We start from the raw sequence: 144179 nt of genomic DNA, 5'->3' as shown, positions 1-144179 counted from the left end.
CTGAAAGCTGGTTTTGCATCACGGTGACTCATCTTGTAGTGCATTAAATACTGATTCACACAGCATTCCCTACTGGATCCGATCATTGCAATCCACTTCAGATTGTACCATACTGGAATCTGACCATACTGTAAAATCCCTGCATATATATAGCTACATTGGACACAGAAAGCCTGAGTCTAAGCTCGCTTGCACCCGTGAAACATCACTGAAGTCCACTAAGTTACCAGTGTAAACCTGATGTGAGATCAGAATTGCTGTTTGTGTAATATAAGAACATAAATCAAGTGATAGCTTGTAGACTTCATACAAATAAATGGCTGGTAACTCTTCAAAGAGTTCAAAATCCAGCCCCTAAATAGAAATTTAGGGTCCTCCAATCCTTGGATAGAGTATTTTGATAACTGTGACTTTGCTTATCCACTAGTACTACCATATTTCAGCCATAATTTTCAGAAGCACTGCTTCCAGAGGATAAAATTTCCTTAGTGCCTGAAAGGTTGGCATGAATTTTCAGAAGCATCTAGTGATTTTTCAGCTGTTTCAATTTTTGGCTGTCCATCTTGAGCTATCTTAAAGAGGCTTGATTTTCAGATGTGCTGAGCATTCCATGCTCTGAAAATTAGACTCCATTTAATGTGTTTCAAGTTGGGGAGCCAAAAACAGAGGCACTCAAAATCACTAGTTATTTCTGAAAATTTAGACCATTTGCTTCAAGAGTGTGTGTGTGAAATAACATTTCTGAAGTGAAACTACACCCTTAGGAAAAAGTAGTGCTTCCATGCAAATGATTTAAATGCAAGTGGTAATATGCACATAGATATTGACATGGGTAAGTAGAATGAAGGATAAATAAGATTGTCCATATCAAGAACAGGAGTACTTGTGGCACCTTAGAGACTAACAAATTTATTAAAGCATAAGCTTTCGTGGGCTACTGCCCACTTCTTCGGATGCATATAGGATCCATATCTTATTTCTGTAGTATGTTATAATATTTGAGGGTAGTATAGCTATATGGTTTTCATCAAACTATCCAGGAGGCTTGAACATACTTTTCAGTTGGGATTTCATTCTGAGTTTAGAAACACAACCTCATTCTTAATTTTAAATTGACTCCCATCATAACATATTGGTGGTGCGCTGTACTGTGTACTGGCTTCCATCATACTGTATAGTAATAATGTAGTGTATTGACACTAGCAGCATTTAGCCCTACTGATTCCTGAAGCTAGTGGTAGCGTGTTGTGGATACAATGGGAACAGAAAAGTGAGTGATCTGCAAGTAGCCTAAATGTCTTTGAGTTGTAGAAATGACCATCTAGCATACACTTTTGTCATGTATTTTTTGCAACAACAAAAATGAAATAATGGAGTGACTGTATAGATGAAATTACCTCTATATTAAATTACTGTAATTTCTACTGGCATGTGCAAAGATAATCATATTTAACTTCTGCAGTTGTCTAATTTTAATTACCCGTTCCCCTCTATTTAATGCCATAGAAATGACCGATCTCAGGAAAAGGTCTTTTTTTCTTGCCCACAGAACGTGTACCTCATTTAAAGGGTCTGTGGGTGGAAACATGGAAACACTTGTTCGCCCTGGTGCAAATGTTTACTTTATTACTAGATTGTTTTGTGACATCCCTAGTAAGAACGGCGTTAGTCTGGGGCTCGGGCAGTGGGTGGGCACGTAGGTAATGGGCCAGTCCTGCTGTCCTTCCGGGGCAGAGATCCTAGTGACTTTCACTGAACTCCATGGCACTGCTGCTGGAGAGAGGAGGCTAAGGACACTCTGGGCTTTGTAGGACTCTCTAGGTGTAATTCAACCAGTTCCCTCATTCCTAGAAAACTCAAGGAAAAACAGCACCGCGGGGGGTGACCCCCGCCCCCCTTACCTCAGCTACAGACACGGGGTTTAGTGGATCGTCCAGGAGCCTCCTTCCCTGGCTGCTTTGCAGAGCCAAACGGCGCCGCCTGGCGCTCGGCACCAAGAGGAGCGCGTTGGCAGGCAAAGGCGGCGTTAGGCGGCGCGGGGCTGCCCCGGCTCGACGGCTTCCAGCTCCGCGCCGGAACGGCGGGCGGGCAAAGCGCCAGACAGAGCGCGCGGCGCACCGCTCCCGCCGCGGGGCTCGCCTCCCTCCTAGAGCTCGCCGGGGGCGCAGCCCCTCCCTGCGGGCGGGTGGGGCCCCGGCCCAAGGCACCTGGCGGGGCTCGCTCCGGCGCCTCTCATGGGCACCGCGGCTGCGCTCTCGGAGTCCCCTTCGCCGCGCTCTGGGTCCCGCCTGGGGCACCCCCGCAACCGGAGGGACCATCCCCTCTCCCAGGCTGCGCCAGGGGGGAGTTTCCCTGCACTCCCGCCGCAGGGAGCAGCCGAGGCGGCCCCTGGACGGGCAGCGCCTGCACTAGGCGGGAGCCTTCTTAGGTGCCGCTGCTCTCGCAGCAAACGGGCTCCGGGGTGCAGCGGCCTCCTGCTCCCCAGCGGCTCCCTGCCCCGCCGCCGAGGGAGGGCTGCCCAAAGGAGGCGCCTTGCGCCCCTCGCCTGGGGAAAGCGGCCGGGTGACCCCCGCCCGCCTCCCCGCAGCGAACTTGCAGCCCGCTGCCCTGGGCACGGCGCTACTGGCTCCGCGCCCCAGGCCAGCCCGGCGGGGGGCGGACGCGGCCCCTGGCCCTCACACCCCGGCCAGTGCAACCACCCACCGCCACCTGCAGAGGCTGAAGCGAGCTCTCCTTGCCCGCTAGGTCTAGCCCCTGGAACCAGGGCAGCCCTTGCTTCCATGCCGGCTGCCAAGCCCCTTCCCCCGGCCCTCGCCGCCGCGTGAGATCACACCTGAGCCAGCGCCGCACCTGTGCTCTGCGTGTAAACTCCCCCGGATCCCCCTCTGCCTGCCAGGGACAATGCAACGATCTGCCGCAGCGAGGGATCCTGCTCTTTAACCGAAGGAGGCTTCCCAGGGCACACAATGGAAGAAACGCGTGGAACCCCCCCAAACTACAATTGGGGGGGGGGGGAGTAATCCAAAGAAACACCCTCCCTCCCCCGGGTTTAGGGACTGCGAGTGCCATCCAGAAGCGCCTCTCGGTCCCCCAGACCAGGAAACAGCCGATTGTTATTCTCATGCCCCAAAATACACTTTACAAACCCAGCCAGGCAAAGGCAAAGCCCCGGGCGCTTCCCCACGTGCCGAGCCGCTGGGCCGTCCAGGCTCAGCACTGTAGGGCTGGAGAGTACTTACAATTTCACCATCAGTCCCGGGAGCCAGATGGAAATCTTTGCCTTGATCACATCCGTTAGCAGTGGGCTCCTCACCCAGGGACGGCGGCTCGCCAGCCATGCGCATGCGTCCCTAGCTTTTATAGGATGCTTATTTTACTGTATATTCCACTGGCTTAATCTCCCCCACCCCTTCAGCCACCACCAGAATGCCCGGGATATGCGTCCAGCCGGCCTTCCCGTGCTCTTGTTATGGGTGGGGAAGAGCAACAGCCCAGGACAGGAAGGGGGAAGGGACTAGACCGAGGTAAATGAGAAATGAACCGTGAATGCCAGAGGCTGACAGCAGGCGCCTCTGGAAACAGCTTCTCTACCTCGCTCAGTTCCCGCAAAACACCTTGCCTTGGCAGGCGACCTTCCCCTTCCCCTAAACCCAATCAGTTCCCAGATGGTGACACAAACGCGTTTGTGTGAATCTCGGGCAGTCTACATCTGGGGCCACATCTACAACAAACACATTGTGTCAACAGACTGGGAAGGGGAAGGGGGTGGAGAGTTCCATGGATCCAACTTCTGTTCCTCCCCGGGGAGGAGATATTCTGGGATAAACAAGCGGGTGTATTGGGGGCAGGAGGGAGGGGCTGCACAAGGAGGAGAAGGTTGTGTGTTCCATATTTGGGTTTCATTTTAATAGGCTCCCTTAAATCTGGATCGTCTTTATACGGATAGGGATTGGCGCTTTTAGGTAATTGCAGGGACGTGTTTCCCCCTTATCTGGTTTCCTTGTTTTGTTGTATGTCAAAACGCCTCTACTCGAATAAATTACGGCGTAGCAGGAAGCTTGAAATAAATCGGATCTAAAGGAAGGTTTATGCCTGAATGTGCAAAAGTGTTGTGCATAAATGGCAACCGGTAAACCATGCACCAATGTGGAGATCAATGGATCTTTCCTGCTCTATACTGTATTTATCTCAGGGAAACACAGGTACGTACACATTGCATTCAGACACCGTTCCGAAGGAAACCACACTCCCGTCAACAGGACACAGATTTAAAGGCACTCAGTGGAGCGCCTTCTGCAACGGGCTGCTCAGGACTTGCAAATTTGTTGCTACTTTGTGACCACTCTGTCGGGGCAGGAGTTAGGAGGACGACGCAACATTTCCCTGGAACTGAAATTGATCTGATACATAAATAACATTCACGTCACTTCCTCCGACTTCTCAGGAGCTAGAATCAGAGCTCCCTGGTTACAGAGAGAGAAAGAGAGAGATCACAAACAGCCCTGCTAATTATGACAGCTCTCTTTCCGTTTTCATTGGCACAGGAAGCAAGATACTGTCAGGAAAGCACCATCGTAAACAGCTTCATGTCTGTACTCACCAACACAGACCTATGGGGAACGCTGCCTACGCCAGCCCCATAGATCAGAACAGCCCTGCTTCTGCCATTCGCCAGCAAGGGGCGTTGAAGGATTTAAGCTGTCATCGCGTTTATCCTTGAATATTTATGCCATTCCCTCTCCCCACACCCCCACACCTCAATCTACCAATTACAGCCAGGAGCGTGGTGTTAAATCTCGTTAAAATTAGCTGCCAGCCAGGGGTTTCTCTAGATGTAGACAAAGGTCTCCCTATTCAATAAGGCATCCCGAGGAGGAGGAGGAGGAGGAAGAGAGGGACGGGAGCCTGTCTGAGGAAGTGGTACTCACAGCACTGAACGGATTTGGGAAAGTTCCGTGTTTCCTGAACGCGGCTTCTTTGCATTTTTGGCACCTCAGGTGTTCCCAGAAGACGCAGCTGTGTAACGCGGGCCCGGACAAGCGGCCTTCTAGTAACGCACACAGCTGGCCGGGGGCTGCGGCCTGCCCCCAGGAGACCAGAGTCCCTATTGGGCAGGGGCTGATGTTTGACAGAGGGGCAGCTGGCAGAGCTGGAAGAAGGGTATTAGCAAAGTTACGGCAGAGCCTGGGAGCTGAAAGCCAAGGGCGAAAGAAGGAGTTAGGGAAGAGAGAAAAGCCTGGAAGCAGAGAGAGGGGCCTGGAAGCCTTTGCAGGCTAGAGCAGGGTGGGAGGGGGGAGAGAGAGAGAAACAAAACAAACATTACTAACGGGGTCAACCAGCCGCATCCGAACAGACAAGCTCCAAGTCAGACGATTTCGGTTTAATTCTGCCCCCACCCCCAAGACAGTTTACTTATTTGAAGGGGCAAACACCCCGCTTCTCCACTTTGTTACTCATTGCAACCTCACATCTCCAACGCTGAGACACTGGAGGGCGCCGGATCGTTGGTATCTTAACTCCCACTCTTGTAGAATTTCAGGCGGCTCAGTCCTCAGCCGCCGCTGCCTTTTCCCCGACTCCAAGTGTCCGGCTTTTGGGGGAGAATTCTAGGTGAGATAGGACACACCATCCCAAGCCGTGCTTCGGATGGTGCAACAAGCTGCTACAACCCTCCAGGAACAGTCCGAGGAATTGCAAGCAGAGGAGGTTTCCTTCCTTTGGTTTTCATTGTATTTACGGCTAAATGAAGGATTTTCATGTCCTTTACATGTCTGGCACTTTGAAATATGGCCTCGCCTTTTTCTTAAGTTTGATTCTAGTTATTAATTACCATTGTTTTCTTTGCGCTACAGGCCCCCTTCAGCATCCGTCCCCTGTGCGAGGCACTGGACAAACACACAGGAGCAGACATAGAGCTTACAATATAATTAATGCTGCATATTCCTGACTGAAGTTTTGTAAGATACCTCCCCCCCCGATAGTTAAAGATATCAAGAAATGATAAACTTTGCACAATAATAAACTTTGCAAAACCATCCGAAGAAGTCAGCCTCATTCTTGTTCTAGAATTGAGTGTACTAAGACACCCACACTTATACCTCATGGGCGGCCAACACTGGTACAATGATAAGGAAAGAGAAATGGGGAATAATGCAACGAAAAGGAAACAAGTGAAAGGCGAATACAAAGGCCGGGGGGGGGGGGGAGCAACCAGAGTAAAGGAATCTAGGCAGCTCGGAATGGTGCTAGCAATAGCAGAGCTGCTATCCAGGGTCCTGAAGCTTACGCGTGGCCAATTGTGTTCGCTCTTTGCTGAAAACTGCTACCTATGCTATTGCTTCAGGGTTAAAACTTTAACAAACACACATTAGTTATATCCTGCTGTTGGGAGCCTTGACATGGCACTGGGCCATCAATCTAAATGAGCTCCATGCTGTAGGGCAGAGGATGGGGCTTTTCTATAACGACTTATTTTTGTGCAGCTCAATCGCCAGGTGACATCAGAGCTTCTCCGCTTTTCCTAACAGAGAGTTCTTGTATTTCCCCAGTCCAAGCTCCAAGTTTGTTCAGCGTCCAGGAAACCCCCCCATCAATCCCGATCCCCATTTTCCCGCATTCTGCTGGAGACGGAGAAACTTGCTTCGCTAGGGTGTGAAGTCAGCACTTTAAGCTCCCCGCAAACCCCGCTATGTTCTGAGGGTGACACTCTTTCAGAACTCGGGCAACATCGAAAGCCTCGCCATTCATTAATGAGGTAGGAGAACACGGCTACGGCGTTGTTATTACAAGGTTAAGCTGCTTGTCAGATTTGAGAACTGTAGGGAAAGCTGCTATTCCTTACACTCACAGGAACCCTGTGGTTGCTTAGCAGCAAAGCTTTTCTTCTAGGTATGATCAATGGGAAAGGCTAAGATTGGGAAAAAAATAAAAAACACCACCACACATACTGGTGAATCAGCCATAATCAGCCCCGTCTCGAGGAGCCCAGAGGAGGCCGAAAACTAATTAGCCTCATGTGGAAGAACTCCAAATGGGCAAGATAAGTGGCCCACGCACTGTCCGCGAACAGGAAGCAGCCTGCAGAAGCTGCAGCAGGTTAAGCCATTGATTTCTACCCAGCCCCGCCAATCTGTTAGCAAAGGAGAGGAACTCTCCGTAGGGACTCCTGCGCTGGTGAAAGGCAGAGACCTTCTAATATTCCTAAATCTGCAAACTCCTGTTGATTATTGTAGTGAATCTCTTTTTGGTGGGCTGGAGTAGTTAGGAAAAGGCAGGAACAGAAGAGGGTTAGTTGGTGAACTCATCTGTGTCAAGACCCAAAATGCTGTTTCATCTGCTAGGACTTCTCCAGAGGTGCTGCCCTGCATTCTTGTAAAGAAACTAAAGGAGCTCTGAGTTCTCTCTGTGTGAGAGAATGGTGGTAGGGTTGCATCACTGTATTGGCCATACCTTTCTGGTTGGGCGTTACAGTGAACAATCCCAAACATATTTTATCAAAGGGTGTGAGAGAATGGGCTGGACTATATTCCCAGGAGAAAATAATATAGCTTGGTTATTTCTCCTTCATGAACCCAAAGAAACACTGCTATCTATGAAGCTCCCCTGTAAAACCCTTCCAGAGTGTCCATTTCATATGGACCACAGCTCACCATTGTGATTTTAATTAATCCACTCTGCATAGTTATTAAATCCTACTTGCCACCTAGGTGATCCTACGCGCAGAGTTTTCAGTGGTACTGAGGTTTGCTTGACAACAATGATAATAGAACTTGATAGGTTTATGGTGGCTATAGTATGATAAGCTTGCTTACAGTGGCATGTGGCCCATCTGTGACTGCTAGTAGCAAATATCCCCAACAGTTGGAGAGGGATGCTAGATGGGGAGGCCTCTGTTACTATAGTGAATTCTTTCCCAGGTGTCTAGCCGATGGATCTCACTAACATGCTCAGGGTCTAACTGATCACTATATTTGGGCTGGGGAAGGAATTTTCCCCCAGGTCAGATTGTCAGGGACCTGTTTTCTTGGTTTGGTTTTGTTTTTTTGCATTCCTTTGCAGCATGGGGGCACAGATCATGTGCTAGTTTGAACTAGAGTAAATGGCAGAGTCTCTGTACTTTTAAGTCTCTAAATCGTGATTTAAGGTCTTCAGTAAGCCATCCAGAGGTTATGGGTCTATTACAGGTGTGGGTGGGTGAGTATCTGTGGCCTGCGATATGCAGGAAGTCAGACTAGAATAATCACAATAGTCCCTTCTGGCCTTAAAGTCTATGATTAAATGACACTGTCTCTATGATGAGAGGGTGGGAAAAAATAGGGAAAGGTTTAGCAATTATGCCCTAGAGATTATTCTGTGGTGAATCTTCAAGTCAATGGAAAGACTCCCACTGATATCATCACTGGGCTCTGAATCAGAGCCGATACAGCCTATGGGGACCATTCATGGACAGTGGCATTTAGGACTTAGCTGAAGTGTTTCACTTAAAGCCTATCCAGACTAAGAAACGAGGTTATGTTTTTAAATGTTAGCTAACCTGCCTTTACTTATACCTGTAGAGAGAGTTTAACTCCTTTTAAATGTGTTTGCTGGTCACACTTCATACTAGGCTTCCCCCAAGGGTGGACCATCACCAGCTAACACATTTTGAAACAGGACTATATTTATCAATATTATATCTACTACATAAAAATATGTTAGTTAATATGTCCTGAAAGGCTACCCATTCTCCTATTGCAGACAGACCCTTACTGTCTTCAGGTTTGAGCTGTTCAGTGAAGCAATGGTGGGTCTTTGGTGGCACTCTACATGTACTGCAATATCTAGTAACCCACTGCAAACATTTGCATTATTAGATTGTTAAGATTTAGGAATGGAGTCATCACACATGGATTGTATTTTGAATGAAACATCATCAAAATCCAATATTGACAGTTCCCTGCGCACCATTCAAGGTAAATATTAGATCAGGACTCAATTTCAACATGAGTATTAATGAATAATAAAGAACAGCTCTATTAGAGTATTAGAAAATCTCTCTGTAAAACGTTGCTGAACATTAGCAACTAAATCCATACAAAGCTAGTGACAACACACTTAGAAAATAACTTGGAATTTCATTTCATTTTAGGATACAGCCGTTTTCTTCCATTCTGGAATAGGTAGGAATGGACATTACTGACAGCCACACCAGTATATAATATTGTCATTTTATGTTTTCCTTATACTCGTCTAGCTGGCTTAGTCTCCAAAGGGTGGAACTGTCAATATATTTTCATCATTAGGTCCTCCTGGGTTTGAAAATTCCAGTAATTGTTATTATTCCAAGGAATAAATGCAATCCCTTGGATGTTTCTATCTGAAAATCTTAAGATCAAGAGGATCATAAATAGGGTAATATAGAAGTTGAATCTATAATTCTAATTACTATGTTACTTTCTGAAGTATTTTAATGTTCAGTCTATCACACTTCAAGACACATTTTTAATAGTGTTAGTATAGCTAGGTGGGGTTCATACAGTACCTGACTTCTCCCTTGCATAAACACATTCCTATTAGCCTGTGCCTGAGTGAAGAGTGCAAGACTGGGTCTTTGCAGGAACTAGCCAGTGCTCAATATTTCTTATTTGGTTAGATTAGTTAATTTAAGATGATTCATAGTGAATGTATGTAACTATTTTAACATAAACTAAGGAAGCCATTATTTTGTCCATTTATGTAGACATTAAAGTGCCCTTAATACAAATCACTGTAACAATTGACATGAGCTTTCAAATGGGAAATGAAAGCTTTCAGAATTAAAATCTATTTCAAAGGTATTTTAATGGCTAAGTGCCAGCAATTCTTTCTTATATGTGTTACTTCATTCATGAGTGAAATCATAAATACATAAAATGTGTACATTTTAAAGAGTGTATTTTAAGTTACCATAATTGCATGAGATATTACAAGAAACACTTTGAGCACATTTAACATTTGTATTACATCAAAGCTAGTAACATTCAGAGTGTCCAGTCTTTCCTTAATGAACCTATTGCTAACTGATTTTACATGGAAGGCACTTGGATACAATACTGATGAGTGGCAGCACAAAACCACGAATCAGGGATCTGTATTGTATTAGAGTGGAACACCAAAGTTCCCATGAAAATCAACAGGAATCTTGTAAATGGGCTGAATGATCCAGACTATACAGTCTAACAGCAGAGCTATGTGAGGTCGCCTGCACGTCAAGGGATTGCATTGCACTATGTCTGAGGACTGCCTGTTGGTACTTTATTTTCATAAAAAGAACAAGGAGACTGGTGGCACGTTAAAGACTAGCAGATTTATTTGGGCATAAGCTTTCGTGGGTAAAAAATCTCACTTCTTTAGATGCAACTAATATGTTGCATCTGAAGAAGTGAGGTTTTTTACCCACGAAAGCTTATGCTCCCAATACTTCTGTTAGTCTTTAAGGTGCCACTGGACTCCTTGTTGTTTTTGTGGATACAGACTAACACGGCTACTCCCTGATACTTTATTTTCATAAGCATTGTAATGACATAGAAAAAGAACCAGAACCAATGCCTTACTTCTGGAATAAGGACTTATTTCGAACAAAGTCCTTTTGTTTTCAAAGGGTGAAATTCACCCTTGTGCCGAAGTCCAGTGCAAGGCCAACTGGTTGCCAAAACAAGGCTTAAATGGGACTAATGTGATGCATTGTCCTTGTGTTAGGCCTTTGCCAGGATAAATTTCACCCTAAGGGCTTGTCTGCACTGGGAAATTACATTGTGTTAGCACTTGAGCAGTCATGGTAATAATATGGTGTTAAACATGATTTAGCATTCAATGTAGACAGGGGCTTTCTGTCATTAGCTTCGATGGGGCCAAGATTTAACCTGAGTGTTTAACACTGGATTAGTTGTCATGACTTCTCCAGGTTGTGTTCTAGCATGAGGTAGTTTTCAAGTATAGACAATCACCAAATGAACATCCTGCCAAAGTTAATGATCTCTGTTATGCTTACCAGATGTCTTTTTACATAGTATTTTGCCTTTGCTGAAATTGAGAAATCAGTATGGGAAGATGCAACTCTGGACACATCATACATTCTACACAGTAATTATAATAGTGCATCTTCAATCATCTTTAACTGTCACCTGTAAAACAAATTTCTTAAGATACATCAAAAACACGAGCCCTCACTAAATACTAAATGCGGATCCAGAGCTGGTGTAAAATCTCAATGGATCTCTGACAATTTACATCAACTGGGGACCTGGCCCAGAGTCTATGGCAAGTGCGAAGTTTGACAAGTAACCTCTTCAGTCACAAAACAGTGTTTTTGCCACTTCTGCGTAATACAAATGGATTACAAAACTTACAGAACAAAACTTTGAGCAACAACTAACTTTAGAAATATCACCTCAAAAGACAAATGTTTCAGAATGTTATGGGTAGTGAATGTTGGGTTTTAGAATGGAAGAGTGAATTCGATTTATGATGATGATTGTTGTGCTACTTATTCTGGCCTCAGTCCAGAGCAATTAAGCATGCAGATAACTTTAAGCCTGTGAATAGTCCTACTCAGGTCAATGGGACTGCTCATGTGCTTAATACATTGTTAAATCCAGGCATCTGGCAGACTGACAGAAGAATCCTGAAGTCTGCAGCTTAGATTATGCAGGAGACAATTGTCTACTGAGAAATTGCACCCAGAGACTTTTTAAAAAATTGAATCTTTGACTAGGTACAATGGCATAAAAATTACTTATTCCTTTCACTGCATTTCCTATATTTGTAAAATAAAAGCCCTGATAGATTTAGTAGGAGTCTATATGACATTCTTTTCATATTCATTTCAATAAATACATATTTTAAAAATATGTAATGAAGTTACATTTAAAAAAAGCATTATATTCATGTGTGGCCCCAATCTTTTTTATTTTCCTTTTTGGATTTTTTGGGGGGACCATTTAAAAAACCTTGTAGATTAAGTCAAGATTCTTTAAAACACATTCTCCTATCATTGCAAAGTTTTGTTAGCATGCTTATATGGCTTCAAATATTATAGTAAAGACTTGACAAAAATTGTCAGAAAATGCCTATTTTACTTTAAACCCCCACAATTAACTGTTAGAAGACTGTTAGAGAATGGATTGTGGAATATTATGCTATTAATTTAAATAACCCTTATTACAAGCTTCCAGCAGGTGTCACTATTGGTCTACAATTTAAATCCTAAAGAAAAATCAGTTGAGGATTAATAACATTACACACCATGGAACTATTCCTCCTTGTGCTGCTAGGGGGCCTCTTTTCCTCTGCATACCATGGGTGTTATATAAGTGAGGGGAGAACAGAGCACTCTCTGTTTTCATCAGCTAATGGGAAAAAAATTAAAATATATTCATATAGTCAAATCTGAACAAGTAGACACATAGGATATATCCTATCGTGTTCTACTGGGCTTACCTTCAATGATTAGTCTCAACCAAACATCAATTTGTATGGGTATAATCTGCATAGGTGAGAGAGTAGAGGCCGAAACATTTCAAAACTATTTATAGTGACAATGGGAACAAAGAGCATGGTGGTGAAATTCATTGGTAGAGCATACAAAGAATGAGAAACAAAAAAATAATAATAGGTATCTGCTTAAGATCACCAAGAGAGGAGGAGGAGGAGAAATTTTCTAGACCAATTCTCTGGGCTCTCTAGGCCATAATAAACTACTTTAACTACACAGAGAGCTGGTAAGTAATAAATACAGCCAAGCATGTTATTAAATAAGGTTCCTAAATGATAAAGAGCAGCTAAATACTACTGGTAAAGTGAGCATTGCAGATAAGTCTCCTGGGGTAGAAAGAGTAGGACTGTACCTAACAACACCAAGGATTATGGGCCAAGTTCTCCCCTTTGTGGGTTACTCCTACCTAGGAGAGGGGAAGCTCCTTGAGTTTCTGTTAGCAGGATTTCCTGATATTTTTTCTGCTAAAGATAGGTTGGCAGTGCATGTGTCCCCCACCCCTCCCTATGCACACTCAGAGAAGCTGGAAGTTCATTGCATTTAAACCATGTTTGCATTATGCAGAAGCAGAGAAGAGGCAGCACAGATTAGTTTTGTACTCGTCATTGACTTTGGGGAAGATCCTCAGATGTTATAAATAGCCAGGGCTCCACTGATGTCAACAGAGCTATGACAAGTTTCGCCAGCTGAGGAACTTCTCTTAGTTTTCAATGAGGGGCTGTGTGTTTGATATCTATGTCTCCATGTGTATTTTAAGGAATCCTTTGGATTCAAGAGGTCACCTTGCTTCCCTATGGCTGCTCAGACACACACATATTTGAACAGGCTAGAACATGCTGCTGTCTCCGTGGCTGCCACTGGACTACTCTTGAATATTTCCCTAACCACGAAGGAACAAACAACGTACATCACTACATGTTCTAGGCCAAACTCTGGGTGGCTCTTGAAAGATGCAGGACAGAAGCGCTGATGGTCGGGAAGTGGGAGCAAAGGTAGCTTTACTTCACTTGGGTTCTGGGCTGCGTTAGGAGCTGAAATATGTCCAACGTGAGCTAACTTTTGGTCTCCTTTCCTGAGCTGCACTGGAGCCCCAAATCTCCATAACACTGGGCACTAAGTATGGTTACTGTCTCACCTGTACCAGGGCTTGTGTGTGTGCATGTGTCTGTGTGGGGATGGGATGGGGAGGGTCACTTACATTAGCCCTATGCTTTCCTGAACTAGGGGAATTCTCCCCTTGTGGTTCATTTTAGCCCCAATATTCTGTCAGAATAGTGTAAAGGAGCCAGGTTGAGTCTAGAATCAACCCATTTGCAGTAGCTTATACTTACTTCCCCCAAGGGGCTGGAGAGGATGGGGAGAACCCAGTAGAGTTTGGCTTTTGTTTAAATGTAGCTGTTTACAACCAAGTATTGTATTTAAACCAGGCATTGAGAGACCCTAGACATTGAGCAAATGTGATGAGTTGACGGTTTGTGGTTGTAAGATTTTGATGGCTCAGTGTACTACATAAGCACTCTGGTGCTGATCAGGTGAAGCACTGAAGCATGTGCTACTCATGGACTTAATATTAAGCACATGCTCATGTGATTTATTTAATCAGGACCTCTGGGAAGGGTAGTCAGTTATAGCAGCTGACAAACAATTTGCAGAATCAAATATTCCAACTAACAGGTGGAAACTTCAGTTTGAAGAAACGTCCTTGGCATTCAGGGCCATGAGTCACATATTGATTTTTCAACTGGAGAATGAGCCAGCCTAATCCATGCTCAGAGATTCTGGATATAAACTGCGATACACTTTTTGCCCTCTTGTTTAGGGCCCAAGTCACATGCTACAGAAACCCCATTTATTGAGTTGAGAGCTTTTAAGCAATTAGTTTTAACTGTTTAACACAACAGGAGTTGGTGGGTAGAAAAAAGAAAGAGGAGCATGACAGAGTCATCTACATTGACCTTTTCCCTGGCTTATACCACTGATATCATTGGAACTAAAAATCTGCCAGGATTGGGGGCGAGTCTGTGATGGGATGTACAAACCTCACAGTGGAGAACAAGGGGTTAAGGAGCAGCTCTGGGCCCAGGCAACCCTGCCTAGCCACACCTGCAGAGCTTGCGCAAGCTGGAGGTAGAGCTTAAAACAGGGAGCAGAGCAGGTCAGAAGGGAAGCAGTAGAATGGAACAGAAACTGGTCTGAGGAAATCATCGCTCCAGTGCTCCTGTTGCTTGAGACCTGACCAAGCTTGCAAAGGAGAGACTGGTGACTGTTAGGGAAGGTTGGAAACTTTATTTTTAATTCAGTTCTTTAATTTACTCTATGGGTTGAAAAAAGGACTCAGCTAGGGAGTGATCCAGGGAGGCAGCTATTTAGCACCCAAAGGTGCAGAACTTGGCTCTCCATCATTGGGCCCTAGATTGGAGCTGGTGTAGAGTGTGGGCCTGGGCTCCCCTATCCACCTCTAGAGGTGGGGCAACAGTAGAAGTCTACCCCTCAGCGGGGAATCCAGATGGGGAAGGCCCTGTGCCTGAAGCTAAGGAGAAAGCCTGGAAGCCCTTGTCGGCACCAAAAAACTTTTCTATTATTGGACTTTCTTTGGTATACCCTAAAATGAGTGGATTGGAATGTGGAACCCAGCCAGAGGGCTGAGCTGCAAAAGAAGGGACAGAGTTGTAGCAGAAAGGGTAGATATCAGGGAGGGGGATCACTTGACACTAACGGTGAGGATCACTCTTCACAGAGGCCCACAGCCTATTCCTTGGGAGGTCTGAAAGGTATAAAAGCCATCCTCTCCTCTGTACCCTTATGGAGGAAATCCATAAGAGAATCCACAGAGATTCCCTCTCCCAGAGGTCCCTCCCGTGGGTTCTTCCATAGCAAAAATATGATCTGGGCTCTTGTTTAAAAAAATCAGTTAAGGTTAATAAGAGACAAGAACCTATCACGTCATGTACAAAAACCAAGCACTGAAACAAGTAAATGAATAGTTAAGGATATTATAAACGTGACACTGATCACAGTAAATGTCTACATGTTATTCACATATAAGAAAAGTTATTTTTCCTCACAACAACCTAACTCAACCAAAAACAAAGATTTTTGTTCTTGATTTTGATATCTAAATATTTTTTCTTTAAAGAATACAATTAGGTAGAATAGATCACTGTGTGAGCAAGTGACTTCCCCATCTTGCTCCAAAACACAATGCACGCAGGTTATAGCAGGCCAAAACTTGGGGATTTGTTTTATTTACAGAAGGAATTGAAAAGTAAATGAGACAAAATCCAACCCAACCCTTCCCCTTAAATTTGGTTGGACCTAACATTCCTTCATGTGAACTAGTCAGCTTACACCCTAGATTTTCAGACTCTGGAGAGGCACTCGCACCCCTAAGATGTAGATGGGATAATGAACCACTTACATTTGTTTTGCTCACTCACTGTTGCAACATTTTCCAGCCAGATCATCACCTGTTAACTGGGTAGAGTTGTTAGGCAAGCATTGCCTGTCTGTTGCAGTCAGTTAATATATTTCTCAATTGACAGTGGAAATGTTGTACTGTACTTATAATGGTTCTTTCTGTAGGATAATATTTTATATGTATAATATTAGTGAAATTTGATAGGTATCTATACTTGCAGCTGAGGCTGATCATTGTGAAAATTGTCATATTTCTTTAATAGTTTTTCTTTGTTTAGAAATGTTCCATGCTGTATTTGTTTTTTGTGGTTATTGATGAAAGTATAGTATTCAGTTTGATTCAGGAGTTAAGGTTCTTCAATTGTGAAAACATATGCATTTCCATATACTTGATCTAAATAATGTGTTTTCACTTAGTGTGGGATTTATGATGGCCGTAACTTTTTTATGTCCTGACTTTCTAGGGCTCTGACCTTGTACATGATGTGATAGGTACATATGTAGCTGTCCCTAAGTGTAACGGGGCAGGACTCACTACCTCGGGCACCTCCTGCTGGCAGTGCTGGGAATTAGCTCTTGGTTGTCAGTGCACCTTCCACTAGTGGTGTCTCACTGCCATCACTTCTGCTCCACCTCTAAGACCTGTGTCACACTCTTCTGGGCATGGCCCTCCAGCTATGCCCCACTCCACTTTCTCCCCGCTTCCGGGGGAAGTGGCAATCTCTAGTCCATCCACTTGCCGCTGTGGCCTGCTGCAGCCTTGAGTCTAGCCCCTCACCTCAAGGTCCAAATACTGGCCATCTCCTCTGTGGCAAGTGTGGGGAAATGGGGAGCAGGCCCACCCACTACTCCAGGCCCCTACGCAGGGACCCCATAGCTGGCAGCCACATGCGGCCGCTCCTCCAACTCCCACCACCTATTTTCCTAGGCCACTTCCCTGGAGCCCTAGTCTCTTCCTAGCCCTTTGTATTAGGGCCCTCAGTCTGGCAGTCCTCAGGGTCAAACTCCCTATTGCTCCCCTGACCCTGTCCAGCACTGCTCTATCCAAAATATTCCTCTAAGGCAGCCCGTCCTCCCTTTCATTCAAGAGAAAAACTGCCCACACCTTTGTTGAGTGGCCCCTCTTATATGGCCCTCCCTGGCCCTGATTGGCTGCTCCAACAAACCTTCTCCTGAATGGCTCTCTACAAGCCCTCCTCCCATTGGTTGGATTTTGCGCAGCCTCCCTGAGGGCTGCTTTAACCCTTCATGTACCTGTGTGGGGCAGCTGCCCCACCACACTAAGTAACCTTTAACAGTTTTTGAAATTAAGATTTTTGTTGTTAGAATTTCTTGTCTCTCATTGCATCTCTTTTGAGTAAGCAAATGGAGATGCATTTCTTTAAGCTACTGTAAATAAATGGGGTGGAAGGGCCACTCTATTATTAAACTAAATGACTGAGCAGTGCTGAGCTGTGCTGATAAAGCTTATAATGGCTTGAACTCTACAGTTATATTCCCCTAGTTGCTGTGGAAAGAATCTGCCAATGAAATGCAATCCATGACTACAGGATATTTGTAAGGCTCATGGAAAGCACTTATCAAGCAAAGGGTGTTGCTTACAAGCAATGTATTGCCTGGTATCTTTGCTTTGGCTATTGAAAGGATTCATTAAGTAGAGCAGGATGGCCCATATCTTTGGTCCCTACTCTGCTATGGCACTGCATTGGCAGTGCAAAGGACCTGAAAAGCTACCCTGCCACAGCAGATAGGAATTTCCCTGGCACTGAGAAATTCCTGGTTGGTGTACAGCTGACATGACCAGCTTTATGCCTCCTGTTCCTGGTCCCAAGAGGTGTGTTGGGGATGGACTGGGGCATGACTGAAGCACACTGTGCTCTGGTGAGCCCTGAAAGCATGCTGGCACCATAAGTTAGAGCAGTTCTGAAGATGCTCTGGCTATAGCTTTAGGACTGAGGATACACAAAGGTACTACATTTTAATTCAATATTTTTCTTGATTGCCACTTGCCTCCATGTAGCCATCTACTCAGACCTGAGGAGCATGCCTCACAGTGTGGCTTATCCTCTGGCTTGCCCTGGACTCAACTCAGGCAGACTTAGGTAGGAGGGACTTCAATGGTTCCAGGGGGAAGATGGGAGAAGTAGCAGAGCTGCTGATTTCCCACCCCCTGTACCATCAGTTCTGTGTTGCTGGCTCCTGTTTCCCTCTGCCTATGTGAGTGAAGAGTGTTTAGATTTTCCATATCCCCATGGTTAGTCTGTTTAGAATTCAGGGTGAATGAAGAATTTAGTAACTGACATGATATTTTGTTTCACGTAAATAGGTCTGCTTATAGTCATGAAAACATAAACCCCTTTGATGCAAGACAGTCTAGGATTGGTTTGCTGAACAATTTATGGAACCATGTTCAGGAGTCTGAATTAGCGTGAAAGAGGGTTATATTTTTTGCATTCTTTGATAGTATTATCCTAATTAACTCAGGATTTAGCATATTTACATTTCAAAGTACATGGCAAGAGGAGAGAATTTGGGGGCTATTTCAAAGATAAAGTATATCAATCACACAACTGTGAAAATAGCAAGACTGCAAATTTGTATAAAATGGTCCTGATGACTGGATAGCTTACACTTAATTAATATGCAAGTAATCTGCCATTAATGTGCATAAGTTATTACTGTGACTATTTATGCAGAGATTGCCCTTTAATTATAGCCTGTAGAATTATTACAGGCTCTCGGGCAACACTGAACAGTACATATAGTCATAAATTCTCTCAGAGCAGTTTTTCTTGATGCTAAAGTAAAAGCCTTTTTGAATCAAAATGTCTTTTGTTTATTTTTTTTATGTTCTTGCAATTGCAGAATAGCTTTGAAAAAAAGAAGCTGTGATGAGCTCGATCTTTGTTTCTGCCTAACAGAATCATTCCTGTAGAAAGCTAAACCTCAGCTCTTGAATTCAGATGGAAGTACGAAAGATCAAAGCACCTTATCCCTCTTAAAGGAGCTAAAATTAAACTGTTTCACTTGACGGGAATACATTGGGTTACAGAACACACTGAGACAAGCTGTGTGTTGGAAAACTATCTGTATAGGGATTGCGACCAAGTGGTTAGAGCTGAGGTCAAAACGCTTGGGTTTCATAGTTATTGAGCTGGTATGTCACCTTGCACAAATCATGTAGCTAACCTGAGGCACAGTTATCTCATAAGGATTTTATAAAGTTTAATTTAGGTCCTGATCATTCACGTATTCAGAAAAAGGCTCCAACTGAAGTCAATGAGAGCTTGGCCTCAGTAAGACATTGTGCCCCAATGTTTATAAAGTGTTTTGAGAATGAAAAGGGGGGATATGTATATGTGCTAGAATTAAGCAAATGGCCTGATTGGTCCCTTTAAGAGGGGCCAGGGGTGTCCAGTCCACCTGTGACTAATTACCTACCTGCTGCCCAGTTGGGCTTAAGGGAGGCACCTGGGCCTTTCAAAGGGAGAGACAGCAGTAGGGAGGGGCTGCCACCTGTGGTCCTCTCTCAGCTCAGGGAGGCTAGGGAAGAGAGAGAAGAGTTGCTGCTGAAAGGCTGAGGAAGGAAGCAGCTGGAGGAGCAGACTGAAAATCCAGCAAAGGCCCAAAATGGGGGACTGTGCAACCCCCTGACCTCCAGGGGACAGACTAAATCAGCAGAGCCTGGGAAGGGCTAATAACTGTACCTAGTGGAGAGACTGGGAGCCAGACAGACCTTAGGGAGTAGAGGCTGTGCCCAGGGTGAGACTGGGGTGGAAGAAACTTTTCTTTGGGTTTATTTTATGTTGATAAACCAGTTCCCCAAAAGAGGGGTTAATATTGGACATAAGCCTCTGTGGATTATTCCTGGGAACTTGTGAAGGAGAAATTGAGGCAGGGCACCTCAGAGCCATGTTCCCCCAGCAGGGGGCGCTTCATGCTAAACACGCACTTTTACACCTTCCCACTTCACCAGAGAATCCTGAAATGTGCGAGCTGACCCCAAATGGAATGTTAGAGTGTTATTACACCACATGTGGTCCTTGTAACTATCAAAGGTCATGTCATGAATTAATATTGCTTCACACTTTACGGAAAGGTGTTTCCTCTGAGGATCTCAAAGAACTTTAGAACAGTAATTAATTAAGCCTCCAACAACAAGTGTGTTACAGCTTTCAGGAAATCTTGGGCCCCTAATGTTGCATCAGCCACTGCTTGATTCACCCTTGTTCATTTCTAGTGTGTTGACATTCCTCTGTCCTCCTGGCATTTCAAGCAATTGCAAATGAAGTCTAGAAATAAACAGCTCACAGAGTTAATTGAAGTGTCACCGTGAGTATTTTAAATGGTGCCTAGCACTTTTCAAATACATTTCCCCTCTCATTTAAATGATTTTTGGAAGCATGGTCAAGAATATATAAAAATCTAACTTGCCCAAGAGTCACTTAGAATGATTTTTTTAAGTCCCATTTGTTAAATGCTTTAACTTGGTGCTCTTAGGCTTGGGTATCAGATGGCAGTTTAGCATTAGAAGAAGTGCTCACATTGGGAAGAATAAAGTTTGAGAACTCATTGAAGGCTGAAATACGTGTCTCGGCAAAGGTAGGAAGAAGAGCAGGAATTAGCACTGCAGTATAGCACTGATCAAATTCCTATCATCCTTCTCAAACAATAGCAAACCACAGAACTAAAGAAAATATTTGTAGTTAGTGATCAGTGCCATATATAGCAACTTTTTACCAGAGAGAACCTCTGAGCTTCTTATAGACTTCAGTGTCACTGTAAAAAAACAAACAAAGAAACCTGACTTTGCCTATCCTTAGGGCGGGAGGGTTGGTCTTGAATCTTATAAAATCTAGGTTCACACCCCAGCCCAGCCACAGGCTGTGTGACCTTTGGCAAGTCATTTAATGTCTCTTTGCCTCAGTTTCCCATCTGTGGTGATGTGGGTCATATATATTTATAGATTGGATTCCTAAGTTATATCACTGAAGAAATCCAATCTTTCAGTTCCTGAACAGACAGAACTCCTTTTGACATCAGTGTTAGCTGCAGGCTAATGATGCCTAACATGAAAAACATTTTAACTAAAGGTAATACTTCTGTTATCACGTATGAAGACTTAAACCTAAAACTCTGTGCCTGATAGAGTACATCGGCTTAGTACAGGGATTCTCTGTAGGCTTACAGAGAAGGAATTTTCCTCTACCCAGGGCATAAAATGCTTTGGAATGGCTTTGATTGCTAGTGGGGCCTCCAAGCTTCAGTAGCTCCCAAGCATGCTTTATTTTCCTTATGTGACATGGTACCAGAATGCACAAGGGAGTCTTGGTCCATGACTGGGGCTCTTGGGCACGACAATAAAAATCAATAGATTCTGGTATGTGGGCATATGACTGGGAATAATGACATGAAATTATGAAAGGAAAGTTTTATTCTGAGTAAATAAATTCTGAGGAAAAGTTTCCTCCCATAGGCTGTGGAATAGCCTCCTCAGGAAAGTGGTGGAAGCGCTGCTATTTGGGATGTTTAGTTACTATATGTTTGTACTGTAGGTAAATGAAATTGCTGACAGCACAAGTCATCTTCTTACATAACCAGTAATAGCGAGGGCCTCAATTTTACAAGAAAATACAGAAGCAGAACTGGGGCTGTGTAGGTCTTGGGTCATGGTCTGGATAACAGGAAAATGTACTCTAGGGAACAACCCTGCCCTGGCCCCAGGGAGATGGAATGGATAATCTAATAGCCATTTCCATCTCTAACTTCTATGATTCTATGACATGTATTGGTTCCGGAAATAGCTAGTTCATCCATGCTCTATTGGCTCCACCCCCTTACAGCTTGTCTCCAAACTCTCTCCCTCCTGCCTCACTGGTACTTAGTGAGTCCAATGGAGCTGGACTCTGCAGTGCAGAGAAGGTATAGAGCCCCTGCATGTGTTCCAGGAATCAAGTTGTCTGCCCCACAACACAGTGGAGCTGCACCAATTCTGAAAAATCCAGAGCTCTAGAAGGATGTGACCTCTTTCCTTTGCAACTGCACTCACACCCACACTCCACATGGATCATGTTGTTTCACACCCTCAGTCAGCTTTCAGACCTATGGCAGACAGTTATCACCTCTGGGAATTGGTTTTTAACTAAAGAAAAATACTTTAGTTCTGCAGTTTTACAAAAGGGTGGTTAATGTTGCATCTGAGTGATTTCTGTGTTGCCTTATATCTGAACACATCCCACATGCCAAGTTGTCTTCATACATTCTCTCCAGAGTATATTCTTGACACGAATGAACAGAACACATCTGGGTGTAATGTCAGTAAAAATCTAGATCTCTTCATCTTACTATATATTCTCCTAGACCACCATGCAACCGTCTTATTCCCTTCAATTGATTACTATAAATTAGCTCCTGAAAGTGTAATCCCTTTTTCTGAATTAAACCGTTTTGTTTAATTTGTTTGAAAGCAACCCTGGAAAGTTTGGGGGGAAACTCATCAGTTCCATTTTCATTGCAATTACAACATATCCTGGAGATGAGATTGCAGCTGACTAGACTCAGTAATAAGGGAATGCTAAATGAATAGAACATTAGAGAATTATAAGTGACAAGTCCAATTATTGGTGGGAATATATCAGTGCTTTCTTATTCTTTTCAGACACCCCCTTTTCCTACTCTACCAAGACATTTGGATAACTTTGGGCTTGTTCTTACCTTAAAAAGCTGCCGAGCTTCCTTGGAGTCTTCTTCATTTTCATTCTGTAGGGTTTCCTTTGCCTTGTAACTGTCTGCATTATTGCTGTGTGCCTGAAAGGGGAGCAAATATTGCCTCCACATTGACTATATAAGGGGCTGTCACTGGATCTGATTCCACAACGAGCGCTCTTGGAAAAGCACTATACTTTAACTAGGAAACTATACCAAATCCAAACATTGGGCTGAATGGCAACAGCATTGGAAGAGTTAACTTCTTCCCTTACACACACGGGCAAATGCCTGCACCTCTTGCAGTTTGCTGGGTCCTTACTGCAGTATTGACAGTTGTGCAGACAGACATGCTAATCTGCTCTAAGATTCAGTGCCTTAGCCACAGAGCATTAACTCATGGTTCCTGCCATCTTAGAGATTAGACTTATTATGTATGTATGTCTTGGTATGTTGAGGCAGGATTCAAAAGGAAGAAGTGCATACAGAGTACCTTTCAGGAGATGCAGGCCTTCTTCATAAACCTGGAATACAACTGCATTGTACAAGTAATGGGTTTGATTTCATGAAGAAAGAAGGAATTAGACATGGAGTGACACAGTTCTGCTTTGCATGCCCCATTAAATGGGAGAGTTCAATTTAGGTCAATGATATTTATCAATCACATGGCGCCCAATTTACTGAACAGATGGTCTAGTGTTAATCCTTCCAGTCTCAATGAAAATACCATATTAGCAGAAGCTATGTTTGCAGATAAAGACTTAAGCTAAATTTAAAGACTGAAACTTCAGGCAGATTATTAATAGACCCAGATCTTGTCTTTATACAGTATGACCAGGGTGTATGCGGACGAACAGAACACATTCATTCATTAGCTGTGTAAGAACTGGCATTCAGAGTGTATGATTTATTTATTTGTTCTGAAATAAAGTTTCTGAAATAAAGGTGGGAGCAGAGTGGAGAAGGGAGAAAGGAATATTACACAGTTGCTAACATTCCATTCAAATTGTGTGACTTAAACATCAGTCTGTTAGTAATACTCTTATATTGTTATCAGTGAGAATTAACTGCTCCTTAGTTGCCTTCTCACCTTCGTTAGGAGACACCCAGGGACTGCTGAGAGAAAAGCCTTTCTCAGTCTTGAGTTTGCCTGGGTGAGATCAGTTACACTGGAAATCATTACCACATGCTGTAGTCCAGTATATTAAACTATTTACTAAGCTGGTGAGGCTTACCCAATAGGTTTGTATTGCATCCTCTGGGCCAGACATAGTCTCTGTGAGGCTGGATAGTGCAGTTTTTCCCTTTTCCCCCCAGCAGGGGAAGCTAATGCTCTGGACATCTCCTTCTTTTAGAAGAGAGGATGAGGATAGAGGACTTCCAGATGGGAGGTCTCTTTTTCCCACCAGGTGCTGCAGCTGCTCCACTGTCTGGCAGAAAAGCAGTGATCCTCAGTTAAGAACCAGCTCCTCCTACTGCTTCCACTTCAGATACCCGTCTGGTGAAATCTTACTTCACAAGCCAGTGAAGAAGCAGAAGGAAGGGGAACAGGGCTTCTCTAAGACAGGGAGAGCGGGTGGAGAGTGCAACCCCCCTCCCACTTTCGGTGGGGGAGAGAGACCACTACTCCTCATTATTTTAGTCCCTACCTCCACTTATTTCTCAAGGTTTTAAGAATTATTAATTTTGTTCTGCTTCTGCAATTTCACAGTCTCTCTCTCCAGCTCTCATTTCTATACAGCCCTGTTCTTTCTGTATAGTACTTTACAGAACAAGATGATTTGATCCTGCTGAATATCTGGGGAGAAAATGGGAGATTGATTTATTCTAATCAAAAGAAAATTTATTTTTCTGTAATCAATAATCTTTCTTTTATCCAGAGTAACTTATGTTGGTCTCGTTAAATGATAATCCAGAATTCAGTTACAAAGAAGTTAGAGTAATGAGTAGATTTTTCTTGCATGAAATTCACAAAATGTATTAAATTGGCTTTAGCAGATCTTTTCAGGCCAGGGACTGATTTATTTAGGAGTTAATGAGGCAAATGGTAAATCCTAGTATCTGAGGAGTCTGTGTGGGTGGTGGGCAAGAAATCCTCTCTCCCAGGCAGCAGAGCAATAGTGGAGACACTCTGTGGTTGCTACTGTAGCCGTTAGTTTGCCATACACCATGAGTACTCCAATGAACCGTATAGAGCAGTGATTCTCAAACTTGTGTACTGGTGACCCCTTTCACATAGCAAGCCTCTGAGTGTTACCCCCCTTATACATTAAAAACACTTTTTAATATATTTAACACCATTATAAATGCTGGAGGCAAAGTGGGGTTTGGGATGGAGGCTGACAGCGTGTGACCCCCCGCATAATAACCTCATGACCCCCTAAGGAGTCCTAACCTCCAGTTTGAGAACCCCTGGTATAGAGGGAATGGTCACAGATTTACCTTCCCTGGCCCATTGGTCCTCTTCACCCACAAAACCTAAACCACCCTACACAGTGGGATGCAGCAAGCCACCGTGGAGCCCAATTCCATTATACGGAGGGGTTAGGGGTTCCACCACAAAGCCCTTGTGTCTTTTCCCTTTGCACACAGGAACTGGAGTGGTTTCACTGTAACCAGGGCCTTCTGCACGGTGCAGAGTGGGGCAGGGTTTATTCTGTTGGTTAAAAAATGATCACAGAATAATGCCCTCCCAGAGCTACATAAACACTGAGGTGAAAGCAAAATATGTAGAGCAATAGACTGCGGTGGTTCAAGCAGTAAGAAACCTGCTCACTATGGATCAGTTCTTGTTTTGTCTGAGCAATGACAGCATCCCCTGAAGCCTCCCACATATGGTCACAATGAAAGTTATTTGTGATCTGAGAAGAGATCCCTTTGCTGAGCCCTAGGCAGGCGGAACGGGGGATTACAAAGCTGCCAACTGCTGCACCTCAACCCTTGTCTTCCCACATGCACAGTTCCTGGGAAAAGGAGAATAGCTCTTGCTGCCTAGGATCTTAAGATCCTGCAATGGGACAAATATGAAATCAAGAGGAACATTTAGATTAAATGGAAAAATCAGAGGCAGAAAATAGGGACTAATTGAGAACAGTGGGATGATGTAGCACTTTGGGACTCACCCCTGCAGCGCCTCCTGCTGGCTGTCTGGGAATTAGCTCACTTTCTAACTCCGGAGCGCCCTCTGCAGGCTGGTGTTGTCACCGCTCGCTGGCCCCCATGTCCCTCCCAGACCCCAGTGCCCCTTTATCTGGGGGTTCTGCTCATCAGTATCCCCTCAGTCTCTGGGTTTCCCCTCCCCAGGGAACCCCCAACCCCCTGATCCCACCTTGCCTCAGTGCCTACAGCAAGTCATCCTTTAGGCCCCACTCACTGGGGCAGCCTGCAGCCTGTAATGGCCACTCATCATTGGCAAAGGGGAGTAGGACATGCTGCCACTGCCTAGTCCTGGGCTGCCCCTTTGCAACTCCAGTACCTGGTTTAGGCCCTGCACAAGGCCCTGCAGCCTGGGGGGTTGTCAGGCTGGAGCTCCCAAGCCCCTCTTGCCTTTCCCCCAGCGCTGCCGTACCTCAGGTCCCTGCTCAGTTCCCAGGCAGCTAGGTCCTTCCATCTCAAAAGCTAGAGAGGCAGTCTCCTAAGCTCTGTGTTCACTGGCTGCTTCTCACAGCCCCACCCCTCTCCCAGGGCTGGCTTTAACCCTTTCTGGGCCGGAGCGGGTGACCACCCCGCTACAGATGAGCTAGGTGCTCAAGCATCCCCAACTACTCAACGTGGCACCGCAGCTCCACCTCTAGATGAGAAATTTTGGTCATGGTTCAGTGGGTCAAATCTAGTGTGTGGAGGAGTTTTGGTGGAGTGTCCTTGAATCCTCGGGTAGTCAGCTTGGATCTGACTTTAAAGGCATTTGGGCACCTAAAGATGCAGATAGGCACTTGGGGTATTTTCAAAAGCCTCCTTGCTCCCTCATTGCATAAATTATCGCATAACACTGACCAAAACAAACAAACAAAAAAAGAAGCCCAGAAAGGAATCTCAGATGTTAGATTATTTAGCAAAAATCTCTAAAAATACTTAAAGCAAATAAACCTGTCATTTGCTCATCTGTAGATGAAATGTGTGTGTGTGTGTGTTTTCTTAAAGCTAATTCTATTCATTTTGTCTTTAGAGGGACAATCCTAACATGCTGAGTGCACTTATGAGTGGGAACTTTTCAGGTTCAGGCCCTTAAATATCTGTGATAGGCACATTCCCATGAGTTCTCTTTCAGCATACATTAGAGACAGATTCTTACAGGGTTTTTTTCTTTTTCAGAAGGTGCTTCTGGAAAAGGATGATCTTGTACATGACGCACAGAACTCCAAGATGTATATTTTAATTTCAATTCACCACAGGCTTCCTGGGTGACCGCAAGTGACTTAATATCTCTGTGCCTTATTTTCCCCCCCCCCAATGGGGAAATCATATTTTGATGGTATGTTCGTTAATGCTAATAAAGCACTCCTCTTTCAGTGCCTGATCCAAAGGCTGTTTAAGTCAATGGGAATTATCAGGCCCTTAATGAATCATCCTAGGGCAGGAGTGACTTTTGATACAGGTTTTAGATGCAGCAGAGCCTGAAGGAAATTATGCTCTGTGTGCTTTTCCAGTGCACAGGCACCACTTTGAAAGTGTAATCCTTTTTAATATTGGGAAATGGTTTCCTCTAGGAAATAAGAAAAATGTTCTATCCAACCTCCCAGATGGGTTAGGATAAGATTTCATTAGGAGGGAAGCAGGTTTGTTTTGCACTGCTCCTCAATTCCTCCTAGTGGACAAATGGATTAAAGCTTTGCCATTTTTGTTTCTTTTTTTAATGTCAAGTACACTTTGTGAACTGTAGAGGTGTGCCCTATTATCCTGACCTTTTAAGTCTACTTTATTTTGATAGGCCTTCCAAATTATTTCTTCTACACAGGCTAAAAACTGCTGCAGACATGTAATGGAAAGCCAGGCAAGTTATACAATTCTGAAAAGGTCAAATGGCACAAGTACAGTATGCTTTTGCAATTCACCAAATATATATAGAGAACAGGGATACATCGTTTTTATTACAAGAAAGGGAGGAGAACAGAAAAAAGCCTTGTGATCTGCCAAGACTCTTATTGCAGATGATGAATCATCCACCTTCATTTAGTCTAGGGTTATGCTTAAACTAGCTTACATTTTTACTCTTTACGATCAAGTAGTTTGCAACTTTTATTCTTGCTCTCCGATAGTGCTTCATCTTTTTCTTTGTTTTTCTCATGGCAGCAAAGTCATCTATACATTGTGATTCCACACAAGTTGTGCTGTCAGTGGTTACTAGGCAAACAATGATCTGACCTTGATTATTTGAATGGTAACCTGAGTGGAAAATGCAGTGATGTATCTGGAGTCAGGATCTAATCCTTCTGATGGTAACCTTTGTCAAGATACTCTTTTGAGAGTTATGTAGCACAATGAAAGCACTGTGTCATAGCCTCCAGAGATGGTGAAATAGGATAGCTTTGTTTATTTTCCATATTTTGGCTGAGGAGAATTGCCTTTTGTCATCTTGTGCTTTGAGGGCTACTATGGCTGTAGTTACAAACGGGATAAATTCCTGTAACTGCTCAATACAGTCTTGCTTTCTCAGGGTATGTCTACACTACCCACTGGATCGACGGGCAGCGATCGATCCCCGAGCGCTCTCCTGTCGACTCCTGTACTCCACCGCCACGAGAAGCGCAGGCAGAGTTGACGGGGGAACAGCAGCAGTCGATTCACTGCAGTGAAGACACTGCGGTGAGTAGGTCTAAGTACGTCGACTTCAGCTACGTTATTCACATATCTGAAGTTGCGTAACTTACATCGATTCCCCCTCCCAGTGTAGACCAGGCCTCAGGCTTGGTCTATACTATAGAGTTAGGTCGACATAAGGCAGCTTACGTTGACCTATCTCTGTAAGTGTCTACACTACAACATTGCTCCTGCTGATGTAAGTCGTCCACTACACTGACCTAATAACTCCACCTCCCCGAGAGGCATAGCACTTAGGTTGATGTAGTTAGGGCGACAAAGTGTCTATGTAGACACTGTGTTACTTACATCACCTTGCCTTGGGCTGTCAGCCCTGGGGCACCCGGGCTCCAGCTGTGAGTCCTAGGGCTAGGGGAGGGGGGAAGCTCTTGTTGTCAGTGCCCCACAATGCTCCATGCAGTTAAGTTGGTGGAAGTGCTCCTAGTGAGGACGTACACTGCTGACAGAGGGGGCATAGTCTGGACATAAACCACAGTAATAATTTCTGTGGTGACGGTACGTCGACCTAACTTAGGTCGACTTAATTTGGTAGTGTAGACAAGCCCTTAGTCTCCAACCTCACAAAGTGTTTAAGCACATGCATAACTTTGAGTTGAGTGAGTGCTTTGCAGGAGTCTCATGGCAAACACATTTATGCATGTGCTTAACTGCTTTGCAGGGGTGGGGTCTAAGACAGCAACACATTATTGAGAAATTACAGGAACCTATCACGTGGGTAACTGTAGTTATAATAGCGCTCAAAGTTCAAGAAAACAAGAGGCAAGTCTCATCAGCCAAATGTGGGAAGATAGTTATGCATGTGTGTAAGTGCTTTACAGGATCAGGAGCTAAGCTTTTTGTAATGGCTTCAACTAGTTTTTTGACACGAAAGGGAACTTTTCAGTGTTCTTAGGCTACAACATGACTGTCTCTCATCTATGTAAATGCAACTGGTAGCACTTTACTGTACCCAGATCATGAAATGTGGTGCCTTACCCTGCAAATAGATGTTTAGTATTGACATCCATTGTTGTAATTGAATTTTAATGCATATTTGCTGAATTTTGGCCTATGTTTAGTCTAGTAAGGGAAAAAGTTGTTGACTGTCTGACTTTTGAAACTCCTACAAAACCAGTGACTTTGTTTCTGCATTTCAGTGTACTTTCTGTTTTTTTCTTTCTCTTCATTTTATTTATTTATTTATTTATTGGCATTTGTTCTAATCTCATTATATCAATAGAGTGAATCACTATAGTTTTTGCCACGTAACAAAAACACAAAGATTAAGGTCTTGATTCTGTCATAAGCATTCTATTATGACTCTCCAGAAAGTATACAATGTAATGAGAGTCAGGAGCTGATAGCAGTTCCAACTCTTCCTTTTCTATCTTTAAGGGTATGGCTCCCCAGATTTGCATATTCACGGGGTTTGAGCTGGTAGAGTCTTTAACAGAGGGGATTATTCCCGCTTCCCCCATGTTTTATTAAAGGAACATTATACTCTTGGTACTAAGAGTAATAGTGATCTCTTTAGGAAGCATACACCTTGACTGTGACTCTCCTGTGGCTGGTGTCTGTGACAGGGTGCATCTGTAGCGACCAGGGTGCTAAAGTGGCTCCAATACTGTGAAGACTGTAGGTTGGCAGAGTTCTGTGGGTGGGCGAGCGTAAAAGGCAGATCTAGAATAAAGACAATTCCCATCAAAATAGACTGGAGAACCAGAAGGGGTGTGGTGGTTTCGGCAGTTGTGTGTTCCCTTGTACGGAGAACCTTGGTTAGACTGCAGTGACGATAGAAGGGGAAGAGGTTGCTAGTCCACTGTATACATGGAGGAAAAGCATGCTTACCCCATAGCAGTCATTCCATTGGAAGTAAGGAAAATTTGTGTCAGAGCGTGGGTGTGGTAAAGTTGTTGCCCTGTGCAGTGATGATAGGAACTGACTAGACTCAGTTTCCCTTATGTACAAAGAACTGAGGACAGAGAGGGAGACCTCAACTGTGGGTCTGTGCAAAAAAATATTGATGGTAGACCCTCCAGGTAACCTTCCAGATGCACTGTTTAATGATATCATAGCAAACTCAGAGAATTGATACACTGGAGGACTTGGGGGGGAGGGGGTGGCGAAGAGGGAGAGAAGTACTCAAGAAGGGAGCATGGATCCAGGAGTGATAGATCAGAATCACCTAGCAGAGAGAGAGGGCAGAGGCACAGTCTGCTCCCAGGAGGAGCTAGCTGTGGGCAAGGTCCGGAATGAAAGACACACCAAGGTGGGAGCTCAGAGGGTGAACAGGATGGAGGAAAGAAAGCTGTGTGAAAGGCTGCAACTGCCGTGTTCCCTGTCCAACGTCCTGCCATTTTGGAAAGTGAGGATTAAAGGTACATGTGGTGAGAAGAAACAGACTGGGTGTGTTTGTGAATAAGAAACTGTAAAAACAGGCGAGACTGCGCTGCTCATAGAGTAGCTGAAGTAGCATCCTGTGACAGTGTCTGGCTGTGTCTTTGTTCATTTTTCTCTTGCACTATATGGGTTTGTCAGCAACATCAGCCATTGGGTTGGGAGAGAGTAGAGCGTGCATACATGTAAAGCAGATGACAGACAATCAAAAAACACAACTATTATTAAATGATGGTGAACAATAGCATATAACTGAAACCTGGTGAGATGATTTTTAAATTACTTTACCACAGCACAGTTATAACATATACTCAAGAGGCAGCTAGAGACTGCAATGGAGATGGGTGTCCTATTTTGCTAGGTGTTGTTCATAGACATATAAGAGAACAGGGAATTGGCGACAGATGACACTAAGCATCCTAGAAAGAACAGGAACCAACACAGGCTAGATCACGACACATCCCAGATTAAGGGGCAGTTTGGAGTCTCCTTGATTGAATTCCCTGGAACAAGAGGAATGTCTCTCATACACAACATCCTTTGTGGAATGCACATTACTCCCATGCTGATCGGCTCCACAGGCTGGTGTGGAGGGAGTGACACCAGACAGTTGGGGCAGAGCAGTTTGTGAAAATAATCCATTTTAACCTTTTGGGTTGTAAAGATTGAATATTTTTTTCACCAGAAATGACTTTCATTTTGTGTCTTTCTATTCATTTTTCTAAATATTACATGACCGCCACCTCTGGGGCTAGAACCCAGGGTCATCAAAAACTAGACACTTGTCTCTGCAGCTTGAATTAAACAGACAGGCTCTGCAGCAGCTACAGACTCACCTTGTCTGTGGACTGGACACAGATGGGGACACAACACATGCAAGCCAGTGGGTTACAATTATATTTGAGTAAATGTTGGCAGAATTCCTAAAAGCTGTGGTTCTGACAGCAGGTATATTTTACAGCACCTAAGTGCTGTGCCTTAAATTCAAACCAAAACAAAGATGGTTTTCAGCTCCTAGTGAGTGAGTGCACCAGAAGCTAGGGCAGAAGCCTTGGCATGAGGAAATGGATCCTACTTCTGGCTCTGCTACTTGCTTGCTGTGTGCCTTGGGAAAATCACATAACTCCTTCATGCCTCAGTTTTCCCATTTGTAAAAATGGGGTTAGTGATACTTATCATCCTTTCTAAAGTGACTTGAGACTTAGGGGAGACAAAGCGAATATCTTTTATTACAGATGACTGTAGCCAGGAGCCCTCGCAGAAGCACTGAAGTACTGTGCTAAAGACCTGAGTCGAAGCAGGGATTACCATACATTTCATGAGAAAGCAGGATACAAACACTTACAAAAGCACGAGACTAGATCTAAGTGGACCACTCAGTGCCAGAAACCAAAACCTACCTGCAAGTATGTTTTCCGAGCAACAGATTTCTATTCAGAATGAGCGGAGTCTTTTCCACTAGCAACCAGAACTGCGTAAACTATACATGGTTGCCCAACACAAACACTGTGAAAAGGGCCTTGAAACTTTTTATATGGCGGAAATATTAATATATGAGGCAATTTGCAAGAGCACACAGATGTGTTAGTTAAATCTTGAAATGTGTTAATTAATCCACAGCATCAGATGAATGAATCTGTTGATATCTTTGTTCACATAGAAATAAGCATGCTGCCCACAGTGTGATGAAAATCCCATGGCACCAAGTCTCAGAGAGGGCTCACCTGAGTCGGGCTCATGGGGATCAGTCTGCAGGGCTAAAAATTGCAGTGTAGATGGTCGGCTTGGTGCAAGGGAACAGGGTCTCAGAGTCTGGGTGCCAGCCTGAGCCTGAATACTGCCATTTTATAGCATGCGTGTGAGCCTGAGTCAGCTGACCCAGGCCAGCTATGGCCGTACTATGGGTCTTTAATCGCAATGTAGACATATCCACAAAGATATTGTTATGAGCTAGGTGAAACCTCATTATAGGTTGAATTAAAACCCAGTTCAGATTGATAGGTATGAACTCACCTTTCCATTAGCATTAGTGTAAGCATAAGCCCCCACCTAAAACAAAAGGTGTGTGTATGAGAGAGGAAGAGAGAATGAACTGAGATGGGACAAGAAGGGAGAGCCATGCTTCCATGCTGATGACTCTCATTAAAAAAAAGTGTTAATTAAATTTGTGACTGAACTCCCTAGGGGAAAATTGTATGTCTCCTGCTCCGTGGTTTTAACTGCATTCTGCCATATATTTCGTGTTTTGGCAGTCTCGGATGATGACCTAGCATATGTTGTTCGATTTAAGAACACTTTCACTGCAGATTTGACAAAACACAAAGATGGTACCGTTATGAGATTTCTAAAGATAGTTACAGCACTCAACCGAAGGTTTAAGAATCTGAAGTGTCTTCCAAAATCTGAGAGGGATGAGATGTGGAGCATGCTTTCAGAAGTCTTAAAAGAGCAACACTCTGATGCAGAGACTACAGAACCTGAACCACCAAAAAAGAAAATCAACCTTCTCTTGGTGGCATCTGACTCAGATGATGAAAATGAATGTGCATCGATCTGCACTGCTTTGGATCGTTATCGAACAGAACCCGTCATCAGCATGGAAGCATGTCCTTTGGAATGGTGGTCAAAGCATGAAGGGGCATAGAAATGTTTAGCATATTTGGCACTTAAATACCTTGCAACGCTAGCTACAACAGTGCTGTGCGAACGCCTTTTTTCACTTTCAGGTGATATTGTGACTAAGAAGCGGGCAGCATTATCTCCCGTAAATGTAAACAAACTTGTTTGTCTTAGCGATTAGCTGAACAAGAAGAAGGACTGAGTGGACTTGTAGGGTGTAAAGTTTTACATTGTTTTGTTTTTGAGTGCAGTTATGTAAAAAAAAAAAAATTAATTCTACATTTGTAAGTTGCACTTTCTCCATAAAGAGATTGCACTATAGTACTTGTATAAGGTGAATTGAAAAATACTATTTATTTTATTTTTTTTACAGTACACATATTTGTAATAAAATAATAATATAAAGTAAGCACTGTACACATTGTAATCTGTGTTGTAATTGAAAGCAATGTTTGAAAATGTAGAAAACATTTAAAAATATTTATAAAAACTTAAAATTGGTATTCTATTATTGTTTAACAGTGTGATTAAAACTGCAATTAATCGCGCCTAATTTTTTTAATCTAGTTAATTTGTTTTGCATTAGTTGCTTCAGTTAACTGCAATTAATTGAGAGCTCTAGTATAAACACTGAGGTAGTCATTCAGCTGGAGACCGAAGGAGAGAGAAAGCACAGGTGGCTCACTCTACTGCCTGGTGGTTAGAACACTCAGCTGGGAGGTGAGCAACCCAGGATGCAGTTTTCTGGCTTCAATAACACAAGGAAAACAGAGAAGATACAACTTAATTAATTTTGCAGATGAAACCTTAACTTTTGGAATTTCCCTAGCTTTAAATATTCCATTTCTCATTTAAAAATATTTTTTTTCTAAAAAAAGGAAGTTAGCTTTCAGTTAAATCACTTGAAACCCCCGTGGCTACTGTGACAGATGTGAGACCTTGGAAGTGTTGAATCTTCAAAAGACTGTTATACTGAGGTGCGCCAGATGCTATGGACACAGAGATTATTCAAAAACGTGTGTATATTTAAACATTATATGTATCTGTGTGAGCCAGGGATTGTATTCTGGCTCCATGGTGGAGGTTTGCTGAACTTCATCCAGGAATTTAAATCAGTGAGGGATAATTACTGCAAATCCTGGGAATGGTAAATAACTGAAGGGAAGTATCTCCCCTTGTGGAGAACTATATATACTGCTTCAGATGGGGTTCAGGATGCCCAGCTGACAAAGAAAAGGCTTTTGGTACAAAGTCTCAGGCTGAATGACTCAGAGGTCCTCATTTTGACCCTAAAACTAACATGAAACTGTAACTGAGAGAAGTCAAAACCCTGCTGGAAGGGTTTGAAGGACTGGAACCTGCTGGGGTCTCCATGTGGAAGATGGATGGCAGCTGGCAAGCTCAGTTTGCATGTAGATGTTTTCTCTGTAATGCTTTTGCCCTAAACTAAATGTACTGGGCTGCGTCATCATTCCTGACACAGAGTGAGCAGCAGGTGCTGCACTAAGGGCAGAGCGACGGGGATGATCACAGTGAATTGCAAAGGGGCTGTAACCTCCAGCCTGGAGGGAGAGGGACGCAGGTCCCTGCCTATGGCCAGGTGCTGGCTGGAGGCCTAAGACCCATGGAAGCTCCCTTGAGCAGGCACTGGTTAGCCTAGTGGCTTCTGGCTCTCTCCAGAGCACACTTGGCTCTGCCAGCCGCAGCCAGGTCGGCTTGGAACGTGTTTCAAAGAAGGACCCGGCCAGCTCGAGCAGTAACCCCAGCAACCGAGGCAACCCCGCCCCGTCCTCAGCGTGCGCGTTGTGACTGCGCGAACTGGGCCTTCCCGGGCGCCGTCGGGCTGTGCAGTCAGGTGGGTGCTGTCACATGACCGCCCCCGCTGTCTCAGCCGTGTTCCTCAGCTGCCCTGGAGCTGCGGAGCCCGGGAGCTCAGCGCCGCTGCCGGAGACGCTCAGCGGGCCCGGTCACAGACTGAGGGGGTAAGAGCGGCTCCCCACCCCGCCCCGGGACTGAGTCTCCCTGCCCCGCTTGGAGGTGGCGGCGGGGGCTTTGCTCCCCCTCCTCCTGCCTCTCCCTGGGTGCGATCGGGGAGAACAACGGAGCGGGCTCGGCCGCTGCCTCAGCGCCCCCGGGCTGCCGCGGTGCTGGGAGCCCGGAGCGGGCTGGGGCAGAGCTTGGGGTGGCGCCCCCCGCGAGCACCTCCCTGCCCCGGCGTTGAGGTCGCTGCCTTGCTCGGAGGGCTCTCTGCTGCGCAGCTGCTCGATGGGTTCGCGGGAGAAGGGTAATGGGCTCAGGCTCTCGCCGAGGCCTCCTCTGAAGCTGCTTTACTTAGACACCCCTTAGCAGTGCGTGAAGCGGCAGGGCCCCTCCTAAGGTTTTGTGGGCAGCCTGGGTACATCAGTGCTGGGATCCTGCAGTGTGACTGCTGCACCCGTCTGTACCACCAGCGCAGTCTGCTGGGCTCTGCAGGCTGCTTGTGTACGGCAAAGTGCTGCACCCTCATTCAGTTCTCTCTTGGCCTGCTCCTGCTTGCCTCTAACTTCCCCATTCTTGAGCTCCCTAAACCCTCTCTTCCAGTCCCCACTAGTCGGATAAGCATTTAAAATGGACCCTGCTACTTCCTCTTAAGAATTAGGTCATAGAGCCCTTTAAGGGGCACAACGAACATGCTGGTGTGTTCACAGTAAAGCTCCCAAAAGTGCAATGTTGAAGGGTGTATTTATTTTCTCTTCCTCCATGAAATAATAATGGGAAGTAAAGTTGCTTTTTTTATTCAATAATAGAAGCGAGGGGTTGTATGGGGGAGTAGAAAATGGAGAAGAGAGATTCTGCTTCTTTGTGGTGGTGGTCAAAGACCTCCAGGCTGGTTGGGTGAGGTAGTTCTAGTTTAGGGTGTGTGGAGTTCCTGCTCCTGCCAGGCTTCAACCTGCTGCAAACACACCCTTGTTGTGAAATCAGTCCGATGGAGATTAGGCCATAAAGGAAAGAGAAAGGTTTGTGAAGGTCGCGGTCTGTGATATTGAGACTTAGTGTTACTGTTATTGCCAAAGGGTAAATATTTATATAGCATGATATGCCAGTGAAGACTTCTGATTTTTGGATAGTTCTTGAGAAGCAAGACTTGATGTCCCTAGGGGAATGACTAGCTGTAAGACAAATGACTACATTAAATGAGGCCTAAATTATGTGATACATGCTGAATAGTACATCTGTGCCTTTTCTAATTGAGAGCTCCTGGGTACAAATCACACCGCTTTCAAGTTACTTTTAGGGCTACTTCTGGAGTTGCAAAAATGCAGTTCTTTGAAGCAGTCTTTATTCAAATAACTTCCTAAGTTTTAAAACGTCTCAGATATGTTTGGGAAACATTTCTTTAAAGCTGGAGCAACTTCATTATTGATGCAGCCAGACTCTGATATGGGGAGCAGAACACAAAGGAATACATAACAGTGGGATGGGATAAGTTCAGTCTGACCTGTTTTTATTTTCCATTTTTTCCTCTTAGAGAATTTTTTCATGCATGGCTTTCATTGTGTCTAAATGAAACAGTGAGAAACTTTGTGTCACTTCCCGAACTCTTCTCATTTTCTGTTGCGGAGTAAATGCGGGAGCTTGGCTCTTCTGGGCTCTTATTATTGCAAATGCTGCTTAGTTTATTTTCCTATAATTTTTTCCATGCCTATGATTGTCTTAATATTGCATACCCTATGGTTAATTGTTTACTGTTCCTGACTGACCTTTCTGACCTGTTGGTGTTACCCACCTTGAAAAGCTTACTGAACATTTACTAACCCAATGACTTTGTGTACTCACATAAGTGAAAAATACCTGTGCTGCCTTGCCTCTAAGGCAACTCTTCCTGCAATATAAAGGATTACAACAGTTATGTACTGCGTTTAAATTCTGTTTACAATCTTTTTAATTAACATACTCTGTTTTGCCTTCTTTTGTTTTTGTTTCTGTCCTAAAATAGACCGTGATGTTTCTGTTTTACTTGTGTTGCCATTAATGTCTGTTTCCTCTCCATCTTCCTTTCTCCATGCACTTCTGTCCCTTTTATCTCTTTGCATTGTGGCTTTTTTAAACTTTCTTCCTTAGATACTCTCTCTATGTACATCCTCACCACAGTCTCTAACCTGCTGTGAAGGCTGATGGAAATCTCTACTGCTCTAATATTCCCTCAGTTTTCTGGCTGCTGTGGAGGTGGTGCGACATGTCTGCTACACTCTGACATCCTCACTCTCCAGTGAATAGCTCAAGTATTGACCTTGACTAATCAACAGCAAAATAAGATGACCTGACTCTGATTCTTGTCAGTTTAACTTCTGCTTATGTACACTTTTCATTATCAATAGTTTTCACTCTGCTGCAGATTAGGAAAATGGAGCAGCTAGCACTGGAGATGCCTGTACACTCACTGCATCAGTGAACACTATGTTCACATTGGGAAGGTCATCCTAACCATAAGACCAGAAACTTTTTTTTTTAAATATAGAAAAGGAAATCTTAAATTGTTCATAAATGTCCTTTTTGCCACAGGCAAGTGGATATTTTTCAAGCCCTGCAGATCTCCAAGGCTGAGGCTTGGTATGAAGAAATTTTCAGCTTTTTAAAGGAAGAGTTGAAGACTTTTGTCAAATACAATTTGTTTGAAAGTAACTCGTGTATAGGTTTGTTTTCCCACTGTTTATGCTTTTGTAAGTCTTTCAAGTGCTGTCTTTGATGTGACTGTCAGAATTGAGGTCTGTGCATCTCCAAACATCATCCCTTTATCAACAACCAAAGCTTACACCCATGAAGAGTTTATATTCTTATTTAGCTAAAGAACTACTTAAAAGAGGTAGTAAAAAATGCTTTAGCCTCTGACAATTATCCTCCATTGTGAATGGGTTTTGGAGAAAACTTCTATGCAACATAAACAGCAGACAATCAATTAATATTTAAATTAGTTTTAGTATATACCTTATCCCATGAAATATTTTCACATCATTGCACGAGCACAATGTTTTTTCATTGTGACTTAAAATTAATGGAAGAGGAAGATGTATGATTTAAAAGTACAGGCCAAAGTTTTCAAAAGCAACCTGTGGTTTCCTAGGGTGTTTTTTTTTTTTTTTTGGGTGGGGGGAGGGGGATGCCAGACTTGAGATTCCATAAAGAGGCCTTATTTTTAGAAAATACGTGGTGCCCACACTGTGAAAACTATCTCCTTTAAGGTGTCCCAAATTGGACACCTAAAATCATTTTAAAAACTGCTGGAAATCTTGGGCACATAGTCTGTCTGTGTTCCTAATTTATTGTACTTGTCTCAGATCTGACTCATAATGTATTTCTGAACAGATTTTAAATCGAGATTAAAATGGATATCAGAGGTGCTGTGGATGCTGCTGTCCCAACAAACATAATTGCTGCCAAAGCTGCTGAAGTTCGGGCAAACAAAGTAAACTGGCAGTCCTATCTCCAGTAAGTATAAACTGACCGTGAATCATTGACAGCTGCATTTTCTACTAGCTTGTGGATTCTTGTGAATATCCATTATGACGTGTAACATGAGAAGTGTCATTCTATCATGACACTATAAAAGTGGAAAAAACCTACAGTGAATGGAAATAGCTGGGATAATTTCCTATGGACTTATTTCAAGAAAAGGAACTTTGTTTTTTGAATTCAATACAGTGGTCCTCAGAAACATTGTTTTGAAGACAAGTTTACTAAAATTGATTACATTCCACCTACCATTGGAACAGTGTTTCCTCCCAAAAAGCATGGCCAAATAGGAAAAGCACAGGACTGAGGCCAGGTTTACATGAGAAGTGCTTTGCCAGTATAGGTGTACTGTACTTGCAAATCACTCGGATTGTATGGAGCTTATACTGACAAAACTGCAATTTTGTTATCATGGCTTAGTCCAACCTCTGAGCCCCCCCTGAACAAAGTAGGTATACTAGCAATAGCAGAGTTTTGCCTGTACAGTAACTCCTCACTTAACGTCCCGGTTAACCTTGTTTCATTGTTACATCTCTGATCTATTAGAGAACATGCTCGCTTAAAGCTGCGCAATGCTCCCTTGTAATGTTGTTTGGAAGCCGCCTGCTTTGTCCACTGCTTGCAGGAAGAGCAGCCTGTTGGAGCTAGCTGGTGGGGGCTTGGAACCAGGGTGGGCTGGCACCCCCCCCCCCCATCAGCTCCCTGTGTGGCAGCTGCCCAGCAGGCTATCAATTGTCAGGCAGTTCAGGTGTTCCTCCCCCCACTGTCATGTGCCGCTCCTGCAATCTGCTTTGGAGCTGCTCCCGGGAGCCACCTGCTTGCTGCGCAGGGGGAGGGAGGGAAGAGGGGTGCTAATGTCAGGGTGTCCCCTTTCCCCCGCTCCTGTACCCTATCTCTACAGAGCTGGGGGGTGCACACAACAGAGCTCAGGACAGAGGGAGCTGGAGGGAGCTTGCTGGCAGCAATTGCGGTCTCAACTTGCTGATCTACTTAAAAAGGCAGTGTACTTACAGTGGGGTCAGCTTACTTAAAGGGGCAATGTGCATCTCTCTCACTCACACATGGGATGTGTATGTCACTCACTCACACACACTGGGTGCGTCTCTGTCTCTCACACACACACACACACACACACACACACACACACACACACATGCACCTCCTCCTCCCCCCCCTGCCACTTTGGAAACTGGAGGGAGTGATTGTGCTTGAGTGGGTTCATCATCACGTTCAGTTTCCGCAGGGAATGTTTGCAGCCATTGCCATGCGTATATTGTCTCCTCCCTCCATTGGTGCTGCCTTGTAGAATGTGAAGTTACACTAACAACAATGTGCTCACCATTGAGGGCTCAGCTGAGTGTTAGTTCATCATTCAGCAGCAAAGCATTCCCTGGGAAATAGCCCACCCTCTTGCACCCTGTGACTCCACCACCTCAACCAAGCTTCACAATCATCATTGCTGTGTACAGTATTTTGTTTAAAACTTATGTCTTTTGTCTGGTGAAATTTTTTTCCCTGGAACCTAACTCTCCCCTCCCCCCCATTTACATTAACTCTTATGGGGAAATCGGATTTGCTTAACATCATTTCGCTTAAAGTAGCATTTTTCAGGAACATAACTACAATGTTTAGTGAGGAGTTGCTGTATAATAGCATTGAGATTGAGGCTTTTTGCCAGTTTGTGTGGTATCCCGAGGGGGCCATGCTGAAGTTGCTTAAATAAGGCAAACTGTAAAGCGTGGGGCAGACAATCCCCAAAACTGCTAGTTAATCTAATACTTAGATTCACCAAGCCAGCAACAAAACAGCTTCTACAATACCTTACTGGTTACCCAGAAGCCAGAAATACAGTTCCCTTAAAGGAACCCAGCCTTGAGCACCCACCCAGACAGCCAAATCAAATATGATAAGGATTACTGAAAATCTTGTTCATCATATAAAAAGTTCTACCAATCCCAAAGGATCGGACACGTTACCCACCAGGTTAATGAATATCTTAGATCTTACCCAAATACACGCTTACAGCCAATTCTTATTAACTAAGCTAAAATTTATTAGAAAAAGAAGAGAGAGAGTATTGGTTAAAAGATCATTATACGTACAGATATGAGTAGAGTTCTTAGGTCAGTTTCATAGTAGAGATGGTGAGCTTTAGAGTTGTAAAGAGTCCTTTCCAGAATCAGTTTTAGGTTATAGTTAAGGCTATGGTTTAGTCATGGAGGTTGTGGAAGTCATGGAATCTGTGACTTCCAGCGACCTCTGTGACTTCAGCCTGCAGTGGTCAGGAGCTGCAGGGTCCCCCGCCACCCGCAAGGGCAGGGAGCTGTGGGGTACCCCTGCTGCCTCTGGTGGGGACCCCATGCAGCTCCTGGTTGCCATGGGCTGAAGTCATGGAGGTTGCGGGAACCCCTGCAGCTCCCAGCCCATAGACCAGGCCTTAATGTCTAATTAATCTAATTGAAGTGGGAGTGTGAACACTTCATCTCTCTATGCCTGAGGGTTTGTCTACCTGGGAAAGTAGTGAATTTAAACTGGTATAGTTATACTGGTATAACTGCTTGTGTGGACACTTTTACTATGGAATAAGAATGGGTTTGTTAGGTTTAGCTTGCGTTGCTTTGGGAGGGGTGTAAGCTAAACTGAACAAAGCCACTCTTATTTCATAAGAAGTGTCCAAGCAGGCTTAACTATCCTAGAATTCTTCACACAAAAAAAGTAAAAAATTGTGACCAGATGCTTAACACAATTAATATTAACAAGAAGGAAGGAACACAAGCCAGAACAGGTTAAAGAATATTTAGATAATATAGATGTATTTAAGTTGGCAAGGCCTGGCAAAATTCATCCTTGAGTGCTTAGGGATTTAGCTGATGTGATGTTGGAACCGTTAGCAATTGTCTTTGAGAATTCATAGCGGATGGGTGAGGTCCCAGAGGACTGAAAAAGGGCAAACATAGTATCTATCTTTAAAAAGAGGACCCAGGGAATTATAGACCAGTCAGACAAACTTTGATACATGAGAAGATACTGGAACAAATTATTGAACAATCAATTTGAAAACAACTAGAGGATAAGAGGGTGATAAGCAATAGCCAAATCCATGCCAAACCAACTTAATTTTGTTCTTTGACAGGGTTACTGCAGTGGATGGGGGGAAGCAGTGTACATGATTTATCTTGATTTTTTAGTAAAGCTTTTGACAGTCTCCCACGTGATAGCCTTATAAATAAACTAGGGGAATGTGGTCTAGCTGAAATTACTATAAGGTGGGTGCATAATTGGTTGAAAAACCCAACATAAAAAGTACTTTTCAATGGTTCACTGTCAAATTGGGAGAGTGTATATAGTGATGTTCTGCAGGGGTCTGTTTTGGGTCCAATACAAGTCAATATTTTCATTAAAGACTTTGATAATGCTTATAAAATTTGCGGGTGACACTTAGCTGGGAATGCTTGCAAGCACTTTGGAGAACATGGTTAGAATTAAGAAGAACCTTACGAGTGGGAGAACTGGTCTGAAATTCAGTAAAGACAAGTGCAAAGTATTGCAGTTAGGAAGGAAAAGGTCAAATGCACAATTGCAAAATGGGGCACTAATTGGCTAGGCGATAGTACAGCAGAAAAGGATCTGGGAGTTGTAGTGGATCACAAAATGAATACAAACTAACAGTGTGATGCAGTTGCAAAACAAGCTAATATCGTTCTGGGGTATATTAACTTGAGTGGTGTTTGTTAGATACAGGAGTTAATTGTTCCACTCTACTTGGCACTGGTGAGGCCCCCACTGGAGTCCAGTGGTGCGCACCACACTTTAGGAAAGATGTGGGCAAACTGAGGAGAACCCAGAGTAGAGAAGCAAAAAAGAGGTCAGGTTTTCTAAACCTTCTATATGAGGAAAAGTTGAACAATTTAGGCATGCTTAGTCTTGAGAAAAGAAAGCTGAGGGTTGACCTAATAATAGTCTTCAAAAGGGCTGGTATAGTGAGGACAGTGATGAAATATTCTCCATGTCCATTGAAGCTAGGACAAGAAGTAATCAACTTAATCTGTACAAGAGAGATTTAAGCTAGATGCTAGGAAAACCTTTCTAACTATAAGGCTACTAAGCTCTGGAATAGGCTTCCAGGAGAGGTGGAGGGATCCCTGTCATTGGAGGTTTTTAGGAACAGGTTAGACAAACGCCTGCCAGCAAAGGTCTAGGTATGATTGGTACTGTGCCAGCATTAGTGGGGATGGGACTATTTCCACGAGGTCCCTTCCATCTCTAAGTTTCTATGATGCTAGAACGATGGGAGACCATCATGAGAAGATGGCAGAAAGGTGGTATGGTCCCTTTATTGAGAGAGTATGCCTGCCTTTTGTTCTCAAGATGCTGAACCTTGTTATTCTTGGCAGCTCCTGGAGGAATGAAAATTTGTGACTTTTCCTGATGTGTATGGCCCTTGCCATAGTTAGTCCATGCCTCCACTATTTCCATATTAGATTACTTCGACATGTTCAGTCAAGATGGAGCTATACTTTTGGACCATTTGGGAATGTTTGCTAGCGCAGAATGCAACTGCCCATTTACTTAGTGATGTTTCTAGAATGAAGCATAGTGCACTAGTGCTTGGTCGACAACACGTGTTGGGGACTGTACTGTGCTTAGAACAGTGGGGTCCTGGTTCATGACTGGGGCTCCTGTGTGCTATGATAATACAGATAACATTTGCATTTGATTTATTTCTTGATGCAGTTCAAAGTGGTGATTGGCCTATGTGGATTGATCCTGATTATTTTAGAGAGCGCCTCTTTCATGCTCCATTCTGAGAGTTAAGATTATCTGAGATGCTGTGCTGACAGTCCATAGATAAAACTGTTAGCACATTTCATGTGCCCTCAAAAATGGAGGCCTGTTTCAAATCAGGTCTTCTGGTTTTGGCCCTAGATTGGGATAAGATTTTATGTTCAGTTTTCTCGAGGTGCCATTTTATTTATTTGTGGTTTTATAAGTGGTATATATGCTGTTTTAAAATTACATTAAATCAGTGGTTTTAAAGCACACAGGAGAGGTGTCTTCCAAAGTTCACCTCTGCCCATTCTGCACTGCTGGAGTAAAGCTGCTTGCTCACAGTTGCTCAAATTCTAGTATATGCCAGTATCTAGGTCCTGAGTTCTCTAGTACAGGGTCAGTTTAGTCTAAGTCTAACTAGTGTATTGTTTATCCTGCCTCTGAATGTTATGCATGTAAACAAAAAGTCAAATTACACAAAACATGTAGCTGTGTTTACTGGCAGTGTTTGATTTCAGAGTGTGTAGCATGTCTGCAAGAACTTAAAATATTTAGGTAGTATCATTATAACTGAAAATATTTTCTGCATTTGTCATTGACTATATTGTCAGTTTTGCAAATTAATTGAACTGAGAATTCATTATTTTAATACCGAAACGTCCGTTTACCTAGTTTTGGGTGTAATTCTAACTAGGGTCAATAGTCTTAACAAAACAAAAAAACTAACAGCCTTTGTGTAGTAGTTTACACTTCATTTTGTGTATAGACTGTAGAAAACATTGTCTTCATGCTGCAGCACTGTAAAATCAGAATATTTCACTTGAGGGAAGCCAGGTTTCCCTTTCCTGAAGGAGACTTTCAAAAACGGTAAAATAGTCTTCGACTGCAGGGGTTCTCAAACTTCATTGCACCCCTTTCCCCCTTCTGACAACAAAAATTACAATATGACCCCAGAAGGGGGGGGGAAGAGGGGGACTGAAGCTTGAGCCCGCCTGAGCCTCACTGCCCTGGGTGGGAGGGCCCAAGCCCTACCACGGTAGGTGTGTGTGTGTGTGTGTGTGTGTGGGGGAAGCTGTAGCTCAAGGGCTTCAGCCCCAGGAATGGGGTCTGTAACCTGAGCCCTGCTGCTCAGGGCTGAAGCCCTCGGGCTTCGGCTTCAGCTCCAGGCAGTGGGGCTCGGGCTTCAACCCCGGGCCCCCGCAAGTCTAAGCCAGCCCTGGCGACCCCACTAAAATGGCGTCGTGACCCAATTTGCGGTCTCAACCCACAGTTTGAGAACTGCTGCTCTATTGGAACCAGTAGATACCCTTCTCAGAATCCATGCTCTTGCATTTAGAAAACTACAGTACTGTACTGTAGGATGCAAACATATAAGAACACTTGATGTTTGAGTGAGTTGTGTGATGCATAATTAGTTCACACTTTGCCTTCCGAGGATCGCCAAGTGTTTTAAAAAGGGGTATTTACATTCTTGGTTGTTGTGGATTTTATTTGTAAAGAGATACTGTCAGCTGTAATTTTTTGAAATTGACTAAAATCAAATCGTATGTCAATGTTTTTATAATTTCTTGCCTTTAAAACATTTTTAGAGATTTTTTTTCTGCTTGGTGCAGTTTGTGCTGGTACAATTGCACAGAAGCCATTCCCTCTATATAAATTTGAATATGATTATTAAACCAGTCAAGCAATCAGATCATATGAGTGTCCCCTAATACTGTCATAAAGCATCACATGCCAAGGGCACTTGGGTAAAAATTTTGCATCTTGACATGCTGATAAAGTGAGTATGGGGTGGTACCAATAGTAATTAATAGAAGTGTCTAATATTCTGTTTAAAACAGCCAGTTTCACTTTGCTGTGTCATGTGAACAAAACAGGAACTACAGTTATCATGAGGAATGCATGATGGAAAAACCAAACTAATCACAAGTGTCTGTATCAACTACTCTGACAAAGAGCTTTTTATAAATGCTCTCTTACAAACACTTGTTGCTTAAGAATTATATAGAACAATAACCAACATCATCTGCCTTCTTCAGTCCTATAATAGCAGTTACTAATGCCTGCCTCATATCCAGGGTGCGAATGAAGTATTGACTTTATTTTGACTTTAAAAAAAAAAAAAGTTATTTGTTCCATGGGATAAGTGGCAGAGTTGTAGTACGATTAATGGGCAGCAGTGTGAGTGGCTCATACTTAAAGGGAACATAACATTTGTCTGTAACATCACATGGGGAAAACTATTTAACAATCAAATGACTTACCAATGTAAAGCTTTACAGGTGCATCAGATAATCACAATGGTCTTTTGGCCTTAGAATTGAGAATCTATCAATTATCTGAATCTATCTGGTGAAACTGTTTCCTTTTTGAGTGTGAAGAATTTGACTTGCTGTCTAGCACTAGAAAAGGTACACGGTGACTTGGCATATGTGAGATCTGGCACTTCTTGAACAAAATGCACTCTAGCTCATTGTGCTGCATTCTTGGTTGCAGGACAATGCTTTATTGACTGTGTCTTAGTAACAGTACAATTGAATAATTCTGGGGGGGGGGGAAGTGTTATGAAACGGGGAGACTGTGGTTACCTTAAACCTTTAATTGTAAAGAATTGGTAAACCTCAACATATTAATAATGGGGAAAAATCTTGACCACTGGCACCAAAGGGGAGGATTGGGTTTTTCTTCCATGGTTGTATGGCTTTTACATTGGTATTCATGAGACTCCTTGGGGTTATTAGATAAGTAGTCATTTTAATTTTAAAATGAAGTGATTGGGAGGTGGCATTTTTGACATTGGTAAGGCATTATTCAGATTCCCAAAGTCTCTGATGAAATATTAATGAATTGTTTACTAAACTGTCAAACTTCTTTTATACAACTCTGTGCTACAAATGTCTGCTCAGACTGGCACTTATAAATAAACAAATATTAAACCTCAATTCTTCCTTTTTTCCAGGGAATGTCTTCCTCTGCCTTTGATTTCCTTGAGCTTTAATGTTAGATCAAAGTAGAGAGCTTTATTTGTTTGAAAGCTTTTTTTTGACAGTTGATAAACTTTTACCAATTTTTTTTTTTTTTTTTTTTTAAATTCGCATGCCTTATTTTTGCACTGCTTTCTCAAACTCTAAAGTTATAATCAAGGGCTCTTCTTAAATCTTATTTAACGTTTGTAATGTTCTTTGAAGATGACAAGTGCTATGTTAGTATGAAGTGTTCTAAAAACAATGAAGTTGATATTTTCTGATTACTTTTTACATTGTATGGAATTTTCTAGTTTCACCAATGCTGATTGATTATTGTTCTCTCATGTCAATCTCTTGGCTGACTAAAACTGTACAGGTTTGTTAATCCCTGGGGGCTTCACAGTCTCCATGGGCTGTGTTATAAAAATTACCTCCATCTTGCCAGAAGCCACTGTCTTAAGGGACCAATGAGACTTGGCTTTATAAATCTTTTTGGTAGCGGTGAGTTGGCCCCTATGCATGCTGAGAAATGGCTTGTTATGAGGCAGTGTTAAGAACAAAATGTTGAACAACAAAATCTTCACATGTCAAAGCATACAAAAATAGAATACAAAATACAACAAGGGCTTCATTCTGTATTCCTGTTCCTGGAAAATCTGGTTATATTAAAAATCCAAAATTATCTCTTGAAATAAAAATGAAATCTTGATACACTTGTGTGCAGGGGAATGCTCCCCACCTGCAGATTAGAAGAGATCATCAGGAGAACATCATTGTGATGTTCCTCCTACTGTGGGGGCGAAGTGGTAATTTAGTCTCCCTCATTTTCCCCCATAGTCCATCTTGGCATGCATATACACAGGTTTACATTGATGCTTACTACTAAATACAAACACTGGGTCTTCTGGATCCAACTTTCTTAGGGAGGGAGGGAAGGACAAAAATCATACATCACTAAGCTGCATTGGACCCTTTGGAATGCAGCTCCATATTTTTAGAACACTATTTTTTAAGCCATAACTGGTTGATCAGTGTCCTTTTTAAGAATACAGAAGCTGTATTTGATTGCAGACCTCTAGCAACCTAATTTGAGTATAAACCTTAAGACTCCTCAACTAGTGAGTTCTTAGAAATCTTTCTAAAATTAGGGAAGCCTGGCTAGATTGTCAAAAATATGATTTGATATGGTCCTTGAGGACCAATTTCAACTCACTTTTTGTATAATCTTATAAACTGTACCCGGTAATGTTTTGCCAGTTAAGTATTGTCATAGCTAGGGCCTTACCAAATTCACAGCTGTGAAAAACGCATCACGGACTGTGAAATCTGGTCTTTTGTGTACTTTTACCCTATAGTATACAGGTGTCACAGGGGAGACCAGCATTTCTCAACTGGGGGTCCTGACCCCAAAGGGGGTTGCAGAGGGGTTGCAAGGTTATTGTAGTAGGGGTTGTGGTATTGCCACCCTTGTGCACTGCCTTCAGAGCTGGGTTGCTGGAGAGTGGTGGCTACTAGCTGAGGGCCCAGCTCTGAAGGCAACAGCACAGAAGTAAAGGTAGCAATACCATATTATGCCATCCTTACTTCTGCGCCGCTGCTGGCAGTGGTGCTGCCAACAGCTGCCACTCTCCAGCCTCCCAGCTCTGAAGGCAGTGCCGCTGCCAGCAGCAGCACAGAAGTAAGGGTGGCAGTACCACGACACTCCTTCAATAAACTTGTGACACCCTCACTACCCGCTTTTGGGTCAGGACCCCTACAGTTACAACACCATGAAATTTCAGATTTAAATAGCTGAAAACATGAAATTTATTATTTGAAAAATCCTATGACTGTGAAATTGGCCAAAATGGACCGTGAATTTGGTAGTGCCCCACATATAGTGTAGCAACTTCACATAAGTGTGAAAACGGGGAGGTGGTTTTGGGGCCAGGCTGCCCTGTAGCATCCCCTGTTGGTCAAGTGTGGAGCTGCTGGCACAGCCTTCCTGAGTTTCCTGTCCTGAGATGGGTCTCCTCAGCTCTCCCCATGCCAGTCTGTCATGATGTGGCCTAGCCCACCGGCCAAGTCACAAACACAATTTTAACTTCTTCCGGGGTAGCAAAAGTCCAATTGTAGTCACAGCAGATGAGAAGGTTCTTCTGCCTTTTTTGTGAATTAACTTCAGCCCAACTCTCTGTCCCTGTTCCCATCCCCTTTCTCACTGTCTGTGTGAGTCTTTCTGGCTCTGCGATAGAGCACTCATCTCCCAGGCTAGTTCCCCTTCTGTATTGTGCTCAGCCCCTTCTGAGCTTTGCTTCTTGACTCCTTCCCTGTTGTGGTATAAAGCTCTGGACCGTTGGGCTGATTAGCCTGAAATACCCAATGCCCTACAGACCCTTGTGCCAGGGCCTTCCACGGCAGCCTGCTCCATTCCTTGTGGTTCTACTGCAGATTGATCTCACTCTATCATTTTATAAGGCCCCAGGTGTCCATTAAGCTGTCACATGGCCCTCCTTAGTCCCACCCTCTCACACCAGGAAGCAGCTATCCAATTATGGCACAGGTGTGGCTGGCCCCATCTCCCCTTAAAGGGGCCAGTCACCCTGTGACAGAGATACTTTGGGATGGGCCAAGTAACAGTGGTATTTAATTCAGAAGAGGGAAAAGCATAAACATGTTGTATTACAGATCTTCCATTTTCTGTACTTCACTAATTCTGGTGAACACGCTACAGGGATTACTGCACTTGAATCTGCCCTGAGAACTGGCAGAGTTTTTACTCAATTTTTAATCATGGACCACCTGCAGGCCGTGACTCAGATTGTGGAAAAGGCTGACTAGAAGAACTTGTTCTGTGTGGCTTTGGTAGGTGGAAAAGACCTTTGACTCAGTGGAAATGTAAAAAGAGTTAAAAATGCTGGAAAAACTGAAACATGAAGTAGTAATATGTTATACTTCCAGTCTGTTTAATTTTGGCATTGGATGGCTTTATGCACAATTCTCCACTTCTCTGAAGAGCTTCAGCCTCTGTAACTTGGTCCCTTTGTGTGTTAACCTGTGATATTTGGCAAGTATTAATGCTGTGGATTTTCATCTTCCTTTGACTACATAATTTTCCTTACTATACCTAGACAATAAGTGTTGTTTCTGCTGCCTTGTCCTGCTCATTATCAGGTGTGGGAATAACTTTTGCATTGTAATAAGTAGAAGATTCTGCCAGTCCTGTAGTTCAGTTTGATAAATGGAAATATCACCAATGGTGGCTCTTTAATTATCTTAATGTTCTTTACAGTTGCTAATGTTTAGCTACAGCAGACTTTCAACTACAGATTTGGATGGATAAAGGAAGTAGCTGTGGAACACACTAGCTCAAGTCCTCCCCCACCCCCCCTTCCCATCCTTTACCTGTCCATTGGGTCATAGTTTAAGGCTAGAAGGGACCACTACATCCAATTCTGTTCTGACCTTCTGTGGTGGCCCAGCACCCACATGTTCTCCAACTGATAGACAAAATATTATAGCTCACAGGACACTAACTACAACGTGCCATTGGCAGAGATTACGAGGAAACAAGATGCACCAAGGCCCCTGAAATGGCAGGAAAATGATTAGTAAGATCTACTTAGCTAATCCTGGCAAGTGACTTGCATCCACAGGCTGTAGAGGAAGGTGAAAAACTGCCAATCTGATCTGGGGGGGAATTCCTTTTCAACCCCACAAACCCAGTTAGAAGTCAAGTCAGATTGGTATAGTCACCATCTTCTAAATACCACATATCAACTGATTAAAACCACAAGTGTGTGTTAACAGTTTTGAAAAAGTAAAAATCTGACCTAGAAACCAGAACTTTACTTTGAAAAAAATTTCCTGTTCCCTCACACTTCATTTTTGGCATTAAAACTTCTTATTTCTTAAAATAAGACTAACATGTTTTGTATTTGCACATGTTTTTTCAACTGGATTATAGTTGTGTTGCCGATCTTGTTTTCAGCATGTACTCGAGGTATGTATATAGCCAGTACTGCATCTCTCAAATGATTCCTTATGTGCTTCCACGGGTTGGAGGAAATCTAAGGATGACTGAGGTGATGCTGTTGAGTAGTCAAGAGACACAGAATTGCATCTTTAAATTATTCCCTATTCCAGGGGTAGGCAACCTATGGCTTGCATGCCAAAGGCATCACTCGAGCTGATTTTTCAGTGGCACTCACACTGCCTGCGTCCTGGCCACTGGTCTGGGGGGCTCTGCATTTTAATTTAATTTTAAATGAAGCTTCTTAAACATTTAAAAAAATCTTATTTACTTTACATACAACAATAGTTTAGCTATATATTATAGACTTATAGAAAGAGACCTTCTAAAAAACTGTATTACTGGCACATGAAACCTTAAATTAGAGTGAATAAATGAAGACTCGACACACGCACCGCTTCTGAAAGGTTGCAGACCCCTGCCCTATTAAATTATTCATTCCTTTGCACATGAGGCTCTCAGCAGAATAGGAGTGCCTCACGCAGTCATGATAGGACTAAGTTTATTATGACTTTAATAAAGGAAGAGTGCCTCTCATGTCAAATAGCATCTTGAAAGAAATAAGGCCTGAAATAACACAGATACAAAAAGTTCCTATGGCTTCGTATTTTGTTTTTCAGAGGACAGATGATTTCAGGTGAAGACTGTGAATTTATTCAAAGATTTGAGCAGAAGAGGAGCCCAGAAGAAAAACAAGAATTGCTGCAAGCGGAAGGCAGTCAGGTAACCCAGCTTCCTTTTTTAATTTTTTGTGGTGTGGGGGGGGCGGAGGGCAGGGGTTGCTCTTGCCATACTATCTTTAATTAAATGTTGGAAGTGTGTATTTTGCTGTTATGCTATTTAGCAAGTTTTAGCAGGGCTTCAGACAGTTATATTGTAAATGAATTTTTATGAGATGGAACTTGGCCATTATTTTAACAGACCTCTTAATTTTTAAATGTGTTCAGCTGGAATGAGATCAAAAGAAGCTGGGAAGTTTCACACACATTTATTGTGCTCTTGGATAACACTTCTTAGGTATTTTTTTTTTCTGATATGGTTGGGTGCATTTTGGTACAACTTAAACTCAAATAAATGGAATTTGCATTTTAAAATGTAACCAATGCATACACTATTTAAATAGCTACATATAATATGCATTGTTTGTATAGTGACAGTGTAGCTGTCCAAGGTGGTACATTAAACTGATGACACAGCATAGTTTGAAATAAAGTAGCCTGAAAGTTACATAGAATGTAAAGAGTAGTGGTAAGTTTTTGTGACTCTTTCTAGCTTCTCCTCAACAGCTTTCCCCGTACTCTCCATATGCTTGCTCTCATTTTCTTTTCAAGTAAGATAAAGCATGAATCTCTAACTCAAGCAGTTCGTGAAATCTGCTGCTGAAAACATATCATGATTAAATTGTGCCGGGGGAGGAAAGCAGTTGGAATAATTCTTAAGGTCCCACTTGTATCTATCTTCCAGTCAGAAACATATGGGCAGGCCAGATAAGCTTTCCAAGTGCTGGTCCTGCACCACTGATAGAGAGAAACTTGCAATCCCTTCAGCATCTGTCACTAAATTTGCCCATGTCTTGTAAACTTTCTTTTTCTTAAAAGAAACATTGAAGGAGAGATTCTAATTCTGACTCATTAATCTTTTGACAAATCACGTTGAGGAACCTTGCTAACTCCCGCTAGTTACTTCTCACCGTTTCCATTGAATGCCATAGAACAATTTGTGAAAGGTAATGAACAGAATGGCAAAAGTATTTCATTGTAATGTCAAATGTATTCATATTATATTGTAGATGAATAAGCCATTAGGATGCTTAAAATTTACATAAAGCCAAAATGTGAATTATTGAGATTCTACTGCATTTTATAAAACAATTGCTAATATTAATTTGAATGTATTTTATTTTGTAGTGTGCTAAAACATTCATAAACTTGATGACTCATATCTCCAAGGAGCAGACAGTTCAGTACATCCTAACTATGATTGATGATATGCTGCAAGTAGGTCAATAACCTATTTCATATTTAAGTCTTCCTCTTTGATACTTGGGTGTCTCTTGATCTAATTTTGATCTCTTTGTGTATGTATGTAATACTGTATTCAAATAATATATATTTAGGTTGCAAAGTCAAGCACTCAGAAGTTGGGAAATGCCAGAATTAAGATTTCACAGGCAATCTTAGCATGGCCCCTTCGTGTACTTAAAGACTCAAAGTATCATAATGCATCAACACGATCACATTGGACCCAGCTACACTTAGTACACAGAATGGATGCTGCTCTGGGAATGAGGCAGCTGTTGAATATCTTTATCCTCCTCATTTAATTAGTGGCTCCAACCTTATTTACTGTACACCATCCATGCAAACCCCTAATGAATTTAGTTTAAATTTGTGCAGTTTTGTTTTTAGACAAGGCCTAAGTTTGGCCACATTTTGCAAACAGGTGCAAGATCCATCTTAGTCAGGCTGACAGTATAAACATTGAAACACTGCGAGTCGCTGTCTTTTGAATTTTATTCACTTTTCATTTTGGAACAGTAAAGTTTGTATCAAGTGACAAACAGGACAATATACATAATGAAACCGTGTGTCATTAAAATACAGCTAGTTGTTTTGACAATGTGGTATAGTAGCTTAAAAAAACCCATTTTGTTAATTCTGAATTAAACATCAGTAGGACTCAGCCTATATAGCTAGCCAGGATCAAAATGTATGAACAAGCTGGAAGTAAATTCAGAAGCAATCCACAATGTCCTCATAACAGCATGGATGTTAACCAGAGCAGTGGAAATATTCCAAGCATATGAACACTAAGATATTGCTTGTCCATCAGTAGATAGGGTTTGGGTGGGAACCACAGAAAATATACAGTATTGCTGACTTGGGGAGTCATTTGGTATTGCTTTTCAAGCACCTAACTTATTTATAAGCATATTGTACCAATCTACCTCTAATATATTAATCATAGTATTTATTTCAGATGCCAATCTGAAACCCTATCACTATAGTATCTGAGTGCTTTCCACATAGTCATTATGTATGAAAGTATCCGTTCTTTTTTAAAGCAAAGCATTTTTTAGGCAAATGAACTGTAGGAAAGCGAAACAATATACTTACTATTCCAACATATTAAAGGGCCTCTGAGCTATATGGTAGAGTAACTCTGCATTAAAACCTGTTCTGTAGCCTAAATATGTTTAACACTCTGGGAATCATCCCTTTTACTGTGTGTTCATTTGAATTATTTAAGAGAATTAAGAATATAGTTGAGTGGAGTGGGTCAAAAAGTTTGTTAGAATTACTTTTTGATGTAAAATTGGGTTTGTGATGAAATAAAGCATTTTGTGAAGTTTCTGCTTTCCGCAGAACATTTTGGCTTTTCATCAAAAACTCCAATTTTTCATCTAAAAATTTGCTTTTTGATAAAAATCAAATTTCCGTTGAAAATGATTTTTTTGGGAGGGGGTCAACATTTTTTGGAGTGGGAGGGAAACCAGTTTTCTAATTGGTTCTAGTATTGAGCCATCATGTTGATGTTAAGAAATAAAGTGTGTTAAAATATCTTGGCTACGGGTTTGTGTGTTTAAATCAAATTAAATACCCAAGTATGACAATTTGTGAAAAGTGCAATGGAATTTCAAATGTTTAGTCCTGTTTTTTCTCCATTTTAATATTTTGGAAGCTTGTAAACGCCTGTCTTTATTTTTAATCTCCAAATGTTTGATCACAACATGATATTCTTCAGTTTTGATGGATATCAAACTGAGGCTTCCATCTCCAGCTTAAGTGTACTGCTGTAGTTTACTAAAATTTCTACTCTTTTTCTGAAGTGGTAGGATTAAGGTCTGTTAAGAAACTTGTAACAAATTATATTCCCTTTTTCCTTGACAGTTGAGTGATCTTGTTTCTCTATCTGGCTTCTGACAAGGTCTTGACTCATTATAGGTATTTTTTTTTTTTTTTAAAAGCCAAAGGGAACCAATATGATGATCTAGACTTGGATAATAGAATAGTGTGCTTATAAAATTTGCAGGTGATATCATGCTGGGAGGGGTTGCAAATATTTTGGAGGACAGGATTAGAAGTCAGAAGGACCTTGGTAAATCGGAGAATTGATCTGAATTTAACAAGATGAAATTCAATAAATATAACTGCAAAGTACTGCACGTAGGAAGGAAAAATCAAATGTGAAATTACAAAATGGGGATTAACTGGTTAGGCAGCAGTACTTCTGAAAAGGATCTGGGGGGTAGAGTGGATCACAAATTGAATGAGTAAGCATTATGATGCAGTTGTGAAAAAGGCTAGTATAATTCTGGAGTATATTAACAGGAGTGTCGTATTTAAGACACGGGAAGTAATTGTCCTGCTCTAGTTGTTGAAATTATACCTTGCATCTGTTTAGGGTGAAAGGAAGGAAATACAGCTCTTCCAAGGACTGCTATGTCATATAACTCTGCCACCATTCGGAGAGAGAGTCATAGCTGTCTTTTTTTTTTTTTTTTTTTTTTTTTTTTTTTTTTTTTATTTAAAGCCCAAACAGTTCTGTCTGTTAACTTCTACTGGTCTAGAGTGCAAGTACACTTGGAGGACCAGAGGTTTCTGGAGAGAGTGCAAAGCTACCAGAACGTCAGAGCAGGATTTTTAACTTTGGTATAGTCTCTGGGCGTATGATAGTCTTATTCTATAACTTACAGTATTGATTTTGTAGGCACTAACAGTGATTCTCTTTCTTGATGGGCTTGTGATTTTAAAAGTAGAGAGGTTTTCCTCTGCTCTTCTGATATTTTAGCCTTCATATACTTCAATGACCATCTTGTCTCTCAGCCCATCAGTGGCTCCAATTTTATTCCTTTAGTTCCTTGACCGTAAGATGTTCTTCAGATTCTTTTTTCTCTGTTCTTCTGCTACCCGCATCCTAAAGGAGCATTGTTGCATCCTTATTAGTGCTCTATTGTAGAGAGGTGGGAACAATTTGCTATCACTGTTTTACACCTCTGCTGTCAATAACTGGTGTTAAACACAGTCTTGAAATCTAGTTCTTGAAGTAGAACATGATATTGATGCCAAGGGAAGAAATGCTGATCACCCGATTCAGCTGTGCTGCCTGTATCAGTCTGAAGACTTGAAAAGAAATGCAAAAAGATTTGGTTAACAACTCTCTGGAGTGGGCTTGGGGGAGGGAGAAGGGGAATAAGGCAAACATTAGCATTGCAGGCTCATGTTAGCTGTTGTTAAAGATGGCAGAACAGCGTTCACACAATGGTGTTGAAATCTTTGCATCTGTCAAGAATATTTCTTTGGATGCTAACTCTCATTTGATTGTAGGAAAACAAAATGCACAACTTCTCATGATCTCTTTAAACTGGGAAGCTTCTTTCATAGAAAGCTTTCTTGAGAAGCAGTAAAATCCAATGTTTTTATGTATCTTGTGTATTTCATGTTCCTAAGCTACACATAGGTAGGAAGTTACTGTACATAATGTATCCCAATCTGAATGATTTGATTTTAAGAAAGTTAGATGAAAATGTTGAGATTATTTGGGGACTATGGTGTACAGTTCTCATAAACTTTAGTTCCATATTAATCATGATGGTATCCATCTGTGTAATTTACAAACTATAATAAAGAATAACTTAGAGGGAAAACTGGCATTCAGTTTTATCTCTGGGGAGAGGGATAGCTCAGTGGTTTGAACATTGGCCTGCTAAACCCAGGGTTGTTAGTTCAATCCTTGAGGGGTCCACTTAGGGATCTGGGGCAAAATCAGTATTTGATCCTGCTAGTGAAGGTAGGGGGCTGGACTCAATGACCTTTCAAGGTCCCTTCCAGTTCTAGGAGATAGGACATCTCCATTAATTTAAATATATGTGTAATATGCTCACTAAACCTCAGTTCGAAACTAGCATTAAAAACAAAACTGTGGCTAGTGTTGTTGTACAACTCCAATTCCTCTTATGGGACTTGCATTTGGAGATAAGCATCAACTGAAGTCTTCAGGATAGACTTTCAAGGCCACGTAAAACATTCCTGTGCATGTACAGACACTTGACAGTGCAAACCAGTGTGCAAATATGAACACACAAATCCTGTCATTTGTGTGTGCAAGAAATAATGTTTAAAAAAGTTAATGCCCAGAGTTTATTAAGCTGAAGTAGAGGTAGAGTTGCAACCCTCTGAAAATGTGGCCCTTCACAGTAGCTATGTAATCTTTCATTCTGAATGTCTGAGCCAGAAAGAAGCATGTTTTTCTTTTAAGCAGACACTGCATAAACTGCAGTATAACTGGGAGTGTGAGAGAGGAATCGGTCTCTTAGGAGTTGATGGGGAACCAGCATGGAATAGTGGTTAAAGTCTGGGTTTCAACACTTTGGATATCCAACAATGGTATGTGGTAGTAGTTAAAATGAGAGGGATTGACACAGGAAATGTATCTCTCATAATGTACCTCATGAGAATATAAGACAATGTAATGAAAAAATAACGTAAAATTGTGACTGAAATACTGACGAGCTTCTCCTTCCCTCCCCCTCCCTTTGCAGGAAAAGCATCAGCGTGTTAGTATTTTCTTTGACTATGCAAAACGTGGTAAGAACACTGCATGGTCCTACTTTCTGCCTATGTTGAACCGCCAAGATCTCTTCACTGTGCACATGGTAAGCTTTAAATGCGTTTATCTCCAAAGATGCTGTGGTGAAAATAGAAACCTATTTTCTTTTTGGAGTTTGCAGATTCATAAAACTTAAATGATTCCTTTTGTGGTAAAAGGCTATTCTTTTACAAGTCAGGCAAACCAGTTTTATCACTCAACAAATTTTGCATGACCATTTGTTACAAAATACATGCTGCTTTTCCTGGGAATCAAAATAGTGTTATGTGGAACTATTGTTCTTTGTTCTGAATTATCATGCCTGTCTCATTGATCAGGAAATATCTGTGGAAAAACAGTTTTCTTTAAAGAAATCTGTTTAGTTACTAGAAAATATCCACCAATCAATGATCCCTCTGTAATTATGCGTTTGAGTATAAAATTTTCTAGCACCTTTTCAAACCTTAAGGGCAGTAATTTTATTACTCACTTCAATATATTGTATGTAAAAGTTGAGGTTATTATAGGTTCTCTTGTCTGCTGCATTGGAGTACTGCAGAATGTAGAAGTCCTGCTGCATAATTTGACAGTTTTCCTCAAAAAATTCCTTGAATGCATATAAATTGTCTTGGGAAGACTGTAGGCATAGAAAATGGATCCAGTTTGTATGTTTCTCACATGTCATAGGCATCGTGAAGAAATACTTATGAAAATCTGTTTTCTGTGTTGTACCATTTCCTCCTCAGAAGATTCCATCCCATTTCCCCTGTGGTTTTCCTGTCCTTTTAAAGGCAAAAATAAATATATAATAAAATTCATCTTTCTTCTGGAAACTACATCTCTACCCCGATATAATCTGACCTGATATAACATGAATTCGGATATAATGTGGTAAAGCAGCGCTCCGGGGGGGCGGGGCAGGACTGCGCACTCCCGAGGATCAAAGCAAGTTTGATATAACGCGGTTTCACCTATAACACGGTAAGATTTTTTGGCTCCCAAGGACAGCATTATATCCGGGTAGAGGTGTATATTTATTGCTTCAGTACGGGTGCATGTACTTATTTAAAGTTGCTTTGTGTATTGATATTTGTGAGCATTAAATATTTAAAATTAAGCAAATTGACATTAATGAATGTTAAATACCCAATTAGGACCAGATCCTGCAACTGGCTTTGTGTTGGCAGAAACCTGCCTCTGAAAGGAGCCAGTTGCAGGACCAAGCCCTAGACTGCAACAACGCTGTCTTAGATTTTTCTTTTCTTTTATAACCTCTGATCTGTGTACACTGCTTCTGCATACTAATGAGGGGCAGAGCCAACAGAAAAAGCTGAAGGACAAATATTAGGTATAAATAAATCAAACTATAAGGCTTTGCTTTGAAAAATGTATAAAGCAGCAGTATTTGTGTAAGTAGCAATATTTTCCCTGAAATTGGTTTCCAAAGCATACAGCAGTATTTTTTTCTCCATTCAATCTTTGATCACTTGCAACTGAAGTTCTATTTACCAAATTCTTTTTCAGGCAGCAAGAATTATTGCCAAATTGGCTGCCTGGGGAAAAGAGCTGATGGAAGGCAGTGATCTGAATTATTACTTCAACTGGATTAAAACTCAACTTAGTTCACAGGTAAAAAAACTAAACTTAAACAAAAAAAATAGAATGCACTCTTAAAAGGCTTACTTTTGTAGGGAAGTTTAAAAATGTATATAAAGTGTAAATGTGTAACTGTATTAACAAAATATGCATTATTTGTTTAAAGAAAAAAGCTCTAGATTTCAGTAATTACCAGTTACAATTAACTCTCAAATCCTTAGACTTGCTTTCTAAAGTAAGAGATACTATAACTTCACATATACAGTACTTGAAAGTATATTCAATTCCAGCTAGAGTAAGAAAAGGAGGATTTTTTGGGGGAGGGGAAACAAGCACATTCTCATTCAGCATATCTATTTTCGTGATTGATTGAAAAGTGCCGTCTCCACAAAGTCTGCACAGCTATGAGAGCAAACTGCATTCCATTTTGCTTTTTATATTTAATAACAAAGATGCTGACTCCTGATAATTGTGAGAGAACATAATCCTTTTATTTCAGATCCCATATTTTTTGTTTTGGAGGGCTTGCACTGGGTGGGGGGGGAGAATCATGTCTTGACTTCTATGCTGAACAGTTTTGGAAATCATCTATAGCAAATGAATACAGAACTCCTTTTCTTGTTGCTTTCTGGAGTGTAACTGCACTCTAAGGAACATTCAGAGATTCCAAGGCCAGAAGGGATCATCATGAACATTTAATCTGATCTCCTGTACAACATAGGCCATGGAACTTCCCAAAAATAATTCCTAGAGCAGATCTTTTAGAAAAATAGCCCATCTTGAATTAAAAATTGCCAGTGATAGAAAACCCACCACAACTGTTGGTAAATTGTTCCAATGGTTAATTACTTTTTCTGTTGAAAATTTATGCCTTATTTCCAGTCGGACTTTATCTGACTTCAAGTTCCAGCCACTGGAGTGTGCTATACCTTTCTCTGCTAGATTGAAGAGTCCATTTTAAAAAAAATTGTTCCCCCCTGAACTGTTCCCCACTTAGTCTGAAACATCCGAAACTGTGAAGCCACCTAAAAATGCATAAATGTTTGAGCAATATTGGCATGTGACAATATTTCTAGTATAGTAAGAATGACTTGTTCTTCAGAAGCAAAACCATGTTTCTTTGCTGTTTCATATGGGTGGTGTTACTTTTGTGTAAGGTTGTTTACAAAAACAGTTTGTCATTCTCTAATAATGGTGTGTTGGAGTGAAACTGAATTCTAATAAATTGTGGGACTCAGTTCAGTAGGCTTTCTGACCGAACTTTACTCAGAAATATTTTTGGAAACGAAGGACCTTTTGAAGAAGACCATATGGTTTCTATAAAAGTAAGAATCTTAAAAAGCGTGACTTTATTTTTAAAAACTCAGTGCTGTGCCTTGATATCTTCAAATTGATTAAGTGTTTTTAGATCACTTGCAGTTGAGTTTGAAATATAAAGAACATTGTTATAAATACACCTTTTTAAATTTTGAAATGTATTTTGTGATGTCTGGAAGTAATCCTGACTCTCTTCTAGGCAGGGAAAATACTTTGAATTATGTCAAAATTATACTTCAGTGCCATTAGCCAATATATAGCTTCACATTGGATTCTTTTGGACTGTTATGTAACACCGACAGACCCTGGTTGTTGGCGGGTGGGATCGAACCTGGGACCTCTGGAGCTTAGCGTGTGAGCCAAAAGCCAACTGGCTGTTGAGCAAATTTATTAATCTCTCTCTCTCTCTCTCTCTCTCTCTCTCTCTCTTCCCCCGCCCCCCGATGGGACAGAACACTATACCCAGGAGATGTGTGGGTTACATACTTCCCCTAGCGAAGGAAACATGTCCTGAGCTTCAGAGACTTCCCAGTTGAGGCGGGATTGAGCATGGGACCTCTGGAGCTTAGTGCATGAGCCTCTATCGCATGAGCTAAAAGCCAACTGCCTGTTAGCTAAGGCTGTAAAGCAGACTCATTTAACTGTCTCTAAGTGGTTTTGGTGCCAGTAGCTGGGACAGAACACCACACCCAGAAGGTGTGTGGGTTAAACTTAGTTTTGCTTTTGCTTCCTGAAGTTTCAAGCAGTTTGACTGTCATTTATTGATATTATCCAAGGCAGGGTTATAGTCTTTCTGCTTACACCATTCTGAGACTAACCGTGTTATGTACACAAACTCAAAGGAGAAAATGCACTTCAGTGTATCTCATAACACTGTCCTGGACCACTTGGGTATCATTGTTCTGTTGTTGTTCTTGCCACCTTTGTGTAAACAGGGATAATCCAAAACATTGGATTGTGTAAAGATGCTTCGCTATTTGCCAGTTAGTGTAGTCTTGATTTGTGAGGGTAGAATTACTGTGATTTTTTTTTTCCGCCCCCTCCCTCCCCCCCCCCACTAGAAATGGACTTAGCTAGATACAGTTTTGTTATATGTGAAAGGACTTTCCAACAGATCTGGTCATCTGTAGAATAGTCTCTGAATGAAAGTAGTGGAGGACAGTGACATTTGGGACACTCAACTGGCCTGGACAAAATAGTGGAAATTGTACTGTGGGGCTAAGGGACAATCCTGATTTTCATAGCAATATAATTGACTTAACAAGAAAAGCTAACAGTTTTTGTTCTTGCACTAGAAACTTCGTGGTACCATGGGTGCTATTGAAACAGGAACAGTCTCAACCAGTGATGTGAGTATCTCTTTGTAACCTGTTAATGTTGTGGCCTCCTAAAACATCAGTCAGTCTCTATTATTCACCAAACTTTAACCCTGACTGTATCAATTTTAAAACAGGCTCAGACTATAACCAATCCTAAAAGTTACATGGGGTGGGGGAAAGGGAGAAGTGGGGAATTCATTTTAAAGGTGTTCCTATGTTTACACCTTACATTTATTTTTCTCCCCCCTTGGGGCTTATTTTTATACTGTTTTCTTCTTGTATGGGTTTACTTCGGGACCTTTGCCTCATGTGCACTCAAGGGAATGAATGGTAACATGCAGAGTGGGATATTCAGACTCTGTGATGAGTGGCCTGACTTGGAATCTGCCAGGTTCTAATGACTCCTGGGAGTCCAATCTAAGAGCTGGGGAAACTTCATTAGTCTTGCTCTAGGAAGCTAAGAGCAAGAACTTTGTTGGAATACTACTGACTTCTGAGAGCAGAATTACAACCAACTTCCCCATTATTGATAGTCTTAGTGGTGATGGCTTTTAAAAATGTGTATATACCTAATTTATTTCTCTAGTTGATGAGGAAACTGGATTATTAGATCTTCTGATCCTGTCTCATACTGAGAAAGCGGAACGGTCAGCGAGTTATCGTAAGTGCCTATACACAAATGCGAGAAGCTTGGGAAACAAGCAGGGAGAACTGGAAGTCCTGGCACAGTCAAGGAACTGTGATGTGATTGGAATAACAGAGACATGGTGGGATAACTCACATGACTGGAGTACTGTCATGGATGGATATAAACTGTTCAGGAAGGACAGGCAGGGGAGAAAAGGTGGGGGAGTTGCACTGTATGTAAGAGAGGAGTATGACTACTCAGAGCTCCAGTATGAAACTGCAGAAAAACCTGAGAGTCTCTGGATTAAGTTTAGAAGTGTGAGCAAAGGTGATGTGGTGGTGGGAGTCTGCTATAGACCAGGGGGATGAGGTGGATGAGACTTTATTCCGACAACTAACAGAAGTTACTAGATCACAGGTCCTGGTTCTCATTGGAGATTTCAATCACCCTGATATCTGCTGGGAGAGCAATACAGCGGTGCACAGACAATCCAGGAAGTTTTTGGAAAGTGTAGGGGACAATTTCCTGGTGCAAGTGCTGGAGGAACCAACTAGGGGCAGAGCTCTTCTTGACCTGCTGCTTACAAACCGGGGAGAATTAGTAGGGGAAGCAAAAGTGGATGAGAACCTGGGAGGCAGTGACCATGAGATGGTCGAGTTCAGGATCCTGACACAAGGAAGAAAGGAGAGCAGCAGAATACGGACCCTGGACTTCAGAAAAGCAGACTTTGACTCCCTCAGGGAACAGATGCCCAGGATCCCCTGGGAGAATAACATGAGGAGGAAAGGAGTCCAGGATTGCTGGATGTATTTTAAAGAATCCTTATTGAGGTTGCAGGAACAAACCATCCTAATGTGTAGTAAGAATAGTAAATCTGGCAGGTGACCAGCTTGGCTTAACAGTGAAATCCTTGCTAATCTTAAACACAAAAAAGAAGCTTACAAGAAGTGGAAGATTGGACAAATGACCAGGGAGGTGTGTATAAATATTGCTCAGGCATGCAGGAGTGAAATCAGGAAGGCCAAATCACACTTGGAGTTGCAGCTAGCAAGGGATGTTAAGAGTAACAAGATGGGTTTCTTCAGGTATGTTAGCAAGAAGAAGAAAGTCACGGAAAGTGTGGGCCCCTTACTGAATGAGGGAGGCAACTTAGTGACAGAGGATGTGGAAAAAGCTAATGTACTCAATGCTTTTTTTGCCTCTATCTTCATGAACAAGGTCAGCTCCCAGTCTACTGCACTGGGCAGCACAGCATGGGGAGAAGGTGACCAGCCCTCCGGGGAGAAAGAAGTGGTTCAGGACTACTTAGAAAAGCTGGACGAGCACAAGTGCATGGGGCCGGATGCGCTGCATCGAGGGTGCTAAAGAAGTTGGTGGATGTGATTGCAGAGCCATTGGCCAATATCTTTGAAAACTCACAGCGATCGGGGGAGGTCCTGCATGACTGGAAAAAGGCTAATGTAGTGCCCATCTTTAAAAAAGGAAGGAGGAGGATCGGGGAAACTACAGACCAGTCAGCCTCACCTCAGTCCCTGGAAAAATCATGGAGCAGGTCCTCAAGGAATCAATTTTGAAGCACTTAGAGGAGAGGAAAGTGATCAGGAACAGTCAGCATGGATTCGCCATGGCCAAGTCATGCCTGACTTACCTAATAGCCAGTTATCGCCTCATAGAAGGCAATGTGGATGAGGGGAAAGCAGTGACTTTAGCAAAGATTTTGATATGGTCTCCCACAGTATTCTTGCCAGCAAGTTAAAGAGGTATAGGCGGATGAATGGACTATAAGGTGGATAGAAAGCTGGCTAGATCATCGGGCTCAACGGGTCGTGATCAATGGCTCCATGTCTAGTTGGCAGCCGGTATCAAGTGGAGTGCCCCAAGGGTTAGTCCTGGGGCCAGTTTTGTTCAATATCTTCATTAATGATCTGGAGGATGGTGTGGGCTCACCCTCAGCAAATTTGCAGATGACACTAAACTGGGTGGAGTGGTAGATACGCTGGAGGGTAGGGATAGGATACAGAGGGACCTAGACAAATTAGAGGATTGGGCCAAAAGAAATCTGATGAGGTTCAACAAGGACAAGTTCAGAGTCCTGCACTTAGGACGGAAGAATCCCATGCACTGCTACGGACTAGGGACCGAGTGGCTAGGCAGCAGTTCTGCAGAAAAGGACCTAGGGGTTACAGTGGACGAGAAGCTGGATATGAGTTGACAGTGTGCCCTTCTTGCCAATAAGACTAACGGCGTTTTGGTCTGTATAAGTAGGGGCATTGCCAGCAGATCGAGGGATGTGATCATTCCCCTCTATTCGACATTGGTGAGGCCTCATCTGGAATACTGTGTCCAGTTTTGGGCCCCACACTACAAGAAGGATGTGGAAAAATTGGAAAGAATCCAGCGGAGGGTAACAAAATGATTAGGGGGCTAGAGCACATGGCTTATGAGGGCTGAGGGAACTGGGATTATTTAGTCTGCAGAAGAGAAGAATGAAGGGGGATTTGATAGCTGCTTTCAACTGCCTGAAAGGGAGTTCCAAAGAGGATGGATCTAGACTGTTCTCAATGGTACCAGATGACAGAACAAGGAGTAATGGTCTCAAGTTGCAGTGGTGGTGGTTTAGGTTGGATATTAGGAAAAACTTTTTCACTAGGAGGGTGGTGAAGCACTGGAATGGGTTACCTAGGGAGGTGGTGGAATCTCCTTCCTTAGAGGTTTTTGTCAGGCTTGACAAAGCCCTGGCTGGGATGATTTAGTTGGGTGTTGGTCCTGCTTCGAGCAGGGGGTTGGACTAGATGACCTCCTGAGGTCCCTTCCAACCCTGATATTCTATGAAAACAGAAATCTTAATGAGTGAAGCATAAATCTAGATAAAACAAATGGGGTCTTCTGAATGCAAAATAATCCAGTTTTGCTTTGTTAGTGTCTTTTTTTTTTTTTTTTTTGTGTGTGATCTGATTAAGAACAGTCAGCATTTCAATTCTGAACTTTGACTTTTTCCAAGGGCTTATTAGCCACTCTTCGAAATTGCATTGGGTTGAAACATGTCATATCTCCTAGACCTTTCAGAATACAGTGAAATAGTTTAGCTTTTTGTTTGTTGTTCTGTGTTCAAAATGTTGTAACTGTTGAATCAAAATTCTTGAATTATAAAAATATAGCTCTGCAGAAAACAAATTTACTTGTGTGAACTTAAGGATATATTAAATACTTTAAAATCTATATTACTTTTTTTTTTTTTTAACAAAATGCACCCTACTGGAGCAGTAGATAGTTTAACTGTTTAATTTCATATGGATGAACAGTTAAGATGTTCTGATCAGAGTCTTTGTGATGGCAATGATAGAAAGCAGTTTGATTTCAAGCTGTACTACACAATTTTGCCACTCGATGGCACCAAGAAACAAAAGTATTTATCTAAAACATGTGCTGCATAATGTTGTTTGATAATGAAATGTGTGGGACACGCGTGCTTCTGCTTATCAATTCACATTGAGTCAGGATATTACAATTACATCTGCATTGAGCTGGTAGCGATAGCATCATTCCAGTTATGAGGAGGGGAAAGGAAGGGGCAATTAAATACTAAAAACTGAACATTAGCTGTTCAGTATCAAACTCTGACTGGCAGCAAAGGAAATTCAGAGGGTAAGTTGCTTCTGTCTCCTTAATGTATCCTATTATAAATACTGCAGAAAATATTACATATAAAATCACCCCAGATAAACCTCTACAATATGCAGCTACAAAAACGTGCCTTGAAAGTTTTTAGTGCTTTCTTAGGCATTATTAAGCCTTCTTACTTGAGTAAACTGAGTTCTGAGGAGGAGAACGGAATTCCATGCCTTGTCTCCTCAGCCTTGGACACTGGGAAACAGCAGTGTGTAGTTGGTTTATAAGGGAAGGTTAGACTCGGTTCCTCTGTGTGATGTAGGCAGTGCAGTTCAGAATGCAATTTGGCAACTTAGCAGGTGAAAGTGAACCTCAACTTCAATTTTCTATATTGTTGTGGCATAGTGAAGAAATTTCACTCCACTACTCTTGCAAAAGTGGTGGCAGGATAAACAGTTTGACACTTGATGATTTTTAGGTTCCAAAGAATGTGTTAAAATTAAAGGCATTAATGTCTTTTTAGGAGATTTATAAGCATACACCTGCATCTCCTTTAAATGTAGAACAGTATCTTCACTAAGGAAAAAGATGTATTTTTAACTTGCATTCACTAGGTTGTTAATTTGGGTTAGCGAAGACAAAGTATGTTTTTTAACCCATGTTAACTGGTCACAGTTACCTGCTAATGTGGGTTAAAACTGCGATTTACCTTGTCTTCACTAAGGTTTTAACACAGGTTAGATTAAAGTGGGTTAAAAATACCCCCCTTTTTTTCCTAGAGAAGACAAGGCCTAAAAGTGGAGATTGAAACATTCTCAGACACTCCTTTGCAATATTGCATTTCAAGTCTCTATTATACAGATGGCCCTTGTCATAGGGCCTTAGAACAGTGAGTAATCTTACTTGCACATATCCTTCAGTATGTAAACTGAGGATGAGTTAAGGATGCAATGACAGCCTTTTATGCAGACATGAGGAAATTATGGCTCATCCTAATGAAAAATGAGGGGTTTTTATTTTAATTGAAAGCAGTATTGGGAGATCACTTTTATGATTGTGTCTTAAAGATCTGGCAATTCTTAGTTTCAGTAATAGAGAGATAAATGACTAAAATTTTTGAGATTTATACAGTTAATTTGTTTCAAGAGCTAATCGTTTTGGTTTGTACAGCAGATGCTTCCATCCATGTTAAGGTCAGGCTTGACAAAGCCCTGGCTGGGCTGATTTAGCTGGGGACTAGTCCTGCTTTGAGCAGGAGGCAGATGACCTCCTGAGGTCCCTTCCAACCCTGATATTCTATTTCTGTGATTCTATGTTACCTTTTACTTCCAAGATTTATGAAAGCAAATACCTATCTATTGAAATAAATGTCCTTGTTAATTATCACTCTGTGGTCTTCAGCTTCTGGTTATATAAAGGTAGAAGTGGGGGCCGGAGAGGGGAACGAATTCATTTGCAGTGCTTGTGGAACAGCATAAGCATCTCTTATTGTCTCTTACCTTTTCATTTCATCCAGGACTTGTCTTGACATTTCTTTCCTCCTTTAAGTGTTTGAAATTCTTGACCTTCTACAATGTTGCTGATCTACCATGATGTTTTAAAGAAGGGGTCGGCAACCTTTGGCACCGGCCCATCTGGGTAAAGCCACTGGCGGGCCAGCCTGGTTTGTTTATCTGGTGCATCCGCAGGTACGGAGCCCTGAAGCTTCCACTGGCCGCGGTTTGCCGTTCCCGGCCAATGGGAGCTGTGGGAAATGGCGCGGGTTTAGGGAAGTGCTAGCCACTGCTTGCTGCAGCTCCCATTGGCTAAGAATGGTGAACCGCGGCCAGTGGGAGCTGCGGGGCTCCGTGCCTTGCGGATGCTCCAGATAAACAAGCCGGCCCGGCCCGCCAGTGGCTTTACCCTGACAGGCCAGGTGCCAAAGGTTGCCGACCCCTGTTTTAGAGGCACTTGGAGAAAATACAGGCTTGTAGGAAAACATGTCTAGTATGTTCTGATAAATTAGTCAAGATGCTTGAGAATCTTAGAGAAATCAGAGTAAAGTACCATTCTTATCACATTTTGAGAACTTTGTTGTTGCTGCTGCTATGAGAAGTACAATATGCAGACCAAATTGCACTTTAAACTTCAGTCAACATTATGTATGTGTCTTGCAATCATGGAGCTATTGAGAATGAGACATGGGAGGGAAAACCTTTTAATCCATTAAGCTCATTGACTGTTCATATAAGAGTATTGGTATATGTTTTAACGAACATAGCCTAGCAAATGATCTGGCTTTCCACCTTTTTTTTAGGAGATTATTCCACACTATAGCAGACTTCACTTCTGGGAAACTCTTCCTGGTATATAGCTTACGTGCTCTTTTGTTAACACAATAAAATACATTGTTTAGAAACTTCAAAAATACACCTTTTAAAATGTGGAGGTGAACTTTGGGGAACAATACATATTAATATTTTTCTGGTGATATTTTTATGCATAAATCTAGCTGAGATGCTTTAGACAGTGAGGCCATTTACATACTGCTAAACAAGGCGAAGAATTACCATACTGTAGTGCGAGGAACTGCCCTATACTTGTATAAGCAAACAAAGGACTTTGGTTTCACGCACACACGCGCGCACGCACACACACACACGGCATATTCAGATGTGTGTTATAAAATGGCCCTAGCAGCAGCAGTAAAACATAGTGCTTGCGTAAATTCTTTTCACAGCTCTTCTCTTCTCTATTTAGTTGGGTTTTGGGGACTGGGACTGTCTCTTACCATATGCGGTGTTCGTTTTTGTATATCTTATTCTTTTTTTGAGCCTGTAGACACTAATACTTATTTAGCATGCATTTATCTAATTTTTGCAACAATTGCCTCCAGTGGGCAAATACTGTTGCCGGCTTCAAAGCCCTGTACAGTGTGACTCTCGCTCTCCCCTAATCCTTCTTCTCTCTGCTCCAGCTGCATGACATGACTTGTGTTCTTTTCTCACTCTAATCTCTTTCCCGGGTTTCTGAATTTATATCCAATGCCATAGAGGGGTTCTGTGACAGAGCTAAGATTACAGTTAGACTTCTTGATTTTTTTCCAGGAAATCTGCCTCTTGTAAGAAATCCTGTTAACTGCCAAAGCTGTGGCAATATTCCGTATTCCACTGTCAGTTTGATTACTGCTTAGATCTTCTGAAGTATAGGGATTTATGTTCTAGATCTCCATCAAATGAAGGAACTTATAATAACACTTGTAAATCACAAAGGTAAGAAGATGAGAACTTCCAAGGTTTCAATAAGGACAAGGTGATATTCCTTTAGACCGTTTTCTCAGATCCTCGCTAGAGAGCAACTTCCAGACTTTTGTGTCTCAGTGGCCTTGCTAGTGCTGCAGACTCAATGGTCTACTGAATGGAAGGTGGTTAGTGATCCACCTCCTTTTTTTTTTTTTTTTAATGCAAGCTTTGAATAAATAATAGTTCTGCAGCTGAATCTGAAGTTGCTCAAATGCTGAATTGTTCCAGACTAACATCGCAGTTCCCATCATACTGGGGAGAAAAAGGGAACTCCATTCTTCCTCTCTGTGCTCTGGAAGACAAATTTTCAAGCTTTCCAGTGAATGTTTCTACCTTGTTTGCATTGACAGAATATTCATTTTTCACCATGGAATCAAGTGTCAACCTTTTCTAAATACCAGTGATGTATACCTCTACCCTGATATAACACGGGTTTGCATACAACGCGGTAAAGCTCAGACATGCTCAACCGAGGGGTTGGATAAGGGGCAGAGGGTCTCGGGGGTGGTCAGGGGCTCCCCCCAAGGATCTAGGAGGCAGGAGCTGTGGGGGGGGGGGCAATTTTGAGGGCCCCGCAGTCCCAGAGTGGCCCAGGAGATTAGCAGGGGGCTGGGAGCAGCCTGCTCCGCTTCCCTTGCCCCAGCCGTGTCGCTTGGGGGAGGGAGATTGGGGGGAAGGGATCCCCCCTGCACTCACCGGCAGCGGAGGAAGCGGAGCAGCCCGGCCTCAGTCCGCTCCACTCCGCCAGCTCCCAGCTGCGGCGCTCCGCTTCCCGCCATAGTTGAGCGCGGGACCTTTCCCCAACTCCGCCCCCTCCAGCGACATGGCTGGGGCTGGGGCCGCGTCGCTCTGCTTCCCGCTGCAGGCGAGTGCGGGGGGCGTCCTTTCCCCAACCTCCCTGCACTCACCGGCAGCAGGAAGTGGAGCAGCCCAGTCCCAGCCCACTCTACTCGGCCAGCTCCCAGCCGCGGCGCTCTGCTTCTGGCCGCAGGTGAGTGTGGGGGGCATCCCTTCCCCAACCTCCCCGCACTCACCGGTGGCAGGAAGCGGGGCGCTGCAGCTGGGAGGTGGCGGAGTGGAGCGGGCTGAGGCCACGTTGCTCCACTTCCCGCCACTGCTGGTGAGCGCCTGTCAGGGGCCGGGGGTGTGGATGGGGTCGGAGCAGTCAGGGGACAGGGAGCAGGGGGTTAGGTAGGGGGTGGGATCTTGGGGGTGAATAGGGACAGGGGTCTCTGGAGGGGGCGGTCAGGGAATAAGGGACGGGGGGGGGGGGCAAAGCAAGTTCGATATAACGCGATCTCACCTATAGTGCGGTGAGATTTTTTTATGTCCCAAGGACCGTGTTACCTCAGGTAGAGGTGTAGTATTATTGTATTGCTCAAGAGGTATTAATGATTAGTCACAAAAATCTTAATTTCTTAATATGAAGAGGCTGGTTAGCACTTCACCTCCTGAGAGCCAGCTCACTTCTTTGTGAAAGAAGCTGGTGGTGAAGATAACAATCTCAAACTGCAATTCATAAAGTCAGAAATTCAATAACCTTTCAAAGGACTTGCGCAGGTTTCCAAGCATTTTCTTAGCAGAAAGATTTGGAGGCGTATGAAACGGTGAAGCATTTTCCTGCGTGCCTGAGTACTTGCCTCCATTTTTTAATGGTACTTGAACACTTCCATAAAGCAAATCCGGTCACAATCACAAGTACAGATTTAATAATATTTTGCTAGAGCTTCTACTAGCAGCTAGTTGCACACATTCTTCTCCTGCACTAGTTTAGACTGAATTATGGACACATCATTGCAGGACATACGTTATATCCATTTTTTAGAAAAATGGCTTTCAATTTGACGCTTTCTTCCAAAAATTCACATTTGTAGTAATTTTTTTTTCTGTACTTCCTTATAAAGATTGTGTTGAACAGTTCAGGAAACACTGGTGTATGGAGACTAAACCAGAACCTTTATAGATATTATGAAAGCTAGTGTCCAGAACAGGAAAAATACTGTAATTCAATCTCTGGCCTGCTGAAATTTTTACAAAATGTCAAGACTATTTAGTTCCTTAATCATAAAAATAAAAGTGGTGGTCTTGTTTCCTCTTTAGAGTTCCCAGTATGTACAGTGTGTTGCTGGATGCCTGCAGCTGATGCTCAGGGTCAATGAATATCGTTTTGCTTGGGTAGAAGCAGATGGGGTAAACTGGTGAGTATATTACTTACTCTATACAGGAATAGTTACATTTCAAACATGCACAATAGGCTATTCCCCAAATGACCTTCCTTGCAATTGAACTCTTTAGGTTTAGGTTTAATTTTCAAAAAACTTTCTTATTTGTAGCCATAGTATTTGAGCCTGAAATTCTTATCTGTGCTCATATAATAATGTATGCGTGCAAACAAAGGAGCTGAAAAATATGGGTACCCGTTGAAGCCACATAACTATTTAGGTCTTCATAAAGTATTGTTCTATTAATAACTTAAAGGTGATCATAGCTATTTGTCTTAAAGGTTAGAGCACCATGCTGGGGGTTTGTTATATATGAGACTGAGATACTGCAGGTTATTGAAAACAGATTAATAAAATTTGAAGGTCCAGTAGAAACTTGCAGTAAACTTTAATGTAAGTATTGGTGAAGAGTGATACTTTCTGGAATGATAGCTCCATTTTATTATGTAATGTTTTTAGTAGATCACTTTCTATCCAAACCCTGTCAATTTCTTTCAAAGAAGAATAAATGGTGCATGAGTTCAGAAACTTATCTTGCCTTACTTGGAAAAGATCACTATGTAAATCTCTATATTGTAAGTGACTTGTTATTAGAGCTGATTGAAACTCAAAATTTTCATTCTGTTGGAAATTCTGACACTTCAAAATTTCCTTTTGTCTTGAAGAGGATCAAAAAGTCAATTCCTAGTGAAATTAAAATTCTGAAAAACTTTGTTTTGGAAATATCAACATGATGCACAATTACCTTATTAAAAGGACACGTGCACTACTACCTATGATAATTGTGTCTTTCAGTATCATGGGAGTCCTGAGTAACAAATGTGGCTTCCAGCTCCAGTATCAGATGATTTTCTCCATATGGCTCTTGGCATTCAGTCCTCAAATGTGTGAATATCTGCGTCGATATAATATTGTTCCAGTTCTGTCTGACATTCTCCAAGAATCTGTCAAAGAGAAAGTAACTAGAATTATCCTTGCAGCATTTCGGGTAAGTGAAGTTGACTGTAATTGTAGTGGGTTTACATGGTTTTGTCTCTTACCAAAGTGTTTCCATAGATTATTTCCAGGCATGCTGGGTTGGATGTGTAGTCCACATTAACTCTGGCTTTCCTTTCAGAGCCAGAGTTAATATGTGGATTCTTTGTGGGGTAAAAGGCATGCAGCTTTTTGTGCCTTCTTGAACTGGCAGATCCCAATATGAATGTTCATTGTTCCTCTATATTCTCTTAAATACTATTTACAGAAAGTATTAAAAAATGCTGATACAGAAATTGGTGTTAGAACACAAGAATGACACTCTTTTAACACTTAGTAAATAGGTAAACTGGCCTTGCAGATATTTCATAAAAATGTACCAGCTCAGGCAGAAAATCTACTCACCAACATTTTAGTGTGATTGATAGAAAATGATTTTATGTATATGTCCAAAACAAAGCTTTCTGAGGACAAACTTTGCAAGACTGGCATAAGCATAGATAGTGTAATGTACGTTGGGATGAGATATCCACATAAGAGCACTGAGTAGTTGACTTCTGCTGCAATATTATATCAGTAAAATCTGAAAATGGCTGATCCTAACAAGATGTTTTATAATACCAAAGCATTGTTGCCTCCTGAATCTTTGCGTGCACACGTACACATGCGCAAACATACTCTGGTTTGAATGTGTCATTCCTTCTTGCACCCAGGCATTGGATGTTTTTTGTGCACACCTTTTCAAATGTGGTCATGTGTGTAGTATAGGGAATTAAAATGGCTAGTTGAGGGAGGATGGTGGGGACATGGGAAACTTCCTTTCCTTTTTATGGAAAGAACTACAGTTGTACATGTTTTGGCTGGGCTCCAATGTAATTATTGTATTTGGAAACTTGAAACCTGACAAGGATGTAATCTTCATTATGAGTTTCAGCCTTCCTAATTTTTTTTTTAATTTTTTTTTGGTTTAACAACGTTATAAGAATTTAAAACTTGTGGAGTATGGAACTTAAATCGCAAGATATGGACTTCAGCAGTGATATTTATTGCACTTTTGTACGTGTTAAAAGGCAACCTTCTGGTCTTCATAACCATCCCAGAAAGCCCACCCACCAAATTATTTTCTCCCTACTGCAATGGTGTGTGAATGTATGGTCTCTAGGTTGCACACCCAAATTAAAACTTGTTGGACCTTGAACCCCAGAATGCCTTGGGGCCACTGGGCAGAGAAACTCAAAATATGGGAATCTGCTTTTTGGTCATAGTCTGCTTTGTGGCAGCTAGGTATTTCCTGAGTCCTCCATTTTTGTTGTTGCAGAGAGGGTTCACCTCAGTCTCTAGGTCTTGATGGGAGAAGGATGTTCAGTCTATGCTAGCTGTCCGGTAACATGCCTTTTGTTTTTAGGATTGTCCAATAACATACCTTTGTCTCCAGGAAGTGCATGTTTGGAGTTTTTGTGAATCTTCCTTAAAGAGCTCAAGGATATAAAGTACAAAAAAGTATGTTAAGATTTCTGTGGTAACGTTAGTTGACCACTATGCACATGAAAACTTCTGCGTCACCAGTTCCATAGCAACCTGCCTTTGTTGTAGTTACTCGCTAGATTTTTGCTACTATAAAACCTTTTCCCCACCTTTTTGGTGGGATTTACTCCCACTTTTCTTATAATCATGTACTGGCTGGGGAAGGGGTACTCCAGAGGCAGTGCACTCCACTGACCCACCGAGTTTCTTTATCCTTGAATGGTTAATATACCAGAAAAGGAGCTCCTGTTTCTGACTTTCTTAGATTAATCCATGCTATTGACCTGCAGAAATAAATTCTTCTTTAGCTGCTATAATCCTTTCTCAGGCTCAAGCAAAAAGGTAAAAAATTTACTTTTTTTTTTAAACATGTTGTTTAAATCTAATCTTCTCTTTTAATAATTGAAGTATATAGTCACCCAGTCATCCTATATCAAACACTGTCTTCTCAGGAGATACAGACAGTGTCTTCTTGCAAACCTGGACCCTGCTGACAATTCTAGGGCTGCATAAATTAAAGACAACCTCTCGTCCATAATTCATTGCGTGTCTTCTACAGTTTTGATATTTCTGATTGCAAAATTGAGCTTTTCCAAATTGAAGAGCAGTAAAGTATCACATATAACCTAAAGCCTGGGGTTTATAGAAGTTGGAGAAGAAAGTATCAGAAATAAATTAAATTAGTATTGAATTGCATTGTCCATCTGTGCCTAGATGTTCCTTCAGCTGTCTGTATGTAAAGGATGATAGATCATGAAATTGGAGGGTGTGGGAGTACCTTCTCCCCCATTTCAGCCAGTTCGGTTGTGCTTGGCTGTTGAAGGCAGCAATAGAACCTGAGAGTAATTAAAAAAAATTCTATGGTTGTATTTAAAGAGAATATTACTCATTGATCATGTTTTACTGTACTACGTGTCTAGGAAGTTTAAAGAACCCTAAATATAAATCTGACATCATTCTTTTTAAGCAAAGTATTGAGAAACATTACAGTAGAAATGTCACTAAATTACTGGACTGACATCTGTTGGTGAGAGAGAAGTTTTTGAGTTTACACAGAGCTTTCCTTCAGGTCCAATAAAAGATATTACCTCATCCACTGTGTCTCTCTAATGCCCTGGGATCTGCACACCTAAAACACTACATACATTAAATCAGTGGTCCAGTTAGTTCTCTCTCTCTCCAGGTAATTACTTCCCTTGCTTTTGAAAGATATTATGACCTATTCAAATGAACATGGCTTTTGCTCACTGAGGCTTTTTTTATATCGATAATGTGCATTATCATAGTAAAAAGTGACTGGCTTGGATTGAATAGCATAATTTGAACCTGATTAAATTGAATGAAAGATAATGAACTGATAGTGGGAGTCAATAAAATCACTGGCTGCTGCACTATGTGCTTATGCCAGCACTCTTCTTACTAAGAGAGATGGGCTTAAACTAAAATCCCTGATCTGAATATGCCCAGACTTTGAGGAAGTTGACCTCTAGATTCAGATGTGAACTATGCATTGCAAGGCCTGTTTTTAGTTTGCTAAAATGTTATCATAGAATCACAGAATATCAGGGTTGGAAGGGACCTCAGGAGGTCATCTAGTCCAACCCCTGCTCAAAGCAGTACCAATACCCAACTAAATCATCCCAGCCAAGGCTTCGTCAAGCCTGACCTTAAAAACCTCTAAGGAAGGAGATTCCACCACCTCCCTAGGTAACCCATTCCAGTGCTTCACCACCCTCCTAGTGAAAAAGATTTTCCTAATATCCAACCTAAACCTCCACCACTGCAACTTGAGACCATTACTCCTTGTTCTGCCATCTGGTACCACTGAGAACAGTCTAGATCCATCCTCTTTGGAACCCCCTTTCAGGTAGTTGAAAGCAGCTATCAAATCCCCTCTCATTCTTCTCTTCTACAGACTAAATAATCCCAGTTCCCTCAGCCTCTCCTAATAAGTCATGTGCTCCAGCCCCCTAATCATTTTTGTTGCCCTCTACTGGACTCTTTCCAATTTTTCCACATCCTTCTTGTAGTGTGAGGCCTAAAACTGGACACAGTATTCCAGATGAGGCCTCACCAATGCCGAGTAGAGGGGAATGATCACATCCCTTGATCTGCTGGCAATGCTCCTACTTATACAGCCCAATATACCGTTAGCCTTATTGGCAACAAGGGCACACCGTCGATTCATATCCAGCTTCTCGTCCACTGTAACCCCTAGGTCCTTTTCTGCAGAACTGCTGCCTAGCCACTCGGTCCCTAGTCTGTAGCAGTGCATGGGATTCTTCCGTCCTAAGTGCAGGACTCTGAACTTGTCCTTGTTGAACCTCATCAGATTTCTTTTGGCCCAATCCTCTAATTTGTCTAGGTCCCTCTGTATCCTATCCCTACCCTCCAGCGTATCTACCACTCCGCCCAGTTTAGTGTCATCTGCAAATTTGCTGAGGGTGAGCCCACACCATCCTCCAGATCATTAATGAAGATATTGAACAAAACCGGCCCCAGGACTAACCCTTGAGGCACTCTGATACTGGTTGCCAACTAGACATGGAGCCATTGATCACTACCCGTTGAGCCCGATGATCTAGCCAGCTTTCTATCCACCTTATAGTCCATTCGCCTGTCCCATACTTCTTTAACTTACTGGCAAGAATACTGTGGGAGACCATATCAAAATCTTTGCTAAAGTCAAGGAATAATATGTCCACTGCTTTCCCCTCATCCACAGAGCCAGTTACCTTGTCATAGCAGGCAATTAGGTTAGGCATGACTTCGTCATGGTGAATCCATGCTGACTGTTCCTGATCACTTTCCGCTCCTCTAAGTGCTTCAAAATTGATTCCTCGAGGACCTGCTCTATAATTTTTCCAGGGACTGAGGTGAGGCTGACTGGTCTGTAGTTCCCCGATCCTCCTCCTTCTTTTTTTAAAGATGAGCACTACATTAGCCTTTTTCCAGTCATTCAGGACCTCCTCCGATCTCCATGAGTTTTCAAAGATAATGGCCAGTGGCTCTGCAATCACATCCGCCAACTTCTTTAGCACCCTCGGATGCAGCGCATCTGTCCTCATCCAACTTTTCTAAGTAGTCCTGAACCACTTCTTTCTCCACAGAGGGCTGGTCACCTCTTTCCCATACTGTGTTGCCCAGTTATATTTCTCTTTCTATAGAAAGTTATATAGGAACTAATATAAACTGGTCACTTTCATGCTGTTGGACAGGCCCTCTTGAGCATGTAATTGTACTAACCTAACTGAAAATTAGGGCCAAAATATGTTGGAATCTTTGTCCGCTCATAATATCGCACTCTCAAGCAAACCTTTTAATAAATGATTAATACTATTGATGAAACTACAGACCACCTTGCATAATTCAAATTAGTCTTAGAGGATATTTGCAGAAAGATAAATCTGTAATTAAGAGTAGTATTTTTAAACTGTAAAAGATTATTTTCATTTAACTTTTTTTTTTCCAGAATCTTTTGGAAAAATCTATTGAAAGAGAAACTCGCCAAGAGTATGCTCTCGCTATGATCCAGTGCAAAATTCTGAAGCAGCTAGAGAACTTGGATCAGCAGAAATATGATGATGAAGACATAAGTGAGGATATTAAGTTTCTACTGGAAAAACTTGGTGAGAGTGTCCAGGATCTTAGGTATATTTTATAGTATGAGTTTTTAAACCTGTCGCTTGAAATACTGGCAAACTTATTAATTTTAATTATGTTTTAAAACCGAAAATAGTAGATATGCTGGTGGTATTCTGGTATATCGGATCTTCCCGACAGTATGTGAAAGATCCAGTTTCTAACTGGATGTCTGTCATATATCTGACTAGAAAAATCTACTATGCTTATGCACACGTGCTTCTTAACTGACAGTTTAATAGACAGGATTTTCAACAAGAGTTGCATCTGCTTGCACTGGAGCCGAATTCGGTACTTTCAAAATATGAAACTTAGTGTAGACCCATAAAATGTCAAATGAACACGTGTACACTAGTGAGTCATTTATCCCAACTTACGCTGGATGTATAATTTAGACTATAACTTGTATCTCTAAGTTGGGTCTGTGATCCCTGGTCAGAGGAATTCCTTTTTAGACTTTAATAACCACTAACAAAAGCAGTTTAGCTTTCTCTAAACGTGTACTCTTAACAGATTTTTTTTCTTGGGATCTGTAATCCCATATTTAGGAGAATAGTTCACTTATGAATAAAATGGGATTGCTAGAGTTTTTAAAACATTTTATATTTCAGATCAGTAAATTTAAGATTTTCTGTGTAAAAGTAAAGTAGAGGTATGGAGAGAATGCTTTTTTTTTTTTTTTTTTTTTTAAACTCTGCAACTTAAAACATTACAATGGCACAGTGCACTGGTGTGGCACTTCAGTGTGAATACTACCTACATTGATGGGAGGGTTCTTCCATCGGCATAGGTAATCCATCTCACCGAGAGGCAGTAGCTAGGTCAATGGAAGAATTATTTTGTCGACTAGTGCTGCTTACACAAGGACTTAAGTCAGCTTAACTATGTCACTTGGGTATGGATTTTTTTCACACCCCAGAGCAATGTAGTTGTGCCTGCCTAACTTTCTAGTGTAGATCAGGCCTAAATCTTAAGTTTCTGAAGTGGGCCAAGTGAGAGGACTTCAAACAAAGATATTCTTTCCCTCCCCTCAACCTGTGCTCACTTTCATGTTGCTTAAGGATGTTCCACCAATATTTTTAAACAATTTATCCAAATCAGAATTTTGATACAGATTTGTAAAGAACTGTGACTTTCAAGTTTGTCATAACAAATCCTACTCTCTCTCAAGGAGTAGAGCTTCTGATGTACTGTTAAAGGCTCATTCATGGGAAACTAGTATTTCACTGTGTGTTTTTTGCACTCTAGTTCATTTGATGAGTACAGTTCTGAGCTCAAGTCAGGAAGATTGGAATGGAGTCCTGTACACAAATCTGAGAAATTTTGGCGAGAGAATGCTGTGAGATTAAATGAAAAGAATTACGAGCTATTGAAGTAAGTTCTTTAATTTTCATAACATTCTGATTCTCTCTTCATACTGTTCTTTAAAGTATATTTTCAATGTTCAAATTTAAACCAACTGTACTATGGTATTTATTTCAATATGAGCATTAAGTAATGTAATTTAATTTTGTAGAAACATTACCTAGGGAGAAGAGAAGGTCAGAACATATTACTGTTTAAAGTATGTGGCTTTTTGATAATGGGAATCATCTGCTCAGAAGTTGAATTGCTTGTATTTCATTAACTGAGCCAGGTACTTATGTTGATTATGTAATAGAGAAAGTATTCAAAACCCATCTTAATTCACTTGCAGTATCGCACATGGTGGCTTTTAAACTATTTCAGTTAAATACACTTAAAGAAATACCAGCTAATACAGTCCAAAAGTCTGACTTCACCTTACCTTAGTTAAAATTTTGTCAGGCATTCCATCACTCTTCTAAATACCTTTTTTTGGTAATGAGGTTGAGGATATCATTACAGCTGTGGGATTATTCTCTGTGACCTCTGGCTCAATATGTTACACTCCACACTCTTGATCTAGTTTCTGAGGTGGGATTGAATAGTGCAGCTAGTTGTCCTTGTCAGTCTGTGACAAGGACTTGCACCATTTTGAGGTTGGAGCCCACCTTTAGGGCCTATCTATTTAATTGGCTGGCTTTCAGAAGCCAATCAAGAAAGTTGGATTTTTAGATGGCTGTGAATGCTCTGTTAGTTGCCTAGTTAGTCGTTTTGATTGTGTGTCCTTTACCATTGACAGCGTGGTATCAAAGTGCCCCTTCTTCTAATTTGTTCCTCCATGTCAATGTTGTATAAATCTGGATTGCAACATTTAAAGCAGGGAGATGACTGGAGTACATGATGCTAAAATGGAAGGCACGGTGTGAGCCTGGCCAAGTTGAGATCTAACAATGGCTGTGCAAGTGGTTGTTACTTTGTAGATCCTGTGCTGGAGACAAAGTCCCAATCAGCAGAACTGTTTCCAGTGGTAGGCAGGGTGGTGTCTGGAGTGTCTTGACTCACTTACAGAAACTAGTGTTTCATGCCAGGGCAAATTTTCACTCTGCTTTGGGTAAGATTGACACTCTAGTCTGATTCTAAGCAATCTTCGAGGAAGCAGAATTTGCAACTCAAGCAGATGACTCCTAGTTACTAAAGTCTCGCTAATTTTAATTTATTTAATTTAATTTAGATTCTGGTAGTGCTCAGGGAGTGCCTTGGGCTATGCTCAATAATTTAAACCAGTGTTCCTTTCAAATAATGGCCAGCAAAATCTTGAGTTCCTCTTTGGATGCTTTTTCAGGGCATATCTTTTCCAGAGGAAAGACCCCAGTATCTCAACAAACAAACAAAAAACCCTGTTTAATCTGCATGTCAGTCTGTTGTGGGGGTGCTAGCCAGATGGTGTGGCCTGTGGTGCCTTTATTGTGTAGAAGATCTCCAACTTTACATCTTCCATCCACTGCACAGTTCAGTTGATCTGCTGTCTTGGTGACTACTTGAGATTGTTGCCTGGATAGTTGCTAGTAAGCTAATATGGAACCTATATATGATAGAAGTATGGGAGAAGGACACTGAGAAAATGGGAGATTTTTGCCTACCTTTCTGTTGCTCAGGATTGCAAATCAAAATTACGCTCATTTGTCCTTATGGCTCTATTTTGCTTTTTCATGCCACGCTCATTACTATGATACTAAAGTGTTATTTCTGGATGTCCAATAGCAGCAGTGGCTATTTTACTCAATGTGCTATAGGCTAAAAAGCTGTGGCTATTTCTTTTGGATGTAGGCTACACCTGAAGACCACTTTGAAATTTTGGTGGCCCATAATGAGGTACAGAAGCCTGCTTTTAGTTGTGCTTCATACAGGTTACACTGCCCCTATCCTTCACAGGGTGGACTGGTTTTCAGTTCATTTCTGGGTGTAATTAAAGATGTAGGTTTTCATAGGATCATAGAAATGTAGAGCTGGAAGGGATTTCAAAGTAATCTAGTCAATATCCCTGCACTGATGTAAGACGAAGACAGAGCCTCCCTGACAGGTATTTGTCTAACGTGTTCTTTAAAACCTCCAATACTGGGGTTCCACAACCTCCCTTTGTAACCTATTCCAGGACTTAACTATCCTTTATAGTTGAAAGTTTTTCCTAAAATCTAACCTAAATCTCCCTTGCTGCAGGTTAAGCCAAGTACTTCTGGTCCTACCTCCAGTGGATACGCAGAACAATTGATCGCAGTCCCCTTTATCACAGCCCTTAACATATTTGAAGACCATTAGCAGTCGTCTTTTCTCAGGATATTAACATGCCTGTGTTTTTAACCTTTCATCATTTTTATTGCTTTTCTCTGGACTCCCCAGTTTGTCCACATCTTTCTTAAAGTGTGCTATCCAAAACTGTACACAATACTCCAGCTGGGGCCTCACCAGTACTGAGTAGAGTGGAACAGTTACCTCCTGCTGAACTTATGTCACTCCTGTTAATACACCCCAGAATGTTTACCTTTTTTGCAACTGTATCCTGCTGTTGGCGCATAGTCAATTTATGACCATTCTAACCCCCAAATCCTTTTCTGTAGTACTGCTGCCTAGCCAGTTGGGTCCCCATTTTGTATTTGTGCACTTGATTTTTCCTTCCTACTTACTTATCTTTATTGAATTTCAGCTTGTTAATTTCAGACCAGTTCTCCAATTTATCAGGGTCCCTTTGTATTCTAATTCTGTCTTCCAAAGTGCTTGCAGCCCCCCCCTAGCTTGGTATCACTACAGATTTTACAAGCATACTCTCCACTCCATTATCCAAGTCATTGTTGAAAACATTGAATAGCACGAGACCCAGGACAAACCCTTGCAGGATCCCATTAGATGCCCTCCCAGTTTGACACCGAACCATTGATAACTACTCTTTGAGTATCGTTTTTCAATCCGGGGTGCACACACCTTAGAGTAATTTCATCTAAACAACATTTCCTTGGGTTGCTTATGAGAATGTCATGTGGGGACACTATCAAAAGCTTTACTAAAATCAAGATGTATGCTTCCCACCCATTCACTAGTTTATCAGTAATCTTCTCAAAGAAGGAAATTAGGTTGGTTTGACATGATTTATTCTTGACAAATCCGTTTTGTCTTACTTATGTGAGTTTACAGACCTTATTTATATGTGCTGGGACATGAGGGCAGGGAATTCTCAGTATGATGGATCCTTGGTTCTGGAATTTTTGCCACACCCTTTGGTTCAACAGAGCCCAAGTCTGCTGAAATTGAATGTATACTGCCAAGTCTGTCTGTTTCCCAGACTTCTTTATTTTTATTTTTTTGGAGGGGGGAGGAAGGGAGGATAGATTGAAGCTGAAGGGTTAGGGATTAAAACAGTTGATATTGGGTCAATCTGAAATTTTCTGTATGTACCTTTGAATGATAGACCTCCATATCTCTGACCTCCTTATCATTGTGTGTGTCAAATTGTATTTTTATTATTGGTTTGTAAACAGCTTTCTTGTTGAACTGCCTTCAAATTACTTATCTTTAGTTTGCATACTGAGTTGAAGTTTGAGTAATCCCTTCTTCTTTATGAAATGTACAGAATTGTCTCTCTTGTCACGCTAAGGAAATAAGTAACAAGCATCCTAATAGATTCTGATGTGGTATGTCATTAATTATCTTGGTTTTTTGAAGAGAACCAGAGTTACTTGCTGAAGTACAGTAGATAAGTATGGGAAAGGATGCATATTTCTTTGCTATTAATGGTGTCTTTGAAACTAGAAAATCACAATTGGAAAGTTTTTTAAAAATGTTATAACTCTCCATCTTCAATAACATGTCTAATTCTCCACTCTTGGAATGCACTTCAGTTCTTTGCAATAATGGGCAATGATTGTCATTCTGTTCTGTTTAAAATTCTGCCTGTTTTTCACTGGGGTATCCTCTAGTAAACAAGGAAACCATTGTGGGGGATAGAGCATGAAAGTTAGTTGACAGCAGTTAAGTGCAACCACACAACAGTTCTGCTAGAACCATTTTGGCATGTTACAGACAGCAAGCTGAACAGCTATGATGTATTCTGGGACTTCTGAATCATATGTCCTGAAACACCAAAAACTGTTTCTCGGGATAGCTTGCCTACAGAATGCACTTCATCATGGAATGGAGTTAGCAGCAGCAGAGTTTATGGACCTGCAACTTCTGTGGTTTCTTCTCCACACTGTTGAATTTCATAAGCATGGCTGGTACAGCTGGACTTGAACTCAAGTTCTCACTGCAGGTGCTGCAGTCTAGTGATGCAAGCAACATTTTGTATAAAATGCTTGAGACAGCTGTTGTGTACAGATGCTGCAAGCTCAAGGCACTGGTTGCAATGTCCTTTTGCCTAGAGTAGATAGGGTCTTTGCTATTTAATTCCAATTTGTTGCTTGGGAGGTATTTTTTTTGTTTGTTTGTGTTATAATCCCAGTTTTACAGTACAGGTGATGCATGATGTATTTATGGTCTCTGAAATTGAGTTACTTTAAATTAGCACTTTTTAGAGTAATTAGCATCTGATTGTTTAAAATACTATTGTAGAATCCTGACGAAGCTTCTGGAGGTTTCTGATGACCCGCAAGTCTTAGCTGTAGCTGCTCATGATGTGGGAGAATATGTACGACACTATCCTCGAGGGAAGCGGTAAGCAAAAAGGTTTCTTTGCCTTTGTCTCTCAGGAATGCTTATTGGCAAGGTGGTGGAGTATCCACTTAACCTGATAAACACTATAATTGTACAACAAGTGCTGCGACTTGGCCCAACATAATTATGAAATAGGTTATTGGGAATATTAAATAGCTGTTTGATCCTGTCAGCAATAAACTAATTCACTTTCTGGGGCTTTTAATTAGTGAAGAAAATATATCTGAAGAGCTCTTGAAAATTGTTCAGGCATTTAGTAGCTATTATAATCACTTCAGTCATAGACTTGCTGTATATTTAAAGTGTTTATCAGAATTTCATTATAAACACCAGAGTATTGGTCTTGCAATAGTCATGGAGAATCTTTAGTAAAAAAATCCTGCAGCTTCTTGTGATAAAACCATTTTATTCCTTTTGAACTAAGATTTGTTTATCAGAAAATATTGCTGGTGATTTCTGTGATAAATGAAACTATTGTGTTCTGATACCATACTTCATGTAGAAAGTACCAATAGAAAATACATAGAAATTTAAATATGCAGAAATACTACATAACATACCTGAAACACACAATATCCTTGACATAGTATGAAGGCAGACAAACTGTTGTTCTGTATATTAGGCAAACAAATAAAAATGTTACAATGGTCTGTCTATAACGAATTCTATGAAAGCTACAACCCTGTCACTTGAAAAGTGAGACATTTCTGCAGGGTCAGGTCCAGAATATTGCAGTCTCTTGGTAGGTGAGATTTAGATATCCGAAGGGTTACAAGCTATGTACTGTCAGAGAGACTTTAAAAAAAACAAAAACAAATATGTAAGTGGTCGTGGCACCCAGCTTTTGCAAGCGCACCCTTCTGGTCTGCTTTCTGGTCAGGTGTGTCTGCAATCTTTCAGTTTATGGTGATCCCTTTCAGTGGCTTCTCAGGCAGTTTTTCAGTAACTCAGCCTTTCATCTAAGTCTCACACAGTGTCTATATGTGAAACAGAACAAACCCCTTCCTGGGAGATTTTAACTTGTTCTGGCCCTGGTGTGGGCCATATCCCCAGGGTTTCTTCTCTGGAGACATTGTCTTCTTGTGGCCCTCCTTGGGCTCAGTCCTTACTCAGTCCCAGCAGCCAACCAGGAGCTCCTTCTTTGCTCTCCCAGTCCCTGCCCATACTGAGCTCTCCGTGGTCCTGCTGTTCTTTCAGCCATCTAGTAACTGTCCTCTCTCTTCTATCTCTAGGCAGCAACTGACTACTGCTGTGTTCAGCTCCTTTTATATGACCCTGATAGGCTGCAGGGAGATTGGCTGCTTCCTTGTAACCACTCGGCTGCTTGGAGTACTTCTTCTGCTTCTCTTGGATGGGGTGTGGCAGGACCCTGAGGCCTCCAGCAAGGGCCTCTGGGCCTCGTCCATCTTGTCACACCATATTATAGCTCTGTTCATGTAATAATAGTTTAGTCACTGTTTAGTCACTTCTGCTTATCCTGATCTGAGGTGCTTGTGGCCTCTGTTTCAGAGACCTTGATGGGTTTTTGCAGCTCTCATCTCTTCCAGTCATACTTAGCTATACAGGTCATTTTTTTAAAAAAAATTCCCCTGTGAAGAAATGATGAGCTGTTACTGGTTTCCTGACAAGGCTTAAATGAGAAAATGGAAAATTTTCTAGTCTTGTAAGAGATGATTCTTGGCACAGACTACTGGTGCATTTAGATTGGTGCACTGTCCCTGACTTACAGTGTACAAAGCCTCATTAAAACTTTAGTAACTGATTTCACTGTGTACTTGTGGGAAGGGAACTTATAAAGTATGGAGGATTGACAGCCTCTGTAATCTTACCTTACCTACTGGAACTGCAGATGTTCTTAAAGTATAAGAACAAATCAAGTATGTTGTTCAGATGGGGCCAGCAAACCATATGTATTGAGCAATGCTGAAGTTTGTTGATTAGCTTACTTGTGAGCTGAAAGAAATGTAGACTTTCTGTGGATAGTTCAGGAAGACATGACAATCCATAATGTTGCCTGAAAATAGACAAGAGGGTGTGGTCAGTATGTTATACTCCTAGGCTGGGGTTTAAAACAGGAATATGTTACTAAACTTTTTCCATAATCCAAAACCAAATTGTGTGCACAAATCCACTGCTGAAATATTACAGAAGCACTCCACGTTGTTACCACCACACCCTGCTCTCCATAGCTGTGTCCTTTTGACTTTTTCAGCAGAGCTTCAAACATTAAAGTGAGAGGGTGCAGGAAAATAACTGTCATTCCAGCTAGTTTAAAAAAAAATCACATTAATAATAGAATATTTTTTCTTACATGTTAACTTATGAATACTACAAGTACAGTCATGTCTTCTAGGTACAAAAATCTAAACAGGCCAACTCTCCAAAATACGAACTACAAAGTCATGCCTTGCTCAGATTTTTAAAACAGGAATAACAGCTTGTTTTTTTTGTAAGGCACATATGGGATCACCAATGAAATCATTATTCAATATGACTTTAGTATATTATCTCCAAGTCTCTCAATCTTTAAAGCAATGTTTCAATTACACTTAATAGTCCATTTCCTTCCATGTTACACTTGGATTTCAGTATGAAGTTATCAAATTTGCATCTAGATGTGGGAAACATGTTGGCAATTTTCATTTTCAGTGAATCTTGTGACATTGAAGGCTGTTCACTGGTTCAGAAAAATAGAAGAATTCCATTGTTTTGCAAAAATTTTAGTTGTTTAAAACTTTTGTCCTTAGAACTTGAAGCCTGTAAAGACGGTAGAGCTTAAATATGTAAAAGCTAAAAGTTCTTCAGTTATTAGTTGCATTCAGCAGAGTGCTAGAATTACGATCCTAGCTATTGATAATCCCTTCTCTTGTTTGTCTAAGAGCACTGTTCATTCTATCTGTTTTTATTCTTTTGGTTAGGTTATTTCAGAACACTACGTCAATTTAAGGAAAATTCAAGATATTTACTATTTAGAAATTATGGACCAGATCCTCAGCTGGTATAAGTGGTGTAGCTCCATTAAAATCAATGGAATTACGCTGATTTATACCACCAAAGGATATGACCATATATTTATAAGTATTTGCATGTAACCCAACTTACTAGCATTTCTGTAGTCCATCTAATATAAAGGCATGCTCAGTGTCTATCTGTCAGGGGGGATCAGAGGGAACCCTGCACACCTCTGGCAAGAGAAGGAAGGGGCAGGTCTCAGCTGGGAAGAGGTCCCCAACCCTTTGGGTGTTTAAAGAAATCACTGTGAGTGTCATCGTATTAGGTATACACTTGTGACTCAGCTGAGATCTGTCAACGTGGTTATTATAGGAAGAACAACACATGGAGCACCGTCTTCTTTAATTCCTAAGGTTAGGGAACTTCTTGAGGAACAGCTCTCTGACCTTAGCCTGGTCTTGTACATGCACTGTGGCACATGTTAATGCCTTCTGCTGGCATCTCCTTGCTCCACTACTGAATTCCACTTAACTTATGCCAGCTTCTTGCTTGTCAACTGACAATGGATTGCATGAATTCAGGCTTCTTTCTCTTTGCTCATGCTACTACTCAGCTCCTTATTTCACAGTGAAAGTCATTCACGCCCAGTACAGGGTGCTTGTGACTTGTCAGCTAGTTGGTTTCCTTTATCCAGCTTTGAGGGAGAAAGAAGCAGAAGGGGAGGAGGGGAGATTAAAACAAGCACGTGAGGTGGTCAGAGATTTGTGAAGGAAACTAGTTGAAGTTGGGTTGCCTACTGTAGCTGTTGCTTTTAGAGCTTGAACTTCTGTATTAAGGCATACACCAGGCATAGTAATAAAAAATATTGCATATGTACAAGTAACATTTAGGATTTAGGAAAGATAATACTGGATTTCTTGACTTCAGATTCTCAGCTCCAATGTTACTCCACTGTAGTGTTTGTCACCTGGAATACTCAGCATTATTTGCGATGAGAGAATTTTAATTTTTCTTTTTGACCTGGGAGAGGGGTGCATTTGAGCTTAACATCCTTCTTTCACCCCTTTTTCGCTATTCAATATATTATAAAAGTCAAAGCCCTAGAATGTGAACAAGCTATTGGTTGTATTTCACAACATTGTTTTGTGTATTGTTTTTTCTCTTGGGAAGGTGGGAGGAGGCCTTAAGCAGGAATAAAGCTTTTAGGAACCTCCTGTGCTATTAAGAATTTTTAGTATTCAGGTTGAGGACTTTGACATATAACAGTGGTATGTCTTGGAAAGCATTTACTTCGTACAAAGTATCTTAGAATTGTGTAAAATAACATTTTTGAATTATGTTCCTTGGAGTTTCATGTACTGTTATGGCCAAATTAGAAAATGTAATGTGGGTGAAGGTGATGAAGTCGCACAATAATGCCATATTTTGTTGCTGCTTAACTTAAAAATAATTGTGCTGCTCATCAATTACAAATTATTCAACAGTTTATTGTTCAAGTTTAAATAGGGTAGTCACAGTAATACAGAGTACTCATGCGAGGTACAGTAGCATGCTACAAGTTAATATGCAAACGATATGAGTGCATCACTAATCTTTTCACAGGATATTGCTCTTAATTGCTTTTCTAAGGCCTGTGAGAGCAATATGCAATAAAAATATAAATGTACCTCATTAATTGGCCATTCACATTATATGCTAATCTACTGAGGAGATTTCGGTAGGAACAATTGACAGACAACAATGCTGAATTTTAAATAACTATCTTGACTCTACCTCTCCAATGTATAGTATGAGTAGATATTTCCTTTCCTTCATTGTTTTTGTGAGGCTTGGCAGAGAGAATGAGGCATGGGGAGAGAAGGGGAATACATTATTTAATTTTGAGATATTGGAATGTCCAGGGAGAGAGATTACTGTTGGTTTGATTGGAACACTTGTTGGGAGTGTGGGTTAGCTGAGAGTAGCTACTGTCATTTTGCAAGCCAATGAATCTGGTTGTTAGGGGAATGGTTTTGTGGGCTGGTGTGGCAGGGAAATGGGGCATTGGAGTTCAGTGGAGAGCAGAGAAATTGGGATTATACAAGAGGACTGGGAGAGGAAATTGGGCTGGGGAAAGCTAGACTGAATTCCTGGATTTGGTGAGGAAAATGCTGATTGGTTGAGTGACAGAATGAGAGATGAGCATGAAATATGCATACTTAAGTGACTTTATATATTTATACACTTAAATCCACATTTGTGAATATACAGCAGCTGTAGAAATTTGCCTTTCTGATTTGCCTAGCTGCTCCACATAGGCAGATCTTACACCTGTGAGGAGTCCCATTGACTTCAGTGATTATTACCTGCACAGAGAAGCTTATAGGATCAAGGCTTTGGAATGTGGCTTGGAAAAAATGTACAAGGCTGTATGTGTTTGCATATACTAGCATGAGGACTGACAAGTACCAGGCTGTACTGGCATAAAACTGGAGTGTTTGCACAGAAATTAGTATAGAAGTGACAGAGGTGTGGATGACATTTGTGAGGTGTGTAATAGAGAGGAATGACGTTAGTCTCTGCACGCTGCAGATGATGGGTGCTACTGGCTACTTCTGTTGTGTTCAAGCACATAGTTTATGGATCCAATAAGACTTAGAAGGTGCAACAAACCATTTTGGAGCAAGTGAGGTGCATGCCTTTGGTAGATGTTAAAGTTCAGGAAATATTTTCATCTTATTTGAGTTAAATGTCATGTCCAGTTTTTTTCTTTCTGTATGTGTGACATAGAATGACATTCAGAGTTACTAAATTAAATTTGCTGGGGAGAAGAGACTCTCTTGCTATGTGTTGGTATACCATGTGATTCAATGGGGCCCTGATTGGGGCCTCATATGTCTACACTGCGATCAAAGACCTGCAGCTGACCCGTGTCAGCTGACTTGGCTCATGGGGGTTGTGCTATGGGCCAATAAAATTGCAATGTAGATGTTTGGGCTCGGGCTGGAGCCCAGGCTCTGGAACCACACTAGGGGGGATAGTCCCAGAGCTCAGGCTCCAGCCCGAGCCCAAGTTTCTAAACAGCAATTTTATAGCCCCTGTGCTGAAGTCAGCTGACCCAGGCCAGCTGCGGGTGTTTGATTACAGTGAGGACATAGAGTGCTACTGTCATCATACCCAATTCACTGTCTCCCTTTCATCATTATTTGTATCATCAATATATGAAAGTCCCTGTTTCTCCAAACCTTTAGCTCCAATGAATATTGGACAAGGCGATGCCCTGCCAGATTCCTCTTGCCAGAGGTCTAAAGCAATGCAGACTACTTTAAAACATTAGATAATTACAATACACCATCTGGTGGCTAATAAAATTACTTGTTGCTCATTACACATTTTAAAGTACATTAAAGAAATATTAAACTACAATATGCAGATGTAACGTTTTCAAGATCATTTTCAATTGCAAGTCTCTTGTGCATTGACCAATACCAGCTTAATTATCCACATATAAAATGATGGCACATGACAAATTTTGATGATTTAGGATCACTGATTTTTGAACAAATGTTTGTTGCTGTTTCCAAAGATTAGTGCAGAGTTAAAATGCTACAGCAAAATATCTTGGTAAATGAAAACGCAGCATTAAGAAATAGAACACTGTTTACATTTTTCAAATGGAAAATACTATAAAGGGTCTGCTCCATTTTGTCTGTTATTTAAATGCACACCCCCCTACTCTCTCAGAGATACAGGAAAAGTAATAAGATTTCATGATAAACAGGTTTTCAAAATTTGTCCCATAAGACTCGTCAAAAATAAGTGGTCTGGAGGTTAAGCACCTTGAATCTGTGAATCCATGGAAATAAGCAATACAGTTGATACATTCCAGCAGAAATTGGTATTGCTGAACCCTCAGATTTGATGCATAATTTTTTCTTATCTTTTATCTGCACAAAGCACTGCCATGATTTCTAGCAAAGGCCACTATTGATCTCTCGAATACCTGGGACTTTTTTATATGCAGTGTTATTGTAGGGGGTTGGTCCCAGAATATTAGAGACAAGGTTGGGTGAGTGAATATCTTTTATTGGATCAACTTCTGTTGGTGGAGAGACAAGTTTTTGAGCTTACACAGAGCTCTTCTTCAAACCAAGACCTAAAGAAGAGCTCTGTGTAAGCTTGAAAGCTTGTCACTCACCAACAGAAAAAAGTTGGTCTAATAAAAGAGATTTCCTCAGCCACCTTGTGCATTATCACCCTATATATACATCATCTAGAGCAAAGAAGGGCAAGATGAGAAACTATAATGTTTTTAGCATCATTCAGAGAACCTGCAGTAAAAGGCGCTGTCAGCCCCTTGGCAAACAGTCCTAGCTTTTCTTATATTCAAGAACTGCCAAAGACTTTAGCAGTATTAACTTCAGTGAAAGTGCTAGGAATGCTAGTTATTTACTGTAGGTTCAGAAATACTTCATACAATGTAAGAGGCCATCTAGATTGGTATTTATTGCACAGTTCACAGATGTTGGCTGTCCTGACAACAGCATAGGCTATTGTACCAAAGTAATCCTAATTTTGACACCCTAATAGGCATGTTTGTGTTTTAAAGCAATAGAAGATCAAATAAAAAACTGGTGTATTTTATTTTTGATCTTTAAAGCTGTTGCTGCAGTATGTAAAATGGCCTCTTGGGGAGGCATAGGGGGGAAAACTGAACTACCAACCAGGGATTTTGTCTGAGAGGCAGTGACTTCCTCTCCCCCTTTTTTATAATGGGACTTCCCTGCCCACTTGTGATTAGAAGTAGTGGCATGCTTTCAAATGGAAGGTTAATAGGGAGAGGGCCACTTCTTGTGACAAGCATGTTGCTGCGGGAATTAGAGGGGAATGGTTTTGGATTTGTGGAAACTATGCGGGGTTTGTGGGTTTGAGATTCAGTTATGGAGAACTTTTGGCATGGCATTTCATTGCGATATTGACTTTCAGTGAGGCCTCACAAGGTCAGCAAGGAGTTTGGCTCACTTCATTCTCTTGGCCACGCTGCTTGAGTCTCTGGGACTGAGCAGCAGTCGGTGGGGAGGGCAAAAATGGATGGCATTCCTTCTTTGGGGAGAGTTAGATGGATCCCTCATGAAGGAAGGATTTTTCAGTTTTGGTTGGCATGTGAGATGTATGAGAATGAATCCCATAAAACTGAAGGGAGTTCAGGATTCTCTCCATGTGGGCTGGGGGAATTGTATCCATCTCCATTTTGATGATGGGGTATCATGGACAGGATATTAAGTCTGAACAGGGAATGCTAAGGAATTAGAGCTTCCGTGTGTGAGAGGCTCCTGGGAGTTTGTACACTCTTGTGTTGGGAACCTCCTTTTTGGTTGGTAATTGCTGGGGGTTGGGACCAAAATTGGTTATAGACTCGGGTTGTGGTAAGAGCATGTAGCTTTGTTCTGGTACTCAGCACTATCCCTTTAGAGGTCAGTTTAGGATTAGTTTTGCCTTTTCCCCCTGGTGTTTGGGATTTTTGTTGTAGTAGTAGTAGTACTTTCTTATTTAAGAAGGAGCAGCAATGAGTGTGTATACATGCATGCTTAGAAATACAGAGAGGCCTCACATATGCAATGAATATGAAATAAGATGGAACCCCTAGAAAATTGATGGCATTTACCATTCACTTTCTGATTCCTAAACCTGCTGTTTGAATCCCTTGGTACTAAGCAGTTAGGATTATCTGATCGTTAGCAGGCAGAGGTTGAAGTAATTGCAAGATATTCTAAAATGTGTGTCTTTTTTTCAGAGTGATTGAGCAGCTTGGTGGTAAACAGTTAGTAATGAACCACATGCATCACGAAGACCAGCAAGTTCGCTATAATGCCCTACTGGCTGTACAGAAGCTGATGGTTCACAACTGGTATGTGAAAACTTACTTTAGTTTATATTATCTGTGAGAACTTGTATAGAATCCAGATTACAGATTTTTTTTGAAAAATAACTGCTCCTTGTTAGCTGAAATATTTATCTCTGTAATGTGATGATGAAATAATAATTCTGATGAACCCAGTGTTTAAAATTCTACAAGAAATTGTGCTGACATGAAAAATTAACACTTTGGCTTCTATTTCCTTCCTGCTTTTCTGCTAATTGAATTAAGTAATCAGACTTCCAAGAGTTCAGTGGAACACATTTCACTCAATTATGCTTAAAAACTAGAATTTAAATGTTTCATGATGGTCATATTCTATAACTGATGCAGTGTAATCAGTTTGCAAAAGGTCTTCTAACTGTGTAAATCAGAATGGATTTCACTGGTTCTCTATTGAGTTTCACATTGTGGTGTTTACAATTTCACTTAGCTATCCTCTGGAAATTGATAGTCCCAACACTTGTTTAATCTTTAGATGTCTTAAAAGTGAATGCACTGTGGTTTTTCTTCTGGAATGATATTCCTTCATTGCTCTCTCATTCTAAGTCAAGGTTTGCAGTGTAATGTTCATAAACAAACCTACATTGACAAGTATGTCTGAATGATGGAAGATTTTTTTTTTTAAAGTAAGTTTTTGATTCAAGATTCCAAGGTGGAGTTGTAAACAAGGGGATGAGAGAACATAGGTGGTTGTTAAGTTCTAAAACTTTAACCATAAATCGGTATTGCTCTGCACTGCCATTTGAGAGACTTGGCTTCAGTTCCAAGGCCTGACTATTAGGAGCTGAAAGTTCTGTGGTGTTAATAATGTTCAGAGTTACTAATGTCTTTTTTCCTGAAATATTTAAGAAATGGTATTTGACAGCCTTTGAAGAGAATACCATTCAGTGCTGTGCTCTGTCTGGCTGATGATTGTGAACAAGGCCTGAAAATCCTTCCCAAGTACTGGGAACCTGCTGCTGCTGTAGAAACAGTATGGGAGAAGTTTCCATCCTCTTTGTAGTGGGGGAAGCAATGTATGTCCTATGGATGAAGGATTTAATCTGTTTCAGACAACCTCTAGAAGTGGCAAGATTTTAAAAACATTTGCTGCCTTTCATGTTAATTCAAATCAGCTATGTACACTATAAACTCTAATCAAATGTTCTCATAGAAAAATGTGATTTTTCACTTTCTTATGCAGTTTATGCTTTCCAGATACAAGAATCAATCTGTAACTTATTAAACTGGATGGAAAACTTAAATTCCTATATAACTGCATTTTTCTTATGGGATTCTTCCCATTTGAAACAACTCCTAGTTTTCATGACGAACAAATGAGATCTTTCACAAGACATCATTTTTTCACTTCATCTTAGCAGTCCTGAAAATTCAAATCTAAAATGGTATTGTAGAGCAGATAGAGAGCAGTGTCTGAATAAATGTATTCCGGACTGGCTAGTACATGCAAGCATATTGAAATGTTAACTACTAGACTAGATTACTCACAAGTGGCTTGGATAAAGTGCAATAAAAGTAGACAGATGCAATGCAATTTAAGAAGTTAAGCACTGATGATTATAATAGTTTGGAGGTGGAGAGGGGGTGTTAGTAACAACATACAGAGCAGCTAGGAAGAGATTTTCAAGCTAACTGTGCATTGCTGTAGTGACAGGGTAATAACAAGTGTATTAAAAAATCAATATTACGTAATTAACCATACAAAGCAATTTCCCCTAGTACACTTTTTAGCCCTCAAGCATTGTTTTATTATAATCCTCCTTCCTCCTCCCTTCATCTCACATAATACAATTCTTTATCTCCTACAGAGAGATTATAAATGTAAGCAATCTACTGTACAAATCAGAAGGAATATTCACTGTATAAGGAGGACTTGAGTAAAGGAACATTGATTTCTGAGCACATGTAGGTGGAGACTAAACGGTGGTCTCACATTTTTCAGGTCATGAGTATATTTTTATGTTTTATGCACTTCACAGTTTAATGGTAGTAAATGTCAATCTGTACTTCTCACATACTTATTGGGGATGTGCCATTCTGGTTCATTGCAAATTTATTTGGGGTTCATAACTAGGCTATCGCTGTGTACAAGTTAGAGATGGAAAGACTCATTAGGTCATCCAGTCCATCTCTGCTAAAAGGAGACAGTTTCATTTTGTACATTTGCTGGTGCCTTGTCAAATCTGATTCAAAACAATGGGGTTTCCATCACTGTTCTTTGCAGACTGTTCCACAGACAAATAGCTCTCATTGTCAGGAAAAGTTTTCAGATATATAGCCTAACTTTTCCCATTTTAAATTCAGCTCACTTCTGTCAGCAACAGCCCTTTAGCTATTCCCCCTCTGTTGCTGGTGTTTACCCCCCTCAGTGTTCTGTATAAATTGTTACCACTTAACCAAATTGAATGTATTGCATATTACCACTTAGCCAAATTGCACTCTTAAGGCCTACTTTTACCTTTAGATGTGTGCAGAACTCCCACTTAAATGAATGGGATTAGTATGCTCATGCTGGGCACAGTGGGGTGCTAAATGTGTCTCTAAACTACCTTCCTGCCTTCTGCAATAAGGAAGCTGTTCTAGTTTATACCAGCTGGCATAGGCCCCTAGAAACTCAGGATTGCTAGACCAATATTGCCCCATAAATAGGGGGAGGGAGAGAGATGGTATAGAAGTGGAGCAGCACATAGGGGACTTAGCTAGGGCCCCATATTTTGTGCACAAAAACAACGAGGAGTCCTTGTGGCACCTTAGAGACTAACAAATTTATTTGGGCATAAGCTTTCGTGGGCTAGAACCCACTTCATCAGATGCATGGAGTGGAAAATACAGTAGCAGGTATAAATACACAGCACATGAAAAGATGGGAGTTGCCTTACCCAGTGCAAGATCAGTCTAACAAGACAATTAACAGTAGGATTTACAGTTAGCTTCTTGAAGTCAAATCATGAAGAAGAGACTCTCACAGATTGGACCATTAAGTGTCAATTCTATCCCTATTGCTTCTGACTTTCCTTTTAAGGGGAACGTGAGAGGAAGGACTGAGTGCTCCCTTGGAAGCTTTAATTAAAAAAACTAATCTTGTGGAGTACAGTTTGATAACTGGTGGTTGGTTCAAGCTCAATTTTGCCAACACATAAATAACCCAGTAAACATGAGCAATAGTCTTCAGGCCTCGTTCCTCTATTCTCTTCTTTTTCTCTGACTGAGAAAGCACTCCAGTCATGTTTTTTTAGCCTTTTTCCCCCGCCCTCATGTAATGGAATTCCAGTTATTTCTATTGGGAAATGCACACTTTCCTTATTTAGACCACAGTCTCCAGTTAAATTTTATTTAATCTGACTTGTGGTCTCTGCATGGCAGCACCAGTCTGGTCCCCTTCCAAATCTTGGGATGTTGCAATAGGAAAGAGGTTTGCAGCCCTGGGCTGAAGCTTCGTGCTAATGCTTACAAAATGTCCAATATGCAGAAGACTAGTAAATCAGAGTAGTAGGTGAAATGCTTTTTGGAATTACTCAAGTGAGTTACCTACCTGAGTGTTACAACGTTCTGATTGTACTTTAGGTGATCTGGTAGGACAGGTTACTTTCACTGAAGAAGGAATTTTAATGAGGGAGAGGTATGGTAGGAGTTGACTTTCTGCTTAAACCAAGCTGTATTTACTGTATAAAGCTTCCAAATAATCATTCTTCAAATTGTTTAGAAATTAACTGAATTTGAATAGCTTATTTACAACTTGGTTATTTTTTGGTTACTAAAGGATTTTAAGGGAAGCACAAGAACTCACAGGTGTTCTAGTTAAAGGAAGACAAAAGTTAGTCTTGGTCAGAAGTGGCTACATGCTGTCATTTTTTAGTCGATTCATGTTAGCGAAATAGTTTTGAGTTGAATTTGCATTTTAAAAGAATCGTGCAGTGATGTAGCAGATAGGCGACTTATTTCTTTAGAATTCTAATCTTAGCATCATTTAATCTGTGTAAAATGACAGATGAAAGCAAGGATGAGCTGCTGCCTTTTTTTTTTTTTTTAAAAGTGAATTAGTGTTCGTGAAAGGTGCCAGGTTCACAGTGTTGGAGATGGAAGTCTGCTGTCCTCAGGGGGGAAAAAAGTGTAGCACGGGAAGTGACAGTGCATATTTTTCCATACTGCTCTTTCACTCTGTGCCTTAACTATGTTCTAGAGAGGGACTCATCTCTCTTTGTCCATTTCTGTGCCTGTGTTCTGGCAGGATACTCCATCCATTTATTGAGGCCAAGGACTAGCACCAGGAATCTAATGTCAGTTTCAACAGTGTTTTTATGATATAGACTTGTATTTTAAAAAAAATTCAGAGAATTAACTTCCTAAATTACAGCAATTTTCAGATACTAGCTCAAAAAGAACCAGTAAACATGTTCATTTGTTTGCTTGATGCAACAGCATGCCTTTCCTGTACCTCAAGGCATAAAACACATACTTTAAGATCTATGAACTATAAGGAGACTACAGACAAGCAGGTCCAAGGAGTTTGAGAGATAGAGAGGAGGTAAGAAAAGAGGCTCGGTAGTTTGTAACCATCAGAGGCAAGAGGTTACAGCTGCATTCTACGTGGCTGGAGACAGATGAGGATAGGTGGGCTGTGGCCACCAGAGATAAGAGGATCAGGAAGAATTGCTAGAAGTTTCCAATCAATACCAGGTACTTGATGTGGAAACTGTGGAAGATATGTCTCAAGATCCAAAGGAATACACATGTATGGGATGCACCTATGGATGGCAGCTTGATCCAACATGTAAGAAAATCAAGCTTGCCCACAAAGAGTTCTCCAACTGTCCAAGGAAGACAGATGATCCTTATTAGGGAATCAATATTCAGAAGAGTTGAAAACATTCTGCAGAGCAGAGGTGGACAACAGGATGGTGTGGTGTTTGTCTGGAGCCATGACACAAGAAGTTGCTCTGAAATTGGATAGGCTTCTGAAGTTGATGGACAAGAATCCATTGGTGATGGTTTAATGACACTGCATCATGGGATATCTCACAGAAAATAGATGACTTCAGGGAACTCGGAAGCATGCTGAAGAAGAAGAAAGTCCACGAGATCTTCTTGGAGAGCATTCTTTCACTCATGGAAGCGTACTGCTGACTAGGTAAATGGTGTAGGGTGCAGAGTTTTGGTTTTGTGGAACATTGGTTCACTTTCCCTGGGAAGAGAGGGCTGTACAGGTTGGATAGTCTCCACCTCAGTAGAAGGGGAACTAATGTGTTTGGGAACAGGCTGGCTCCAGTAGTCAGGAAAGCATTAAACTAATAACAAAAAAGGAAGGGTAAAAAGAGGGAAGATAAGAGCACTCATTAGCACAAAATTGAAATGTTGAGAACAAAATTGAGGATCTGAAGGACATGAAGAGGAGATTCTTTAATTGCCCATACACCAGTGCTAGGAGCCTGGGTAACAAACAAGAGGAATTGAAATTGCTTATTTGTGAGCAAAAATTAGCTCTAGTTGGTATACTGAAACCATGATTCGCATAACTGGAATGTTAAAATCACTGCTTATAACCTATTTAGGATGGATTGAGTGGGCAAAAGGGGATTGGGAGTGGCACTGACATTACCTGTTCAAGCGTAATGATACCCAGAAGAAAATTACCTTGACTGTCCTAACAAATGGAAGAAAAGGGAAGTTGATAGTAATCAGAAGCTACTAAATGTAGAAAATTGATAAAGGAAGCAAGGGACACAAGGAGAACTATATGGCAACCAGAGTTAAGGACAATAAATAGTGTTTTAAAAATGTATTAGGGACAAAAAGAACCTTGACAATGGTATTATCCATTACTGTATGGAGATGGTGGAATTATCAATAATAATGCAGAAAAGGAAGAAGTGTTCAATGCATATTTCTCTTCTGTATTTGGGAGAAAAACAGAAGTAGTGATATTAATATATAATATTAAAACACTTGCTATTCCTCTAGTATCTTGGGAGATTATTAAACAGCAGCTACTAAAGTTAGACATTTTTATATCAGCAGGTCCTGATTTGCATCCAATAACTTTAAAAGAGCTCCCCGAGGAGCTTGCTGGGCTGTTAATGCCGACTTTCAATTGGTCTTGGAACACTGAGGAAGTTCCAGAAGACTGGAAGAAAACTAATGTTCCGATATTTAAAAGGGTAAATGGGATGACCCAGGTAATTATAGGCCTGTCAGTCTGACATCAATCTTGGCAAGATAATGGAGCGGCTGATGTGGGACTTGATTAGCATTAACTATATTACCCTCTGTTAATTCTGGTGTTTAATCAACAAGGGTTTATGGAAAATAGATCCTATCATGCTTTTTGATGAGATTAGAAGTTTGGCTGATAAAGGCAATAGTGTTGATGGTAATATACTTAGACTTCTCTAAGGTTGATAAAGGAAGTAAGGGACACAAGGAGAATTATATGGCCATCAGAGTTAAGGACAATAAGTAGTTTTTAAAAATGTATTAGGGACAAAAAGAACCTTGACAATGGTATTATCAATTACTGTATTATAAAGTTATTATCCTTTATCAATTTGAGTTGGTACCCCATGACATTTTGATTAAAAAAACTAGAATGATATAAAATCAACATGTCGCACATTAAATGGACTAAAAACTAGCTAACTAAAAGGTCTCAATGTAATTGTAAGTGGGGAATCATCATTGAGCATTTGTAGTGGGGTCCCCCAGGGATCTATTTGGCGTCCTATGCTATTTAACATTTTTATCAATGACCTGAAAGAAAACATAAAATCATCACTGTTTAAGTTTTGCAGGTGACCCAAAAATTGGGGGAGTGGTAAACAGTGAAGAATACAAGGCATTGGGTATGTCTACACTACGGGATTAATCCGAATTTACAGAATTCGAATTTTGGAAACAGACTGTATAAAGTCGAATGTATGTGGCAACACTAAGCACATTAATTCGCCGGTGTGCGTCCATGTACCAGGGCTAGCGTCAATTTCTGGAGCGTTGCACTGTGGATAGCTATCCCATAGCTATCCCATAGTTCCACAGTCTCCCCTGCCCATTGGAATTCTGGGTTGCGATCCCAGTGCCTGATGGGGGGGGGGACATTGTTGCAGGTGGTTCTGGGTACAGCCTCACCTATCCTTCCATGAAAGCAATGGCAGACAACCGTTTCCCTCCTTTTTTCCTGGGTGAACACTGCAGACACCATACCACGGCAAGCATGAAGCCCGCTCAGCTCAAGACAGCAGTCATGAACATTGTAAACACCTCACGCATTCTCCTGCAGTTTATGCTGAACCAGGATCAGAAAAACGAGGCACGGAGGAGGTGGCGGCGGCGATGGCAGCATGGCAACAAGAGTGATGAGGACATGGGCACAGAATTCTCTCAAACCACGGCCCCGGTGCTTTGGAGATCATGTTGTTAATGGGGCAGGTTCTAGCCATGGAATGCCGATTCTGGGCCTGGGAAACCAGCACAGACTGGTGGGACCGCATAGTGTTGCAGGTGTGGGGCGATTCCCAGTGGCTGCAAAACTTTTGCATGCGTAAGGGCACTTTCATGGAACTTGGTGATTTGCTTTCCCCTGCGCTGACGCTCCAGAATACCAAGATGAGAGCAGCCCTCACAGTTGAGAAGTGAGTGGCGATAGCCCTGTGGAAGCTTGCAACGCCAGACAGCTACCGAGTCGGGAATCAATTTGGAGTGGGCAAATCTACTGTGGGGGCTGCTGTGATGCAAGTAGCCAAAGCAATCACTGAGCTGCTGCTACCAAAGGTAGTGACTCTGGGAAACGTGCATAGTGGATGGCTTTGCTGCAATGGGATTCCCTAACTGTGGTGAGGCGATAGATGGAACCCATATCCCTATCTTGGCACAGGAGCACCAGGGTACCCAGTACATAAACCGAAAGGGGTACTTTTCAATGGTGCTGCAAGCGCTGGTGGATCACAAGGGGCGTTTCACCAACATCAACGTGGGCTGGCCGGGAAGGGTTCATGACGCTCACGTCTTCAGGAAAACTACTCTGTTTAAACGGCTGCAGCAAGGGACTTACTTCCCGGACCAGAAAATATCGGTTGGGGATGTTGAAATGCCTATAGTTATCCTTGGGGACCCAGTCTACCCCTTAATGCCATGGCTCATGAAGCCATACACAGGCAGCCTGGACAGGAGTCAGAAGCTGTTCAACTACAGGCTGAGTAAGTGCAGAATGGTGGTAAAATGTGCATTTGGACGTTTAAAAGGTCGCTGGCGCACGTTACTGACTCGCTCAGACCTCAGCCAAACCAATATTCCCATTGTTATTGCTGCTTGCTGTGTGCTCCACAATCTCTGTGAGAGTAAGGGGGAGACCTTTATGGCATGGTGGGAGGCTGAGGCACATCGCCTGGCTGCTGATTAAGCGCAGCTAGACCCCAGGGGGATTAGAAGAGCACACCAGGAAGCACTGCACATCAGAGAAGCTTTGAAAACCAATTTCATGACTAGCCAGGCTACAGTGTGAAATTTGTTTTTCTCCTTGATGAAAACCTGCCCCCTTTATCGACTCATTCTCTGTAAGCAACCCACCTTCCCCCTTCGATCACAGCTTGCTTTCAAAGGAAATAAAGTCACTATCATTTAAAAATCATTTATTCTTTATTAATTGATTATAAAAAGAGGGAGAGAAGTGACAAGGTAGCCCGGGTGGGGTTTGGGAGGAGGATTGGAGGGAAGGAAAAGGCCACTAAAAAAAGGTTAAAGTAATGACAGCCTTTTGCTTGGGCTGTCCACTGGGGTGGAATGGGAGGGTGCACAGAGCCTCCCCCTCTCCCCCCCACATTCTTACACGTCTGGGTGAGGAGGCTATGGAACATGCTGAGGGGGGAGGGTGGTTATACAGGGGCTGTAGTGGCACTCTGTGATCCTGCTGCTGTTCATGAAGCTCCACCAGATGCTGGAGCATGTCTGTTTGCTCACGCAGCAGCCCCAGCATTGTATCCTGCCTCCTCTGATCTTCCTGCTGCCACCTCTCATCTCGAGCGTCCCTCATGTCCTCAAGTTGGGCCCTCCTGTCCTTATGTTCACTGGCATCTTTCCTGTACTTTGATACCGTGTCCTTCCATTCATTCAGATGAGCTCTTTCATTGCGGGTCAATTCCATGATTTCCGAGAACATGTTGTCTCGCGTCCTTTTTTTTTCCCTCTGCCTTATCTGAGAGAGCCTTTGGGACGGAGGAGGGAGGCTTGAAAAATTTTGCAACTGCTGGAGGGAGGGGAAAAAAGGGAGAGAAGTATTTAAAAAGATACATTTTACAGAACAATGCTTATACTCTTTCACGGTGAACAACACTATTCACATTACATAGCACATGTTATTTCAGTGCAAGGTCGCATTTTGCATCTTAATATTGAGTGCCTGTGGCTTTGGTGTTAGAGATCACAGACGCAGGTCCGGGCAACAGAATTCGGCTTGCATGCGGCCATAGTAAGCCATTGTCTTTCGGCTTCTGCGCCCTCCTTTCCCAATTACCAAGCAAAGCCCGTTGAGTGCTGTGGTTTTCCTGTTAACCTGCAGTAGCAGAAAACAAACTATCCCTCCCCCCACACAATTCTCTGGGATGATCGCTTTATCCCTCCCCCCACCACGTGGCTGGTATCAGGGAAGATCCCTGCTAGCCAAACGCAAAAAGCTCAGCACCAATTGAAGCTTGGCTAACTACAGGGAAGAATTTCTTTTCAGCCACAGGCAAACAGCCCAGTAGGAACGGCCACCTCTGTCCCCTTAATTAAATTCCCGTATTTCAATCAGGTTACCATGAGCGATATCACTCTCCTGAGGATTACACAGTGAGATAAAGAACGGATGTTGCTTGAATGCCAGCAAACACCGGGACCATATGCTGCCAGGCTTTGTCATGCAATGATACCAGATTACTTGCTACTAGCATGGTGTGGTCAAGTGTCCTACCATGGAGGACGGAATAAGGCTGCACTGCCCAGAAATCTTCTGCAAAGGCTTTTGGAGTACCTCCAGGAGAGCTTCATGGAGATGTCCATGGAGGATTTCCGCTCCATCCCCAGACACGTTAACAGACTTTTCCAGTAGCTGTACTGGCCGTGAATGCATCCCAAGTCCTCAGGGCAAATTAATCATTAAAAAATGCTTGCTTTTAAACCATGTTTTATATTTTAAAAGATAAACTCATCTGAGGTTCCTTCCATGGGGTCATGGTCTTGGATACTGCCTTGGGAGGGTACTTCAGTCAGGCTGAGAAAAAGATCCTGGCTGTTGGGGAGAGCGGAGTGCTGTGTGTTCTCCGCAAGCTCGTCCTCCTCCTCTTCCTCTTCCCCGTCCGCAGAATCCTCAGGTGTGGCTGAGATTACCCCCTCCTCGGAATCCACGGTCAGAGGTGGGGTAGTGGGGGCGGCCCCCTCCCCCCCCGAATTGCATGCAGCTTAGCGTAGAAGCGGCATGTCTGCGGCTCTGACCCGGAGCGACCGTTGGCCTTCTTGGTTTTTTGATAGGCTTGTCCGAGCTCCTTAACTTTCACGCGGCACTGATGAGAGTCCCTGTTGTGGTCTCTCTCCTTCATGCCCTTGGAGGTTTTTTTTCAAAAGTTTTGGCATTTCATCTTTTGGAACGTAGTTCTGCTAGCACTGAATCCTCTCGCCATATAGCGATCAGATCCAGTACCTCCTGTACGGTCCACGCTGGTGCTCTTTTTCGATTCTCTGACTGTATGGTTACATGTGTTGATGAGCTCTGCGTGGTCACCTGTGCTCTCCATGCTGGGCAAACAGGAAATGAAATTTAAAAGTTCGCGGGGCTTTTCCTGTCTACCTGGCCAGTGCATCCGAGTTCAGATTGCTGTCCGGAGAGGTCACAATGGTGCACTGTGGGATAGCTCCTGGAGGCCAATACCTTCGAATTGTGGCCACACTAACCCTAATTCGAAATGGCAATACCAATTTCAGCGCTGCTCCCCTTGGGGAGGCTTACAGATATCGATATTAAGAGCCCTTTATATCGAAATAAAGGGCTTCGTTGTGTGGATGGGTGCAGGGTTAATTCGATTTAACGCTGCTAAATTCGAATTAAGCTCATAGTGTGGACCAGGCCCTATTGACTCAGAGCGATCCAGATTGCTTGGTAAACTGAGCACAAGTCAACAATGTGTTTTAATATGGCTAAATGTGAACATCTGGGAACAAAGAATCTAAGACATACTTAAGGGATGGGAGCTCTATGAGTGCAAAAGAATTGGGGCTTGTGGATAATCAGCTGAACGTGAGCTCTTAGTGCAATGCTGTGGCAAAAAGACGAATGCAATCCTTGGACGCATAAAAAGGTAATCTCTTGAGTAGGAATAGAACACTCACTATGTGCTGGAATATTGTGTCCAGTTCTGGTGTTCATAATTCAAGGAAGATGTTAATCAATTAGGGAGGGTTCAGAGAAGAGCCATGAGAATAAGTAAAGTTTTAGAAAACATGCCGTATAGTGTTAGACTCAAGGAGTTCAATCTATTTAGCTTAAAAAAGAGACGGTTAAGGGATGACTTGATTAGTATATAAGTAGCTACATGGGGAATAAATATTTGATTTGGGCTGTTCAGTCTAGCAGAGGAAGATATAACCTGATCCAATGGCTGGAAGTTGAAGCTAGACAAATTCAGACTGTAAATACAGTGTACATTTTTAACTGAGAAGGTAATTAACCATTGGAACAATTTACCAAGGTTCGTGATGGATTCTCCATTACTTGCAATTTTTAAATAAAGATTTAGAGTTTTTCTAAAATGTGCTCTAGGAATTATTTTGGGCCTGTGTTGTGTGGGAGGTCACCCTGGTCCCTTCTGGTCTTGGAATCTGTGAAAGTAGCTTCCCATCAACTAACTTATTGAGCTATTACCATCATCCTGTTCCTTGAATGGAATGAAGACTCTGTTCTAAATGTTATGCTTGGAATACGTGCTCCATATTCCCATCAGTCACCCACAATAAAAATGTCTTAGCCAAAGTACAGCTCAAATGCTTGCCTTCTGCTCAAGTGTGCAGAAGGGATGAAACTCACACCCAGATCAGAAACTTCATTGTCACCGTGGAGTTGGCACATTCTCTGCCATCACTCACAGTCAGCAGGAGTGCTGATGGCCTAAGCTTCAAAAAAGCAGCAGAGACCTGGGATTCTCAGGAATCACAGCATCCAATCCCGCAGATGTCAGGTTGCTCTGTAAAGGAACTTTCCAACACTTCCCATCTGTGCAGCCAGCATCAGTGTTCCCAGCTGTGGTCTTTGCTTCTGAGGAAAGGAGTCACAGAGCACACAACACCTGGTGTTTCTTGATGTAGCATTAACTCTGAATTTTCCTGGAAACTCATCTGTAGTTCTGAGGGTGGGTGAATCATGCAAGCTCAGTTAGCTTCCTGGCTCTGCTTACTTTTTTTCTTCATATGCCCCAAAGATATAAGTGGAGGGTGGAAAATCCCCCTCCACTCTATAGAAAGTGGAAATGGCTCCCTTAATTTTCTTCAGATAAAAATTGCTTATCTACCACCTTTTAAAATATCTAACTATTCAAAGAGATATTGATAGACCTGAAACTCTGTTCCTAGAATTTGCAATATGCTACATAATAAACTGCTGTTTTGTAGAGCTAATGACATTATACAGTATTTTAGTCACTACTCTTACTTACCCCCATTATGAATTTTGTCCCACACACCTAAGATATTTCTGTATCTTGCTTGCTCTTTGTAATATGAACTGCGGGATCTTATGTTTCAGCCAGCCATCTAGAAATTATCCCTTATGCTGGCTTGCATCTGTTTGTGATAGTGAACAGTTTAATCACTTAAAGCTGCCAGAAACTATAGGCTTAATTCTAGTAAATGCTGCTTCAGTGAATATGCAACCTTACATATTAAGAAAAATTTAACTATATTAATTTAGCCAGTGTCACACAATTTTCATCTTGAATGCTGTCCTATTTCTCAGTAATAGAAAACATAAAATGTGTAGTTAACAGTTTTTTAATTGAAAAGTTCAAGATGATCAATAGCTATCTTTGATAAAATTAATAAAATTTGTTAAAGAGCATACATCTAGATAGGTGACAAATTAAGCAAATAAATAATTGATTACCTGGACACTTGCTCCCCACTAATTAATGCTTAAGGTCTCCATTTTGTTGTTTGGACATAAATGTGTATTTTACAAGGCTGCATTCTGTATATTTGGCTGATTGGAATTTGTATTCTGTATGTGTTCCCCAGGATTTCACCGTGCATGATCATATTTTCTTTCTTGAAAGCTAGACCTCTTGTACAAAACATTTTTATGTTTCTGGCGGTCTAGTTTGCATTCCTCATTTGCAGTGTGTTCTCCATATCATGTTTAGTTTTACATTTTTATTTTTCAAATTAATGTCTCATTTTAAAGCTCCACAGTAATTGAAAAAAGTCATTTGCTGGCTGACAGCAAAGTAGCGTTTTTCTGATGAAATTTCACTTCTGATAAGTGACACTTTAAATTAAAGCTTTCCTTGATGTTAAGAGGTCTGATTAAAATCATTAGTCAGACCTAATTTATTTCAACCTTCCTGAATTATTCTGCCATCTGTATAAACGTAAAGCTTTTAAATGTTGAAAGTATTTTCCGTTCTATTCAGCATGATAAATAAAGGCTGCTTGATCTGTAAAGCACAAATGTAAACGAAGTTGCCTGATTTTAATGAAGTTTAAATTTGAATTTTTAAATTACTGGGCAGACATGAATCAATTTAGATGAATACTAACTCTGAGACTTTATCCTTAATGTATTTATAAACTTCAGCAGTCACAATACATTATAGAAACAAGTGAAAAATGACTTGGGCTGTTATTGCTCTGTTCTTACTAAACAGGCATGTGGTTAGATCAAAACCTAATTTGTGGAGGTTTTTGTGGAAAATCTAATTTTAAAAGTGTCATAAAATGTATCTGTTGAAGAAACGACTACCTTAGACCTTGATGGAAAATTATTAGTGAAAAGTGAGGTTTCCCACCATGTAGTTAATAGCTTGTATTATAGTGTTATAAAAAGCAAAATATTGGGTTCAGCATGCAGCTTGTATGTTACAAAGTGATAAAGAACACCAATGATTTTTTTTTTTAAATCACTCAGCAGTGGTTTGAGCATTGGCCTGCTAAACCCAGGGTTGAGAGTTCAATCCTTGAGTGGGCCCTTTAGGGATCTGGGGCAAAAATCTGTATGGGGATTGGTCCTGCTTTGTACAGGGGGTTGGACTACATGACCTGCTGAGGTCCCTTCCAACCCTGATATTCTGATTCTATTAATCTGTAGATTGCCTGCTTAATGATATTAGGTGCAGCCAAAGACAAATGTTAATTTAATACTTAAAGTGCATTTGAACAAGTAACTTTTGACCTAGTTTTGTCCTTTTTGCTCTGGCATGCGTCCCATTTAATCAGCCATCCACTACTATGTTTCTTCTTATGTACATAAAATATGGTGAGATATGTCCTGTTTCTTGATTGTCATTTACTTCAAAGGTGCAAAATGGTATAAGTAGTGTTACGATTAACAATTCAGTCTTGTTTGGTGTTTATTTTTTATAACTCAGTCCAGGCTCATCTGCAGCTTTGTAAGTGCATTCCAGTTTTGTTTCTCTTGCAAAGATTCACTGCCACTTTTGTTTGTCAGTCGTATCTATCTTAGGTACTCAAATGCCCCCCCCCCTTATTGTAATATATGAGTGCCTCCGTTTATTTTTCCTTGCCAATAACTGAGGTGACCTGGGGAATTGAGGCACAGACTAATAAGGATAAGTTTACACTGCAGTCAGGAGGTGTGATTGCAGATGCTAGCCTGAGTAACAATATCAGTGAAGCTGTGGCAGCATGGGTGGCAGTAACTTGAGTATGTACCCAGGGTCTTGGGTGGGCAGGACTAGCCCATGCAGCCTCCTATGCTGCTGCAACTTCATTGCTATTGGATCAAAGCTATCTTGAGTATGTCTACTCATGCTGCAATCACACCTCCTGATTGCAGTGTGGATATACTCAGTGTAGGTGTATGCTGAGTGACTTGCCCAGGGTCATACAGGAGGCCTGTGACAGAGCATGGAATGGAACCTGGCAATCTTGTGTCCTAACTGCTGGACCGTTCTTCCTTTCAGTCTGGGGCTCAAGCAAAGATGTCTCTCTTCCTTTTTCTGTTTATCCCCATTTAACAACAGCGGTGTTATATTGCCTGACTTTGTAAATCACAATGTATGCAATAAGGTGTGTATTCAATGGGACAGCTTCTAAGCACATATTTTAGCATAAACATTATGTTCCCATGGCCAAGAAAAGCATCTGAGATATCTAGAGTAGCTGTAATTGATCTGAGCTTGTTTTTTCTTTCCTACTTTACTGAACTGTTTTTCTAACTTGACTTTGCTGAAGTTGATGACTGTTGTTCAGAACATTCTGGAGATTCATTTACGGCCATAGAATTGTTCTTGGTAACGCAGACCTTATCGGCTGTCTAGAGATCGTTCGATGTAGTTAAACTGCTGATGCAACCACAGCTATATGTTATATTTTTGAGTACATTTAATAAAATTAATTTTGCATTGTAACTAGAAACAAGTTTTTAGATTAGTAGGATGAGTCAAACGAACTGATGTATATCCAGTAATAACTTTCAAAATGTGCTTCCTGTTAATCTTTTCTGATTTCTTACCTTTTTAAAGGTCGCCTAGTGGTTACTTATCTTTTGTAGTTAGTTGCGTTGTGTATTCCTGGGATCAGACTTTATTTGTTCAGAACATGAAGAGTTGCATTTGAACCAACTTTTCAAATTCATACTCTTACTTCTCCTAGCAAGATCAAACTTTGGATTGGATTTACTCATTAGACACACAGTCAAGTACAAAAACATCAATATATCTTCATTTCATAGTACTCTCTGTCAAAGGAAACCGCTCTGCCTTTTACTGTAACAAAACCTCAGTCTACTAAAATGGTATGAATTACCCATTATGTCTGTGTCAAAAATGTTCATACTTGAGTGTCTTTTGGATATTATTTGAAAAAGCTCTACATTGATGATCTTTAAAGTCAACACATTGACATTTAGACACGCAGTATATACGGGGGGCGGGGGAGGCACAACCAATCAAAAGCTTAAACAGCATCAGGACTGAAATTATCTTTGATTCCTTATGGAGAGTCAAAACTGACTGAAGTAGGCATGAGAATATAAGGGTTTGGATTTTTAGGGTTAAACACCTAAGCCTACCCTATTAAACTCACTACCATCTTTTCCCCTCAGCCTCTGGAATCCAACTCCTAATTCAGAGTTAAACACAATGAAGTTGGGATTCAGTTGTTTGTTTTTCAAGTTACCAGGCTGTTGTTTGTCTTGGGTTATTTGCTGCTGACACAATGCAACTTCACAAGCAAAAGGCCAGTAGTTCAAATTTTCAATTCAGACTGTCAGTTTGTAAATAGTATCAGAGGGGTAGCCGTGTTAGTCTGAATCTGTAAAAAAGCAACAGAGGGTCCTGTGGCACCTTTGAGACTAACAGAAGTATTGGGAGCATAAGCTTTTGTGGGTAAGAACCTCACTTCTTCAGATGCAAGAAGTGAGGTTCTTACCCATGAAAGCTTATGCTCCCAATACTTCTGTTAGTCTCAAAGGTGCCACAGGACCCTCTGTTGCAGTTTGTAAATAGTTCCTGATACAGCACCCAAGGAATTCAGTGGAAATACTCCCATTGAATTAGTGAGCATTGGATCAGGGCCATGAATTCTTCTGCAAATGGTCATAAAACATTTACTGCCATTACCACAACAAAGAATCTGCCTGAACTCTGGATTCAGCTTGATGCCTCCACACCTCCAAGTGAAAACTTTAAATGAAAAGGACAATACTGAAAGGAGGAACATATTAGAACATATAGAAGATGCGATAGTTAGAAATCTATATTTAATTTTCGGAATTTCTTGGAGGAAGTGTCAGCTTTTGGATATCTCCCAGAAACCTATACATTTTAATTCTAGAAATAAGACTTAGCCAGAAAAAAAAAATTGCTAGTACATAATTAACTAATTACTTGTAGCTGAATTAAAATCAGATGTGAAAATTAGATGTTCAAATCAGGAGACAGACAAGGGAGTGAAGTAATATCTTTTATTGGACCAACTTCTGTTGGGGAGGCACACAAGCGTTGAGCTTACACAGAGCTGTTCTTCAGGTCTGCTCGAACACATCTGTTAAAGTATTTAATGTGAGGACTGGTGGTTACGCTGTGCTCAAAGGTAGATGGATTTTGCCGCAGTTAAATCAGTCTCCCAATCTCAAAAGAACTAAAATTGTAACACTTTGACCCTAGCTGGGCTTTTGTACTGTAAATCTCATGTCAACTTCTAGGGTTATCACCAGTGATGTTATAGAGCTAGTTAGACTACTAACCATATAAAGTGCTTAGCTTTACAAGTCCAATATGGGCTAGGCACTGAAATTGCAACATTGTAAGAAAACTATGTTAAAGCAGATATTTGGAAGGTTGTAGGCCTCTCAGGAGTTCAGTCTACCATGTGTGCTTGCTAGCACAACTTACTGCCTTACATTTTCTGTTACTGAATGAAGCACTTCATGCAGATGCATTCCATGATATCAGAGCGCTGGCTTGCAGAAATTCCTCCTCCCCACCCCCTTTTAAATAGTGAAAGGAAACATTGCAGGATCTTTTTTGAAGGTGATATCACTAAACACTTTGGCTTGCCACCTATTTGTATTTTTCCTGTGTGAGAAAATATTTCCATCACTATAGTCCTCTGACATGATTTACTTGGTATTATTGTATATGGTCATAAATAGTGTGACAGATATTGTAATCCCATGCAGTATCTTTGGAGATCATGGTCTAAAATTTATGAATGGTATATGTATGATTGTGTTTTACATGGTGGAGGGTTACCACAGCTCCTCCAGGAACTAAAAACAGTGTGTGAGTGAGGGTGGGTGGGGGGTGATTACCCTGGGGGACTGTAAACCACTCCAGAGATGCATCATCCTTTAGGATGTTTGTATATACTGGTCCCAGACTGGGTTTTCCAGAGACCTCAACAGAGAATAGGCTTTTGGTATAAGAACCTGAACTTGAACTGACACAGGGCCTTCATTTTGATTCAGCAAATGATCAGTAACATCTAAAGGGTGTCCCAACTCTTGTGGAAGGCTTGGAAAGATTTTGGCTTACTAGGGCCCCATAATACTGCTATGTGACCTCCTCTGGCAAGGTTCTAGCATGCTTATAGGAACTTTTATTGGTTTTCATATGTTTTCTCTCTGCTTTTTTGTCTTTAAAATAAATGTACTTTGCCGTAGAAAGCATTCTTAATACAAGAGAGAGAGGGAATGAACCTGATTGGATCTTATAGGTCTTTTCCACCTGTAATTTGTATGAGGTTTTGCTAACTGAGAAGTCTGTACTGTCTGTATGCATGCTAACATTATCAGGAGTTATACATGTACACTATAGGATGAATAATCCTTTAAATATTTTACCAGCAGCATGTGTGACTGTCGTCAGTCAGCAAAGTTACAGTAGTTATGGATGAGCTAGAACACTGGTCAAGATTTTCAAAAGTGACTAGTGACTTTGGATTACATTTTTGAGGTGTGGTGGGGGGAGATGCTCAAATTGAAACCTCTCTCCTGAGCTTCAAGAATTGCTGAGCAACCACCCTCTGAAAATGAAGCTCTGGCCGTTCAAGGTATCTCAAGTTGGGCACCCAACATCACTAGTCACTGTTCTTCTATGAAAAGGTTTAAATATAAGAGCATTGTTTCCCTCTTTACTCTGCTTGTGACATTCTGCAGGGGAATCTTTCACAACCTTTCTTAATTTGTCTTTCAGGGAATATCTTGGGAAGCAGTTACAGTCAGAACAGCCTCCAACAGTCACGGCACGAAGCTAAACATTTCAAACTGTATGTTGCAATTCTTCCTTCCTGGGTCTAGCTGGAGTATATATATCTTAAACTGATAATAAGCAAACATTCTTGGTTGCAATATTTGCCTCCTGCTAATGTGTCAATTTCTTTCCTGTTTTCCTCTGGTGCTGTCACCTAGTAAAAGTTAGTGTTTGTTCAACTACTTCTGATGAATCTCCCAGTTGACATTCTGCTATATTACCAACGTATCTGACGAAACATGGCTGATATATATTGCCTTTGTTTTATGTATTTATTGTTGACTCATAACAAGAACCTTATTAAAGGATATTCATTCCAGGACACTATCTTGACTCCCTTGATATTTTTTTTCAGTGTTATTGTCCGTTTCTGAAAACAAGAATAACTGTTTCTATGTACAGAGTAATTCATAAAATTGTCTTCTAAGGCATTGTGCTGTATGAAATTCAGTAATCTGGAAAACATTGCTGATCAGTTTCAATAAAGTCTTATTTAAAAAAATATTATTACCATGTTTGTAAATAAAAAGTAAACATGATTTTGTTTTTTCAATAAAGGGCTTTGCTTTCCTAAGATGAAACCTTCAGAAACTAGTCTTTAAAAAAAAAAAAAAAAAAAAAAAAAAGGCTGGTCTGGCAAGACATAAAGCACTAAGTGCCTCCTGTCACTACAATGTTAACTGATTATAGGAGGACCAGACATTAAGAGCATATCGTAGGCTTTGTGTTAAAGCATCCAAGTAATTTTGACCTAAGTACAATAAGTGCCATGGAGTGAATTTCATTGCAGTGTCTTTTTTTTTTTCCTGCATTTGGCTTACAAAATTTAACTAAATTACTTGGCTATAAAAACCTTATTTCCATTTTAAAATGTTAATAAGTATTAGTAGTACTCAAAATTTAAGCACAATATGGATAGCAATGAATGTCAAGATTGACACACAATAATATTCATAGTCCCTACACAAGGGGCTTGGAATCAAGATTCCTAAGAGTTGCCAGTATTACATGCTAATGGGCTAGGTGCAACTTGTTTTCTTCCCCTGCTGTGCCGTCCCTCTCCTCTCCCCCCCCCCACCATGTAATACTAAAACATGGGAGATATAGTGGTAGAATTATCCCTAGCCCCAGCCAATGATCAGCTCGTACTTTGAAAGATCCTGCAGATGCTATTCTAACCCAGAATAATTTACCATCAGTGGAAATGGATATGGAGAAACTTTCTCTCCACAATCTGGCTTTTAATTTGGTGCTAAAATTCCCTCTTAGAGAGATGAAATCATTGTAAATTTTCTCAAAGCCTCTAAAAAGTCTGAAATGTTAATCCCAAACTTGAGTCCACTGTAAATAGTTTGCATTGCTACACTTAGCATGTAGACTAAGGCCCCAACACATGAATGGGCTCCACGTGGGCAGATGCTTGGGCTTGTGCAGAGTTAGTGCAGGCGCAGGAGTCAGCCAGATGGACTCATGGTGGGCTGTACTTCTCCTGAAGCAGTGGAGGCTGGTCTGAAGATCTGGTGGGATGCCAAGAATCCTCCTAAAACGGACCACAAAATCTATAGGTAGGTCCTGTGATCACAGCTGTGCACAGTAGGGGGAGAAACTATTTGGCAGGCTCACTCCAAAGAGGAGGGAACTGTAGATGGAACCTTGAGGGGATAAACAGATGGTTAGTGACTGACTCCTCATACTTCCCTGTCTAACGAATATGCTGGAGATGGGTTAGGAATGAGGCAGAATTGGGACTTAGTTGTGAAAGCCAAGGCGTGAGGGAGGGAGTGACTGTCTATAGCAGGAACAACTGCCGTCTATTTTAAACTAGAACTGACAAAACTGTTGGCAGCACAGAGCTTGTTTGATTTTAGCCCCCTTCTGCATTTGGAGTGGTCTTCACTTTTTATGAGTTTTTTTGTTGTTGTTGTTCAAATGTGTTATGCCAACAAATTCTAGTCTCAAGTGCTCAAGCCTCTGTTTCTTGTGGACCTGCTATTCTTAATTCAGTCTGCTCTGGTCTCTGAAGTTGCATGGTATTGATTTTGTTTCCCCCATTTGATGAGTGGAACTTTCAGAAACAGGAGAAGAGCTTCATGTCACAGGTGGCGTTCAGATGTCTGCATCAATTTGCACCTTCTGGTGCCAGTAATCTTGCAAATACATAGCTTTTGTTGGCAAGACAACTCAAGCAACGATCTGATTACTGTAACGAATAAAAGGTCTTGAATATGATGATCCTGAGTTACTGCTTTTTCAGTATATACCCAGCTGTATTTGAAGCTCATCTAAGGTAGTCGCATTGCATTCTCATTACATCAAGTAAATAGAAAACAGACAGATGAAATGTCAAGCAGATTGAACACTTCAGTACAGTGTGACACAGGGATGTGCGCAAAGTTGAAATTTCTATGAGTGAAAGCGTATGCTAGCAGCTTCCTTCTTGCATACTGATAAGTAAGGGTTTAAAGATTACTGAAAACTGACATTGGTGGAGTCTAACTGGCTTCTGAAACATGGTTTGATGGAAGGAATTATAATTGCCTCAATCCATATTAGTACCATAAATTTCCTGTTGGCAAAATTTTGTAGTTTAACACAATTTTGTTTTTCATTAAATTTGTGTCAAGATAAATGCGGTTTAATTACCCTATAATGAATTTTTAAAATCTTTATCAGCACCCGGCACAGTTCCATCATTTGAGGATAACTTCTGCTTTTATAATACAACTTCTTAAATAACCAGTCTCTGAAAATTAAATGGAAACACCTCTGAGCAGATTTTGAATTCACAATGAATGTGTGAAGAGAGTTTTTAAACTAGAATTAAAGTGAATAGAGAGGGAAGTGAAGACACGGAAAACAGACACATTTGAACCTGGAAGAAAACTGTGCAATGTTAGCAACTGAAGCTCTGATCCAACAAAGTGCATAAGAACGGCCATACTGGGTCAGACCAAAGGTCCATCTAGCTCATTGAAGTCTACTTGGATTATAAGATCTTCAGGGGTAGGAATGTCTTTGCTGCCTAGCACAAAGAGTCCCTGATTCATGACTGGACACTGAGTGCTACCTTAATTCAAACAATTAAGTTGGGACCTAACCCAGAAAAGCACTAGCTCAAGTGAGGCTGAACCATGTTATTTTGAACATTTGTATTTTGTGTGGCTTTTCATAGTGATCAGTGCACCTTAAAAATCTACCTTTAATTATGGAATGAACGCAACCAACATAAGTCTCAGAATCAAATACTTTGCTGACTTGTAGGTAGTGAGCTCTTTTATTTGAGTGTTTAAGTTCCAAATTCAAAAAAGGAAGAGGTTTATCTAGCGGAATGAGAAGTAAAGCTTTTTTTAATTTGAATGTGTCCCTCTTACAATGTGTGAAATGTCACTACTGCCAAGATTTTAGCAATGTTGGAGTCTAGCAATGTTGATCTTTCTTAACAGCTCATGAAAATTACAAAAGTGTAATTTGCATGCCTGGCTGAACAAATGGTGACTGTCACTGACTTGGAAGGACCAGGCCTATTGCGGTTCAGGACTGATAGGCCAACCTTCTCTATGAGAAAAGTGATGGTACATCAGTTTAGTTGGGAATCAGAAAGACTACATGATGGGACACTCGTACCTGACCTCCACCCAGCTTGCAAAACCTCTAGCTTGCCTCTTGGCAGTTTCTACAGAGCAGTTATGTGTTGTCTGTTTAGAACTGTGTGGCATGTTGAAAATTTGGGGGTAGCGTTAAACTGACGTTAATATAAAGAGCCACAACCATGGATATTACTGCGCTGAAAATATTCATTCACTACATTCATTCTGTCCGCCTGCTGAAAGCTGGGCTAGACAAGAATTAAAGTAGTTGCAAACTGAGGGCTGTAAAATGGTTTATGGAAATTAATGACAGTCTTGCAGTTGACTTAAATGGGAGGATTGGGACCCATGCAAACGTCCACCTGTTGACCTGTAGTTACATCTATCCAATAAATAACATAGTCAGCACATGGAGTCTAGATTTTCCTTATCACTCTACAGAAGAAGCCCAAAGGAGTATTTGAATTAGTGATTACAAGTTATGGGGAGATGGTCGGGGGGAGGGGGGAATTAGTTAAATTATAACACGGAGGGGGAATAATGCAATACAACTATTGCATGGATTTATTTGGGCAGTTTTGACAATTGGTCTGTTTAGTGTAATATTATTTGCTGCCTACATTGGCACAAACTGTAGTGCTAATGACAGAGATTGATATGGTGGGTGCAATAGCACAGGAAGTGTTAGGTAAATTTACCCACAAAACAAGCCCTGGTAGCTGGGCTCTGGTGAATCAAAAATTGTGATGACTGAGGTTGGCACAGCTATTAGCCACCCAGTCAGCATGTGGTTTTGGATCAGACTATGGAAGAAAGGAATGAAAGACAGAATATGTGATCGGTTTGGATCAGAAAGGAGTTGGGTAAAATCTACCCTTTTGAAACTGAAAGAAAAAAAAAAAGGCTTAGCCAACAGATAATGGTGATGAGATTCTTTGAACAGAGATAAAGAAGGAAAGCTTTGTTCTAGCGAGACCTGGGAAATCATCTGGCTGGTTGTTTACTTAGTGTATTGGCAGAGCAGCTATGTTTTTGTTTGTTTTGTGGTAGTCTGTTTACTGGCTGGAATAGGGGATGATCTAATTGCAGTGGTCCCTATTGAGAATAGTGACAATCGGAAGATAGTGCAGTATGGAGATTTTCAAAAGCATATTTGAGAATATTGGGATAACTCCATGGAAAGAACATCTAGGGTAGCATCTTTTGAATGGTTTCCTCTTCCAGGTAGAGATGTTAAATGATAGGAAAAGATTAATATGTGGCTCAAGGGATGGTGCACAAAGCAACTGTTTAGATTTTTCATATATTGAAGTAACTTTTGAGGTAGCCTAACCTATATTAGATTGATTATACTTGTCTAGCTTAGCAATTGATAAATGGAAAAGAAATATGGTAGCTGCAGGGCTTGGAAAAGTTTTACAACCTGTCTCGATACAAAATCCTAGATTCACTATTGTGTCTGATCCTTTTTTCTTGCTAAAATGCTGCAGGTTCCCAAACTCATGGCCCTTCAACTGACTGGCAGGAAAATTAATAGTTTGCACAACAGTTATTCTCCTATCATTTAAGGCGTCAAATATAGCTTGACATTTTTATTAACCTGTATTAACTTATTGATCACAGTTGATGTTTTGCTGTAACTTTTTATTCAGCTGCTCAATTTCATATTCTGGTTCTCCTTTACTAGTCCTATACCGCTCAAGCTGGTATTCCTGCAACTCTGGAAAATGCTTAAATTTCATTTTTAAAACTTTCCTTGAAAATATGCATGGGGTTCTCAGTGATGTTGTTCCTTACCTTCACATCCTAAGGGGAATTCATTGGAATCCTTATCATACGTCCATTACTAATACAGTGTATCAAGCTTTAGCTTCCTCTGGAGATAGTCATCAAAATATCATATTTTTCCATACTTGACTTATTGAATATTTCATTGCAAATGATAGAGAACAATATTGCTTCATACAGACAAGGTTTGCTTCCCTCCTGCCCCCACCTTGATTCATCTTGGCAAACACAAAGTAGTCAGCAAAAATTATGTTGAAATTTTTATTTATACATATTAGGGCAAAAACGGCATAACTATGTCCAGTCAAATTTCTGAGAGCCTAGGAGAACATAAATATTTTAGTGACCGATCAAGCAAAAATAATTTTAGAATCCAGATTGGTTCCAACAAATGCTACAGTTGGACAAGAATCTGCTTCTAGGAAGAGGAGATTGCAGAATCCATTTAACCAGATTTTTTTCTTAGTAGTTTGGTTTTGATAAGGTTTGACATGTATTCCATCTGTGAAACTAAATGACATAGGTTGATTGTTTTTCTTTTTCTTTGAAGTAATTTTTCTGTCATCTCTCAGTGAACAGAAATATGTATGTAAAGAAGTAATCTGTATACATACTGTATTTATATTCCTAGGCACACAATTATGCAAAACTGAATTGCACAATATTCTGCTAATGGTTTTTATTTCTAATTATCTGAAGAACAAGCATCATAAACATAGGAATTAAGGTTAGCATTCCAAACCTTTTACGGTACGTCTACACTCAAATGAAAAACCTGGGGCTGGCCTGTGCCAACTGACGTGGGCTTGGGCTGGAGGTGGGAGAGTCCCAGAGCTCAGGCTGCAGCCTGAACCCCGAAGTCTGCACTGCAGTGAAACAGCTCTGCAGCCCAAGTCTTATGAGCACGAGTCAGCTGGCATGGACCAGCTGCGGGTATCTAATTGCAGTGTAGACACCCTGTCATATGTTCAACCTTGGAAATAATGGATTCTTGTTTGTGCAAAGTTATTGCCAATATTCATAAATGAAGTAAAACCAGTACAGCAATGCAAAATATTATGTTCACTTTTGCACAGGAAAGTAGACAAAATATTAAGTTTACTTAGCTCTAGTTCAAATATCTGCCGTAAAAAACAAACACAAACAAACACATACAAAACCTGAACAAGTGACTGGAAGTACAGTGCTCTGTCTATTGTGTTTTGAACAGATGGAAAATACTTCCTCATTCAGTTCTTTCTGCAGTAGGAGTTGGGTAAACATTATTCATGATGGCAGCAAGACTATAACCTAAAGTTAGTGCATTGATTTAGTGCACTTGCAATACTGAGCGTTGTAGGCAGACTTGATAAATCATGACTTGATATCAGCTAAATAGGACAATCTATAGTAAGGATATTCCTAAATCATAAGGCACAGTAAATAAAACATTTAAAATTCAAGCCATATCTATTGCTGTGTTGTGTAGTGTATATGGAATAGAAATATCTTTTATTCAGTACAGCCATGCATCATAAACTCTAGCTCCTGCAATATCAGCAGAGTAATATCTGAAATGTAATCAGTTAACTTGGATTTCTCTCTTTTTGAGGGGACTTGAGGCAGTATTTGTAATATCTCAAATTAAAATCCATTTACAAATGGAGACATGTCTTGTATGTAGGTAATTTTGTTCGTCAGTTCTCATTTATTCAACTGAGTCAAATATAGCTAAGTGTTAACTGCTGCATAAATTAATGTTAAAGCCAGGGTTTTTTTGGTAAGAAATGGCTAAGCAGGTACCCTGTTTCTGATTTGATTAATATCTGTGCTTGTTTATCTTAATTAAAAACAACCCTTCAAATTGTACACTTAGCTAATACATGCAGCCTTGTATTGCATCCAGCTGTTGACCCTCTCCCAGTTCTACACTTTCTTGTTGCATCTCCATATATAGATTGAGAGAGCCTGGGGGTAGGGACTGTAATTTATGTTGTGTCTAAAGTGTCTGTCATTACAGTGCCCTGATTCTGAATCGGGCATTTGGGTGCTACAAATCATAACTTGCTTAGGGTGACTTTTCCAATAAGTGGATTCTAGAATCATTCCCCAGAAGCATATAATAAAGGCAGGATGAATTAAGAATGCCTCAGTTGTATAGTCACCTGTCAGTGAGGCCTTGTGTATGTTGTAGAGAAACCATCCCTGTGGCTTCTGTTCTCTATGTAAACAGAAGATAGAGAGCCTCTCCAGCTACCTTTTTGAAAACCTCAGGGGCCCTAGTTGATCTTAATTTAAATGGAGTTTTACTGAAATGTTTTTGTGGCAGCTGCCTTGCTATTCTACTGAATGCTACGGTACCACCCTGCTTTTTAAATACAAATACTGTTGCTTGAGGTGGTGGAGGGATGACAGCTTGTTCCACCTTGTCCTGCCAAGTCCTTGGTTTTAGGTGAGGGTGGGAGAATTGGATGGCTCAGCTTCCCTACTTTATAATAACACCACTTTCCTAGTTTGTTTCCTGCTGGAGTGGTTACTGCCACTTCATTCACTTCTCCTTTCCCATTGTTGTGGTTGCAAAAGAAATGTTCTGAGGCATAAATAGCAGCCAGGCCCCGGAGAGCGTGGGTGAGTCTGAATGGAGTTGCGGGACAGGGCCCGGCACAGGTAATATTGTATCCTGCTGCCAAAAGATGGACAACCCCTCTCCACCCACCTACGCCCAGAGCTGGAAGTCGTTTATTCTCCACACAAGAATTTCTCTTTCCCTAAGCCTGTTTCTTCACCTCAATTTTTTTTTCTTCATATTTCATCAAATGGCTAGAAATGGCAGGTAAAATCTCCCTCCTAGGTCTGCAAAGGACAATAGAGAAAGCAAGAGATGGGCAATACCTCATCCTCCAGGGCCTGGGGAGAGGATTAAACAAAATCAGACCCAAAACAAAACAGCTTGTGAGGATTGGATGGCTCGGGGGGCTGGTGACGGATTCTGGGCCTTCCTTCTCTAAACTCAAGGGTAAGCTAGGTCTGCACGGAAACTATGACGTTATCACAAGTCAAGCCTTTGTGGGTATGTCTACACTGCAGTTAAAAACCCACCGCTGGCCTGTGCCAGCCTACTCGGGCTTGTGGGGCTTGGACTAAAAGGCTGTTTAATTGCGGTGTAGATGTTTGGACTGGGGCTGGAGTCTGGGCTCTAGGGCCCTGAGAGGTGGGAGGGCCCTAGATTGCAGCCAGGGCCCAAATGTCTACAAAGCAATTAAACAGACTGAGCCCCGCAAGCCTGAGTCAGCTGGCATAGGCCAGCCATGGGTGTCTAATTGCAGTGTAGACATACCCTGTGAAATGAGTCAGTTGTGTCTGAAAGTGGACAGAGGTCCCCATAACTAATACACACCCTTGCTGGCATTCTCAGCAGAGAAGTCCATGGCTGAATAGGAATGGGGCATAAACTGCTTCCTCAGCTCCTGGGCTTGTGCACTGTGAGCAGGGTTGAGTCTCAGTGGCATGGCAGGGAAGTTTATATAGCCACTGCAGCTGCCTGTGCTTTCTGCCTGGATTTCTGTCTTCTGGTCTCAGTCCATCACGTTTCATAAGCACAAAATTCACGTAACACGTAGTACAAAATGGAGTCCTGGTATCATAGCAGCATGTTCAAGCCTAATTAAACTGGCCGCCTGATTTTGTGTGCCTTACACAATAGACCTGTCTTCATAACCTGCTTCGTTCCTGAAGGAGGAGGTGTTCAAAGCACTCATTAATGGCTTAAAGTCAAAGGTAAGACTCCCTGTGCACTTTGTAATAGCAGAGTTAAGCCAATGCTGAGTGCTTTTGAAAATGCCATTCTAAATCTTTTATCCACACAGTTAATATTCCCTAGATCTGTTCTATTGCACAGTTTTGGCCATAGCATTCTGAACATAGACAGGCTCTTGTCCTTTTATAAGCTTTACCTTTGTCTGTTGACATGAGGAGGTGTGTGCGCATTTAATATGTCTACATAAATGTTAGAGACTTGTTTAGCCATTTAAGTTAATGTGCCATGTTAAACATTTCTGAAAAAAAAATCTAAGCTAAACCAAGTATTCATCCTTTTCCCCAATGCTTTTCAAAGTGGCAGCATGAAAAATAGTACCTCTGATTCTGTTACTGACCAAAGCACAAGCACGTAAGAATGGCCGTACTGGGTTAGACCAAAAGTCCATCTAGCCCAGTATTCTGCCTTCTCACAGAGGCCAATGCCAGGTGCTCCACAGAGAATGAACAGAACAGCTAATCCTCAAATGATCCATCCCTGTCACCCATTCCCAGTTTCTGGCAAACAGAGGCTACAGACACCATTCCTATCCATTGATGGGCCTATCTTCCATGAATTTATCTAGTTCTTTCTTGAACCCTATTATAGTCCTGGCCTTCACAACATCTTCTGGCAAAGAGTTCCACAGGTTGACTGGGCGTTGTGTGAAGAAATACTTCATTTTGTTTGTTTTAAACCTGCTGCCTATTAATTTCATATGGTGACCCCTAGTTCTTGTGTTCTGAGAAGGAGTAAATAACACCTCCTTATTTTCTTTCTCCACACCAGTCAGGATTTTATAGACTTAAATCATATCCCCCTTTAGTGGTCTATTTTCTAAGCTGAAAATTCCCAGTTTTATTAATCTCTCCTTATATGGCAGCTGTTCCATACCCCTAATAATTTTTGTTGCCCTTTTCTGAACCTTTTCCAATTCCAATATATCTTTTTTGAGATGGGGCGACCACATCTGCATGCAATATTCAAGATGTGGGCGTACCATGGATCTATATAGAGGCAGTATGATATTTTCTGTCTTATTATCTATCCCTTTCTTAATGATTCCCAACATTCTGTTCGCTTTTTTGACTGCCGCTGCACATTGAGTGGATGTTTTCAGAGAACTATTCACAATGACTCCAAGATCTTTCTTGAGTGGTAACAGCTAATTTATACCCAATCATTTTATATGTATTGTTGGGATTATGTTTTCCAATGTGTGCTACTTTGCATTTATCAACACTGAATTTCACCTGCCATTTTGTTGCCCAGTCACCCAGTTTTGTTTGATCCTTTTGTAGCTCTTCGCAGTCTGCCTGGAACTTAACTATCTTGAGGAGTTTTGTATTATCTGCACATTTTGTCACTTCCCTGTTTACCCCTTTTTCCAGATCATTTATGAATATGTTGAATAAGACTGGTCCCAGTACAGACCACTGGGGGACACTACTATTTACCCCTCTCCATTCTGAAACCTAACCATTTATTCCTACCCTTTGTTTCCTATCTTTTAACCAGTTACCAATCGATGAGAGGACCTTCCTTCTTATCCCATGACAGATTACTTTGCTTAAGAGCCTTTGTGAGGGATCTTGTCAAAGGCTTTTTGAGTATCTAAGTATACTATATCTACTGGATCCCCCTTGTCCACATGCTTGTGGACCCCCTCAAAGAATTCTAGTAAATTGGTGAGGCATGATTTCCCTTTACAAAACCCATGTTGACTCTTCCCCAACAAATTATGTTCATCTATGTGTCTAACTATTTTGTTTTTTACTATAGTTTCAACCAGTTTACATGGTACTGAAGTCAGGCTTACCAGCCTGTAATTGCCAGGATCACCTCTAGAATCCTTTTTAAAAATTGGTGTCCCATTAGCTATCCTCCAGTCATTTGGTACAGAAGCTCATTTAAATGATAGGTTACAGACTATAGTTATTAATTTCACAATTGAGTTCCTTCAGAACTCTTGGGTGAATGCCATCTGGTCTGGTGACTTATTACTGTTTAGTTTATCAATTTGTTCCAAAACCTCCTCTAATGACACCTCAATCTGGGACAGTTGCTCAGATTTGTCACCTAAAAAGAATGGCTCAGGTTTGGGAATCTCACTCACATCCTCAGCCATGAAGACTGATGCAAAGAATTCATTTAGTTTCTCCGCAATGGCCTTATCATCCTTGAGTGCTCCTGTAGCATCTTGATTGTCCAGTGGCCCCAGTGGTGGTTTAGCAGGCTTCCTGCTTCTGATGTACTTAAAAAAAAATTTTTGCTATTACTTTTTGAGTCTTTGCATAGCTGTTCTTCAAATTCTTTTTTGGCCTTCCTAATTATATTTTTACACTTCATTCAGTTTATGCTCCTTTCTATTTTCTTCACTAGGATTTAACTTCCACTCCTTAAAAGATGCCTTTGTGCCTCTCACTTCCTCTTTTACTTTGTTGTTTAGCCACAGTGCCATTTTTTTTGGTTCTTTTACTATGTTTTTTAATTTGGGGTATACATTTAAGTTGAGCTTCCATTATGGTGTCTTTAAAAAGTTTCCTTGCAGAGCAGAAGATGGATAGTATTTTTTCTACACCATTAGCAGTAAAGGAGGAAAAAATAATGGCTGCAACATTACTCGGAACTGCTATACTTATCCAACTGTAATAACTGTCTCTCTGGCACTGTGTTTAACTAGATCAGTGGCTGAAAAATAATACTCATAATCATCACTGTTGCAGCACAGAATGCATAAGTAGTGAAGGAGACTAAACATAACGTTGTGAAGGCCAAGACTATAACAGAATTCAAAAAAGAATTAATGGAGGATAGGTTCATCAATGTCTCTTAGCCAGGATAGGCAGGGATGGTGCCCCTGGCCTCTGTTTGCCAGAAGCTGGGAATGGGCGACAGGGGATGGATCACTTGATGATTACCTGTTTTGTTCATTCCCTGTGGAGCACATGGCATTGGCCTCTGTCAGAACGCAGGATACTGGGTTGGATGGATCTTTGGTCTGACCCAGTTTGGCCATTCTTATATTCTTGTTATTAAGTTACAAGTCATTGCATCATGGAAACAGATTTTCACCTTTTTAAAGAACAATCAGCAATACTCCATCCAGAAAAGAGCAAGTTCTATAGAGCCTTCCAGAAGTACTTTGTCCCCTTTTCAGAGGTGCAGGATGAAGAAATGATACTTTTCACTATATAAAAAGGTTTTTCATGAGTTGGGTTCAGTCTTCTAACAGAGTCAATGAGTAGTGCATCAGGTTGCTTGGTAACGCCATATCTGCTAGATCCTTTGTCAGTGTAAGCGGATTGCAGAGAGAAACCACAGTTTAGATTCACTGCACTAATGGGCTATACGGAACACCCACTACATATGAGTTCTTCAGTTCATCTCTCTTAAGCAACGATCCAGCAACCTGACCTCCATAGGCAGGCTCTTGTGGAGCCCACTGACTTAATGGGCTCTGTGTAGGCAGAAGCATTCACCCCTCACATCGATCAGATTGCTGGTGCAGGGCCTTACTTAGGAATTGTTACAGCTAATGGAGAAAAATTCCATACAGGTAGGGATATGCTTGAAGAAGGGGGCTAAAGCAGAAACACAATAGGAAATTAGAGCCCGATCCTCTTGGGTCTTGAGTAGCTCCTGTGAAGGAAAGACTGAACTCCAGTGGACTTCTTTGGGAATCCAGAGCTCTTAGATCTTTGAAGAAATGTTCAGGATGTTGCAGGGGCATAAATGAAAAGTGGAGCTGAGGTGGTTGTGAATGTTTCCAAGTTTTGGAATAGAGTAACGCTAATGGAGCCCTGGGCCCTTTAAATTGCCACCCAAGCCCGGTGGCCAGAGCCCTGGGGCCGCAGCGACAGCTGAAACCCCCGGGGCTCCGCTGTGGTAGCGGTAGCTGGGAGCCCCTGGCCCTTTAAATCACCTCCGGAGCCCCCGGCTGCCGCTGCTACCCCGGGGCTCCAGCAGCAGGGCTCAGGCGGCCATTTAAAGGGCCCGGGGCTCCGCTGTGGTAGTGGCGGCTGGAGCGCCGGGCCCTTTAAATGGCCCCCGAGCCCTGGGGCTCCAAGCTGCCTCTGCGGCTGGTAGCTCCAGCAGTGATTTAAAGGGCCCTGGGCTCCTGGCCGCCACTACCGCATCTCAATTTAAAGGGCCCAGGGCTCGAAAGGCCCCGCCTCTTCTGGTTGGGGCCACGCCCCTTCTGGTCGAGGCCCCTCCCTCTGCTCAGGACTCCAGAGTACTGGTAAGTCCTTTAAGTTACTTTCACCCCTGACTGTAACAGTCTTACCATGGCGTCACAGACAGTCCCCATTTATCTTGCTGTGGAGTCACAGACAGTCTACCATTTATCTTGCCACACAGGCAAGGTGGACTTAGTGATAAATGGTCACTTACACTAAGAATCACAACATATTCCAGTTGCTTCCAGTCCCAAGAGACCAGTCATTTACCCCAGATCAATGGTTACCCTAGATCTTACACCAAAGACAATGCTTGTAGCCAATCCTGTAATAAACTAACTAAAGGTTTATTAACCAGGAAAAAAAATAAATGAGTTATTGACAGGTTAAAGCAAGCAACATGTACACACAAATGCAGTGCAATCTAAATCCTACAGTTGTAGAGCTCTGTCAATTCAGAATGTCTTTCAGGGTGACCCAGGGGTATCTCTGGCTTCAGTTTAGTGACTCTGGCCCTGCAAGAGTTCAAACAGCCAAGAGACAGAAAATTTTCTTGTCTGATTTATTTCTTTCATTCAGCCTCCAAGTCCATAGATGAGCTTGCCTGCATGTAGCATTTCCAAGATGCAATAGGACTATTCACCAATCCTTTGTATTGCAATGTTCCTTAATAGCTCATCTGTCTTTGATAGTTCTTCCCATCTGAGTTCACAAGTTTAGAGCAAACATTTTTGTAAGTTATAAAGCAAAACTTGTATATTTCCTTTATAGCATGGAATGCAGATGTAACAAATAAGATTAACACATTCAGCAATTTACAAACATTCTGTAGAGTTTAAACACTAAATACCTTTTCATAAGACTAGTACCTATTTTGAGCAACACTAACATATAAGTGAACTGGTCTGGTCTCCAGCTCTGAGTTTGTCAGTTCTTAGTGAATGCCTGCAACCTTGGCAAGAGCTGTCACTTGGTTTCCCAGAGTCACGATAACTGCTATGGTTTCCTGCCACATCAAATTGTGCACAATACCCTGAGTTCCAATGATCCCCCTACAGTGCTATAGTGATTTATTTTGACTTGTATCAACAGAAGGATATTAGGGGATACTTGGAATTCAATGCGTCGATACAAGTCTCATTCTTCCCCTGTGGCAATAAAGTGGCCTTGATTCAGAAAGAATTTGACGTTGCTATGCCACATTTTTTGGTTAATTATACAGTCCATGAAGTCAGTCTAATTTTTCCTTTCATTTTCTTATTTTGGATGGAAATGTCGATTCAAGGATCAAAGCCATGAATTCCATTACAAGCCACAGTTTTGGGGATCCAGATACTCTGTTTTCAATTGATCAAGTGTTAACAGACCATTCTGTGCCTTGTGCTAACTGCATTTGATTTGTAATGGCCATTACATCCAAACACAAACCAGCTTAATTTAATTTCAGACTGCTGCAAGTGAACACCAGCTGTGTTATTGATGAAGATGACTGGAATGTTCATCTGGAAAAGCCGTAAGGCCTCTGGGAAAATTACTGAATATTGAATTTAAGGTTGGATCTAGTGATTGATAGTTTGTTTTGCCAATTTCACCGCAGAAAGGATGGGCTTTGCCAGCTTCTATACATTCCGTAGTTTATTGAGCCAATAAGAAATATTTTACCCACTGTCTGTGTTTGCAGAGTATGCAGATTCTGAAATAACGTCCTGCAATGCAGACTTGATTTGCGCTCACACAACTATTTGGTAAACTCCAGATTGAAGGTCTGTCTTCAGCCAAAGAGTTTTTTTTGTGATTTTAAATATTTTTAAGGTTTAGGACAGCTGGCTGTGAATAAAGTGTGAAATGACTTCTGTCTGCTTAGGTAGCATGTACAACTGTCCCATAAAACACTCAGACCATGAGATGTTTGTAGAACTCTCATGTCAACCAAGTAAGTGGTAACAGTGACAACACAGTACATGCATCCGACGAAGTGGGCATTCACCCACGAAAGCTTATGCTCCAATACATCTGTTAGTCTTAAAAGTGCCACAGGACTCTCTGGTGCTTGACACAATATTTGTGGCAACATACAGTATACAAGTCATCGGGGCCTAATGATGCATACCCATGGATATTGAAAGGAAGTTATTTCAGAATCCCTATCTATGTACTCTGTAAACACAGGTAGTGGGTAAGATATTTCTTATTGGTCCGATAATCCACTGAACTGATGATTATTTTTGAAGATTCATGGGGAATGAATCACAGGACTGGAAAATGGGTTGATCTTTCAGTGACAATTGCCATCTAGAAAGTCCAAGTTCTTATCCAACATAAAAGACTCTGAAGGCTCTGTGGTTTGGGACCTGCCTATATCAGGGAGAGAGGTGGTCTCTATGTGATTCTACTACAGTTGCAATCAGTAGAGGTGTCTGAGGAGCCCCTGCAGAATGCAAAGTGAAATGGCAGTCCAGAAAAATTCATCAGCGGTGCTTAGGCCCCAATTCAGGCACGTGCTTAAGTACCTTGTTGAATGAAAGCCTTAATTTCTAATGCATGAGATTCAAATCCATTCACCTATCCACAAAAACACACTACTTTGATTTAATTCATCACACTAAAAGATCATATTGTTTGCGCAACGCCTAGCTCTGTAAGGTCTGATCCATGACTAGGGCTCCTAGACACTACAGTAATACAAATCAATAATAGAATTCATCCTTTTTCGAGCATATGTTTTGCACAATGCCAAGCACATTGTGTGTCCATATTTAAAGATGGTTGCCAGGCCCCCTTTAAATAGTGATCACAACAAAAAATAATGAACAAAGATCACCATGGAGAAGCTTCCCCGGGGAATCAAGTATGTAATTAATTTTATTCTGACTGGCAAACTGTATATTGACTTTATCCTGATGGACAAACGTTACTCAATAAAACTGAAAAGAGCAAGCAATCACTGTGTGAACTGAAAATAAAACCAGATAGAGGCTGATTTGAAGAGCAAAATTGATAAACATACTGAACTCTTCATCAGACGTATATAGCCTAACAACCAAGTGCAAGTTTGAAAGTTTTCTGCCAGTCACCTGGCAGGCTCACCCTCTTCTTTGTGAAATGCTGACAGTAATTTCATGAAGAAGAAGAAGAAGTTCAAAAATAGTTCAAACATTACTTCAGTGAAAGGACTGGAGATGCAAATTCTCCAGCATGTAGGAGTCTGTAGCTGCTGAACTACAAAATAATATAGGAAATGACATCCCTGTATCATGGCCTTATTCTGAATATGATTTTTATTTAGATTCTAATAAGAGAACTGCTCCAATAAGAGACCTGCCAGACTGTGTAACTTTGCAGGGAATCTTGAAAAAGACAAAGCAATGCAAACTGAGGGAGGATGGACTGAGACCACAATCACTAAACACTTCTTCACCTTAAAGAATCCACCAGTGCAGAGTCTTATAGAAACTCGGTTTAAGCCATTAAAAAATAACTCACCGCTCCACCTTCTATGTTGTCTTAATATTTCATTGCTACCTATTGCATTTTTAATACCAACTTTGCAGATGGCATTTCATGATACTCTGTCATGTGAATAGGGAAAAATGCTCTTTCCAAAAATACTCCTTCCACCTGGCTGCATCATCAGAGGTCTAAGAACACGCAGCCTTTTGTTTGTTTGGAGGTGATTCTACACTGCAGCTTCCTACTGTTCCAGCAATGCCTGTGTTGGGGAAAAAAAACCCAAAACCCACAACAAGTCTGCTTTCCTTATATCCTAGAAAAGTGAATTCTATGAAGATTAAAATACATGTATGATTATGGAGAGCGGTTGAAATAAGAGCACAAAGTGAATCAGTCATTTAACTGAGATCTGTCATTCCTATCAACTGGCATTCAAAAAGGTTAATGAATTTTACTGTAAGAACTGGTTCACATAGACTCTTCAATTTGTATATTTCTTGACTCAATCTGGATTTCCCCTGGTTTAATCTTTGTAAGAACTAATAGGCACAGTAGTTTGAATAGAGCCAGTCTGGATTATGTGCATTTAGGATACTAAGGAAATTAAAAAACTTCACTATAATTTGTCTTTGAAAAGTCTGGCTAGGCACCAGAAGTTTGGTGAAAACTAATTGTAGAACTGATCTTTAAATAAAAGAAAGAAGAGTGATGCTGGCAATTACCTCCTTGTAAAGTCAGCTTTGTGACTTAAAGTGGTGGAGTAAAGTAGTAGAAGAATGCTAAGAGGGAAATTATGTTGAGAGATCTGGAGGATAAAGGAACCATGGTGAATATGCAATGTGGAGTTTTTAAAGAACAGATTTTTTTAGAGAGAGAGCGCGAGAGAGAGAGAGATTAAATGAGTATTTGAAGTGGTAAGTATGGCACTTGGATTTTGGAGAGAATTTTGTAACCGTGACTCTTGATCTTAATATCAAAATTAGTTGAAATTGGTCTGAATGTGAATACCATCACATGGATTGAAAGCTAGAGCTGGTCACGAATTTTTTGAAACTTTAGTGAAATGGAATTCTTGTTTTCTGGTCTGCCCTACTGAAAACTGCCTGAAGGATTGTGTGTCTGTTTCCTTGTTTTCATGGACATTAAATTAAATGCAAATTGAAGACTAAGTGAAAACTACAGCATCTATTCAACAAGGTCAATTCAATACATGTATTTATCACCTCAGAACAATGACACTTCAAAAAGGATATTCTATGAGCAACTCCCTGCCTGTTTATCACAAGTACGTTAGAGGGGAAGTTCAGTGCAACAAGACTTTATTTTTCCTAGGAAAGGTATGATCATGAATTGAATAGTCATTTGTTTAGGAAGGCATATAAATAAAAAGTGAGAATTAAAACAATAGATAAATTAAGATAAGATAAAGATATTTCAGCTTCATTTATGTTCAATAACAGACTAGTAGGACAGATAGTTATGGTTGTTTTTTTTTTTCCAGCCCATTTTATCACAGATTAAACAAATGGGCTAGTTATCTGTTAGTTAAAATAGATCGTGCCTAGCACAATGAAGTCTTGGTCCACGATTGGGCTTCCAAGGCACAGTGGTAATACAAATAATAAGATATTTACAAGTAAGGAAGTTACCTTAAAATTCTTTCTATACAACCAATATTGTGGTGATCCAAAATTAGTATGATGTCTAAATTTAAGTGGGATCAGCTACAGGCCACCACAAATCATCAAGAATCCATTATATGGAAGCATTTGTACTATAAACTACTATTATGGATGATTTAAAACGTAAAGCAGAATTTGAAGTATTTGAGCAACTGTAACGAAGTTGTGTGTCACAAATATTTAGAGACAGATCCTCAGCTGGTGTAAACTGTCATATCTTCATTGACATCAAGTGAGCGATGACATTTTAAATCAGCTGGGGAACTACCTCAAATATATTATATGAAGAGTGTGAATGTGAGTGAGAGAGAGCGCATGTTTATGCACATTTGACTTAGTTTTCATTCCATACAACAAGAATAAGTGGCTATTTAATCATTTAAGAGAAAACACAAACTTCTTATTGAACAGGGTAAAAACATATTTTCAGCCATGTGTGTTTAAGCAGACACCAAATTGTCGGTGGCAAGATCTTTTCCACAAGGATCAATCTGGTAATTTTCCCTATATGTATAGATAATAATTTTAGTGTTTATGAGGCTTGTACTGGAGACCTCGCTCATTTCTGTTTATGCTCTCCCAAGTGCCTGCAATTCCGCTGCTAAACGGTTAATGAGATGAATAATTATAACTAGTAATTATTTGAAGCACTCAGACTGCCATCAAGAGGTTGCACTTGTCATTATCGCTGTCAGTTTCTCTCATACAAATATGTAAAGTGTCTAATACACAGGAAGAATATTCAAGTTGTATGTATTTAATTAGAAGCAGAGCAAGAAAGGAGAAGGGTTGCCCTACCCGTAGGGAAGTGACATCATCAGAAAGATGGCTGTCAAACAAATTACGTGCTGGTGTGTGACAGAACATTTGGTGAAACTGATCCTGGTGCAGAGTGCCAATGTGTGGGTCTCTACACCTTTGACAGTGAGGCTGAATGGAGGTAAGAGGTAGTGATGGAAAGCCTGGGGCAAATGTTCCTCACATACCCTGTGCACTGAGGAGGGTGCCTGTGCGCTAGTCCTATATATATATTGTGGAAGTCGGCAGCCTGAGCATGGCTGGTGGACAGAGGAAAGGGATCCATTATTATAAAGAGTATATGTTGTAAAGACCCTAAAGGCATGTGGCTGCTCCCATTGGCTGGAGAAGCAGCTGACAAAAGGTAGATGGTGCTAGTATAGATGGTCTTGCTAGTTCTTTTAATCTGAATGTATCTGTATTAGATCTTGGTGAAATGCCTATTGTTTGCTGCGATACCTTTCTTCTAGGAAGTATAGCATTTTGCCAGTAAAGTTTGGTTTGCTTTAGTCTCTCTGTAGGATTGATGTATTTTTTAGGTGCAGAGCTGCTGCCTGCAGATAATATCCACAATATAAATAAATACATGACCTGGAGACAAAACGTTACATTCCACACTTTTGCATCATGCAATGATCTTACGACCCAGCTTTTCAAATGCATGACTTTTCTGTTTTACCTTTGATCTGTCAATGTTACTGGTTGGAAAGCATCTGTGCACTTGCTATTGCTACCCTAATTCATGAGAATACAAAGATGCATACATTTTTCTATTCAAGAAACACTTATTCTAGGAATAAACCAAAGCCCTAGCTGTATTTGCTGCTGATTGAGAAACAGCTCTTGTGCAAAGCTTTGAACATATCATTCCCCAAAGCAGGAATATCAGCTGCTTGTACTGGGCCCTGGAAAATACAGAAGAGCAAATCCTTGACTTGTAACTCATGAGAGAGCCAAAATAGATGAGCAAGAGGGTGACATCTTGACTCCATTGAAGTCAATGGCAAAACTCTGATTGATGGAGCCAGGGTTTCACAAGGAGACTCTAGGCCTGATTCTTATTTACATTAAGGCCCTTTACATCACTCTGGCTGTGTAAAAGGGACTTATATTACTTACATTCACTTTAAGGCCCTTTTACACTGCCAGAAAAGAATAAAGGAGTCTTATTATAAATAAGAATCAGGTCCATTTTGTCAACCATGTTGGATTGTGACTTGGAAAATGCTTTGTGGTGCTGAGGCTTTGGAGAAGTTAAAAAGGAAGGGAGTAGTGCATTTTAAAGTTCTCTGAGGTTAACTTGAGGAAAGATCTCAGCTAACATTGGCAACTGAATTTTAGGGAAAAGAACTAATGAAGGAACCGCAAATGACTGTATGTATGGAATTACCGACAAGGCCAACCACTCATAAGAAAGTGAATGGGGAGCAATCATAATAAAACTTTTTTCTTTTCAAGTGGTATTTGAAAGAATTTTTGTTACTGTTCTTTTAATATATATAATATATAAGTAGCCCAGGGAAATAAACTTGTACCAGCAGGGTGTTCCTTGCAGTTGCTTTCCACAAGGACCTGGTGGAGAGGGAGGGTCTTCAACGACAGGGATTCCACAGCCTCCCTTGTAAGGATGTTGTGATTCTTAACTACCTGTAGAGTTAGAAAGTTTTTATATATATATATATATTTGCAGATCTGGTGAAGTAGTCTGGATTTGATCTCTCAGGCTGGGCAAGTGCGGTTTCTGTGGAAGTTATATATATATAATCAGAGAGAGAAAGAGAGAGATCCGTCCTGAGTGCCTTTGACATAATGCAAAATACTGAGCCGTCAGAAAAAAATTAACTTCCACAGAAACCGCACTTGCCCAGCCTGAGAGATCAAATCCAGACTACTTCACCAGATCTGTAAATATAAGCCCCCTGTGTGCTCTTCCTCCCTAAAAGGCTGAATAAAAAGATGGGTCTTTTTATGTACCTGGGAACTCAATAATATATTGGGCCCATTTCGGACAATGGGGACGGTGGGAAGTGTGAATTCCAAAGCTGAGGAATAGAGACTATCCTCCCAACAGATCCCACTCTTATTTGGAGGGTCATGTGCCTCCATAGACTGACTGCAGCCAGATGAGATGTGGTTCCTTGGGTGGGAAGGTCCTGAGATATTTAGGTTTTTCACAGATTATAACCAATGCTTGAAATATCACCTGGACACCAATCAGCCGTCAACACTGAATCCAAAGCACCAGTGTTGTGTGCTCTTGCACAATGCAATGCTTAGCAAGTAGCTGCTGCACTCAACATTAGCTTGTTGCCAGGGAGATGTGTTTATTGCTGAAAACAGGCCTTGAGTATTCCCACTGGCAGCTGGATCCAGAAAAGTGAAATCATGGCTAAGAGTCCTACCCACCAACAGAACTGCAAGCAGGGACCCTTATTCTGAAGCTGAGCCCTAATGGCATCCATTGGGAGCTTTGCCTTCAAAGAAGTCTCATGTGGGAGTAAGGAAAGATGCACACAGATCTGTTTAAAAGGGTAGGTCTGGATTTTGTAATACTAGATTCATTGAATAATGAATTTTAAACCGGTATACAGATGCTAAGGGAAACCAGAAAATCACTGACACAGGAAAAGAATAGCAGAAAGTTTAATTGGGGTCATGTTATACATGAATATTTACATAATTTTCAGATGATAGTGGAAAGCTTCACAAATGCCAAAGGCTTGTCTGAAAATGTGCACTGTTGTGTGCTGTCCGTTGTCTCTTCTACAGTGTTTATTGATCATTATTTTATTTCAAAGTTTTCTTACCAGTCAGGCAGAAACAATAATACCATGCAACATAAGTGACTAAACCACAAATAGGTCATAAACAAAGTAGTTTGTGAACAACCCATAGACTGAAAATGAACTCAGACTATTCAGCGAATGTTTAGAACAACAAATAAATTCACAGCAATCAGGATCGTTTTGTGAAAGATTTCCTTATGTTCACAAGAAAATATTTACACCAAAAGTGTTGATCAACTTTAGTTACAAGTCCCTGCTGATATTCTTCTATGCTATTGATGGGATAGGTCCAACTTGCATTTCTTGTGCATTATTAACACTTCAATCTCCCTGGTCATTCTATTACATGTACATTGGCCAAACCGGACAGTCTCTCCGCAAAAGAATAAATGGACACAAATCGGACATCAGGAATGGTAACATACATAAGCCAGTAAGTGAACACTTCAATCGCCCTGGTCATTCTATTACAGATTTAAAAGTCAGTATCATTGAACAAAAAAACTTCAGAAACAGACTTCAAAGAGAAACAGCAGAACTAAAATTCATTTGCAAATTTAACACCATTAATCTGGGCTTGAATAGGGACTGGGAGTGGCTGGCTCATTACAGAAGCAGCTTTTCCTCTCCTGGAATTGACACCTCCTCATCTATTATTGGGAGTGGACTACATCCACCCTGATTGAATTGGCCCTGTCAACACTGGTTCTCCACTTGCGAAGTAACTCCCTGCTCTCCATGTGTCAGTATATAATGCCTGTATCTGTAACTTTCACTGTATGCATCTGAAGAAGTGAGGATTTTACCAACGAAAGCTTATGCTCAAATAAATCTGTTAGTCTTTAAGGTGCCACCAGACTCCTTGTTGTTTTTGTAGAAACAGACTAACACAGCTACCCCCTGATACTTGAAACGTACCCCTTGACTCCGGCATGGTACGGCATCAGTGAAATTGCTGTGGTCTGGCGATGATGTAATCTAGCATGTATTAATGGTCCCAGAATTCCAAGATGGTAATACAGGTGATATGTTTATACACTAAAAATTCTGGGAGAGATGACCTTTTAAAGATGTACTTCAAATCAGTTACACCATCAGAGGAAGCTATCTGAATATGTGAACATTAAGGTTCTGATCCAAATCCTGTTTAATTTAGTGAAGAGAGTCCCATTGACTTCAGTGGGGTGTGGATCAAGCTGTAGTTAAGAGGTTCTGAACTGGATCAGATGATGCTCAGCATTTTGCAGGGTCCGGCCCTTTGAATACACTTGAGAGCCCAAGTAAAGATTTGAAGCCTCTGAGAAGAAAATGCAACTATTTTTTTTTATAAACCTTTAGCCCCTTCCTCCACCTACCCAAACACAATTTTGTGAACTTTGAGAATGGTCCTTTGTGCATTAAAATATATTTGCTGTTGAAATGTTATTAAATTGAAAACCAGCCTGTGTCTTTTTCAAAGGTCATAGTCACTGAAGTAAAACACACAGCACATGTGTTTGGCATTGTGGTGTTCTTCAGCATGAATCCACGAACAATCCTGTGGCTGAAATTTTTAAAAATACAAATCTATATTTTTAGTAGAGGAATTTTTTTTTGTTTCTTAGAAAAAAAACTCAAATTGAAATTTAAAAAACCCTTAAAAATCAACCTGATTCTCCCCCCCCCCCTCACACCCACACACCCACCCAGAAATGGTCCACATTTCTTCACAACTATGAGAGCTAGAAATGTGCATTTAAAAGAGAGAGAGCTGAGGTTTTAAAGAGCACAATTTTGTAGCAAGGAGCGAATTAGGCAGCAAATTCAGTGACTGTGGAGTCAAAGAGTCCAGGGGGCCCTGAAACAATGCTTCAGATACTACAGCACTAGGCCTGGCAGACGTACCAAGATAAAAATGATAGGCAGGCAGGTAGGTTTTTGAAATATGCAATGTGTACTGCATTAAACATAGTGGATCAAATTCTGCCTTCAATTATAGTCATGTCATCCGCAGTTAATACATACATATAAATCTTTGTAATATATTCCCCTAGGTCTGAGATTTGGACCCCACTTCTAGCTTTTGAATATAGTTGTTTTCTAGAATGTCACAGTAACTGGAGAGAGAGAGATTTATAAAATATTTAGTCAGTGGATTACCAAAGATATAACTGAGGGTAGAATCTTGTCCACATTCCTTGTGAAATATGCTCTTGTAAATACAGGATGAACCATTAAACTCCAAAACCAAAAATTCACCTAGTATTAATTTGTCAAATAAAAATGTAATTTTCCTGACATTATGTCACCTCAAGCTGTAAAATACAAAAGCCAGAAAGGGATTACAGATTTTAAGTCACCTGTTACTTTCACTTAGGAGCACCGCGGGTGCTTTTAGCCCTGCTAGAAGTGAAAACTCATGAATACACTTCTGAAATTGCCAGTCTGCAATAACAAATTCAATTGTCCTTAAAGTTTCAATTGACTGATACACAAGGTCCCATAGCAGAAGTGGAGGAGGATTATTTGTTGTTACAGCTAATGATTGTTTGCTCTCAGCTCGTTAATTTTAAAACCAGTCCATCCATCCTGTGTCCATTATATTGCTTTGCTTTTTTCCTCTTCCGTTCCCATTTGCCAATATAAATCAGATGAAGAGAAAGCTGAAATTGTTTCCTTCATGGTAATTGATTTAGGCTTGCATTTTAATACAGGGCATTTATTAGATTTTTTTCCTGTTCTCAGTACAGTTAAAAGCCGGTAGAGTTTCTTCACACAGACTCAGAAAAAGGAGTGTGGTTGTTTACATGGACCTACCTGACAATGCAAAAATAGCAGAATCCCAGATAGTCTGAGGATCTGAAAAGCATCTACTTTCTTTATGTTCATAAAGACATTATCATCAATAGGGCTTTACCAAATTCATAGTCCATTTTGGTCAATTTAACAGTCATAGTATTTTAACAATCATAAATTTCATGATTTCAGCTATTTAAAGCTGAAATTTCACGGTGTTGTAATTGTAGGGATCCTGACCCAAAGAGGAGTTGTGGGGGAGTCACAAGGTTACCGTAGCGGGGTTTGCGGTACTGCTATCCTTACTTCTGCGCTGCTGTTGGCGACCAGGGCCGGCTCCAGGCACCAGCCGAGCAAGCTGGTGCTTGGGGCAGCAGATTGAATGAGCCGGCATTCCGCCCAATCCTAGGGTGGCACAGCTGCTTTTTTTTTTGTTCTGCTCCGGCCGCCCTGTAGGGGGCGGCAGCGCGGAGGACGGGAACGCCCTGCAGTAAGCCCAGCAGGGGACTCCTCATCCTTCCCTCCCCGCCGACTGGAGCGGAGCCCTCCCAGCAGGCGGCGCAGCACGACGGGAGGGGCCGTGTGGCAGCGCCCCGCTGTAGCCCTGGTCGCCCCCCTTCTTTCTCTCTCTCCCACTTGCTTGCTCTCCCCCTCCCCCCTGCTAACTGGTCCCCCTGCACCCGCACTTTTTTTTTTTTTGCTTGGGGTGGCCAAAAAGCCAGAGCCAGCCCTGTTGGTGACGGTGCTGCCTTCAGAGCTGGGCAGCTGGAGAGCGGTGGCTGCTGGCTGGGAGCCCAGCTTTGAAGGCAGAGCCACCACCAGCAGCAGTGCAGAAGTAAGGATGGTATGGTATTGCCAGTTTTACTTCTGCACTGATGCCTGTAGAGCTGGGCCCTAAGTCAGCAGCTGCCACTCTCCTGTCACATGCCTCTGAAGGCAGCAAAGAAGTAAGGGTGGCAATACCAGGGCCCCACTTAAAATAACCTAGCAACCCCATGCAAATCCCTTTTGGGTCAGCGTCTCCTATTTGAGAAATGCTGGTGTCCCCCATGAAATCTGAATAGTACTGGATAAAAGCACACAAAAGACCAGATTTCACTGGGGAAGACCAAATTTCAAGGTCCGTGACATGTTTTACATGGCTATGAATTTGGTAGGGCCCTAATAATCAACAGGCGGTAACACATGCTCAGCTGATGTTCAGCAAAGTTTACGTCAATCGCTACTCCTAGACTAAAGGAAAATGTATGTCAGGTTTGATCCTGCAAAATGCTGAGTATCTCCTCCAGCATGTTCCGTTTCCTCCTCCACTCCCACTGCAAGTGGTGCCCACTGCCTTGCAGGATTGGATCATCAAAGGTTTAGGGACTGACTGTCTCCCTCTCTTAATTTGAGAGCAGGAAATTCAGATTTGGCAGAAGGGACACAGAAAGGGTAAATGCTGGATCTGTGGCTTCCTTTTCCACTGATCCTGGGCATGGAGGTAGTGAGGCTAGAAAAAACAGTGTCTCTGTGATACTGTCCCACCACCCACTCATTCCTGCCTGAGCTTGCCGCTATTTTCGATTCTTCCGGTGTGCTGCTCTCATCAGCATCAAGGATCTTCGCATCAGGGGCTCTGTCATTGAAAGGTGAGGAGCACCCTTAATTCCTATTCAAATGAACAGGGATCGAGGGCAATAGCACCTTGCACAACAAGGCTGTACAATGAGCAGAATATGTAACAGAACCAGCTGTTTTAAAGTAAATGTACTGCTCATGTAAGGTGCAGGAAATGGAAGCCTTTCCAGGTCTGAACTGGAGACTTTTGTTGTTTGTATTTCCTTGCCCCTGCAAGGATTATCTGCTTCCTATTCATTATCTGCTCCTTTTTTGGAAGTGGGTCTAGATGGGGCAAATACCATGCTCTATTGAATTCATTAGCCAAACTCCCACTAGGAGTTGGCTTGCAGTCTTTGACTGCACTGGATTTTATGTTGTCTGCCTTCAGAACTAAAGGAGGACTTCCTTCTCCCTATCACTTCTTTCACATTGTTCGTTCTCCTGCAAGGTCCTTCCTTTTCTGAGCTCTGAACTGCTCAGAATATCTAGATATGTTTCTGGCTCAAAGTAATCAGTTGTAATTAGGCCATGGGGGAGAACAAGCCACCAAAATGTGTGGGACAAGGTACTTCACCAGACTTTGAACCCCCTTGTACCTTGGTTTGTGTCTGCTTGGCAGCTGTCAGCATACAGAGAAACACTTTGCTCTCCCCGTCATAACAAGTGCTAGTGGTCAGCCATTCAGTCACCCTCACAAACTCCACTTGCCAGACAGTGACAACAAGTGCAAGTTTTTGTTTAAAAATGGGATTTCATTCAATGCTGAGGGCTTTCGTAATTAGTAGGGAACATTGGGCTAACATACCAGTGGTAGTGTTAGTTGTTGGCTATGTGATTGAATTATTATGGATTCTCTGCTGAAACAGTTAGTGCAGCCATGTGGCTCCAAACCTTCAAACACATGTGCTTAATGTTAAGCGTATTAGTAGTCCAGTTGCCTCCAATGAGATGGGCTTAATATTAAGCATATGTGCATTTTCAGGAGTTGATACTTGCTGTTGAGTATATAACAGTATTGGTTGTTAGAGCTGTGGGAGTGGGGGGGTCGGGCGGAAATGGAAGGGAGGGTGAACCTAAAGTGGTAAAGGAAATGTCCTAAAACTATGGGTGAGACTATGCCATGCCTCCAGGAAGCACAACCCACACAGGGACAGGCCAGGTGGAGGGGTTTAATCCACCTTTGCACCTTCAGGATTTTGGATTCTGAACTGTTTGGGGGCTGGTATGACTCCTAGTGTAATTGAGAGAAGCCCCAGCAGCTGCTCTGAACTCTAATGGCCCAGCTCGGGCAGCCTAGTTGCAGCCTCACAACCCACAGATACTCCAAATGCCCACAGCAGTATGCACTACAGGGACTCCCCTCCCATGCCCAACCCCACTCCTAGCACAGCCCCTACACTGAAGCTTGCAAGAGGGCCTATATAAGCCTTTCTGCAGCAACTCTAAGCAGTGCCTGCACCAGGGGAATCCTATGGTCTCTCTACACCACTCAAGAAGCATATAGGGACCACTGGTGGCGGGAGAATCCCTCCCCATGCATTTAGCAGGTTCACCACCAGAGTTGAATGCTATTTTGATGTTAATTCTCCCGGGTGAGTGGGGATGTATTGGGTGTCAATGTAACAAGTTTCTGAAAACTAGTGGCACATGGGCTGCAACTTTTAGGACTTAAACCCAACTACTACTATTACAAGAGGTATCCTTTTCTTACTGGTCCCTGGATGAGTATTGTAAATATACATTCAGGTAAGTCCACTTCCAGAGTGATATTAACGTTGCTTCTTTCAGGAAGTTATAAACTTTCCTGTGCTTTAAATCAAAATTCAATAATAATAATAATAAAAAATTAATAATCAAATTGGGCTTTGTAGTATACCAGAAATAATTGTGTTAGAACTCATGAACTTGACAGATTATCATCATCTGGGAAGTGTCCAACATTTTAATGAGAAGTTCTTTGACGTAAGCACCCACTAACAACAGAACATCAATATGTATACATTTGCACATGCAGAATGTTTCAATAATTCAAAGAACAAGATAATTATGTTTTCCCTAGGATAACAGGGGACCGTGAAGGTGTTGGAGGAAAAAATGTTTCTACAGCTATGAAGTTAATTCATCGACATGTTTACATTACCTGGAAATAGTGAAATGATATGTTAATTTATGCAAATGCCTCCTTGAATCCTAAAATAATGTCTAGCTAAGATTTGTAGCTGTATAGGTAGTAGGCTAGATAGGGAATAGACAATAGGGGATGTGCATGTTTTAGGGATGTAGTAAGTTATAGAAGGCTGAAAGGTAGAGCTGGTCACAAATTTTTAATTAAATCCTTTTAAAATGAAAAATGTTTAATTTTGATCTATTTTTCAGTAAAATAATTTGAAACTCTTTTCATTTCAAATCATTTAATTGACCATCAGAAAAATCCACAATATATTTAGAAGGAAACAAAAATTATTTTGAATTTTTTTTGGTGTGGAAATTAATTCCCATTTTTGATCAGCTTTACTCCAAGGTTAGAACTCCAGCTCCCATGAAATCACAAAAACCAAAGCCAGAGTGTGGTTATGACAGCACTGGATTCATAGAGTCCACATTTGTATTCTGAACAATCCACTTCAGAAAATAACCTTGGTGGAGAGATGCAAAAAGCCTGATTCTCTGTTGTCCTGCACCTTGGCTAGTGATTGATAAGAGAACAATAAGCATGCAAAGTACATGTAAAATGCTGCTCAATCAGATAGGGAGCATTTTACACCAGTTTGGCACTAGTGTAAATGACTATACACTGCACAGGGCAACAGCGAATCAGGTGTTTTGACATTTGGTAACCAGTCTTCCTCCTGGGTGTTCATAAAAGACTGGAAACACCACTGCTAGGCAGCAGACCCTCCGCTGCAATGGAACAGGAGGGGTGTGGCACACTCCCAGAAGAGCAAGCAAGGATTTTAAATCAATGAAGCACAAGGACAAAAAAGAAAAAGGGGAAAAAAGTAGAAGATAAAATGTCAGCAGGAACTATCCCGTCTTTGGAGCAAATGATGCGCTGACTTAAAATTCGTATTTGCTGTGTGTTGGATATTATCAGCTTGTAACATTTTTCTTTAAGGCACGGGGCAAACCCACTTGTCTTTCACACAGCAGTAATGCAACTGAGGTTTAATGGGACCATTAATGTAAAGCTGAACGTGATGAGGGTGGATCTCTCTCTTCGGAGTGGCTTTGGCTGACCTGAGCCATCTTTAAAAGTTGAATATTGTGAAGGCTGAGTGGCTTAGACTGAAGCAGAAGCCACAGAATATCTTAGGCTATGTTTACACTACCACTTAAGTTATACCAACATATGTCACTCAGGATGTGAATAAGCCACCCCCTCCCCCCCGAGTGACGTAAGTTACACCGACCTAAGTGCCAGTGCAGACAGTGCTATGTCAGCGGGAGAGAGCTTCTCCCACAGACATAGCTGCCACCGCTTGTTGAGGTGGGTTAATTAAGTCGAAGGCAGAGCTCTCTCCCATTGGCTTAGAGCGGTTATACTAGAGATCTTACAGCAATGCTGCTGCATCGGTACAGCTGTGCCACTGTAAGCTCTCTAGTGTAGCTATAGCCTTAGAAAACTCAGGCTTCTAGGTCTTTCCAGAATGTCTCATTTAGTAATTTAACTGGCTTATGAAAGAAAAAGGAGAGTAGGAAGTACTTTAATGTGAAGATATTCCTGTTGAATGGCTGTTTGGAGGCCACTGAGATAAGCTCATGGTCTAGATTCAATTCCAAATAGAAATATATCCATACTGCACAACCTAGCATAATGAAAATTACTTTGCAGCTTTGTTGTCAGTCTCAACAGAGAGGCCAAAGAATTTTTAGGCCTCCCTCATGCCCTAGGAATAAGACAAATGAGAAGGCTTATGCTCTTATAGCATCTACTGCGTCTGTTCTGTAATTAAACCGAAGACTTCAATTTCCAGTGCTCCCTGTCCCATGGCTTTGATGAGGCTTACCTTTACTTTCAAACAGTTGATATGGGCAGTCTCTATTCTGTTCTTTACATACCTCCATTTTCATTTAGGTAGCTGCTTATCTTCTTTATTGCCATCACACAGCTAGCTGTCATTACCCCAGTCTACTGTAAACCTATTCTGAGGGCACCAGCTTGCTGCATTGTAGCATCGTTCCCAAAGATACCATGGCAATGGCAGAGAGAAATGCGGAGTTATCTAAAATGGGAGTCCGACCTAAAAATTGACCTCCTCCTCTTGTTTAAACAAACCTGAATCTGAGCAGATGTATGCATTGTTTCGTGGCTTTACAAGCCCCATAGAGAAGAGTTGATGATTTGATGAATAAATGTATAACAGGATAAACAGAGTGAAAGGATTTTGCTGAGCATTAAAATCATCTCATCAAACTCAGGTGTGATTATTTTGTCAGAAGTTTAAAGGGAGAAATGAGTAGGCAGAAAGATTGGGGTATTCACCAGATTCCGAGCATTTCCTGTCACAATAAATACTTTTTTGTGAGCTAACTGAAAAAGCAATGATGCTTGCATGCTGTTCAATTTTTTCCACTTTGTGGTGACCTTGAAAACCACTACGTGACAACCAAAGGGTAGAGCACAGTTCAGTTTATAATGCAAGATCCAATGAGAGACATAAAAAGTAAACATTTCAAAAGCATCAAAGTGATTTGGGATCCTAAATACCAGTTTAAAAAATAATGTAGGAGCCCAAGTCACCTTGAAAGTCAATGGGACTTTAGGTCCTGGATGGTTTATCATTATAAGACCTGATCCTTTAGTTCTGAAGTCAGTGGGAGTTTTGCCTAAATAAGGACTGATGGATGAGTTTATAATATACCCAAGGGCAGTGAGCCAGGAGTCTGAGATTATAAACAGTATTCTTAATCATCTACAGATATTCACATAAGCGTATGCACACTCTGACCGTTTTGAATTGAAAATTAGGTTAATTCATATTTTACAAGGCTCTACAAATGTAAAATCTTCTATGAGGTCTAAACATTTATTGTTGTCTTCTTATAGTGTGACTTTCATTTGTGGTGCCTCAAGGTCACAACTGAGATCAAAGAGACAGCCCCTGTGTCAAAGAGCTAAGTAGACAAGACAGACAACAGGTAACAGAGGCATGGATCACACATCAAGTCAGTGACAAAGCCAGGTCTGGAACCCAGAACTTATGACTCCCAGTTAGAGCTGGAGAAACAACTGATTTTCAGTTCACTGAAAAATAAAATTCTGTTGGAGCAAACCAAATCTGGCATTTCTGGAAGTTTTGGAAAATTAAAAAAGTCCGTTTTGGGTCAAGTGAAACATTTTGTTTGTAAGCGTTTTAAAGGGCTAGAGTCACAAAATATCCAGAGGAGGAGAAGATGATGGTAACCACCAACCAATAAGTATTCTGGCATAGGGTCCAGGGCCGGCTCCAGGCACCAGCCGACCAAACATGTGCTTGGGGCGGCACCTTGGAAGGGGCAGCCAATCTTGGGGTGGTGGGGGGCGCTCAAGGTTTTTTGTTTTTTTGGTTCGGTGGGGTGGCGATCAAGGTTTTTTGTTTGTTTGCTTGTTTTTGTTTCAGCGGCGCGGCACTGGGGGAGCGGGGGCTTCAGTGGCGTGGCGCTGGGGGGGACAGGGGTTGGCGCGGCAATTGGGGTTTGGGCGGTGCGGCGCTCGGCGGGGGGGTGTTTGGGCAGCCCAGCTTGGTGGGAGGCGGGGGTTTGGGTGGCCTGGCGTGGGGTTTGGGCGGCGTGGCGCTCGGGGGCGGGGGGGGGGTTTGGCAGCCTGGCCTGGTGCTCGGGGGGGGGGGGTGTTATGGTGGAGCGGTGCTCTTTTTTTTTTTTTTTGCCTGGGGCGGCAAAAAATTTAGAGCCGGCCCTGATAGGGTCTTTCTAAATCCCTCCTGTTGAAGCTGTTCCATTTTGCATAACTACTTAAATATATATTGGAGCAGGGGTTCTGGAACCAGGGTTGTCTTCTGTCTAAAGTGAACGGCCTAACCATTGAGCCATAGCATCAGTCTTGCTTTTTGTCTAACACAATGACTATTTAAGTATTTTATACACAATGGAACAGCTTCAACAGGAGAGATTGAGAGAACCTCACCTGTAGCCTGATGGTTAGGGTTCTCACGTGGGAGAGGAAAGACCTGTATTCAAAGTCGTTGGAGACACTGGAGACACCACCTCAGCTGAGATGAAGGCAATCTCGGTGGTTCCAGAGGAACCACCAGATCCCACTCATACTCCTCCTCCTCAACTGGATCAAAAGGCAGCTCCAGATGCCTTCTTGGAGAGGAGGGATGGGATGACTCCCTAGCAGACTGGACTAGATCTGAGGGAAGATACAGATCCCATGGTCCCCAGTATGGCCAATAGGATAGATCAAATGGGGTTTGCTGAGGTTCCTATAGCATGGGGTACCAGTGTGTCTGAAGCAAGTGACAAGATGGAGGTTGGTCCAGGCCTCCTGTCCATGAAGGCGTATCTTAAAGGAGGAAATAATGGTTCTTTGGG

General features: G+C 41.5%; 2 protein-coding genes across 3 annotated transcripts in view; one reads left to right on the top strand and one right to left on the bottom strand.

Moving 5' to 3' along the window:
* RGS20 (regulator of G protein signaling 20) overlaps positions 1 to 3484 on the bottom strand; it is a 41858-nt gene extending 38374 nt beyond the window's left edge. The window contains exon 1 of the mRNA XM_034762927.1: positions 3240 to 3484. Coding sequence (XP_034618818.1) covers positions 3240 to 3344 — 105 coding nt within the window. The 5' untranslated portion in view covers positions 3345 to 3484. The remainder of the gene's footprint in view (positions 1 to 3239) is intronic.
* Positions 3485 to 35281: 31797 nt separating this feature from the next.
* On the top strand, positions 35282 to 111548 carry ATP6V1H (ATPase H+ transporting V1 subunit H). Of its 2 annotated transcripts, XM_034762923.1 has the most exons (14): positions 35282 to 35427; positions 38789 to 38911; positions 51304 to 51406; positions 52591 to 52680; positions 57225 to 57338; positions 58796 to 58900; positions 61480 to 61533; positions 71122 to 71219; positions 72039 to 72231; positions 77215 to 77393; positions 78633 to 78758; positions 83328 to 83429; positions 92155 to 92268; positions 111165 to 111548. In XM_034762923.1, exons 2-14 carry the CDS (start codon positions 38808 to 38810, stop codon positions 111223 to 111225), a joined length of 1443 nt encoding a protein of 480 aa, XP_034618814.1. In that variant the 5' UTR covers positions 35282 to 35427; positions 38789 to 38807; the 3' UTR covers positions 111226 to 111548. The 2 variants fall into 2 exon arrangements, with proteins under 2 accessions (XP_034618814.1, XP_034618815.1); XM_034762924.1 differs by lacking the exon at positions 92155 to 92268.
* The last annotated feature ends 32631 nt before the right edge of the window (positions 111549 to 144179 follow it).

This window comes from Trachemys scripta, chromosome 2, assembly GCF_013100865.1.
Source record: "Trachemys scripta elegans isolate TJP31775 chromosome 2, CAS_Tse_1.0, whole genome shotgun sequence".
Classification (NCBI taxonomy): domain Eukaryota; kingdom Metazoa; phylum Chordata; order Testudines; family Emydidae; genus Trachemys; species Trachemys scripta.
Note: the sequence above shows the minus strand (reverse complement) of the source record. Positions and strands in the feature narration are given on the sequence as shown.

What these genes read in the sequence shown, in the direction of transcription:
- ATP6V1H (XM_034762923.1), top strand. Translation starts at nt 38,808, where the DNA reads ATGGATATCAGAGGTGCTGTGGATGCTGCTGTCCCAACAAACATAATT. An exon ending in TGATTGATGATATGCTGCAA is followed by an intron (nt 52,681 to 57,224) that starts GTAGGTCAATAA and finishes CTCCCTTTGCAG; the next exon opens with GAAAAGCATCAGCGTGTTAG. An exon ending in ATCTCTTCACTGTGCACATG is followed by an intron (nt 57,339 to 58,795) that starts GTAAGCTTTAAA and finishes ATTCTTTTTCAG; the next exon opens with GCAGCAAGAATTATTGCCAA.